Source organism: Chenopodium quinoa, unplaced genomic scaffold (genome assembly GCF_001683475.1).
Source record: "Chenopodium quinoa cultivar QQ74 unplaced genomic scaffold, ASM168347v1, whole genome shotgun sequence".
NCBI lineage: Eukaryota > Viridiplantae > Streptophyta > Magnoliopsida > Caryophyllales > Amaranthaceae > Chenopodium > Chenopodium quinoa.
In genome coordinates, this window is record NW_018745323.1 from 491898 (window position 1) to 636076 (window position 144179).

Genomic DNA, 144179 nt, shown 5'->3' on the forward strand with positions numbered 1-144179 from the left:
TTCTTCATATCGAGAGTTTCAGTATTTTCACCCATGATCTACCCTTTATTTACTCTGTATCACGTAAGAACTCACCATTCTTTTCCCCTCATCAGTGAGCTGGTAAGATTAGTGAACCGTGTTGATTGCTCAGTTTTTCATATTGTGAGTTTTAGTGTTTACACCCATGATCTACACTTGGTTTACTCTGCATCACATAAGAGGTCACCATTCTTTTCCCCTCGTCAGTGAGCTGGTAAGATTAGTGAATGTGTAATGGAGCTTTTCTGCTAAGACTTAAGGGAGTTGGAAGATGAGTGTAGAAAGCTTCATTAACTTTACCTAAGGATGCCTATAGTACCGAAACAGATTTAGCTGATACGAGTCTAGTATGAAAGAAAAAGGTTGTCTGACATGACATGTCAATATTACTGCTAAATTTGAATATATATGGAGGATGAAGTATATTTGTTCATGTTGAAGGAATACTAGGATGGTTGTACCGTAAGCCAGAAGGTTTTATGCATATATATTTGAAAATGCTTATTTCAGCAATGTTCAATAAAAAGCATGCATATACAAATTCATCTGATGATATTTTCAAATGGCTGATTATACTGATCTGGAAGCATGGACTTTGACAATACCCTGACCCCAGGCAGGAATTTAGTTAAGAGAAGTGCTATATAATTTGAATTGGTTTCTGGCTAGGTGGAGATATAGGCCACATAGGCCAATGGTTTCAACCGTTCACTTGTTTAGCATTTTAAGCTTTTCGGTCAAACCATACACATGTTATCACCATAACTTCAGGACCTACTTTTCTTTTTTCTTTTCTGTTTTTTTTCTTCTATAAGGACCAAGTTATATATGTAATGTCTTTGAGAAATTGAAAGTGATCATTTATGCTTATAAAATTATTTGTAAATGTTCATTAGGAACAAAATTTGTGTGTGGTGATGACAATGGACTAGAGGTTAGATAGGGAGTTATCTGTATTTGTTTTTTTCCCAAGCGGTGTTCAGAGAAAGTGTGGTGTCTGGTTAATGTTGGTTGTTTGTTTAGGATTTCTGTCAGGTTTTTTTCCCTTGGTGATACTTATGGTCTAATCAGTGTAAAAAAAAAAAAATTAAGAGGTGCATGTTGTGCATCCAAGGTGCACTTCTGTCAGCACCTCACTTCTTAAAGAGGCCTGCCTAGGTAGATTTCTATCGCTTTAGTGGGGCTATGAGCTATGAGCTTTTCAATATATTGAGTCTATAAGGTGGTTATGGAAGGCATCTCTAATTTTTTAGGAATGTATGTCATCAATTCTAGGTTGATGTTGATGTTAGGAAGTTTGAATTAGTTTCTCAACTTTTAAACTTAGAACTTTTAGTATGTGGGATATGAGTATATGACTTGGTAGTCGGTAGTGTTGCACTCAAGCAAGGTAATCTACCTTTTCCTTTTTAGGTTTGCAAATTTATTAAACATTGAAGTAATGAGTAGAGCTTGCTGACTGCAATGCCCTTGGGACTCAGAGGGCTAGAATATCAGTGTAGAATGCCCTAAATATTGTGTCAGCATACGACCCGTCTATTATTAGTTTCTAGAATACTTGGAAAATGGAACATGTAGGTTTTGATTGAGATTATAATGAGTTGTGTACTTGTGTTGAATGAAACAAAGATTATGCTTAGTGGAGCTCAGAAAGATTGGTCTCTAGGCTGTTCACCTTAGCTTAAAGCAGTCATGTAAATTATTTTCCCGTGCTGATGCATGCGGCAATGTAACAATGTTTAGAGCTGATTGGACGTTCATTGTATCATTGGATTCAAGTGATTGAACCAGCACAATAGCTGAATATTGAGTGTTGCTTGACGACTATTCTGAAATTAGATATACTTCACGTTAACTTAGGGCCTTTGGGGTGAGTTGATTAACAAACAAAGTACTCCGTGTAACCATATTAATCATACTAACCTCAAGGCATCTCCAACTCAAGCTAGTATATGTTGCATTCAAATGAAGAACATGACATGTAATATGATATTACATGTATACTCTTTTTAATGTAAGAAAACTATACTTCCGTATCTTTTTAGTTGTGACATGTTTCTTTAGTAACGTTTTTTAGGTGGCTAGACCTATCACTAGAAATATCCTTGGGTGCGTGGTGGGCCTAGTATTGTACATAAAAAATTTCATAAAATTCGCAATAAATTAATAAAGCTTAGAACTCTATTTTACATTTGAGTATATCTTATGATCTCGTTTAATAAGGACATCCCTATCAATGCTTTCGTCCACGGGAAACTATAATGTCAGAGGCTGCCTCTGATGCGGATGACATTCAGGCGGCTCTCGGAGATGGAGGTAGCACTCGATTTAAAAGACAAGTTAAAAATAATTTACCTAGATCCAAAGTAGTGCAAGGATTTTAATGGTTTAAGGTTGTTGAAATATTATAAAAAGGAAAATTTGTTGAAAACCATCTTTTATATATATATATATATATATATATATATATATATATATATATATATATATATATTTTTTTTTTTTTTATTTATTTTTTTTTCTGTTAAATCACACTTGTTGTAATCTTTATTTAATTTTTTTTTTTTTAAAAAAAATCTATTTTTTGTCATGGTACACCTGTTTTAAATTATTTTTTGTTAAGTCACACCATTTTCCCGAGTTCTGACTTATTACTTAAATTTCCGGCATTGACTAACATGTGCACCTCACGTGACGTGACCCACTTAACTCCACTTCCCCCCCCCCCCTCCCATTCATTCAATCATTCCCCTTCATCACTTACATTATGGAATTCAAGTTTTAAGATGTACTCGTAGCTAGGAAATAACATTAGCAGCTAAGAAGAAGTAATGAATGTAACTATCAGACAAAATATGTGGTGTGCTGGTAATCTCCTCTGGAATTTTCTTTCAAGTTAGTTCATGAAACCTACTGTAATAGGGCAAATATGAGCTTGTATGTAGCGTAAAAGGGCAGGTTGCCGTCAGATATTCAATACAATACAAAAAATTACGTACAATCAGCCTTGATTCTTGAATCTTAGACTAGCTAAAAAGTTCATAATTCAGGATGAAACATTAATCATAATTCATAAATAAATAAATAAATAAAGACAAAGTTGATTAAACAACTTGTTAAAAACAACGGCATTCAAATTACACTTGAAAATATAAAGGAAAAAGGAACCCAACATAGCTATAGCTAACAATGATGCTATTATACGTACTAGAAAAAAGTATAATATCTATGTCCTGTCAATTTAGTGATGATGGTTAAGGAAATAGTAGACAAAAACACGTAAAGAAAAAGACCGAATAATGTAACGCCCCAATCTGCTGCTTTATCAGGTCCGAATCCAGACCATGAAATCATACCGGTAATAAATTTGTCCATGGTAAGGAACATGCACAGCCAAAAAAAACTCTCCAGTTGATCGTTCATCAGAGCCATATATAGCAATTGGGTTATGATTTTACGAGGAACAGGGAAACTTGGGACTTGGGAGGAAGAGGAGGGTTGAGCTTCAGAAAAGGTTTATATTTATATTTATATTTATATTTATATAGTGTGTTTGTTCCGTATAATTTTAGGAGAAAGAGAAAATCCTACTCAATATAAAAAGAGGGTCAAAATATCTAGGATTTGTTTTTACAGTTTTTTTTTTTTTTAAAAAAGGTATTTTTTTTTAAAAAAAAAACTTTTTAGTTTAGGAATATGATAAGGGATGTACTTGACTACTTTCTTTCTGATTTTGGTAGGGAAATAGTTTTTTTTTTTTTTTTTTTTTAAGAATGGAAGTAATAAAGGGGATATTTGTTGTTAGTAACTCGGTTTTTACTGTATCTGGGCTCCAAAATCAACAAGCCCACATGTCATATCTAATATCAAAAATCAATAAAAGGTGGCTCAAGTGGTAAGCAGTTTGATGTCGTTTAAGGGAAGTCTTAAGTTCGAGCTCACTCATCATAAGTCAGGTGTGCAACCCAGGTCAAAACCAGATATATTTAGAGCTAAGCTCTTATGATCCAAACGGGAAAAAAAAAAAATGATATAAAAAATTAGGGTAATGCTATATGTAGCCCTAAAAGTTATATTGCCTATATATAAGCATTAAATACACTCTTAGCAATTGTATAAAAATTAGAAATTCATGACAAAAACACGCATAAATCAGTGTAATTGTGTTTATATTTTGATGATTTCTTAATTTTTTACAATTTTCAAATGTAAATTTAATGCTTATATGTAGCCCTATATGTAGTCCTAAGGGCTATGTATAGCATTTTCCAAAAAATTACAAAGTACTAATTAATGATTACATGAATTATTGTAATTTTAATTTAATTCTCACCAAAAAAAAAATAATAATAATAATTTAATTAAACTGTGATTTTTATTGTGTTTTTTTTTTGGATTTATGGTTTGTAAACTTAAACTTTGTGAATTTGTATTTTGCATATATACTCCAAGACGCCACAGACAGAAGGGTCGTGGCGGATATCGGAGTTGATCCTAGAGTTGGGAAACTAAAATTTGAAAAATGTTGTGTTTATTCCTGTCATTAGATATTATACACATCTTCTCAACGTACAGCATTAGCTAAAACTAAAAAGAACACAAATTTTCATATATACAGGCTGCTTTGGACTCATTATTTACAAGAAGGAAACAAAAAAGAGGGTTCTAAACATTTTCCCCCTTATTCAGTATCCTGAAAAGTCAAAATAATCCAAACAAAGTAAGATGTAATCATCATCATCATCTAGCTATGCTATCCAAATGCTCGTCTAGTTGCAGTTCTACTGATTTTCTTCTCCGTGTCCTACTGATTTTCTTGCTCCATGGCACGGATGATAGGATTATCTTCCAAGTATTCGTCGTCATCATCATCCAGCTCGTCCAACTCGTCTAATAGAGACTGGTTCATTTTCTTGCGAGATTGTCTCCTGTGCTTCTTTGGCTCCAACCTTGGCTCAGCTAGTGTGACACCCATATCTCCCACTTTGTTCCTGTTATACATGTGACCAAGATGAGTACGAAGCTAATCAAAATTTCAGATTCTCAAGCATAATAAATCTGATAAATATTTGCAGATCCTGTTTTCTACCTGACGTCTCCTTCCCTTTTTGTGCCCAGTGTCCTTAGTTGGAATTCCTCCCTTACTTTTATTTCATCCAGCAATTGAAAGTAGTACGGATATCTCTCCCAATCCCCAGTTACCACACATCCAGGTTCACCAACATGCAAACAATTGTTGAATGCACATCCATTAGGTTTGTTTTCTTCTAGCTTTTTCTGAATCTGAAGATACAGTTAAACTTTATAAGCCCTTTTATGTGGGAGAAAATAACAAAAAGAATTGATGGTAGCTATGCTAAATGAGCGGAAACAGAAGCTACCTCAGGAAAAGCCTGTGCAAGAGTGTGTTTTGTTACTTTCATTAGACTAGGCTGGCTGAACCCTGGGGTATCAGCAAGATATCCACCTCCCGCCAATGGTAGCAAAGACACATTCCGAGTTGTGTGCTTCCCTCTTCCACTCCTAGCAGATACTTCTCCAACTCGTTGCTCCTCAAACCATTTGCTGCCTGAATTCTGATAATTCACAAGAGAGAACAGCTAAGCTATTACAAGCTTCTCAGTTAACATTGTATAAATTACAAGATTTGAGATGATCCAAGAAACAAAAGGGGGATAAAACCCACAGGATCAAACAAGCTGCCCTCTTCCATGACGTTGGGAGATTGACCATTGCTTCGCAAGGCATTAATCAGACTAGACTTCCCAACACCACTTGGTCCCACAATAACTGTTGTCCTATCTCTCAAGTAGAATGCAAGGGAATCAAGTCCGCGTTTTGACTCAACACTGCAAAAAATGGGTGCATATCCCCAATGACGAAGCCTGGTTTTCCACTCAATCAGAACCTGCGCAGTGCAGATAAAGCATATGATTGAAGAGATAGTAAAACAACCATCACAAAAAGAACATATGCTATTTAATGGCAACACATGAAGTAAATGAAGCTAAGCCACTACATGCATATTGGAACAAGTAAATACACGAGCAAAATGAGTCATAAGCCAAACTAATATCTGTTATTACGAAAAAGCAGATATCAATATGAGCGTAAGCTCCAAGCACTAGAAGATTGCACTTCTTTTCAGCTATAATATAACCTCTGATTTCAACCTAGGATCACTATGCTGTATGAGTATGCCTACTCTGTAACTCTGTTAATGCTCTGACAAGTATTAACCTAGCTACTCACTCCAATACAAATCAAGTTATGAAAAACATACACATAGTTTCTAAGTATCACTAAACATAAAATTGATATGTCTAAAAAGTCGAATAAAAAATTCTGGCACTTTAACTATTTTGAATGCAGTAAAGGAGTAAACACACTATTTTTTTCAACATGAGGAAAAAGAAAGTGACTTTCAGTCAAAAATTTTAGGCCATTTTGTTTAAGAGAACCTGCATATGAAAGGGGGGTCTTAAAAAGAAAGGCCGTGAAAATTGCTGCTACTAAGAAAGGAATTGCAAGGATGATGAGGGAAGAATCATAAGCCCCTACTGGTTGCACAAACATAGCAAGACAGTTCCAAAGTCACACTAAATTGCTACTTAGTACTACACAACTACTAATACTCCTTCCAAAATATAAGACACATGTGCTTTTGAGATTAAATTTTGAACACTAAGTTTTCAAAACACAAACTTATTTTCTTAAAAGCAACCCAAGTAAACAAGATAGTTTGACCACTACATCTACAATGGTTAATAGCAAATTTTCATAATACCAATTAAAGCATAAGCTACTTGCACTAGAATATTGTACTCCCCATTGACTGTCACTTGTGACCATAGAATTGAGAATAACTTAGCACCAAAAACCTGCATTCTATTTAACTTACTCCCACATTACAATCTCACTTCAATACTCCATTCCTAGACGAGTTCACAAAAAGCTATGCACATTGTCTCCAAGCACCATAAGACCCAAAACAAAACAATAAGCAGCACCGGGAAATAGTCTCAATGCAGCAAGTTCATTCAAATTCTGCAAATAACATAACATACCCTCTTCAAAAAAATGGGAAAACACAAACATTCATATACTTCCTTGTGCATATATTTGAATTCAATATTGCTAAACTCTGAACCTGCTTTTCAGTAAACTTGCCCCAACTCTACAAATTACACACATATGTCACTGAGCATAATCGAACTCACTCGAAATACAAATTGCAACACTCGAACCATTTCGCAAATAACATAGCATACACTCTTCAAAGAATTGGAAATTGGGAAAACACAAACATCCATATACTTCCTCCTTGTGTCAGAATTTGAATTCGATATTGCTAAAAACCGAGCCTGCATTTCATTAAACTTGTCCCCAAGCCTACAAATTACACACATTGAGCATCATCAAACTCGAAACACAAATTGAATCACACAATATATCAATACACTATACCTCCGCAATCAATCAACACAATATCCACCCAACAAACTTTTGTTGTCCATAATTTTGATCACACAATTTATCAATAATAACAATGCAATATCAAGTCCTCCAAAACATGCTTAAACACACAAACATATACACATTTCAGCAGCAAATTCAACAACAAAACCAATCAAATCAATGCAAGAAAACCCGAACCTCGTCTCGAACAAGCTCACATTTGTTCAAAGCCAAAGTAAGAGGAAATCCAGTAGACTCAGCTTCAACCAAAAACCTAGTTAAAGAATACGGTTCAACCTTAGGTTGATCCAATGAAAACACCACCAGAAAATGATCAGCATTCGCAATTGGAGGGTCAGGAATCTCCGATTCACGCGGAAACACATTCTCAATCATACCTCGCCGATCCACCCAATCAATGGACCCCACTAAAACCCTATCCCCAACCAAAACCCTCCGTTTAATCTTCTTCAACACGGCTCTCACCACACACAACAGCTCAACTCCAGCACCTCTTCCAGAACCTTCTAGAATATTCGCACCCTCCTCCTCATCCTCCTTCTCGGAGGTTCTAGAAGGTTCTTCTGGAGGAGTCGATTGTACGATGACGCGCATGAAGTTGGCTTGAGCTGAAGCAACCATACCTATGGCTTGATTAGGAGAGAGAATATGGGAATTAGGGAGTGAGGAGAGAGAAGAGGACTGTGTATGCTTGTTGCGCGTAGTTTCACGCGCCGCCTTGAGCGCGTTTGATTGAGCTTGCTTGCTCTTGTCGTGGGTGTTTCTACAGACGATTGTGGTGGTGAGGAGAGAGAATCGGCGCCGGAGAAAGAGGACGGCGGTGGTGGAGGCAGTAAGATGCGGTGGCGCGTGGTGGCGGAGGAGAGAGAATGAAGTTGCCGCCATTTTTGTGCAGTGTTTTTTTCCGGTGATTGTTTATTTAGTAGGTGGTGGAAGTTTTCAGTCTAATCCATTTTTTTTGTTTTTGGTTCTGTTGTTTTTCCAGGGGTTACTGGAGAGTGGAATTTCTCAGAATATTCTAGATGTTTCTGGATTCTTGAAGGTTGGTTAAAACTTAAAAAGGATAATTGGATAAGGCTAATTTTGTGTAGGTTTGAAGTTTGGATTTTTGGTGGTTTGGGCATTTAGATCTTTGCTCTTGCTTGGGGTTTGGGGATGTCCAAGAATATAAAGCCCAAAGTTGTTTCTACTAGGACTGGGATAATTTTATCAACTCAAGGGTAGATGATCAAATTGGTCATATTGGAAGTTGTTAAATTAAAGGTGATTATTAAGCGAGTAACTAGATTGGGATGTCTGCACATATGCACGGTTTAAAATATGGGTTAAGTGGTTATTATAAGATGATTTAAGGGTTGGGTTGATTTACGTGAGGCAGTTCAATCTTGGTTGGTGACTTGGTGGAAAGTGAGTTTGATTCATGAATTTTAAGTGTACCGATCCAAAATAGTTTATGATTAGGTTGAAATCAAACAAACACTAAACCAACTTGATGTGCCTTATTGGTTCGAAGTTGACTCTATCATTCTTATCCAATGCTATGGCTACATGCCTACATCATCTAGATCTTATATCATGAAAAAGTACTTTTATTTTAGTGCAATAATTCAATACAAGTTTTGTTTTAAACAACTCAATAATGTTTTATGTTGAAATTATAGTTTGCACTACATAGTAAAGGAATTTTCAGGTAGCTATTATTGATTTAGTAATTAGTAATTAATCTAATTATTGTTGACCTTTAACTTTAAAACTAACTATGCATCGCCTTCTTGTTGAAAAGTGTGAAACTTTCTGTCTTTTGAAAAAGTAATTTCATATTAGTTTGTTTGTGAATTTTGTGATAAGTTCAAATTTTTATGGAGGAATCAAGAGGATAAAAAGTTTTTTTTTTTTTTTATTTGGCTTAACATATTAGGAACCTAAAATCAAAACCGGGCCTATTAGAATTATAGGTCTTGAAATAATTCTTGTTGTACAGGTTTCAGTTCAGGTTCAATATTTGAAATGAACCCAACATGCTCATTTCATTTTTCGAAATCCTATTCAACAAGTTTCAATTCTAATTCCATTTTAATAGGGTACTTTGCTATAGTGGTTTGCTCACCCTTATTAATTACTCAATGGTTTCCTTTTAATTTGTAACTTTAGAAACTAATTATTTTTCAATGAATAACATCTTACCTTCTATGAAGGTGTATGACATGAAAATTTAAACATGAAATAAACACATATCTACAAAACAAAAATTAAAAAAATTAATGCATCTGGCTAGGAAGTTCCCCACAAAGTGAATTGGACTCCTTTTTTCCTTCATTGCTTGTATAAACTCTTTTTCGATAATTTGAGGATTTTTAGGCACAACCAATACAAGTATGAAAATTCACAACAATTCATTTATTAAGTATGGTAAATTTGTTTATATTTGGTCAAATTTCATCTCATATCATGTTTAGAGACGGGTTTAAAATAAGTTACAAGTGATTAGGTTCAAATTACTATTAAATTTATTTCACATAAGGAATTTTATATAAGTTAATTGAAATTAAAAAAAAAAAGTTATGCAATAGATAAGAAGATGTTAAAAGCACCAAGAATCTTCAATGATTATCCTAATATGAACTCATCAAGGCATACACAGATACACTATAAAATCACAACTTGAAGTGAATTCTACTGAAACGACAAAAGCTAGTATAAAACTTCATATTATAAGCAGCACCCTTTCGCTTCTCTTTGATGGCTCAAGCACTTCGAATTTAAGAATGACAACATAATTACCATCTTTTTGCAAATTATGTCCGGAGTTAAAAGTTCTTTTAATTTGGTCTTAGGTCCAACTTTAATTGTTGATAGTATTCACGAGAGAAAGTATGTAAACAAATATTTTTTAAGAGTATAAATGTCTGTATACTATTCTTAAGAGCTAAAAAAAGTGTAGAGTAACATTATTGAGACAAATAAGTGAATAAACATTTTAGAGAATATAATTGTTCAAACACTATTTAAAAGAATTATTTTGATTTATTTATTTTTATATTTTTATTTTTTTAAGGTAGGTATATATTAGACATATGGTTTTATGCCAAGTATATATTCAAAGCATTGACATTATGATTAATAAATAGTTTTGACTTTTTATTTCATTATTTCCATACTATATTCAAATATTTTTGGGATAATGTTGCGTTTTTAAGCTAGGGTCTGTTCACTTCAGCTTAATTTCAGTTCAATTCAGTTTAGTTCAGTTCAGCTCTAATAAGTTCAATTTAGCTCCAATCAGTTCAGTTCAGTTTAGCTCCTAATTTCCTTTTCTCATAAAATATTCAGTTCAGCTCACTTCATTTCAGTTTAGCTCATATCAGTAAATATGAACAGGCGCTTAGTGAGTGGTATGAATTATATTTAAATAATAATAAAAAAAATTAAAAAAAAAAAAACCCTTTCATTACTAATTTGTTACACTGTACGGATTCAATAATATTATTCTCAAGATGTTGACATGCTGGATCAATAAGGTAACCAATTTTCCGAGTTAGTGAGAAATAGATTATTTTTTTTTTCTTGACATGATAAAATGATGACAATTCTAGCTAGAGAGGGATTACCTTATTGAAATGGCCAATAAGGGTTACCAAAAGCCAACATTTTATCTTCGGGTTACCAGCATAGACTTGAATCATCTTTTGCATGCAACAACTATTATTTTCACATATTTAAACACTGAATTAAAAATCGAATATCTATACTAATATAATGTTGAGTTTGTATTAACTATTGTAAACGTGCCAAGGTCAAGGTGATTGAAAGAAAATAAAAATCGAACAACTTATCTTGGTATCAATTAATAGAAACAATTATAAAGAGAGAAAATTCTCATTTGATCTCAATCAACTTTACAAAGTAAAAACTACCGGGTATATATAAACTTCGAATAGACTAGTACTGTCTATTAAATTACATCCACAATGGAACATATGTAGTAATAAGAGTTAAGAGCTTACTAGATTGAATTGAGTTCATACCTTACCAATTCAATTGAGGTTGTTTTAATTAGGTTCATGTGTTTTTTTCCTGTAAATAATTGAGGAACATAATATTCATATGCAAAAGCACACATAGTAAACTTCTGTTTGGACCCTATATGCTTATTTATTAAACTAATCCTTTTTTTTTTACTCCTTTTGTCTCTTTACAGAATACTTCGTATTATACTACTCGTACTCTTAATAGTTTTTGAGTGGTAATTGAAGCATTCAAAGGGGCAAATTAAACTTTTGAACAAGTGGTTATTTTAAGCGTTGAAAACGTGATTATTAAACCAAAATCTTGACTTTTGGTGTATAGATAATGACATTAGATATACTCCATTTATTTATATTTTACAAAAACATTGTACCATGAAACACAAAGCAATAAATGAGAAAATTACTTCATATTTGATGTATGTATTTGATGTATGAAGATCATCTAAATATCTTTAATATCAGTCAATATTAAAAAGATTTGCCGCCTTAATTTTTCTAGTATGTAGCTAGCTTTTATTTGGATTTGTAATAAATAGTGAATTTGATACATATGAAACTCTAAAACGTTAATCCGTATTATAATTGTATTAAAAAAAATTACTGACAAAGAATTGAACATTATCTAAAATCGCCGTCCATTTGCAAATTGCAACTAAAATGATCGACTTTGTATTTAAAGAAAATAAATAAGATATTGTAAAATAAAAAAGTTGTCTAAAGAGTAGTATTATTTGAAGTTGCATAAATGGACAAATGGCACAATTTCGCAAATTAATATGTTAATGGAATAGATAATTGTAGTACGAGTTGTGTTTAATACTCCGTATATTGCTTTCAATTACACAATATGTTGTATACTTGTATATTATATAGTATACCTAACAATTTGTAGTACGTGTTTATAGGTATATGCCTTGAATTGAATTTTTTGTCTTGACAAAAATAATAATGAAAACCAAGGTATAAGTAATTAAATAGAAATCTTATGGATAAGTAATGCAAATGGAGAATAAGTAGCCCCAAATTCAAGTAGATGCACAATAAATTTATAAGTACGTAGGTTGCCACATTGCTCCTGACGAGGATTATCGTTTGAAAACCTTCAAGTGTCAACCATCGTTGGATGACTTATTGGATCACACGCATATATGCTAAGGATTAAGCTCAAACTAGTTATTAGCCTGGCGATGCCACTTTTAAGTAGGTTGATCATATTCATTGTTTTTAAAAAAGGTACTCTATATGATCTAAGAAAGTGGAAAAAACGAATAAATTATTTTACATAAATTGTTAATTATTAGATGTGAAGTGTTATCCTTAATAAGAATGAGTTTTCTCTTCATAGAGTGATAGAGACATATATAGTCATAAGTTTTATCGATGAATCATCCAATCTACTATAAGAAATGAGTATCTTTTAATTACGACTTATGTTTCATATACAATTGTCCTCTGTAATATACTAATATATAGAAAATTATGATCGAGAGTGTTTAATTTTTTTTTATTTTTTTTTTGAAGCATTAAGAGTGTTTATTTATTTTCATTAATGATATCTATGGAATGATATCTATGGAATAACAATTATAATACGGTTGTACCTTGTACTCCATAAACCTTGATGACAATGCTATCACCATGCCATGGTAATCCCTTTGTTAATCTAATCTATACAATGTCTACTTCACAATAATATTAATTATAGTAAGTATATTTGTATCACTTTCAAAATATTGTAATACATAAATTGAAGCACTGGTGATTGAGTGATTCTTTTGAAGAACATCTTCGTCATCTAAATTGGATTTTTATAAGAGCTGCTTCTTATATTCTCCAATAAAATTCTCTAACAATCTAATATATATACATATAAAGGGGAGTTTTTTCCCGAGTTTTTAAAGAGCCACGTAAGATTTAATTTTCTTAGTGCGCCATGTAGGATTATAAATTTAAATTGTATCTAATTAAATAAGAGATTATTAATTTATTTTACAATTAAATAATTCAAATGTCACGTAAGCAAAATTGACGAATGAGATTTTAAAGTTTAAATCAATTAAATACAAAATATTATCTTTTGAGATTAGTAATTTTATCTAAATATATAAGAAATTTTAGCACATAAATATAAAAAAATTTGTTTTAAAAAATTCAAACAAACCGTGCATCGCACGGGTTTCATCTAGTCACTTCACTAAAATAAACCTCTCAATTCAACAACCGACCTCTTATCCCTTTTGCCTTAGATTGTTAATTAATGGATTTAAAAAACTACTGTACAATATTTTTCTAATAAGTATTAAAAAATTGTCATGTGATGTGATGACATTTGGTTGATTTGTTTTGATATGTATTTACACAAAAAAAAAAAAAAAAAAAAAAGTTTTCATAAACTAATTTTTTTACTATAAAATAATTAAATTAATTAATGGTAAAAAAAAATGTATTTATTGTCGATATCATTTCCTTATTAATTGATACAATGAAATAAAATAAACAGTCAAATAATTCTAATTAATTCTATATCTCACATGACTATATTTTATATATCACAACAATAAATCACAAAAACTACCTTATAAATATATAATTTGAAAATAATGTCAGAAGTTAGAACGTACCAACTAAAAAAAACTAAGTTTATTAACTTTATTTGTATATATACAAAAATTGTGTCATTATCAAATAAATGAACAAATGATGATAGGCCATTTCTTCCACTTTCGCACATCAACAATTAAGTGTATCATTTGAACCACCTTCCAAGTTCCACCTACCATACAAACATGAAAGTTGCTTTAAACGAAGTAGCTAATAAGATTTTTCCAAATGCGAATAATTTGTACTACGTATTGGCTAGAGCAACATCACCTAAAAATTCCATTAAAATTCGACAGGTATTTAATTATTTGTACAATTCCATTTAAATTCTACAAAAAATTTATTACTTTCATTATATTATTTGTGTTAGATGTGGATTTGTTGAACGAGAATGCTTGTCAGCAATTCGATTGATCAAGTGGCTAAAGTGGGTGGTTAATATTGAAATTGTCATTAAGAAAAGGAGAATGATTCTAATAGTGATGATCGATCAAGCCTATATATATACTATTTTAATTAATGTATGGAAAAGTCAATTACTTTATTTTGATGATAGTTACGTAGTACATGATAATTTTATATTTACATTTTTAATAATATCTCTATTTATTAGACTGAATAATAGATTGAGCTAAGTTATAATTTTCACTTATTTAAACGAACTTAATGTATTTATAAGAACGAACTTAGATATTTGTAAATTATAAACATTTTATTATTACTCATTTATATATCTAAACTTGTACTTAATCATCTAAACTTTTTTCTCCTTAAAATATTAACTAAGTAGAAATACAATGAGTAAAAATCAGTCTTTGTGTGAAAAATATTGAAGATGCGCCAAATGATAAAGGTTCATGTATTGGTGATAAGTGCATAAAACAAAAAAGAAAGCACAAGTTTGCATGGTTCATTAAAGAAGGTGAGAAAAAATAAAGTTTTTTTTTTAAATCGATCTTGAAGGACAAAAATATTGCTTACAAAATAGTGAAAATGTGAAATATTGGTAGATTAGAATAAATCCAAAGAATGTGTATATAGAAGTAAAATATGCCCCTAAAATATATATGTCTAAGCAAAATATTGTAGCCTAAGCTAGCACGACAAAATAATGTTAGTTTTGAACGCATTTGAAGTCTCAAATCAAGGTGTATCGTCGTCCCCTGAACCTTAACTTGCTAATATAACTAGCAGCAAGACTCCCATGTGTGTCATTTGTAAGGAACAATGCAAATTCAAGGCATATTCTAACAAAGTAACAAATGCCAGGCCATATCCATCTTAATCAACTAACCTTATCACTTTCTTCATTATGTAGTTTGTATCCTTGATCTTAATGCATTAAAAAGGGTAGATTGCATAGTCACTAAAATAGATTAGTAATTCATACTTGTTCTACGGAGTATATCCTTAACAAGTCATCATTATCCTATAATCTATACATTAATTAGTTACATTTTTTTTTAGAGATAGATCTTATCGTGTAAATCATCATAAATGCTCGTTTGATCATTTACTATACTACGGAGTATGTATTAATGGAAATTTGAGCTGTATTAAGATGAGAGGAGAAAATTTTCTTTGTGCATTTGTGTGGACTAAAGCATTTTACAAACTATATAGCTCCTCAAATAGACAAATATTACATCATTTTCCTATAATTAAGTCCAAAGGTGTTGGAATAATCTGAAAATGAACTCAACCAATGAATATCCCACGACAAGAAAATCAAACGACCCAGATTTTCGGACAATATGATTAATCATACACGTGGAATGACGTGAAGTAGTGGGCCCAATGTGATACTTCATCGTGTGGCCTTCGTTTCCTAGATTTTTCTTCATTAAAAATATAATTCTTAATTTTTTTATTAATTTTTTTTGACATTTTCTTGTAGTTAATTACTTATTATTATTCTCTTTAATTTGTTACATACACCACATGAGTTGTATGTGGTTGGGATTTTCATGGAGGTTTATAAAACTTTTGAAATTTGGTTGGTGTATTTGATCACTAGCTAGATAGCTAGATCAATAACGAAACATTCCACTCCTTACATCAATTGATGTGTGAAGTGTGATAGGTATATTTACAAGAATCTAATTCCGATCTAATTAACACTTTGAATTTTAGCTTGATGTTAGAATTGATCAAAGTCTGTTTCTTGATTATATATATTTTGTTTTTTTTTTATTTCTTTTTTTGTATCTCTTAGAACATTTTTCCAAAAAAAAATTATAGTAATACATGAGTGGTTTATAAATTAAACCATGAGTTGTTATCAATGAAATTAACTAAATGATTGTGATATTTTAAATTAGTTTATAACATCAAGTGACAAGTGATTTATATTTATACTACTTGATGTAATAAATAAATTTGACAGTTATGAGGTAGACCAATTTGAGTATTGTCATTACTAAAATTCTTCGTTTATGTTGTAGTTAGATAGATTGGAGGTTATTTAATTTTTTATTTTGCAATTTAAATGACAAAAATCTAGTACACAATTAGCTAGGAATAGTGTAGATATGAGTAACTATAGACCACTACCAGTATGGATAGTTGGAAGCCCATACTATAATAAAAAAATAATATTTATAAAAAAAGAAAAATTCACTTTCTCTCTCTTCCCCTCTTCTCTTCTGGGTTGCAGCTCCTCTTTCCCTCTCTTCCCCTATTCTCTTCTCTTCTATGTTGCTGAGTGCAGACTAGGGATGGCAATGGATCTGGACCCGACCCAAATCTGTGGATCCAAATACGTTTTTCACGGATCTGGGTCTTCAAATTTTGGACCCGACGGATCCGGGTCTTGTTGACAAAAACGGATTTGGATCTGGGTCTGGGCCCTAGACCCGGATCCAGATCCGTGGACCCTTTTTTTATTTTTCCTATTAAAAAAAACTAAAATTGTTTGTTTCTAAATTAAAAATGTTGATAATGTTAGTAATGATAAAGATTAACCCTTTTAAGAGATGAATTTTGGATGCTCATATTATATACATCTTCGTTGTTTTTTCACTAGCTCATATGTAACATCGTATTTTTTTTGTTGTTTATAATTTTAATTCAAAATATGAGTGTATAAGTTGGTTAATTTGGGGTTGAACTTAATAACCAACAACGTAAGTTTGAAATAAATTTTTTTGACCCGAACATTACATTTATTGCAAAAAATTAGGCAAAATATATTGCACCCGCTTTGGACACGGATCCATTGGACCCGACGGATCCGGATCCGGATCCGGGTCTTCATTTTCTAGACCTGACGGATCCGGGTCGGATCTGGATCCTATATACAAAACGGATATGGATTCGGGTCCATCCGGACCCGGTCCAGATCCGACCCGTTGCCATCCCTAGTGCAGACCCTCCTCTTTCTCTCTCTTCCCCTTTTGGCCTTTTCCTCAATTTCACTTTCAATTTTTCAAATTTGATTTTCAATTTTCCCCAATTTCCTTTTCAATTTTTCTATGGCTTTTACAACTTTCAATACTTCATCAACTTCTAGTGTTTCTAGCGACCGTGTTTCTGCTACTCGCTTCTTCGCCAAAGCAGCAATTGGCCGCATCACTTATAAAAGTTCAGAGTTCGGTCGAAGTTGTCGACGATAACTGGTTGTCGATGCTCAGCTATTATCAACCTGTATACCGTTATTATTGACTTGTATACTGTTATTATTGATTTGTGTACTATTATGGTTGATTTCTATACAGTTATTATGGAGTTGAATATTGTTATTAAGAGGATAGAGACTAGTTTTTTACAACATAGGAATTATTACGCAAAATTACATTTTTACCCCCGGTATGGACCCAACGAGCCCATACCTGGTAGTGGTCTATCACTACTCGTGTAGATATCTTTATCTCTATTCCTATCGTTTTGTAATGAAATTCATCTTTATGATAAGTCATACATATAGAAGCGTAGAGAAAACTCTAAAAGAGTAAAAGTCGATTATAGACTTTATGTCTAATTGGCAAGCTTTATTATTTATGAGCCCTTTCTCTAAATAATGTTGGGAAATTATCTAATTCTCAAATTACAGCTACTTTTTTTTTAAATTCCCATTATACCGTCCACGTTAGCTAAGGAAAACAAACCGTTTTTTTTTCTCGGTCCAGCAACAAACCGCTACTTCAAGTAGCGGTTTTAATTTTGTAAACCGCTACTTCAAGTAGCGGTTTTCCTCAAAAAACCAAGTAGCGGTTTATGAAATTAAAACCGCTACTTCAAGTAGCGGTTAATGGGCTTGTTTTGTAAGTTTTTCTTTAAAAACAAAATATCTGTAAATCAGCCAAAATTAAACCTTCAAGTACTTGAATAGTTGTATCCCCAAGTTCCATAAACCTTTGATAATCGGTGCAATTTGGCGTGCAATCGGTGTCGGCAATAACAAATCCTTTGATATATCCTCGTTTCTGGTTATATTCCCACAACAATCATTGTCGGCAAACAACCGTAGGAAGGTGTCGATGGTGGCGAAAACGGCTTCTAGAGCGAGGGATTGTTGCGTTGGAAGGCTACTTGAGGAGTGTCGTTCGAATTTTTATTTTTTTTTTTATTTTTGGATGATTCTGCTGAATTACTTTACAATGGAAGGGGAGAAAGTGATTTTATTAAAAAATTAATTAGTAAATACAAACCGCTACTTCAAGTAGCGGTTTCTAATATGTAAACCGCTACTTGAAGTAGCAGTTTTCTAATAAACCCGTTTTTTTTAAAAAAATTCCCAATGAACCGGTGACGTGGACGGTATGGGGGGAATTAAAAAAAAGAGTAGTTGTAATTTGGGAATTAGATAATTTCCCAACATTATTTAGGGAAAGGGCTCATTATTTTTTTTTTAATTTTTTTTTTTTGAATAGCAAAAATATTTCATTAATTAAAAGTCATATGACATCTACATTAGAGATTCGACGTTAACAAATACATCAGATATTGAATCAAATAGAATTTTCCTTCATAAAAACTACGATCGTCGAGTAGATCTTGCACTGCGGAGCATCTCCCGCTTATATCGCTGAAAATTACAGCCTTGTTGGAAAGACAATCTAACGATCCTTTGTAGCCGTAAGGATGTTTTCCTTCTGATTCATTTGTTCATATTCGAAAACTTGATAACTTTTTCACCAACAAAATAATTTCACGACAATCCATTAGATCTGCTACCATGGATTCAAAACTAAGAAATTTCTCCCTCGAAAAAAGGAAATAAACCTTGTCTTTCAAAGGAGGTCGAAAAACCCTTGTCTTTCGAAGGAAATCGAAAACCCTTTCTTTCGAGGGTGAAAAGTTCCTCCCAAAAGGAGGAAGCATTATTATAAACAATAAAAAAAACAAGGATTGGGGCTTTCGACCAATTAAAATCGATGGAAGCCCCTTCAAAATTCAACAATGGAGGCGAGGGTTTTAGAGAGAGAAAGGAGGAGAGCAGAGGCAAACTTTATTATTTTTACAATGTTATAAAATAAGGGGGAAAGATGAGAGATTGAGAGAGAATTAATCTGTTCATATTATTCCATATGATAGGGGTATATATATATACATAGAATATTATAAGTAGGGTTTGCTTAGATAAAATAAACCCTAGACCTAGAATATTCTGGAAGCATACAAAGAGGATAATGGATATCCACACAATATTTTCATAACACTCCCCCTTGGATGTCCATTATCGAATATTGTGCCTCGTTAAAACCTTATTAGGAAAAACCCTGTGGGATAAAAACCTAATGAAGGAAAAAGAGTACAACATTCTTCGTAATACGCTCGAGATGCTGCCTCATTAAAAACCTTACCAGAAAAAACCCAATTTGGGACAAAACCATGGTCAAGGGAAAAAGAGTGCAGCGCGTATTTTCTCCCCCTGATGAATACATAACTTGAGATCTTCTAGTGTCGCAACAATGAATCCAATATGTTGGATATCTTCTAATAAGTTGGTAAAATATCACTTGTTGATCTTCGACTCTCCTAAGCTGAAGTTGCATCTTCAATTCTTCAAGTCTTCACGTGAACATGTGAAGTGTCTTCATTTCACCATACATGTGTTTATCTCTAATATCATTATTTCAAATCTTTGTTTAATAGTTGATTTATAAATTAAACTTATGTGATTATGACTTCTTCTGAAAGTTGTTAATAATAGAAATTGATGATCATTATTTGATCAAACATTTATTAATAATCATTTGATCACAAAACTTGACATTATTAATGTCATTCTTCAATCTCATATGAATTATAACATATGTAAGTATATACATTGATCATGGTTCTTCTGGACCATAAGAAAACAGTCTCACGCATAAGTATCCCGTTTCTTTAGAAGTTTCGTAATTAACTACACGATAATTTTTCTGCGAATACAAATTGTAAATCTGATCACTAACTCTTATATTCTCAAACTTCAGGTTGAGATGTTACTGATGTATTTACATGTACTTTTCAAGAGTTTGATAGTAATTGCATTATTCTATAGACAAACTTTGTAGGGTTAGATATATAAATACGTCGTATATAAGTTCTTCAGGAACTCTTCTTACATGATTCATAACGTGCAATTAAATAGGTGTCATCAATAATTTCATTACAATTATAAGCCCATTGGAATATAAATATATTTTTCTAATTTATCATCAAAGTTGTAAATATGTCTTACTATATTTTGAATGAACATTCACATAGACCACAACCATTGTAAGAAATTAATCCATGCAATATGAGATATATAAAACATGATAACATATTAAATAAATTACACAATGAGTAATGCATCTAACTTCCTACATATGCAATAAACAATTAACCTATGACTCACATGCACATGAATATAAGACTCAAAATGATGCAAGACACTGTACAGTGTGGATTTAAAAATCCATATTTCATTGGACTTCGAGTCCATGATAAACTTATGATCATTATCATTATGTCGACATCAAAATGTACATATATTTCAGATCCCTTACTCATTAGTCCATTCCATTATGCATATGCATATTATTCATCGGTTCCATTATGTATCGGTATTGTAAAATTCCTTTAACTTACATTCCGCATGCTATTTTACTATGATATCTGAATACATTTCTCATTGGTACCATCATAACTTTTCTTACATCATAGGCCATCTATTATAATAATTCAGATATCTATACCACTTTTAGGGTATTTCATACACAATGGTATTTATATACTATTACACTATAAGTGTCAACTGCACTATCTTGCCAAATATCATATCTATTAAACAAATCTTTATCTTGGAACTGGTCATATACAACCTACACTTCAGGTGTAGTGATTCAAGTACAATTGGCAAGATTTTATCTCAATGTATAAACATAATTAATATGACCAAAATGTATTTTCAATGCTATGCAACATAAGTCATAACTGAATACAAATCAAATCATAAATGTAGAACATATCTTGATAATATATATACAAAAGTTGGCATATATATAACTTTTCAAATTACCATTATAGGGATCATAAATATTCTTTATTTATTTAATTTTTTTTTCGATTTTTCCAATTTTTGCTATTTCTTCTCCCCAAAGTTGGTAAAATATCTCTTTTATAAGGGCGTCTAATTCTATACCAACTTAGTATATAAATTTGCATTAAAATTCATTTCATTGGGAGGATCACAATCAAAATTCATCTCTTCCGGAGAACAATTTCGATGAAGAATCATTTATTCATTAACTTTATATTTCATGTGTATTTATTATTAAATTTTCAATAATATTTTCTCTTCTGGAGATCAATGTCAATGGGGAGACATATGTTGTGCAGTTGTACGTTTTTCTTTCTTCTCCAATTTAATATGTGCTGACATATAATAATCCCAATAAAAAAAATTGTTATACAAGCATAAATCACTTCCTCGTAATTCTAGTAGGTGATGATCTTCTGGATCGTTAAAGACTTAAATAATGTATTCGGTGAGCTTCTGATAACTTGATAGTTGACAATAATATATAAGTTATTTTGGTGAACTTCTGGTCAGCCATTACTCCTTTATCAGCCATTACTCCTTTATATAAAAAAAATCAAAACATATTAAATCTTGAAATTTTCATCAATGCAAATTATTATAACTCACAATCCAAATATAACTCAATCTCAATATTACGTCTTGTCATTCAATTCATTTTATATATTTAACATTGAGAAAGCGTCAGCACATTATCAAATGAAACTTCAGGTTTCCATTATGGGTAATTATTATTAAACCCGGATGGCCTAATTTAATTATCACATCCAATCACTTCTCTAAATTTGAACTCTGGTCAGTTTTCAACACTAGTGATCACTTTATTAAACTTACTATATGCATGGCCATGAATGTCATGTGATTTTAGAACACCAACATGTGTTTCTTTATACAATTGGCAAGACAATCAATTAATATTTTATCCAATAATTACTCATACTCTATTGGAGTTTAAACTATAAATTGATACATGTTAATCTTGTTGGATATTTCATACTCTTCTGGAGTCTTTTATATAATCATGAAACATATGAACTTTACTAAAAGTGATTTCTTCTAGAAATATAATGATATTTACCACTTCCTCAAATTTGTCATTGTCAATAGTGACTCCTTTCCTTTTCAAAAATACTTAATTATCTTTAGAACCAATTAATTTATCATGCTTTAAGCATGCTATAGGTTAATCAACAATTGATGTTGTACTCTTAGGACATTAGAGCATTTACAACTAGTATATGATAAATGTCATTTGTTTATATCCATCTTCAGGATGGTATCATTTCAAAATATTTAATGAACATGTGGTCACTTTTATTAAATAAATCGTTGATATTTAAGTTATTGTATGTATCAAACTGACCATCAATATATTTTATTATTTATATGCAAGAGTTACATACAATCTCCCCCTAATCCTTGCATATGGGGGTATGGAATGAATCAATCCAACAACCTTTAAAATCCTTGCAACTTTTAAGCCATAAATTCTTTTGGCAATGTCATGTATCAAGTAACATGTTCCTTTTAGCAAAAACATGCTTATATAAAATTATACTTATAGAACACTTATCATGTTCCTCATGCCCAATTACATTCATCTTAAAAAAACAAAACCTCTTATATTTATGGGCATAATAAAACGTTGATTATGTATAGTTTCTCACAATGTCATGTTTAATTACTTGAACAACACACTTTTTGCTATATATTTAATTAATTAAGGAACTTCAAGTCCATATGTACGAGAATATATACCAATCCATCTACATTTTTCAGAAAGAGAAGGTAAAAATAAGACATGACATAATCAGTTCGAGCTTTAATCAAAACATACCTTGTTCGATCCACTCAACTATACTAGCCAAATTAAAATTAATCTTTGGAAACATAAGTAAACATGACATTGTGTTTATAGAATCATGTTAGTATGTAGTGGAAATCTAAGCAATATGCTTTAGTTTTGTAGATCATGCACATTTCTTTGTATTATCCTTAAGGGTTTTGAGCCATTTATATGTTCAAGCTAGTGTGAATACTTTTATTAATATAAGGAACTTCAGGTCCGCACATCATATTCAATTTACATTCATTCCAATAATCAAACTTCAAGTAGGTACATTATACTATAATTGATTGAAAAGGTAAAAATATGAAAACCTACTACTTCACGCTTTAATAAAAACATACTTGAATCGATTGAATCAACTATACTGTCGGATCGATCAATTATATCAATATATTGCCTGATATAGCTTAATTAGAAAATAGAAACAAGCACATAAGCAACCAATATTAACACGTTCACGTTAGTGGAAAACCACATGGTTCATATCATACTTGAAATATAAAAACATAATTCAATACATAAATTATACATAGTTTCACATGTGCCTTAGGCTTACTTCGACAATCAAGGCATTAGACATGGGTAAATAATTGCTAAATCAAACCATTCATATTTGCTATCAAGCATAGAAAAATAACCAAACTCATTTACGGATAGAAAAAGTAATACCAAAATCTAGCAAATATATGTACTACAAGTTCATGAAAACCATAAGTTCATAAAATTAACCCCAATAATAATTTTAAATACCTTTTAGATTCAAACTAAACAAAACTCATAGTCAAAACAAAACTGCTAATTAGTTATTCTGCATCAAATCCAACTATTCCCAAATTGCTCATTGAACTCCAGGAATAACAAAAATACGAAAATTTGGGAAACAATATAAACATATAAAGGCTTAAAATTAACAATAACAGAAAGTTGAGAATGAACTTTCCTGATATCAAAATCTTTCCCATTATAAAAACCAGCCTTATCATCAAATTCATGTTGTCAACGTCATCTGCTAGCCTGTAACTCATGAAAACGTCAATGAAAAGAAAATAAAGTATAGCAATAATTCAAGATAAACAAACCAATGCAACCAAAAAATAATACGAGAGTTTTTTGTAATTAAATAAAGCGGCACTACCATTAACATTCTAAATTATTAATACCGTGAGACTACTTGTACTAGTCCCAAATTAATTAATTGGGAATGATATGACATTCTTGAAACATGTGATTTCATTATTAAAAGATCAAAACCCATGATCAAAATTAATCTCATACTAATTTCTTCCCAAGATGCGACATAACAAGATAATAATTAGAGTTTTGGTGCTGATAACATGTTATAAAATAAGGGAGAAAGATGAGAGATTGAGAGAGAATTAATCTGTTCATATTATTCCATATGATAGGGGTATATATATATACATAGAATATTATAAGTAGGGTTTGCTTAGATAAAATAAACCCTAGATCTAGAATATTCTGGAAGCATACAAAGAGGATAATGGATATCCACACAATATTTTCATAACATACAATTGTTTTTTTGACAAATTGTTACAAATGTTTGTATATAGTACTACATAGTAGGATTTATAAAGTTTAAAAATAACCTATGGATATTGTTACGTTGTTTGTATACATACGTAAATTAAAATTTCTAAAAAAATCTCATGAATTGCACACTATTTAAAACCTTTAAAGAATATATTTTTATGTAGATAATTACTCCGTTTAATTTTGCAAATCCTTTTTACTTTTTGTTTATTTTCATAAAACAGTACAACCATTAAGAATAATGGCTTAAATATCTCAATTTTTTTAACGTTTTACTTTTCATATTTACGTAAAAACAATACTCCGTATTACCTTTTACTATACATTTTTGCGTTAAAAAATATTATTAGAGACTTTAAAACTCATTTCTCTTAATTGTGCTAGATTCACGTTTCTACAAAACTGAAAATCTAATTTCATTTGGGCATTAATGAGATTGTGCAAAGGTTCAGTAAAGGCCAAAGTGCAAAATTCAATACACAAAAGAGGGGCTGTTGCCTGTTGTTGTCTTGTTATGCTTTGGTAACAAAGAAAAGATAATATGCTTTGGTAACATAGAGATGATAAGATGATGTTCTAGACTTCTAGTCACTCAATATTGGCACCTACCAATAATTTTATGTAAACTTAAACTGTTTCGTACTATGTTTTTACGTTGCTCCAATGCTCCTAGTCTCGATTAAGTACTATGCATGGGATGATTTTTTATTTGTATTTATTTTTTAACTCAATTTAGTTGAGTTAGAAATTTGGTTAGATTCAATATAATGTTACGGAGTATCATAGAATCTATCTTTGCATATAACTACAATAAAACTATTACGTGTAGAGACATATAAGTTCAAATTTATTACTCATTTTCTTTTATAACTAACAAGTTATAATTCGAGGGAGCCCCAGTTAATCTCCGAGATTAACATTCCAAATTAATCTCCTCTGACAACTTTATGCATATATTTTCGTACCACTTTATTATTTCACTTTTATTATTTAAAAAATGAAAGTAAAACAATATACTGTGAGAGGAGATTAACTTTTCATGTCAATCTCAGAGATTAACTTGAATTCTCCCGAGCCTCAGTTAATCTTACTTTTCTCATTCTTTGTCTCTAGTTTGCTACAGTATATAATTGATAACTAGTGTGTGTCCCGGGCGATGCCCCGGATTGCTAGTTTGTACTTCTTTAATTTGATAATTACGTTCAACTGTTGTATAGCTAGTGTGTGATTTGAGTGTCGTCTCGGGTGTTACAGTTTTTTTTTTACTTCATATATATTTATTTTCTAATCTTGTGAAAAATAAATAAATTAAAAAATAATGTTAAATATGTGAAATTTAAAACACTAATAAAAGTTGGTTGAGATGGTAAGTGTGTAGCAGTTATTTGTTTGTAATATATAGTATGCCTTTTAATATATAGTATAGATGTTATACAGAGTACTGTATATACCCGAGTGCAGTACGTACATTCAAGTTTTTTTTTTCCCAAGACGTTCATTAATAATACTCATATATCAGTATATGTAATGCTTCCTTTTTTTTTTTTTTTTTTTTTTTTTTTTTTAGAAATAATGCTTCCTTATCAAACAAAATAATGCAACCTTATAGGTTTCAAAAAAAAATAAATAAATAATGCAACCTTATAGTTATAGATCGAAAGATATGCCCAATCATCAATTCATCTCATCTAAAAAAAAAAAATCATAAACTCGTCATCTCTCCAACCCAAAACCATGTTTTATCCACTGTAACAGGACTCGAGAATCTTACTCTATAGTCCTTGTTAATCCTGACGTGTCGGTCGACCATGTCAAAATTTTATCCATGTCTACCCCACGCTCCTTTATCTAATTTTATTTAATTTTCCTACAAAAATTAAAATATTCTCCACTCCTATTTTTGAGGCTCTATAAATTCACACTCCAAATTTCTTCATTACATTCTCATTTCCTCCATATTTCCTATCCTCTACTCGAATACACCATTTACTCAAATTATTTAAAAATTTCTCTCTTATCATTGTTTCCAACTCCCTTTTTATCAGGTATATATTTATCTCTCTCTTTTAATTAATAATAATAATTTTTTTTTTCTAATTTTCCTGTATATATTTAGATGGGGTTTAAGGGTGCCTAAAATTTGATATTCTAATTATTGTGGGTGAATAACCAATGCCATTGATTTTCAAGAATGCTTCTTTTTAATTTCTGATCATATTCATGTTAATTTATCGAACTGTCTGTCCGATACAAGAATTTGAATTCCTACTTAATGTTATTGAGTTTATAATTTCTCCAATATGTTAATTGTTACTTATAAACCCATTATTAATACAATAATACACCATTTTCTGGCTGAGTTGGTTAAGTTGTTTAGTAATGTATTAAAATCCTTTAGCTTTTATGATTGGATAATGCCTCATTTGGGCAACTGTTTTGATCAATTTGAGGTCTTAATATGCATTTCAGATTTTTATTTATTTTATTTTTTTAAAGGGAAATTTAGATTGTTTAGATTTTTTAAATTATTAATTTTATATGTACAATTTCTTATTAGTTTATGATTATTCATATTAGCCGATCCAAATATTTTGGAGTTCAGGCTTTCTTGTTGTTGCTGTTTTCAACTTCTCATGGCAGGACATTATATATGTTAAACAAAGAAAATAAAAAAAACAAGAAAAAAGGAAAGGGGATCTCAATTTTGTTGAGTTTTATTTAGTACAAAAGGAGAAACTTTAATTGACTAGTTCTTACAATTTTGATCTTTATGGTTTTTCAATGTTTGTTAGTGGAGTAGGTGGTTACTAGGTAGGTAGCTTATATTAGAATTTCATTTGAGATCTATGCTTGTAATTTACTTTACTGCCCCATGTGCTAGTTTTTTACTTTCTTGCATCAAATCTACCTACCACAACACCCCTAACATTGCATCCATGTTCTTATAAGAGCATACACAATGGTTGCCCAACCCCATCTTGGTTATTGATTATTTTATTATTTTATCCATCTTCCACCTCACTTATAACCACTCTTATAACCATTTAATAACCAATGTATGCCAATAGTTAACCATAATATTTTGGTTATACATTTTCTCTCTCCTACTTTTACCCAACCCCACCACACAATTTATTACTTAAATTCTATTATTATTAAATAATGCATTTGGAGAATTTGAATAATTAGGATTTTGTGGTGGTTGAAAAGGAAACGGAGTGAAAGTACTTGGATTTGAGAAATTGAGATTTTGTGAACCGTAATTCGGAAAATTTTGAAAATTTGTATCTAAATCTGAGTTGAGATCAATTGGAAGATTAGAATAGTAAGGTTGAGGATTTGGATTATTTTGGGGCTGTGATGAGTTATGAGATTTTGTGGATTTTTTTTTTTCTGTTAGATTTTGGAATGTTCATCTTAACACAATTTGCCAATAAGAAGAGTAATTTTCACTTAAAAAAAAGTTGTTTCAAAATACTTCAATATTGGGCTCATTTTATAGAGAAAAATAAAATAGAGCCGTTGGTGTATTTTTTTTTTTTCAGAATTGTATTTTAAAAATTATGGCCGTTACAAAAATTACAACGGTTATAAATTCAGAGCAAATCTCAACCATTGATATTTGTATTACGTGTCAAAATCTTAGCCATCCATGTCAACCAAAAAGCAAAAAAAAAATTGCATGACCATATACATAACCGGTTATTTGAATAACCTGGTTATTCAATTGATACCCCAATAATTTCTCTCTCCTTAATATTTTATTAATATTTTCATTTTCTCTCTCTTAATAACCACCCAAATAGTTAATGGCTGTGGGTACTCTAATGCATATTGTATGGAGTAATGTGTATAAACGAGATTTCGTCTTTGAATACCACCCCTAAAACTTTACCAACTATGCTATTCGCACTCGTATATGTTCTGATTTGGATATTGAGACTTTTGATGTAACCGGTAACCCTATATAGTTTATTTGGACGAACCATGACTCATTGGCTCTCATAAAGAGGTTTTAGCTCGAACTATGTGGGCTACGTATAATACTCCCTCCGTTACATATTACTCGCAACAAAGGGATATTTTATGTCTCACAAATAATACCCCTTTGTTGCGAGTAATTCGTAACGGAGGAAGTATAAGTTTGGAATCACCTAACACGGAGTTAACGGTGGAAGGGGAGAAATGTAGTGCTCCTATGTGAGTCTAATTACAGCTTTCTCGTGAAGGGTTTTTAGGACATTTCAAACCTTGTTAGTTAAGACAAATAGGTTTTTTATCATGATTTGTCCATGTTTAACTCATTGCTGGTGAAATACTTAATTGGTTATCTTGTCAATTTTGACCTTGTATGGTTTTTTACAGTTGATCTTCCCTCATAATGGAAGTCGCTGCAGGATAATTCTGGCTACGTTTTATGGCATTGACTGGTATTATTTGCTCTGATTAATTGCTTATGACTCATTTTACCCCTGCCTTATGTCTTTCATGATTTTGGTTGGTTTCTAGACTATGTATGAAGAATTGAGAATACGGGAATTACTTTTTTGTCGAATATTAAAAATGATCACTTTTGTGTGTTAATAGTAATTTGAATGTAGTGTAGCATATGCTGTTATTTCATAACTGTTACTGAGTAGGTTGCAATTGTAACATATGATAGGTGATTGGGCAATGTGTGGAGGGAGAAACTACTCATTGACAATTGGCAGCACCTCTAATCTCTACGGAACAGCAACAAAAGATCTTAAGAGTGAAGGTTTTGGCATGGCCAATGGGCTTGATTGGACAAAGCATATACCGTCTTCTGTACAGAAACCCTTATTGATTTCTTCATCTCCTTCTTTCATTCATTGGTCGCGTAAAATTCCTATATGTGATGGGTATCATGAGTTTCTCTAGCTGTTGTTGATAATTTTAGTTTATAACTGGAACTTAGATTTTGAGTGATAACTGGTTACTTTGTAAAAATCAGATAATAAGGTTAAATAGCTGGAACATGCCTGGTTTTATTAGTGAAAAGAAAAGATTAACAGAGTCAAACATGTGCTTTGCAAATCACTCAAAAGACGCTCGTGGGACTAGGCCTCGAGTTGTGGATGATTGCTATGTCCCCATTTTGCCGGGACTTCCTGATGATGTGGCGAAGTTATGCCTTGCACTCGTCCCTCGAAATTCCTTTCCCTCAATGGGTGCTGTGTCTAACCAATGGAGGTCATATATTCGAAGTAAGGAGTTCATTACCATCCGAAAGCAAGTAGGACTGCTAGAGGAGTGGCTCTATTTGTTGACCATTGACGAAGAGGGAAAATAGAGCCAGTGGGAGGTATTGGATAGTGTCGGTAACAAACACCGAGTTCTTCCATCCATGCCTGGTGAATTTAAGATGGGATTTGGTGTCGTGGTTCATCATGGCAAGCTGCTAGTAATGGCTGGCTGTACAGTCTCTGAAGGGGTGGCATCTCCCACTGCTGAAGTTTACCAATATGATTCCAGTCTCAACAGGTACGTTTGTATCTTCTATGTTTGCCTGTGTGCTTATGCTCTCCTGCTGATTAACATTTGTTATTGAAATATTCGCCCTACTAATTCAGATAGATTAATTCCATCTTAAATTCCATCTTAGATTTAATATGCCTTAAAAACTAGTTACATATTTAAAGCATAGGTTCATCTTAGTGTTTACAGATTGTGTTAACAGATTTAATATGCCTTAAAAACTAGTTACATATTTAAAGCATAGGTTCATCTTAGTGTTTACAGATTGTGTTAACAGTCATGTGCAAATAAATAGTGAAGGGAAACTGGGAAAGAACTTTTAAGGTCGACTGGGGGAGGTAGCATATATAGAACTCATAATAAAAACAATAAAACATCTATAGATTTATGCAATCAACTTTAAAATATAAAATATCTCTTATGAATAAAACTTAATAGAACTACACATAGATGCAATTCGAAATATTGAATAATGTAACAAATTGAAATTTAATGGTGCATAGATATTTAAAAAATTATTTGAGTAATAAACCTGTTAGCTACAAATATAAAAAATAATCTAATTAGTGAAAATGATGGATGAGATCAACAGCCTTAGCAGCAAGCTAGCTGATCGAATGGTGTGTCGTGTCTTGATGATATGGATGTCATCAACCCTTTTGAGCATGACATCTCTAGCATGTGATCTTTACAAATAATTTGTGCAGTGATTGATAGCATTAAGCACTGTCCTTATATTGTTCTCCATGCTTAGCCTCTTCGACTCTTTTTCTTGCTTATTACCGCTACTTAAGTCATTGCTTGCTTCCAATGCTTGGTTCAATCCCAAGACAGAATCAGCGATCACGCTACTGCATTCATTAAGGAAATTGATTTCATGGTTTTGAGTTTAGGTTGTTTAGCCTAGTGGGCAAGTTTGCTAGACACGGTTTGAACCTCAGTTATGAATTCATTAAGAGGAGGACAAACCCTCACTATTTGAATAGAATTAGGATTCTAGGTTGGCTAGAAGATAGAATTGTATTGCAAGTGGTATGAATCTATATTTCTAAAAACTAAAATATACAAGTGCATAAATATATCTAAGAATATTACGTATGTAAACAATTAAATTTAAAAGTCGAATCACCTATCTAATACATAAAACATTATAACATAATATTATACAAAGTATAAACCCGAGGCATCACCCGGGCCAAGTATGAGTTAACTCTGTGAAATATTATGATCTTGATGCTGATTTTTGTAAAGAAGTTGTTGCTTATCTCAAACTATTATGTGTGTTGTCTGCAATATATCTCATCTTATGTACTTTGAGTCTATCTTTAGTTAAATTAGTTCTGTAATGTCTATGATTTCAGCTGGAGCAAACTGTCAAGTATGAACGTTGCACGTTATGATTTTGCATGTGCTGAAGTTGGTGGGATGATTTATGCTGTGGGAGGCTATGGCATGGATGGTGAGTCTCTGTGCAGTGCTGAGGTATACAATCCTGATACTGACGAGTGGACTCTGATAGAGTCCCTTCGCCGCCCAAGGTGGGGCTGTTTTGCCTGTGGGTTTGAGGGCAAGCTGTATGTTATGGGCGGGAGGTCAAGTTTCACTATTGGACACTCAAAGTTTGTTGATGTGTACGACCCAGATAACCACACTTGGTGTGAGATGAAGAATGGTTGTGTTATGGTTACTGCCCATGCCGTGCTAGGAGAAAAGCTGTTTTGCATGGAATGGAAGAACCAAAGGAAATTAACTATATTCAATCCTAGAGACAATTCATGGAAGATGGTACCCGTGCCAGTAACTGGAAGCTTGAGTATTGGGTTTCGGTTTGGTATACTTGATGGTAAGCTTTTGCTCTTCTCGCTTAAGGATGAGCCTGGGTATCGGACTCTGCTGTATGATCCCGAGGCAGCCCCAGGCTTGGAGTGGAAGACCACCGTTATCAAACCCTCAGGTGCATGCTTGTGTAGCGTGACTATGAGGGCATGAATATAGATGGCAGTTTGTCATTTGCTGCCTGACATGTATTTCCTTTTCATGTTGTATCTGTGTAACTTGTCTCATTGCACTTGTACAATTGTTCAAGTTGCTTTCGAGTTTGTATGTTCCTGATGTTTGACGTAGTCTACATGTATAACTTAACCCTTTCGATCTTTGCCGTGGAATTTAGATTTGGTGTGTTTTTGACTGTAAAATAGGCACTCACATGATTCAATAGCATATGTTGCAATTTCTTGTATTTCTTACTAAGATTGCGAGATATGGCAGTCATTTTTTTTTAGATATAACGATACCGTTCATATGTTGATGTGCAAATTCACAATATTGGTACTTAGCCTCGGAGTCATGGGGATGCATAGTCAGGAGTACATGATTTTGAGTTCAGTTTCACCCAAGGAATGAAGGTATGTGTGCATTATAGAAAAGGGAAAGAGGCTGGATTTGACTTTGAGCATTTGATCAGCCTTATGTTATGTGTGTGTTATGTGTCCATAAAAAATAATCAACCAAGCCCTCATTTAGCAGCAACTTGAAATTACAAGCCTGAGTCTTACTAATGATGCAATTATAACTCTACAAGTAAACTCCCCTAATATGTAAATGAACTAGTGAGTCGGTGACTATATTTGTAGAATACATTACTTGGTAAATTGGTAATAGCACGCTATAGACAATACATATTCAATTCGTATTAAGCTGCAACTAAAATGAAAATTCTCGCAACAAATATTGTTGCGTTTTAAGAAAACGGGTTTCGGACCACAATATTAAGATTCAACAATTTGTGTACAGTAATACGTCGTTTTAAGGCTCAAATTCAAAACTGATAATTAATACTCTGTACAAAACAATTGTTTTACTAATTAATTTAATCACTTGTTGTTGGTTAATGAAAAACCATTATACTCCGTATAAATATACTCTATACTTTATAAACAAGATATTAAAAACAAATACTACATATATTTTCATTTTCAATAAATTCATCCACTACTCACTAAAGACTGAGCTGTATATATTTTTATGGAGCTGAACTGAACTGCATATATTTTTATAATAGAAGGAAATTAAAAATTAAATTGAACTGAACTTATTAGAGTTGAACTAAACTGAATTAAATTAAATTGAATTGAACTGAATTGAATTGAATTTAACATACTATGACATTCACAAAGTTTATAATCAAAACTCAAAAAAACCCTCCAAAATCCAAAACCAAAGGAAACAAAAGAAAAACCCTTTTCCCTCAAAAACCTCAATCAATTTACATTTTTTACACTCTCTCTCTCTCTCTTTCTCTCTCCTCCGCAAAAATGTTCGGAGCAACTTCCTCCGCCTTCGGCACACCATCGTCAACTCCGGCATTCGGCACGCCGTCGTCAACACCGGCCTTCGGAACGCCGTCATCAACGCCGGCCTTCGGAACTCCATCATCGTCTCCAGCTTTCGGAACTCCGTCGACGCCAGCATTCGGTGCGACTCCTTCGACGCCGGGTTTCGGAACTCCGTCTTCGCCTTTTCTCGGATCTTCTCTCTTCAATACTCCCTCTCCTTTCGGTCAGAATACTCAACAGCAGCAACAAACGACGCCGTTTTCGCAGCAGAATACCGGATTCGGGTTCAGTTCGACGCCATTTCAGACTCCTCAACAACAACAACAACAACCGCAGCAAACGACGCCGTTTGCTCTTTCTGGTGCTCAGCAGCTCACCACTCAAATGGCTCCTGTTGCTCCTTTACCTTTCTCCCTCGCCGAGCGCGACATTCAGGTTCGAATTACTTTGTAGGAATTTGCCGCATTTTGTTTTGAAACCCTAATTTGTCGATTATCTTTAATTCGCTTACATTTTGATTTTGTGTTTGATTGACTATTTGTGTGTTTAATTCTCGATTGTTTTTGATGATTTAGACTATTGTCGATGCATACAAGGATGAGCCTGGAAATTCTAAATACGCGTTTAAGGTTTGTTTCCCGCCAAAAATCACTCTTAAAATTAGCGTTATGGAATTCTTCAATTTTGATTCATAGAATTGTCCTTCAAGTTTGTGATTCCTTTATTATAACCTAGAAACGAAATATTGTCATATTTTTAGGCATCAGACTGATGTTTTGTAAACTACCAGTGTGAGCTTAAGTTGTCTGAAAATTGAATTAGTCATATGTATATACATGTACAACTTATTGGTGTTTATGTTCCGACGAAGATCTTTTCGGTTGTATTGATGGATGTCCGGAATAGATGCGAGAAATCTGTGCGTGTGAAGGTGGAACTATGTATATATAAAAAAAATTATACAGTAACTCTGTTACTGATATACTTATAAATTAATCTATTGTTTAGTGTCCTGCTTAGTCTCCTTATAGAGAAAAAATGCATTTATTTTATAAATTAATCTATTGGTTTTGACGTAGCAATAAATGTTTTTGTTGATGTTTCAGCATTTGTTATTCAGTGTGACGGATCCACAATTCAGAGTTAAGCCATCTGGTGTATCAGATGTAAGTTTTTTTTAATATGCTATGTGGTATATTATGATGAGCTATATATTTTTTCTTTCGGTGTATGTTTTCTATTGAAGCACAAAATGTAGCTGCAAGTTTGTAAAATTGTATTGATTTGGTTGTGGCAGATAATGTGGGCTGAGGCTATGGGGAAACTTGAGGGCATGGATAGTACGAATCGGGAGCGCTTATGGCCTCAGCTTGTAAAAGGCTTCAAAGATCTATCAAATCGTTTGAAGGTAGTCATTCTATGTGTTTTTTATTTTTTATTTTATTTTTTTATACTTCAAGAAGATCAGTCTTGTCTTGTCGATTATAAATACATTCTTGCGTAAAATCCGTTGGTTAGATTGTTTGATAATGAATTTATGTGTAATTTATCAAGCAAAGTTCCATGGGTGATACAACTCCATCCTTAGTTTTCGAAGGCGTGAAATGCAAGGCCAAAGCATGCGCCTTTCACAGTGCACTTAAAGTGCCAAAAAACCTCCAAAATCAATTCTGGATATATATTGTATTCAAAACAACATAACTCTTATACTCCCTCTAGTTTGTAATATAATGTCGATTTCATTTTTCACCGTCTTCATCTTAACAATTTATATCTCTAATTATTTATTAGAAAAATAATAGAAACATTGTCATTTTTAAACTACATTATAAGACAAATCTAACAATATGCCATGGCTGTTTTTTTTGTAGAGAATTTTTGGTGAAATCTTAAAAATATCTAACAATGTCTCGTGAAGTGCAAGGCCAAGGCATTTGCATCTCCTATGAGCACCTTATTTAGTTATATATACGCTTTAATCGGAAAGAAATGGAAAAGTGAGTGTTAGGCATGTGGCCCTGACTAGGCTAATATTTGATCAGGTGGTGTTAGTAACTTCTACATGTGGTCATTTTGTTATGTTCAGTTGATTTTAAGAAACTGTTCTTAAATAGGCATCTGTTGTTTATCTGAACATTTCATTCCAAAATTCACAAATTATTGCTGAATGCCTTGGACTATGAGATCTTGAAAAACTGGAATTTTATCAAGGTATAAACTCCTTCCCCCCCCCCCCCCCCACCCCCCTCTCATGATTAGTTCATCTTGATTAGTTGATAACAATTTCATACTGTATCTTGGCTATGGCAGGTCCTTAGCTTTCTGTTTATTGAGTTGAATTTGCGTACCTTAAAATGTTATCTAGAGTTTTTTTTCTGCTGTGGACCTGCATTTGTACTCTTCTTATTTGACTCATAAAAATAATCCTCAGAAGTCTCTAATGGTGTGTTTGGATAGAAGGAAATGGAAGGAAAAGAAGGGGAGGTAAATGGAGAGATGTGATATTTTTGATTTGGATAACAAATGATGAAGTGAGGGAATTGGAGGGGACAGAAATGAAGAGATTAAATTATAGGAAAATGATCCCTCCAACAATGGAGAGATTTGGAAGGAAAACTCACCATTCTTCTCTCCCCTCCCTTTCCCTCCCCTCCTCTTCTCCTCCCTCCCCTTCTTTTCCTTCCTCTAATGTTATCCAAACACACTGTAAATATGTATGACTTTCTTGAAATGAAAAAGGGAGTGAAAAAGGACTTGCATTCGTTAGTCAACATAGATTGTCCAAATCTAGCTGTTCCTGATTGATTGTGCTCTTGCACTATTTTGATTTACTCATGAGTAGAATCCATTTTTACTCAACTAATTTGCATCCCACCACTTTGGCTGTAGCTATGTTTGCCTGTAAGATTTCTTAGAAAGGAGACTAAATACAGACATTTTGCTTAGGTGGTTTGGGAAGGGAAAAGAACATGTGAAGCATCTATTTACGTGTTGTGGAAGTTTGGACTTCCACTCATTTGAGGTTATAATGTAAATTGTGTTAAACGTTTACAAAAATCAGTGAAATTGGATGCATTTGCAGTGTTGCAAATATTTGTTGTTCTATGAGTGTTCTGCCTATCCTGCAATCTTGATGCCTTTTTGGCTAGAGCATGGTGATGGATGTGGGTTTGATGTTGGTATGTTATCATTAGCTGTCATTGGATATACAAGTATGACCTTTGTTTTTGCACGTCAAGGGGGATATCCATGCCTCCTATATGTTTCAAAGGAGGTTTAGGAACTATGATCCGCCCCATGCTGCAATCGGATATTTTATTAAGACATCTTCAATTGATTGTTCTGGTCCATATTGCTGCAGCTTCAAGATGAAGTTATTGTTGCAGATGCAGAGAGATTGCGGATGACTCAAGGCAATGTGAAGACGGTACTGTTTATCTGTTAGCTTGTGTTCATTTTTGTATGATCATTAGTTGTAAAATAGTTGACATTTTTTTTTTTGGTAATGTCATTCTACATTATGCAGCTTCAAAGGCATTTCCAAGCTGACACTCTACCACGTATTGAGAGATTGAAGCAGAAAGAGCAAGGTCTTCAAAGACGTTTATTAAGGGTGGGACTTATGATTTTTATTGGTTATTTTGGGAGATGGTGGGGAGAATGAGGCTTCTGCTGCCATGTATGCTTATAGCTCAGAAAAGTTTCTGATTAATTTGGTTTATTTTTATAGTCTATTCTTTTTGGCTAAATAAGATGTTATGTACAATTCAGTCAAAGAAACTTATGTCCAGGCTCCACTTATCTGCCACTTTTGTTTGCTCATATGCAATATTAACCAGCAACCATCTGTAAAATGCAATAATCCTAAATGCTGATACTGTTGTTTGCTCATATGCTTTATTAGGTAATGAGAATTGTGGAGGCTCTTGAGGGAAAAGGTTGTCGTATGCCCCTATTGAAAGGGGAAGTTGAATTGGCTGAGAAGTTGGCTGCTATAGTTAGACAGGTATGTGGGCTTACTCCCCTCTCATCCCCCACATCCCTGAAGATTATTAAAGTTTTGAGGTGGCTTTTTCCTGATAACTTTCAACTGCAGCTCAAAGGATCTGGGGCAGAACTTTCAAGGCGAGTACAAAACCTGCTTACAGTATCTCGTGTTCAGGTGAATTCCAATGGTGGTAGTATCTCTGTATACCTTCCAGGTTCAACTAAAATTCACGAGCAAAGTCTCACCGACATGCAGGAGGTTAGCATTAAAGGATCTCTTATTTTTCTGGAGTTTATGTTATGCATGAGTGGTTTGAATATTTGATCTATGGAACAATTGCTCCTTATAGGATGACCTATTTCTGAATACTATATCAAATATACACACAAGAGCAAAGTGACTGCTGTGTGATTTTGTTATGAACTGGCTTGACTTGACAGTTTTAGTTATGTTGATTTAATGTGAAATGATGGTGATTATGATTGATAAACTGGTAATGTCAACAAGTGACTGATACACACAAGCATTCGAGAGGCTTGCACTCTCCCAAAATACAAACGAAAATTCAAAGAGAACTCTCATCCACATTCATCTGAATGACCTATATCTAATTTTCTGCTGTAGCTAGTCGTAACAACTTATTATGCACTACCTATAATGCCCCCCTTAGGTCGGTTCATTACATTACTGGCTGCCCAAACTTCCACCTTGTCTTCAAGGTGGATGCTAATTAGATGCATTTGCTTGATGTTGGCACTGGAGATCACCAACTCACCACTCTAATCGGCCAAAATAAAAGCCACACTTCAGATTGTGTTGTAGCTCTTCTTTGTTGAGTGTTATAGGCTGTCCTGGGGAAGTAGAAGATTTTGGATGGTCTGGGAGAATAAATTGTGAGGTATTTTGGTCTTAAGTTTTATTTTCAGCTGGAGATCCTTAGAATGCTCTAAGGCTTTCGCGTTGTTGGTGATTGTTTTTTTTTCCTGATAAGTTTAGGGGTTATTGGCAAGCAATGACAAGATTATATGCCACAAAAGAGAGCTTTTGGTTGATCTAAGATCTTCAATCTGAAGGCTTACCCCTACTTAAGTGTTTGATTACAAGAATTTCTTGAATGTTCTATTATGGAATATATTTAATATGAGTTTGGTGGGTTTACATTTGAAATTCAAGGATACCAAATAGGTCTATTAAGGCAAGTTGAAGTTTGGAAATTTGGTTCTCAGGAACTTCATGCTTTTAGATATTTTTTAAGATGGTCAAGGGAATGTCAAAAGCAAATATCTCTATGGTGTAACTGGGTTTTAGATGGTGACATCTTGGATGAAAGAGGTGAAGTTTTTGGTTTTCGTTGATGATAATGGGATTAGAATTTTTATCTTCTAACCAAAGGCTACACCTCAAAGCAAATGCAGAGGGTTTAGATATCACAAACCAAAGGTTATGAAGGTGGTTTGGGAGAATGTTATATGGATAAAGATGCTTTGTGGGGGTTATATGGTTTGAGGTATCTCGCCTTAAAGGTGAAGGCTGGAAAGGTGCTTGTAGGCCATTATTGGTAAGAGGTGCTTGTTTGGTAAAGGTTGGTTGGTTGTCATATCCGAAAATACATTTTATGGTAATTACGAATGATTGGGAGGCTAGGTAAATAACTTCCCATGTTATGCGGGAATTCCACATTCCCAAGGAATTTGCAATTTCTCCATTTTGGAAATTTTATGTCAACCAAACTAGGTCTTTGGTGCTACTTTATAGATATTTTTTGCATGATTTCAATTGTTGTTGTTAAGTGTGTTAGCCACATTTTTTTGGCTATCAATTAATGTAGTGACTATTCTAATTTGCTTTTATTTTATTCCCTCAATAATTTTCGTATCAGTAAATGAAATAATCGTGACTGTTAGTACTAAATACCAAGAGATTAATCTTAAGAGGTGATCTAGGAGGATACAAAAATCTGATGATACAGATTTTCTGAAACCCGAAAGAGAGCTTTGGGGCCTTGGGAAAACTCTGGTGCTATTTTGAAGCATAAACTTTTGAGCCTTTAAAACCTCTGGTCCTTGACCTATAGCTACGGAAAGAGTTTATTAATCACCTCTCTGTATCTTCTTTTGTTTCTCTGTGGTACTTATTCTTAAGCTTTGTTGGAGATCTACTTCGTTAAACATTGTAAGGGAAAATATGTTCCTGTGGAAGGGAAATAAAGGGTGAATTTTTTATTGTTGTTGCATGGAGGATGAATTTATTACTTGGAAAGAAATTAGCTTGTGTTGCTTTAATGGTTGAAATTTGTTGAGTCTTAAGAATCCTGAGGGTTTTTTAAGAGAGCTTATTTGCTTCAAAGATTCAAATTTGATGTCTAACATAGGGTTTACTAGTGTTAAGAAAAGCATGCCTTTAGTGCTGTGGTATTGTATTTTGATTAATAAGAAAAGTACACCAAAAGTTAGAATAGTCTTCTAGAAAAATAGAAAAAGAAGTTAGAGTAGTCTTTTCTCAAGACTAGAACCTATCTTTTATGAAAAGAAAATACTACCTCCATTACATATTATGTGTAACTTTTGGGTATTATTTGTGATAAATAACAGCAACAAATAGAAAAAGAAGTTAAGAGTAGTCTTTTCTCAAGAGCAACAAATAACAGCAGCTTCATTAGGTTCTGTATGATATTATTACAAGACTCCACTTCCGCAAAGTGTGTGCAACTTCTGGTTATTGTCCATAAGTAACTCGATTTTCTGGGGGGCATTGTGCTTGGTGGTATTGTCTTGTGGCTCACTGCTTTTAAGTCTTAAGATCTGTCATAGGCTCACCGGATGCACTAATTTTCAGTTTTGTGAACTTAGTACGATTATATGTTTTTGGATAATTTAGAACTTAATTTTATGCGCTAGTAAATTAAGAGATTCTCCATATTAATTGCCTACTTTTTAATTTTAATTTTTTATATAAGTTATCACAAGTTTCATATCATTGTCGTCTCACGCAGTCTTCATTGCAGTTTAGCTTCTAAACCATATGCACCAGCTTCTTTCTTTTTTCTTCATTGGTACTATTGATTTGGCAGGTTTTACAGCAGCAAACTGATGCCATAGCAAGACTTGGTAATGTATTGAAGCGAGACATTCGGGATATGGAAATTATTATGTCTGAAGATACTGAAATGATTGAAGATGGTAGTTGATTAAGAGCCTTCTTGAGATGGACGGCTTTGCTTGCACCATTTTTTTTTACTGCAGATATTGTAACATGTACGGAGTAGTTTTTATTATTGTAACTTTATATCAATATTACAATGGGTTATAATCGTAGTAGTGAGTAAAATGTGATTATAGTACATACTAGAGAGCTATTTTCTCTATACATGTATGATCAATCCAGAAGAATCCAGCTTGCTTTGAATCTCGAAAGTGCAATAACATCACACTGATCAATCCTGAAGAATCCAGCTAAAGTAATAGTAAAACCAGAACCAGATTCTGTGCTTCATAAGTCTTACTATAGCAAATTGATATGCGCAATTGTCCAGTTAGCACAATGCCTGTTTCCAAATCTAAAAAGTTTACACTACAGTTTTGAATTTCACAATGACACAATAATACTAGCAGCGAAATATTATCAGTAAACATAAATGAAGCACGGTGTAAACTGCTGCAAAATTTTTGTAGTTGATTATATTTCCTCTTCAGAATCTCTGGCTGATCATGAGTTTGACATTCCCCAACTACTGCTGTAACTTTCTGACATTATTAGCACCACAAGTGATGACCAACCTGTAAATTGCCGGACACCTTTACCCTTTCCTGTCTTCTGATCATACTGCTCCCATATATAGCCAGTCTTGTAATAGTTTTGAATGATATTTCTGCCACGTTGAATACAAATTATTACGATTACATACTACTTCAGATGTAGCAAGTGAGCATATTGGCATTACATGGGTAAACATTACTAGTACCTTAGAAGATTGCTTCTTAAGTCAGAATAAATGGTTTTAGCTCTCAATTTATAGGGCCCATCAGCTGTGAATCGATACAGCCATAAAATACAATTGTCACACCCAAAAACTAAACTTCATGTAAGCATATAGATATTCAAAATTTAAATTTCTGTATCTTAATCAAGTACCTTCAGAGTAGTGGTGGAGAGAAGAGAGAATCATGTAATTCATGTTTATCCAAATTGTCCCTCTCCAGTACGGTGGGTCATGCTCTGTATTATATTTCATGTATATGGAGCTGGACCAAATCAAATAAGTTGCTTAGTCAGAATTTTTGTTGTTTCAAAAAAAAAAAAAATAATAAAAAAAAAAAAATCTAAAAGTATCAGAGTGAGAAGTGCATGAATTTGACAGCAAAAGATCAAGAAAACCGGTCAACATATGTGAAAGGATTACCACCTTGATTTGGAAAGGGAGCGAATCCCATAATTGGTCCATAATAAGCTTCTATTTGAAATAAGATCGAGCTGTTTCCCTAAAATCCACGACTCCTGTAACATAATTGTTACTCTTATCAGTAGGGGAAAAAACTACTTCAGAGAAATGCATTTATGAAGTAAATTATGAGAATAACTGTGAGCATCTTAAACCATCCAATTTGGAGGTAATTAAGTGAGGTAATCCTATCTAAAATCTTCTTCCTTGGAGTACATGTGTCAGGTACCTGATAGTTGACAACTTGACGGATGGGTAAGAAACTCTCATTCAACCAAAATTTTCATTTTAAACATGGTCAGATGTTAATACATGTAACATGTACACTTTTCTCATAACTGATAAACACCTCAAACCATCAAAATGATATATCAAGATAACCTGCAACTTACAGGAGGTATAAGTTTTCCCATTAGCGGAAAAAGGCTGACATAGCCAAGGTGAGGTACAAATTGAAGTTTTGGTTCCTCAAGGACTTCTCGGACCATCTCTTGTCTGGCATGATTTCCATTCATCTTCAATTGCGAACGTAATCGAACCTACAAAAGAAAATATACCACAGTTACAAGCTATCAACAAACAAGTAGCTGAAAAAACATTTAAAATAGAAGCATACCTTTTCAGTGTGGTTGCCAAAATCAAAATATGCTCCAAAAGCCTCATCAAGATGCATCTGTATAGAACATGTCTAGAAACTTCACAAAGTATATACAGAATAACAAAATTCTCCAAAAGCAAGCTGAAGCAAAAAAATGTAATGCTAAATACTCATGGCCCTTACACGAGAAATAAGAAAGGATGACAATCACGACATGCTACACTAAAATAGAGAATTTCAGAATGTATTAGAATTTACAGACCTTGTTGAGAATTTCAAAATTTGACAGCTGATTGACAGTGAAGCCATACTCCTGCAGTGATCCATTCATGAGGTTTTACTAATCTAACAGACAAATTCCAAAGCCTGAAAATATTTCACACCGTTGTACCTTCCCCGATTCATTTGACATTTCAGTAACTTTGACAATGGTCTGTAAGCAATCTGCTGCAAGAAGCATCCAGCATCTGAGATCCAAGTGGCGTTCATCTTCGTTGGGATGAGAAGCACGTGGATAATCATCCAACCCGGATGACAATGTCTGAAAATTCCACAAAGTAATAATATTACAACATGAAATATACAGCAAAAAAGCTTGGAAGCAGGTTTTTCATCCTAACCTGCATTTGTGTAAGAAGGTTTAAAAAATAAAAACAATATACAACAACAACAAAGCCTTAGTTCCAAACTGATTTGAGGTCAACTAACATAAAAAAAATAAATAATAAAAAAAAAACCATATGCATGAGCAAAAAAAAAAGCAGCATGTCCCTACAATCGAAAACATAATACAATCTTGGCTGACCGCAAAAAAATAAAAATAAAGGAAAATGCTATACAAAGCCCTTAGGGCTACATATAAGCATTAAATACACTCTAGAAAATTGTTTAAATTTAGAAAATCATGACAACACACTAATTACACTGATTTACGCGTGTTTTTGTCATGAATTCCTAATTTTATATAATTTTTAAGAGTATTTAATGCTTATATGCAGCCCTAAGAGCTATGTATAGCATTACCCAAAAATAAAAATAAAAACCTTTAAAAATTCAACCTATTTTCAATATTACTCATGCAAGTATAAGAGTTTTTCAAAGAGGAAGGTATTAGGTATACCATAAATTCATAGAAGTCACACGCACGCACCGCACACACACACATTGTCATGCCTAAGACAGGTTGAGGATAACCATGTGCATAGGAAAGCCATTAGAAACACTTGTTATGCTCCATGCAAACGACAAATAGGAAACAAAGGAAGAATTCACACGTAGAAATGGCAGTCACAAGTTAAGCTAAAATTAATAAAGTCCTATTAGAAACTCAGTAAAACAGGCCCGTCAGAAGGTCTGGTTAGCTAGGAACTACATATACTTGCGAAGCTCATGCAATAACAAGAATCTGATACTAATCCAAGATATCTTTAGGGAAAATCCAAACATCACTTTTTCTATTATTTTTCAATCGCAATGTTTTCACACTATTCAAAAACACTCCTTTGACCGTCTTATGTGATTTATACATAAGGAAAAATATAATAAAGTAGGATTTTATTAGATTTATCTAGATATATACTTCCTCCGGTTTTCAATACTTACTATACTTCCCTAAAATGGAAAGTGTCACAGCACTTGCAACATATTACAATTGGAAGGTTTTTTTGGGTGAGAGTTGTACTATTACTCTTAATTAAAGCTCATGGCCCACTTAATTATAATCCTTAACAATCTATCAGCCTCATTTTAAGTGTGGTAAATCATGTGGTGACCCACTTTTTCTCAAGTACTGTAAAAACCAAAAAATGTGTGTGTTGTGCAAGTAATAAAAAACTGAGTAAGTACATTTTAAAAGTATTTAACTTTTAAAACTTTCCCTACAATACAATTAAAGATACTAAAGGTATAAAATACACATTGGTTGATTGGCCCCAATGAGACTCCCAGCGTTGCAATTTAAAAAGAACGGAGGAAATATAACTTTGAATAAAAGAGAGGCGGATTTAGTAAAAGTGTAAACAGTGACTACATGTCATACTTTTGGATTCAATTCACGATCAGTAATATTGTCTCTACCATGCCAAAAGTAGCTATTTGGGTCTTTTCCTGCAAATGAAGACAGCAATAGTGAGCAAATATATTACAACATGCAGAACTGTAGAAATGCTTAAGTTAGATTGGATGAGAAATTGAGAATGTTTATAAAAGACATAATACGTACTACACAATAAACAAAGAGCATCCACAAGAAGGAAAAAAGAGAGAGAAAAAGAATATATTACCTCCGTTAACAGTTATTTGCAACAAAGGGGGGTAGCACGGACTCCTAGGCAAAACTTTTAATGGATGATAATTAAAAACTAAGGGCACTTGATTAACTATTAATCCTACCTACAAAAAAAATAAACAAAAACCCATAATAACCACATAAACCCAGAACCATCACCGACAACCACCAGATCACCACCGACAACCACCAGAACCGCTGACACTCAGAACCCAAACCGCCGAAACTCAACCACGAACCAGCCAGAAACACCAAAACCCAATCACGAACCCAACAAACCACCCACAAACCCAGCAAACCACCACGAACACATAAAAACCCAGAAAACCTCCACGAACACACCCATAACCACCACGACCCAAGAAACCACCACGAAATTCAATTAATTCGAAACCATCACGAATTGAATTTACTCCCAATTGAGCCACCAACATGAAACCAGATCTAAAACCACCCCCACGAAACTCACGCCACCCCTACAAACCAGATCTGAAACCCATCCCCACGAAACTCAAGCCACCCCCACGAATTAGAACTGAAACCCCTAAAAACCACCCCCACGAACTCAGACCCGCGAACTAGGCGAACGCAATTCCACGAATTTGAACCAACGACCACACGAACCCAAATTGCAAGAGAAGATGGGTGATTTTGATGAAGTTGAATGATGAGGGAGATGAATGATTCTGATGAAGATAAAGAAGGGTGAGGGAGATGAATGATTCTGATGAAATTGAAGAAGGGTGAGGGAGATGAATTTATTTTGATGGAGATGAATGGTGAGGCAGATGAATGATTTTGATGAAAATGATTTTTGGTGAAAATGATTACAATAATCAGATTCATTAGGTAAAGAGTTAAATCAAGTTAGTGATTTAATTAGACGTCTAAGTTGTTTAAGTAAGGGTAATATGGTCATTTAATTGGCAAAAAGTTACTAAAAGTGGAAAGAAAAAAAATGTTGCACATAATAGATAGCAACCGAAAATGGCAAATGTTGCAAATAACTGATTTTTTTATACTCCAAATAGTTTATGAGACTGAGCAATGCCCCAAATTATCTCAGTGATGCCATGATTCAAATCCTTATTTATATATAATTTTGAAAAGAAAACATGTAATACGGGAATAGCTTAGTGGTTAACATTTTAGTTTTTCACTTCAGGCAACTCTTGTACAATAGTACCACATGGCATGTAAGCTTGATTAGGAACACATTATTAAATAGTAAACTTTGGAAAATTCTTGAGTCATTTTCTATGGGGAGTCATTTTCAAATGTTCCTTCCTTACACTAGCTTTAATGATAAACATGTTCGGATGTTCCTAATTTCAACATATGATCAAGGCATATGTAAACACATTTTCCTCTATAATATCATTCTTCAGCCCCCAAGATCAACACTATTGAGACCCAATACTCACATAAAGGATGGAGTACATCCACACACACACACACACACACACTAAAAAAAAAAAAAAACAGAAAACATACAAGCATCAAGTAAACGAGTTGAAGAATATGACAGATAACATACAAGCATCAAATAAATTCAGTTGAATTTCTCCATGATACAAGAAGAAAAATATCTTCAATTGCTCCTAAACTCCTAAGACAGTGAAATGCAAACCAATCAATAACGTTTTGTTAATTGGAATGGCAACATTTAGCAAATTTCAGTAAAGATTACCGGCAAGAACAATTTGATCATTGACATTCCAATCCCTATTAACTTTGACTTTCAGTAAAAATCGGTAACTTCAAAGAAGGATTATTCCAGACAATCAGTAAAAATAATACAAGTTCAGCAAAAATAATTTAAGTTCTGCAAAATAAGGTAAAGTAAATAGGGCCTATATGTCAAACACAACATACATATGACACATATATGACCTATCTACACAAAGAAATGCAACAAATCACATAGTCACATGAATAAGCATAGACATCCAGTTTTCTTTTTAAATGCCAGCAAGTTCCCCTCCTTGGAGTTTTTTTTTTTTTTTTTGGGGGGGGGGGGTGGAGTAAGCGTACCTGATTGTGATGCATTGAACCACTTAAACCATGCATCAAGACGAATATATGCATGCTCTAAAAAGGAAGAGATCTCACTGCTTTCAGCTGCACTGAATTTACCCATCTTGATGCCAAAAACCAGATCTGATAGAAGCGTCATATAGATTCAGAAAGTGGGAGGCATGAATAGGAAACTTAAGTCAGATACTTTGATTAACTACCACAAGTGCAGCTTAACAGCATCCTTTATTGTTTCTTACAAAACCATGGCTGCAATCCATGACATATTTTTAAAGTTTTTTGAGCATTTGAATATTATATACTTCCTCTGTTCTTTTGTTCTTTTTTACTTGACCTGTTTCTTTTATCACGCTTGCCAATGTAAAATTTTAACGATCAATAACTTAAATTCTCCATAAGTAAAAATTATAAAAGTTATATATTATGATAGTACTTATTGCGACGAATCCAAAAAGATCATACATGAATATATTTTTCCTTACATATTATTCACAAAAGACGGTCAAAGGAGGGGTGGTGAATAGTGTAAAAGTCAAAGCGGGTCAAGTAATAAAAAACGGAGGAAAGTATAGTCTTTCATAGAATTTCAAAAATAATTGAAAGTTCAAAAACAATTATTCATCAGCAAATGATTACCACATGAAAAATCCCCAGTCAACTCTAGCAAAACACAGTTAGAGAACTCCAAAAACTTACTGTGTATGTCCTGATTCATCCTATTCATCTTAAACTTAGATGTCTACAGAATAAATATTGTGCATATGAAAAGAGCACACAAGCAAGAGGAAAACTTTGGCAGACTGTGATGGATCAGGCCACCCATTCCAAGCCTCATATTCAAATATCCAACAGAATAAGCCAGAAGAAAGGCAAGATGGAAAGTAAACTTCATTTTACTTGAGATTCTGTTATGCATTGCACTGGGCAACAAGAAGAGGGAGCCAAAGAATCTAGATTTTAGGAAGCTAGTTACATGCAAATAAAAAAAACCTCTTTGTTCTTTTATTCTATTACTCAAGCTGGAAGAAAGTTAGGTAATGGAGCGTTAGCCAACGAGATTTAAGGATCACATGAAATCCCAAGATCTACTAGATTTATTGATGTCAATGTTATAAGCCTCATAACAAACTCAAGCATTATGCTTGCCAAGATTCATCCATGATTACATTTGTACAAACTTATACCAAAGTTTTTTTAGTGATGTACTTGTGAATTGTGGAGTTAGACTATTATACTCTATAAAATCTGTAGCCTAAAATTTAGCTTTATTAATCTTATTGTCACAACAGCATAACATCTTCATAGCGCAAAACACCTTACAATATTCATAGGCACCATAATAGCAGTAACATCTAACAGCTTAGAAATCAACAAAAATGTCAAACCCTCAATATCAATAGGATAGGGTCAGCTACATGACCAATCATTTCAACTCAGCAAACAAAGTTGTGAAATTAACTGGCCACGACAAGCAAAAACCATTTAAGTAGTTAAAAATATAAGCTGATTCAACAGAGAAAAGTACCATGTAAAGCCAGAAATAATGTAGGGGGATTGCCATTTGTTGGGTGCTGGAGAACAAATTCTTCAGGTACTTTGCTGCAGAAAAAGGCCAAGTTGAATAACAAATTTCATGAAAGCGATAAAGACAGTAGCTAAACAAAATGTTTCAGTCACCTTAAAGCTTCAGCGCCCAAAATCATTTCACGAGGAATCCAACCATCAATATTCAATAGATCTAACCAGTGGCCAATGACATCCAAGCAAATGCGGACATCCCAACGCCTATTATAATACACAGATCAATCAACAAATACAGTAGCACTGTCACATAATTCACAGCGACAATCGGATAAAACTTTGAATTCGTAGAGACCCAAAAGGCAGAGCATGTATCTTACCAAATCAGTAACTGATGAAAACCTTCATCCCACAAGAATCCCCGTGGGAAGACACCACGACTAGGAACAGCTGTGTAGAGCTCTGCTGGCCAGTACAACAAATAACCATCACCCTTTATCTGCAAGAACAAAGATGGTATGCATGACTACATTGGAAAAAATTGGCATGACCCAAGAAAAGATGACTTACACTGATAGCATTTTTGCCTGTAAGCACTGTATGTAAGCATTCAGAAACCACATAATCGGGACAGAGGAGAATGGCTATAATGATAAGCACATTCAATGATAAACAATACACAAAGTTTTAAGGAACTAGCCAAGCCATATTGAGAACCAAGAAAAGTCATGTAATGAACTTTAATCAAATTACTCCCTTTGTCCCAAAATATCAATCAACTTTGCACACATGCCAATGCACTAATTTGACTTTGCTTTAAATAATTAAATATTAATGAAAACTATTTTTAAAATGGGTAATGCTATATGCAGCCCATAAGCATTTAATATACTTCTTTTTTTAGTATTAAGTTGGGAATTTATTGTCAATTCTTTCCAATTTTAGCTTCTTATATGCAGCCCTTAAGGCTGCATATATTTCTTTCCTTTAAAAATTATATTATGAAAATTTATATTAATACATATCTAACAACATATAAAACATGTTTTTATCATGTTAGTAAAAATTATAATCAAGCTAATACATGAATAACGAAACCGACTATAAGACATTAACAACCATTATTGACTACTAAAGGCGAAAGTGGTGAATCATTAACAAGCTTAAGATTCAAGCTTATTAAAAAATTTAGCAACTATAAGACAGTTAAATTTGTGGGTATGGAGTACGTTATTGAGGTGGAATCTTATATATATCCTTGTGAAATAGATATGTGATGTTTGTTTAAAGATGAAGGCCTTTAATTGGTTCTCTTTTGACTTATCTGGAGACTCATGGTTTCGACATAATCTTTAATGTTAGGGATAAATTGACGAGGAGATCCCCCCTCCACGTCTTTCGGAAACAATCTTTTCAATAGACTTTAACTGGTAAAGAAAAAGGTTATTTGCATTCAAATCTCCCCAACCTCACAAGGATTCATGTATAAATTCACAAAGAAATACATGAAAAATTGTTTGCTTGTTGCAACTAGTCTTTTAGTAAAGTAAATTTTGCCAACAACTACCCTTTAAATGACCACTTTTGAGAACAACTACCATTTAAATAATTTTTTTTTGAAAAAACTACTACAAAGTCACAAAAACTTTTAGTAGCACTATCTTTCGACAAAAATCTCCGGTTAAGGGAGCCTATTATATGAAATTTCATTCAACTGTGGTAGATTAAACAAGGGATTTCGATAAACGAACACAATTATAGGTAAACCGTCTTTAATTTCGTATTTTAGTTGATTTGATTTCTCAATTGAATCTTAAAATTAAGCCGTGTTCATGGTCAAAATATTGATTGTGGCGCAACAAAAGTGATATTACCTAACTTAGGGTTAATCTAAAGCAATGTTGTCATTTAATTTGGGTTTTTTGGAGGGGAACTTGATAAAATAGGCCCCCAAAACAGAGATTTTTACTTGAAAATCTAAATGTAATAGTGTTACTCAAATTTTTTGTGTTTTTGTAATAGTTTTTTCAAAAATAAAATTTAAATAGTAGTTGTTTTCAAAAGTGATCATTTAAATGACAGTTGTTGACAAAATTTCTTTTACTAAACCTGATCTCTATGATGGTAATATATGTCGTCTTTTTCACCTATCACCGACATCATGAGCTTGCTCATAGCCAATATACAGGTTCTGGTTATTTCACACACACAGAATCATACTCCCAATATCAAAGTGAATACTGCTCCGAGTTGTCAATTTGTGTAGTTAGTGGTCATTTAATAATTAATCTGATATACTGCATGCCTCAGTTTCACATTGTACGAGATCTACCTCTTTCATCTGTCAAGAGGAAATAGGATTTAGAGAGCTGACAATTTATGTATTGTGTCTTTATAGTGCATATAACCAAGAACTGAACACCCATTTATCTCATTAATATTGTCCACCTCATCTACTGTGACTCCCAAGTCCCAACACTGTTGAGTATGTAAATTTCAGTTAAACATTTCTGGCAGGAAAACGGAAACAGTTTACTTTAATCCTATTTTACTCAAATAAATGAAATGGTAAATATAAGCAATATGCACAGCAATACAAAATTAAACCACAAAAACACTTTCTCTACACACACGTGTTCTTTGTTCTCACTAAGAACATGGAATGAACATGGAAACTTCAAAATATCCAAAGCATAACAGCAATAGTAAAGTACATGATGACATGATCCAAGGTATTCCAACAAGCATTAAAGACTTAAAGCACATCCTTAGATGCATATATTCCTTATCTCTAACAAATTGAATATGAATGGAATTGTAACATGATCATTGTCCCCAGTAGTGACACATGTAGAATTCAACTGCCTCTTAATAGCATGATCTCTAAACCAAGACATTCAGAACTAGAATTTTTGCCTAATCCTTAACATTTAAAGAACAAACGTATCATAAGCAAAGGTACAGTGTTGACAGCTAACTTACATCAGTATTCTTAGGCACAGAAATTTTTGATTGCCCGTAAAAGTAACCAATCCCACCGATCAAATTTGCAATTGTGGCTTTACCAACAACAATAGCTTCTGAATCAACCTGGACAAACGGAAACAGACTTTAGAAATTTTTTATGTTATTAATTGAGAGCAAAACATGGATTCAACCTGCCATTGCATATCACCACTTTTGGAGTTCTTCCTAGTATATTTACATTACTTCAAAAATTAGCATTTGAAATCATAGAGATTTGGAGATGTAATCCCTGAGTTTATCGTTCACCTTTCACACTTCCGATTCAGATTTTTTGTTTTACTTGCATTTCAGATCAGACATTTGAAAAAGATATTAGCCTAAAAGTGGCTAGACTTCAAGTTTCAGTTTGTATAACATTAGATTTGAATTCAAGAATATCATAGTTTTAACCAATGTTCTTAATACATATTAAGGTATGAGAATCCTAAGTAGCTATCTTATAACATACATAAAATGTGTTTTCCAAATAGCCAACTCTATTTTAACCCTGATGACTGTGCTTGGTATTTCTATTAATCCCTTCATTTCTTTTCTTTTTTTTTTTTTTTTTTTTGTGACATACTACTTCACGCAGATTTTAAGAAGTATATTGGGGGGGGGGGGAGGCGCTAAAATATCATAGTAGTGAGGTTTGTGGGAAAATTTAACTAGTGAGGAATGTAAGATTGGAGATCACGAGGGAAGAGAAATAATTTAAATTGTTGTAGTATGGGACCAAAGGGGGAGAGAGATATATTTAAAATGTCAGAAAGTTTTCAAATTAGGGAAGTGCTTTCATTTATGCATCCCTAATTCTGTCATCACTTGAAAAACCAATATGTTATTTTTTTACCCCTAATTCTGTCATCTCTTGTAGAACCAATATGTTATTTTTTTACCCCTAATTCTGTCATCTCATGTAAAACCAATATGTTATTTTTTACTGATATTGTATCTAGAATTCTGTATCAGATCTGAACAAACTCTGAGTGATAATCCTCCTCAATTTCATGAACAAGGATCAACATTAGATTGATCATCATCTGTCCAAAAGTATACAAGGCTCAATCAAGATCAAAGCTCAGTATTCAGGTCTATATTTCTAGAGAGAAGTATGTATCTCTTATGAAACTACTCCCTCGTTGTTAAATACTTGCTCCACTTCCAATTTTCAGCCGTTTTTAAATACTTGTTCCATTTCCTTATTTGGAAAGCTTTTACAATACATAATTCATTTCTCTCAACAGTGGACCCAACATAAATCATATTTTATTAATTCCATGGAGAAATGGAGCAAATATTTAGAAACTGAGGGAGTATAAGCATAGCTGTATCAAGCTAGAGGAGATGTAATGCAAAGCTCAAGCAATATTGCAGACAAGTATAATAGGATACATTGAAAAAACTCAACTTCAAAATAGTGAATAAGAGGAGAAGAAATTACTGTGACGATACCTTCTCAGTCAAATCGAAGCATCTTTGAAATTTATCGTCATATTCATTCTTCTTTTTCACTAGTTGTTTGGTCAAGTTTTCTCCTGAAAATTCATATCTTTTATGCTCAGTACTTGCCCAGATTATATAAGCAACTTTGTAAGAATAATATCATAAGTAGAATACACATCTCTCATAGCAGTCAATCCAACACTCGTCCAATTTTTATAAACCTCAAACATTTAACCAACACATATTAATTGGAACTTTTGAAGTCATGAAAAAAAATGAAGTGATTTTTATTTATATTTGTTAATTTGACACCACATTCTGCAAAAAAAAAAAAAAAAAAAAAGAAAAGAAAAAAAAAAGAAAGAAAGAAAGAAAGAAAGGGGCCCTAGATACCATTTTAATTTCATTTCTTTTGCAAATCTTATGGAAAGTATTGTTTAAAGAAAAAATAAATCTCAACAAGATTCTTTAATTTCAAAAGTAGTGTTGAATAAGCCTTCAGTATCAAAAGTAGATATTGGTTAGAATTCTTAGGAATTATATTTCAACAACATTACTGTCATTCTACAATTTCAATAAAATGTCATTAAAAAAGACTGAATTCAAACCTTTAGCCACTTTTCTCTATAATCCTTGTCATCAATAAATGAATTAATTGTGTTCTTCGCACAACATTTTTCAAACACAGTGAAATTTATCTTTCCAATATTTATCATATAAGAATGGCTTTAGCCATTATACTGTTCCTCCTTAGCTCAAAACTCAAAAACAATACAACACTTATTTGAGGAAGGATTATAACAAATAAGTGGCAAAGTTAGACAAAAGTTATATATCAAACCTATAGGTAATATGGAGTGATCATGCTACCAGATAGAACCTTCCTTTTGATATAGTAAAATAAGAATCCAACATGCATAATTTCTTCTATGATACTAAATACAGATACCAAAACTCACAAATTCACATTTCACAATATACTTCGAAGGAAAATGGTGTGACCAGTAGGTGGTAGCATTCAATAGTTGGCATAAAATGGAAGCAATAAAAATATACTACCCCCGTTACATATTATTTGCAACGATTAGACATTTTTCCTCTCTACTTTATGTCAAATCGTTGCAAATAATAAGTAACGGAGGTAGTATATTATAAAGAAAATACCTGTAAGGCTACTAATGCGTTCATCTATCCGTGAATTTTTCATGTCAGTTCCTGACACAAAAGCAAAGTCTGCTTTGAAAGGAACCATTGCAGAAATCTGCAAAAATAAAATAAATTAAAGTAAATAAAAACCAGGCAATTTTTTCTGACAGAACAATCTATATCACAGCACAGTAAATAATCGACATATTCCTTCCCAGAAAATATTACATAAACACAATCCATAAAATCACCTGAAACACGAGAATATTAGGAGATTGACCGGGATTGTCGGGAAGCTGCATATAGCCAAAGCTTCTGATCTACAAGATAAAGGAAAAAGCAACAGTCATCTTTTCTTCGGATAAGAGCAAGTGAGAAACAATGTTAGATCTTTGACTCTTCATGAAATAATTGTTTCCTTGTCATCTGAGGGAAGAAATGAGGATGCTAAAGCAGTACCATCAAAGGCCCAAGCAAAGTGATATTCTCAGTGTTTCAGTGGGTGCTTAAGGTTCGCAATGTGCTAAAATAGAGTTCTTAGACCTACATGCTACAAATCTGAAGGATACCATCCCTTGACCACAGAAGCAGCAAACTAAGTTCTATACAAAGTAGCTTATAGCTAAAGGCAGCATCTAACTAAACACAAACCATGTACAGTACTTATTTCATACCTTAACATTCACTCTACCACTGTGATTAAGTAAATTTCACCACATTCATAATTTGGAGCAATGAAAAGCCTATTACATACCTGATGTGCCAGAGTTACTAGGACAAGATCAGACAGGTTGTGTATGTGTGGTGTCTTGAAACCAGAATAATGAATTTCCGGATTGTCCTGACATAAGGACAAAAGATGAGCACTACTTCAGAAACAAATTTTTGTAGAGAGAGAAAACATCATTTAGAAAGCAACACATGAAGGATGAAAATATTTAAATGGCTAAGTAACCAAATAGTTTTCAAAAGCATCAAACCAATGCATAAAGAAGATTGAAAAAGGTCCATATCCTGCTTTTCTTAGCAAAACAGTATCAGAAGACCAGTCATGTGAAGCACGGAATAGTTATAGCAATACAGAATTGAAACTATCATGCATGCATAAAATAAAGTCACAACAGGCTAAACCAAAAAGGAAATAAAAAAATTAGCATATCCAAACATAGTCTAAACCATATGATAACATACAGCTGATTCTAGATGCAACTGCCAGCCTCCAACATCACTTCGTGATCCTGATGCCAGTAATGAGCTTTCATGAACGTCCAAAACATCTCTACTCATGCTGATGGCATGTCCACCTTCATCAGCCATATAGAAGAAAAAATGACCAGTTCCCCAACTGTCCTCATCTGAGCCTGACCTGTGTCCCAAATATGAATGTGAATAATACAAGTCATGGATTAGATGCAAAGAAATTAAATTCTTTACAGTAGGCAACCCATGTTATAAAGTCATTTACAGAACATACTTACAAAAGGAACTGGCAAAGAATTAAATGATTCACAAACTACACTTGCAAATAAAGTAAATACTGAAACTGTAAAGACTAAAAAGACGTAAAAAGTATAAAAATAAGTTTGTCAAGTATCAAAGGATTCAATCAATAACTACAGGACAAGAACTCGGGAAGGCGTAGACAGGGGATTATTCCCTATCCGTGTTAGGATGAAAGAAATCAGTATCTTTCTGAATTTCCCAGACATTTCCTCAACTCAAATGAAACATTGTGCTATATCAATATTTTTTCTCACCTCTCAAACAATACATATGCTACCAAAAAACCATAAGATTAAGATCTGCAGAGAAACACATTTGCCGAATTTTCTAGTCTAGATTTTTTATTTTTTTTTTACATCAACTACACATTGGATCAGGTCTTTAAAGTTTAAACCTAAATAATTGGTTGCCAGCTTACCATCAATAGATTCATACAAATTGAGTAGATAAAAATTTATCTGGGTCAGATCATTTAGCTATTTCAACTCAATTTTGCAAACCAATCCAACATAATTTAATAGCAAAGCTAAATTAGCATACTTCTTAAGCAAGCAGCCATAACCAGATGAGAACATTTACTTCTTGCTCTGCAAATCAATTCGAACAGCCCAATCCCCTCCATAACCACTGCCTTTTTCTCTCAATTTTAAGAAACTGGTCTCCAAGGTCAGCCCCTGATCAACTATCAGCTGCCTTCCATAATCTCGCCCATTGTGATGAGTCCAACCATAAGTGTTAAGGTTATCGGAATCTTGGCAGACATGCCGCATGACATACTGTCCATCCTTGACACCAATCCACATTAATCCCGCAATCAGTGACTGCGGAGTCCTGCCATTTACAACCAGTTATTATCACTCACATTTTCACATGCAAAATCAAAACTTAACATTCAAGTAAAATTTCAATAATACGTCAAATGACCAATCCAACAGAAAGGAAAAGCAGTCCTAGCTGAAACACATACCAAAAAAAAAAAACAAAAATAAGCATAAAACAGGGAATGAGCCATTTGAACTAGTATCTAATAAACCAAAGTTTTTCCTAGCTAGTAACTACTAAGCCAAGAATCACGAGATTTCATTGATAAGTTGATGAAAACTTCTTCAACGTTCAACCTAACAATATAGTCCTTTGAAACCTAATCAATTTATCCATCTCAAGTATGACTATTGATAATCATATGAACAATAATCCATCATCTAAATAAATACTACTCGTATAGTTATAATTCGCAAGTATTCATTGCATTTCAAAATATAAGGCATATCTACAAATTCAAATGTTCGACAAAACTAAACTAAAATTGCGTTGAGAATGTAAATCCACATACTATTCCATTAACATGAAGTATACACTACTCCGTACAAGCTATTGAGTATTGACACACTTTTGTTCGTATAATATAATACATTGGTTCTGTTAGGCAATTAGCAGATAGTCGATAGTATTGGCGGATTACTAAACAAAGAGTACAAATCATACTAACTTACCTTGCTCGAATGCCAAGATAAACATGAGGCCGATAAGTTCCCCAATACAAACTTTCCTTGTGTTCGCCTTGAAACTACAATCAACAAAACAAATTCATATCCTCAAATTGCAATTGATAATAAACATAAACTTAGAAAAATTAAACGCATAATTGCATCCAAGCATACGATACATTACGCATTAATGTATGAATGCACGACAAAATCACAAGTCGAATGGAGTAATTAATGTATAATTTAACTAACATTTTCCATTGAATATCATCTTCCATTTGAATGAAACTAACCTGAGGAAGATCCATGAGTTTAGGAGCAGGAAATGGAGTGATAACCCTAGGTTTCCGACTTCCATAATCAGTAGAATTCACGACAAAAGAGTAAATAAAATACGTCGAAAATGCGAAGACGAAAACTGCGAAGAATCCGAGCAATAATTGGAATTTGGAAAAGCTGCGAGGCTTGATTTTCTCTCTCCTAAGCTTTGATTTCTTATCGGTGTTGATCGGATGATGATCTTCATCAACATTGATGGAAGATTTAGGTCGATTTCGAGCATTTTTTCTACTATTTCCTGTCATTTTACGCCCTAAAGATTTTTGGTGGATTAATCTGAAATTCTGAGAATTAGGAGATACGTTATCTGGAGATGATGGACTCCATTAATGGAGGATGAAGGTCGAAGGTGAGAGAGAATAGACTTGAAGTTTAGAGTTGAGAGTAATTTTGTCGATCATAAGAAATTAGGAATTGGAGAGGAGCAGAGGAGCACGAATGTTTTTTGGACACTCCATCACTGAACAATAAAGTCTTTTGACTTATTTTATTTCAGGAAATTGTATACGAGTAGTTACTACTCCGTAGTTAGCAAGGTTTTTTTTTTTTTTTTTGGTTTTTTGGTACGACAAGATGAGAATTAATTCTAAAAACGTCACTGAATAAAAGAGTGTTTTAACTTATTTTGTTTCAGGATATTGTAGAGTTAGCTAGTTTATGTTTTGAAATCAATTAATCCAGAAGATAATTTATGTTTGATTTTTAACTCACTTTAATAAGTCGGCCTTTTTTACAAGTTTAGCCCCTTCATTCATGACTTTAAAGTCGCAAAGTGAGTTTCCCATAGTGATTATTAATTTATTTTATTTTATTTTATTTTTACATAAATTATTAACTCATTGGTGATAATTGTTCTCCATGCCTCTATCTTATACGAGTAGATATCAAATCATATGATAAAACCCTAAAAAAATCTATTTCCAATAATAATAGAGAGTAAATTTATCTTTATTTTTCTTTTTTTCTTTTTTTTTTTATTGCAATGATTAGGATAAATTTATGTAAGAGTATTAAAAGTTTCCTAAAGTTTTACAGAAGTTTGAAGCCTTAAAAAATTACAAAACAAAATATAGAGTAAATGATTATACTTAGGGCATGTTCTCATACGTTGAAATTCAGTACAGTTCAGCTCAGTTTAGTTCAGTTCAGCTCAGTTTAGTTCAGTTCAGCTCAGCTCAGTTAGTTCAGTTCAGTTCAGCTCCTAATTTCCGTCTCTTATAAAATATTCAGCTCAGTTAAGTTCAGTTCAGCTGAGTTCAATCAATGAGAACAAGCCCTTATATTTAAAAAAATAAAATAAAATTATCTTATCAACGTAGAACAGTGTGATTAGGATACTAATTCCTAATAATCCTACGATGATTTGAACTACTATTCTAATATATATATTAACTCCTTCGTTACAAGATTAAATGTATTTCATATTGATCAAAGAACTTCAAAGCTTTCATTTACCTTTGGAGTGTTTGAGAAAATATGGCGCAAAAATATAACCTTATAACGTTTTTAATGGCTTGTCAGAAGAAATTAAGGCTTGGTGAGCATGAGGTTGGTACTCTATACTTAACATTACTCATCACAATCTTTTGTTTCTTCCTTTTATTTTTCTTAAATTCCAATGTTGGTGTTTTTTAGGTAAATAATTTCAATCTTGATTAGAAGCTTTGATTTTATCATGCGCGATTATTTTTATAATATTTATATGTAATACATCTCATATAACATGTTTTTGAACAAGAATTGTTCGTGTTTATTTAGACAAGGTAGAAGACTTGCATATTATATATAAGTTAAGATACATGTAATATGATGAGATATGTAATATAATGAGATATATAATGTGAGACGAGTAAAAACATATGTTAAGACTTAAGAGAGATAATTGCATATATCTTTAGTAGTTTAGGATAATGAATGGCAACTCCACAACCTGATGCTGCTGAGCTTCCTGGGCCTTATAATGGCTCCTCACTATCTGCGAACCTTGTTCTATTTTAATATTATTGTTCAGTTTCTTGGTTAAAAAAAGGAGTTTATGATAGTCTGTTATTCTAAGTAAAATTGGATAATCTAAAATCTGTTGTAAAAGTGTAGTCATATATTACCTATTTTCTCATTGAGGACTCGTTCAAACTTGTCAATTATTTTCTTGTATTCGCAATAATCTTTACAATGAAAACATGAGCAACAAACACTTAGGGTCTTTTTTCTTTAGCTTAATTTCAATTCAGTTCAGTTCATCTCCAATTAGTCCAATTTAGTAAATCAGATTAGACCCTTGTTTTTGTTTCTATTTTTACAGTTCGTTTTGTATAATTCATATTACAATCCATTGTCACGCACGTCTGATTCAAGTAGCCGTGATGCTGCACTACTGAACAAAATAATGGCAAATTCTTACCCAAATCATCAAGTTGAACTAAGCCCATGGGCGGATCTATTAAGGTGCACAGTGAATCACGTGACTCGCCAAAAAAAAAAAATCTAAGAGACTGCCTATTATAGATAGGAGGTCTCTTTGTTGCAAATTAGCCTCAGTTTTTTAAATATCAAAGAGACCTCCTATTAAAATATCAGATAGGTGGTCTCTTTGTTGCTACTAATGCCACCCCCAACAGGTCTGTTTTTGTCAGCCATTGAATTATTCATATTTCATTAAAGAGACCAGTTATATTAATAACTGGTCTCTTAAGTTATCTAACTTTTTTTTTTATAATTCTTGTTTTTAAGTAAAAAATCATAAAGTTAGTTTAATGTAATCGTTTTATAGTATGTATTTTTATATCCGATTTTTGGATTGAAATCATTTTGGTGAAATATAATTTTTTTATATAATTTTTGGATTGAAACAAGTGATCAATTATTGATGGTGACTCATAAGTTCGAAAATCTTGGATCCACCACTGACTAAGCCGCACAGATTGGTCTCCCTTGGATGATGGCATAGTCGGCATTACAATGCAATTACCCTCGTTGAGTAATGAGACTTCTTCAAGAAAAGCTATTGATGAGTATATATGTAATTTTCTTTATGGTCCCATGCAAAAGAAGAAGCTAAGACTCCCTATTTTTATTGAAATTTGCCCCCAACAAACAATAACTTTATGGAAATGTACAAGAATAGTACGAGTATGTATAAACTTTGTGTGACACTTGATAATTCAAACTTTGATATACATTTTCTTTAAACAAGATAATAAATTATCAGTGACCTGAATCAATTACTATTTGATTTTTTTTTTCTTTATACATTTTATACATGTTATTTTACACATCACTACAAATTTACAATGATCTCTCTGTTTTACACATTACTAGCTACTAGCAAAATTATTTGTCACCATAACCTTGAATTTAAATTAAAGCATGACTCTTGAACTTGCTAAGAGCATTATATTACTCACCAATTTCGCCTTACTCGCTTTATACTCACTACATGATCATGTATGGTAGATGGTGATCAATATTTTTCGGTTTTTCCTCATGACCATTTCTTCGCATTAGTAGTCGTATTAGGTAAAATTAGGGGTTGAACATGTTTTTTTTAATACTACTCAAAAGCTAGAGACAAGAGAAGATCAGAAATTCTTCAAATTTAGTTAGTAGTAAGTGTCACACATTTATACTTGTTATTTAAGTAGACCAACTTGATTTATACTTCCTCATAAATAAGTGACCAACTTTAGGATATTATACACTATTCAAAAATGGACCCATTGGTGTGATTATGGAAACTAGATCAAACAAATTAACTTCACTTTCAAGACTAATTTCTTCTTTATTTCTCCCCAAAAATTATGGTGTACTGTAGTAATGCTGTGTTCCTTACCTTTCAAGTGGAAGCCCACTATTCCCATCTTTAGCATAAAGCTACCCTTAATTATTTGTCCCCTTTCTTTTTCTTTCTCCTTGCTCTAAAGTTCAAACCAACCACCCACATACCCCCTAAACAAACAAATTTTCAGTTTTCAGATTTTTATTTTTATTAAAAAAAAAATAAAGTATTTTTTGTCTTGTTTTTAATTAAATTTCTAAACTTTACTCTTTTTTTTTTTCTTAATCTCTTATTTTGAAGAGAAATTATGAAAAATATGAAGAGGGTGTTCTTGTATTTGGGGATGAGTTCATGTGTTTCTACCAAAACTAATGACTCTCCTTCTAATTTTACCTTGGAAAAAGCTCTCAATTCTGTTCAATCCCCTGTTTGGGAACCTGCTGGTAATTTACTTCTCTTAATCTTCTTAATTACATAGTTTAATATTATCAATAACGATAAAATTTTAGTTCATGTAGCCGACCCATCATATGCTTCGAATCTTAAATATTGTTGTTGAATTTCGCATTCTCTAGTTTACAATATTTTTTTGTTATTATGATCTCAGTTAGCCTTAGAATAAAGAGATGATTATATTTGGACTTATAATATTTAAATTCTGAATATAGATAAAGTTATACGTAGTCTATAAGTTTAAATTTGTTGGATTTTAGGAAGTGTGGAAATTTATAGGATTTGACGTATTTTCGAAACTCGAGTCGTTTACTTACTACATAAGTTGGAATTAATTAGCTAGATTTAATAATTAATCATCATGATTAGTGAGGTTAATTATACTGCATAATTATTATAAATGTTGCAGGTAGTAAAGAGGAGACCTTTTATGATTCAAAGCCTTGGCTAGATTCAGATGATGAACAAGATTTCTTCAGTATCAATGGTGGTAAGTATTGCAAGATTGTACGGAGTATTTAACTTAGTTTAATACTACTAAAGTAATTCTTAATATGCATTATCAATTAATTATTAATTTAATATATGTGATATTTAAGGGGATAAAGGGAGGTTAATCTTATATTCTCATGATTTCATGAATCGTTACTGTATATCTTTGCATATATTCCTGAAGACAAAGGAATTTGAATATTACAATTAATTACTACCTTTGTTTTATACTTTGTACGGAGTATTAGTTACTTGTGAACTATTGAAATACAGAGTATTGATTTTGACCATGTATTTTACTAAATATACACGGAGTAAAAGTCAAAAGTTTTTTGGATTATAATTAAACTTTTAGGTAGATTTTTTCTAAAAAAAAAAAAAGGTAAAATTTCAAAATATAAACTATTATATAATCATTGCTATTAAATGATTAATGTTCAAAGTTATACATTGATAGTTACGATTACAAAAAGTTTTCATATTGCAATTAGTAAGGAGGAAGTATAAACAGTTTTGTAGTAGGTAAAATAATTAGGAATTAGTAGTTTTATACCAGTCTAAAATTGATAATTTGGAATCATGGATGATGTTTCATAAGCTCGAGTTGATACCGAATTACGCAATGATTGCTCCTGCGAAAAGGGAGTATGAATGAACAATTTGGGGGCAGCCCTTTCTTCATTTATTTTAGAGGCCCACCTTGCAACTACAAGTCAAACTACTATAAATTCAACACATTGATGAATAAGGTCGAGCCACAATAAGGTGGGCTCGCCGTGTGTTTCTATCCACCTTATCTTTACTTATTAAGAATTACTTTGTGTATGTGAAATATTAGGTAAATAGAATACAATCGGGTATTTAAAATAGCTATTTTTTTTACTCATACAAAACCTATGTGAGTATGTGACTCTATCATATACCTATCACTTATCGCCTTTATAGCTCTATTATATATTCGGGTGTATCATGCATCTACTTAGGTGTGTGTAATGTGTATGTTTCCGTCATTGTGGCATTGTGCATCTAACACCTTGTGATGTTCAGATACGCCTCCGTATAAGCTAACAAACAAGAATGAAGATCAACACCAAGGAAAGAGGCTGTCCGAGCTATTCAAGGACAGCAGCTTCAGCAGGGACAGCCTAACAAGTGCAAAGGCACAAGCAGCAAGTGAAGAAGGAAAAGAGACGCCAACAAGTTCAAGTAAAAGTACTCCTAATAATAAGATGGACAAAGCAGATAAAAAATCTGGGGGTAAATCTGTTAAGCATTGTTTACCAAGTTTAGTTAGAAGTTTAAGTTGTGGTGATCGCAAAAAGAGGCCAAATCCTGCTCATATTGCTGTTGCAGGTTGATGAACACAACACACAAACATAAACATAGTTTGTCTTGATAATTTATATATGTATGGATTTGTAAAGAGAGTGATAAATATTTATCAAAGTAATTAATAAGAGTGCTTTGCTTCTAATCTGTCTTAACATTTTTGTAAGTATCTGTCTTTATCCCCTGCCGTGTCCCGTGGGTACTGGGTACTCGTCTCTAACTCAAATAGTTCATCATCATGCTTTATTGGGCGTGTTTTGTGTTTTGTCGATGCACATCTATGACTATTCTATTGAAGCCTCTAATACACGCAAATCTCATTGAAACAAATTAAATAAAGAAAATTTTGACAATTATCACTTTCTGTTTAGTCCATTTTAATAATTACCACCTTGTATTTTTTTTTTTGAAAATTTCCACCTTCTATTTTCAAAAACATCAAAAGTTACCACCTTCTTGCCTCCCAACTACCACATGACGTCATTTTGGTTTCATTCTTTCCCTTTCCTCCTTATTTCCCTCACATTTCTCATTCTTAACTCGATTCTCATCCCCCTTTTCACTTTTTTTCCCCCAAACAATAAAAAACACTTCAATTCACTCCTCCTAATCAAAATTGACGAACAATTATTGGTGGTTTGGGGGGAAAACAAGTGAAAGGGGAGATGAGAATCCAAATAAGAATGAGAAATGTGAGGGAAATAGGGAGGGAAGGGAAAGAATGAGCCCAAAATGACGTCATGTGGTAATTGGGGGGGCAAGAAGGTGGTAACTTTTTATGTTTTTGAAAGTAGAAGGTGGTAATTTTCAAAAAAAAAAAAATACAAGGTGGTAATTGCTAAAATGGACATAACAGAAGGTGGTAATTGTCAAAATTTCCTTAAATAAAACTTCACTCAAATATATTACGTACTCCGTATAATTTTAAAAAAATTTCTCAAAACGTGAATAATTACAAGAATTAAAATAGGGAAAAACTTTTAAATTAAAGATTGAATATTTATATAGAATTTAAAGTTTATTTAAATAATTAATATCAGACAAATCTAACTTAGTTTTCATTTTCATTGTATTTAATGTACATTGCTGAGTATTATACTATTATATTAATTAAATTTTTGTTGATGAGACGTAAGAACGTAACATTTATAGCTAATAATCGTTTGGTCATGTTGAAGACACAAAATTTAAGTTATAAAATTGGAAAATTTTATTGAAGGAAGGAGTTCATACGTAGTATTTAATGTGTAACAAAACAATTAAGATCATACAAATCTAATTATTGTACTTTGTAGTTTTCATTATATTTAATGTTCATTAGTAATTATAAAATGTTTTGTTGATGGGACGTAACAACATAACGGTTGGAAATAAAGAAAGGAAATTCAAAGGGTTAGATATGGGCGTCTGATTAGGTGCCCGACCTGGCGAGACCCGCCCGACCGGGCGCGAGAAGACATCTGGAAAAAGGGAGTGTCTGCCCGATCGGGCGTGTGTTTGTCTGTTGGACTCCAACGGTTCCCTTGGATTCCTTTTCTTGTTTGATTTCTTGTAACCCCCCATTTAAGAGGTTGATTATGGTGTTTTTCATCACCATAATATTTCTGATTTCTCTTTTTGGTTCACAAAAGATTCCTCCATGATCTTTCATCTTCTTCTATCATTCATCTCTATAAATTGGAGGATGTTTTTCTGATTTTTAGATACACAAGAAATACATATCAAACACAAGCTTGCTTAAACACATACTATATATTGGGTATGAGTTACTTGGCTCCAACCTTCCACCCAAAAGTGTCTTTGTGTGGAAGTAGTGTGTTAACCTTAGGGAACGTGCCGTTGAATACAATAGTGCACTCTAGTTGCGCCGGAATTTCGTTTTCAAGTCAGTGATTTGCATCACGACACACCGTACTCTTCCATTGTCTCAAGATCATCTTTTCGATGTTCTTATTTTATAATATAACCTTGAAAATACCTCTTATATTACAACAATAACAAGTAAGACCAATTACTTTTTTTTTTTAGTGCAAAGTAAGACCAATTACTAATGAGAGTGAAGGATAACTCAAGTGGTTAGAGCTTCCCTCTCGATTTCAAGACATTTTGGGATCGATTCTCATTAACCGCCCTTGTGATACTCTAAGTATCAAAAAAAAAAAAACACCAATTACTAATAATCGTTTGTCATGTGGAAGACACACAATTTTAAATATCTCCCTCCTGCTTAATAAAAATTACATTACCCTTGCTAATTATTATCATTTTTGGATCGGTAACTTTTATTTTCGGAGTATCACAACGTTCATGCGACCCCATAAATTGTCGATATGTGAAATATTAAAGCATGCCAATAAATGATAATAATCAATTCAATCATTTTAGCCAAATCCAAGCATATAAAAATACTTTAAATCCAATTGATCTACACCTTGTTAGAACCAACAATAGTAACATTTTAATATTAGATCAGCTTACCATTTTCTTCTAAAAGGGAAGTGTTTAGCTTCTTCTAATTTAAATTCCCGGAAAAGTTTATGGAAAATTCAGATTCCTTTTAAATATAGAATGTTTTTGTGGAATTGTGCTCATTCGATTTTGCCAGTGGCTCACACTTTGGCGAGTTATATGCCTCTAATTTCTCCTTTATGTTCAAGATGCAATCTTTTCTCAGAATCTCACATGCATATCTTTAGGGATTGTTTTGCTTCTTCTATCTTATGGAATGATATCTTTGGAAAAGTTTATCTTCCAAAAAATTTTGATTTTAATATTTTTAAAAATTTGACTTGGAAGATTTGGATTAATTATAATCTAAGTTTGGATAGGAAATGGAAACTGATTTTTGGTACTGCTTTGTGGCACCTCTGGTTACATATAAACAATACCATTTTTTAGAATAAACAAATTGGTCCGATTTCTCTTTTTACTAAGTTCTATTTCGCTATAAGATTTCTAGCTCCTTGTTACAGGTGAATAGCAAAAGGAAAAACAATGAGTCAAGTTCCTCCGCCACAGTTTGGGAAGCGCCTAGGGATGGCTAATTTAAAATAAATACTGATGGTGCTTGGCTCAACTCAACTGTCTCTTCTGGAGGGGGTGTCATTAGAAGGTCTGATGGTTCTTGGTATGTGGGCTTTTCCTGCAAATACGATGCTATCTCTCCCCTTCTTACTGAGTTGTATGCCTTGAATGACGGTCTCTCGATTGCTGAAGTCTAAGGGTTAAGAAAGTGATCGTGGAAACTGACGCCAAGGTGCTTAGGGATATGCTCATGTCAGCAGGACCTAATCCTCATCACGAGTTAGCTGCAGCAATATGTGATGTTGCTACTGTTCTTTCCAAGTTTGAAGTGGTTGTGGTGACTTATATCCCAAGAGAGGCTAATGAATTAGCTCATCGCCTTGCTGTTTTTGGAAGAGAGATGGCGGTTGGATACAAAATTCACTACTTGGTTTCTGATTGCGTTTCTGAATTGTATGAAGTAGAAAAGGAGCGTGTTGCAGAGGCAACAGCTGATCACTAGTCATGTGGGTGTTCTTCTCTTAGTCTTGGATGTCTATAGCTTTTGGGTTGGAAGTATGGTTGAAAATAACTGTTAGTTTAATTTCTTGGTGGCGGGAAGTTTTTGGGTTCACTACTGTTGTACATATAGCTCCTTGTTTTAGCTTTAACTCGGATGTATTTATAGCCTGTTGCATAGGCGTTTTTTGCTGCAATATCGATTTTCATTGTACTTATTATGGGATGTTCATTGTAAATATTAAGGCTATAGCCTTTTAATCTATATATCTACTAGTTATGTTAAAAAAAAAACAATAGTAACATTTTAAAGATGATTTGTGTTGAAAGACACTCATATAAGTCTCATTAAAATACTAAAATAGATGATACACAAGTCGATTAGGTTAAAATCAGTAAAGAGCAAACAAAGAAAAACAATAAAACACGAATTATCAACTAAGCTAGCTTAATTGGTTAAAATTTTGAGGGATAGTATCATTATTACTCAAGACACGGGATCAAATTCCATCTTACAGTCGCATTTCATATTAGCACGTGGGAATCACGTGGCCAGTTCGAAAGAGAGAACACTAAAACGTACTGTAGAACCCTAAACCCCTGAACCTGGTACTTGGTAATGTAGGAAGTTGGGATTTTACAAACCCAAAACGCTCAAACTTTCACCATTTTGCAAAGGGCAAACCACAATAATAATCAAGAGATAGAAAGAAAATGGCAAAGGAATTCACAAAATCATCCAAAATCAGCCATAAATTCAAAAGCAGAAGCAGTAAAAATGGAGACAACAATGGTGAATTTGATAAACAAGAAAAGGGTAAAACAGGTTTCAGCAAGAAATTTACAAAAGAGAAGACTCAAATTCGATCAAACCCATTAAAGGTATCATCTTTGGAATCCAGCAAGAAGAAATTTGGGGAAAAAAGGAAGAAAGTTGAGGATTTTTCAGGAAAAAGCAGCAAAAATTTGGGGAATAATTTTGATAAGCAACTCAATAATGATGATAACAAGTATATCAGAAAAAACCCATTGAAGTTTTCTTCTTCAGAATCTGGTAAGAACAAATTTGGGGATAATAGGAATAAATTTGAAGAGAATTCGTCAAAAGTTTCAATTTTGAGAATTGAAAGGAAGAAATTTGGGAAGAAAAATTCTGAGGATGATTCAGTGGAAGCTAAACCAAAGAAGAAGAAGAGAGTGATCAAGATTGATCGTTACGACTTTTCGAATAAGCGGCTTGATGATGGAAATGTGCTTAATGGTAAGTGAAATTGCTGTTATTTATGGTCTAATTATGTTTGTATAAGTTCAATTTATATCCCTTATTTTAGCTGAATTAGATTATATGTGAATTTTAGAGATAACCAATCAACAGAAGAAGGAAGAGAAAAAAGAAGAGGTTGACAAAGTGGAATTGTCAATGAATGCACAGTTCAGGGCAATTAAACCAAGTCCTTCAATCCTTACATTTGTTGAGGACAATGTAACTTCCTTTGCTAATTTTGCTTAAATTGTTTGTGGTTTAGATTATTGATTGTTAGTTTTGTTACTTTGATTGATTTTCTTGTGATTATTGTTTGTAAATCTGTTTAGTTATTGGGTCGTAGACGCGATATTGAGCTAAGAAGGGCTGGCTATAACACTGAACTCCCGGCGCCATTGGATAACATACCCTTCTCCACAAGCACGGATAGGGAAAGAATTGAAGAAAGTGTATGTTCACTTACTGGGAGTTGCATTTTTGCCTTAATTTCCTTTTTCATTATTAAGTTCATTTGTTGCTGCTGTATATGTATGGATAACTTTGCTTGTTTCAATCATTTTATAGTAATGGTTGTAGATGTTACTCTAGCCTCTTAGCTATAGCATTGGAGCAAGTCTGGCAATATGATAAATTTTGTTTGCAATATATCTTACTGATGATATAGATGAACTTTCTAAGCCTTGCAAGCATTATATCAATTGAAAAACCCACAGTGGATCCTATTGGCCATCAGACTATCTTATGTTTTTCCTTCATATTTTCCGATGTTCTGACTTTTTTATTTCAGGTATTCAGGAATAAGATGGAGTTTTTCGCAGCTGCGAAAGTTTCTTCATCATTTCCCCCGCCTGATCTCCCTGAGATTGCGTTTGCTGGTAACTGATTTTCATCCTGTGTAAATTCTAGTTTCTTACTGTGTCTAGTATGGTTGGAAATCTTGGCATTGATGTTGACATGGACAATAAAAGCTTCTTGAGTTCTAAAGATGTTTCCCCATGCTACTGCCTTTTTTCACTAACCATTTTGTGCAATGTGCAATGAAGGATGATTTTGCTACCTAATTTTCTTATACTCAAATTTGTAAAGATGCTATTCATCTTGGTCACTTTTTTTTATGGCATAAACCTTCATTTTTGCTTGATGGTACTTGACTACTTCCTTTGGAAAAATAAAGAAGAATAAGGCACCAAAGATGATATTGTGTATTTTCTCCGTCCTCTTTAGGCAGGTCCAATGTTGGGAAATCGTCTCTACTTAATTCACTTACCAGACAATGGGGAGTTGTTCGGACTTCCGATAAACCTGGTCATACTCAGGTTTCATTTCATCAACTTAAGACATTTTGCTTCATGCTGTAATGTTTGTATATAGTCTACTAATAGTCAAGCTGGCTTTTGTTCTGCAGAGTATAAACTTTTTTAATCTTGGTACAAAGCTCAACTTAGTAGATTTACCTGGTTATGGTTTTGCTTATGCAAAGGAAGAAGTCAAGGAGGCTTGGGAGGATCTGGTAAATATGCTACTGTACTTCCAAACTTTTCTTTTGTCAAGTTCCAGAATCACATTACTTTTTTGTCAAGTTCCAGTATCACATTATAGAGCTTATATAATATGTGTTGTACTTGGATTACCAAGCTGCATCCTAGAGTGGGAGAGTAGGAGATGACAAATTTTTAGCAATTGTGAAGGTTTACAGTTTCTACTGTGACTGCGTTTTATTATTTTGTCAAGTTCTATCACTTGTCAATCAAGGATTTTAAAACTTCGTCCTGAAATATTGTTCAATTCATTATTATTGCGAAATACCTCCCTGGGATGCTCTACTTAGTGCTGTATGTGATCTTGGTAATATGCGCCTGGCTTATACCTGTTTTTCTTGCAAGAGCATGCTATATCAGCAAATGGCATACTTCCTCCATTCCAGTAAAACTTGTAATTTTTAGGCAAGAGGAGCGAGGAAGTGGTGACTATAAAAAGTAAGAAATACAAAAATATGCTTAAACAAAGTTAGAGGTGATCAATGCCAACTGGCCATGTATAATTAGAGTCTGGGTTAAAATAGAAAAAAGGGTAGTGTTGTAATTTTTCTTGAGACATCCAATAGTCGCAAGTAGTGTAGCGAAACCTTTTGTTATCTAATTTCCGTTAATTCTGGTAACAAAAGGTTTGATGTAGCTATATAGTTGTTTCTCATGTCAGGTAATAAGTGGTATGCTTTTATAATCTGCCATTACCATTGTTTTTCATTACATAATTTGGTTTGCTGACTTGAGGTAATTTGGATTTATATATTGTAGGTAAAAGAGTATGTTTCCACAAGAATTGGGCTAAAAAGAGTTTGCCTTCTCATTGACACCAAGTGGGGTATGAAACCAAGGGATCATGAACTTGTTCATTTGATGGAAAGGTATGTCTCTCTTTCTCTCTTGGTGCTTGGAAGGTAAAAGATCTCAGCTTAACCAGTTTCAGTCAAAACTTGCATGGCTCTTTAAGTTCAGCGATACTAGTATGTTATCGTTGCAAAGCTCTGCTAGCATTACTGCATTAATAAACCCTTTGCATAGAGTATGTTGACTAACACTGTTTTAAATTTCAAATTCATACTTTAAAACTTTGGATTTGCTATTGAAAGTGAAGACTTCTAGCATAATGACAAGTTAAAGGCCTTGAACTAACTTGTCAGACTAATAGTGGCCTTTGTTCTATAACATGATTTTCAACTTGTATCCTGATAATATTTTCAATTTTCAGGTATCAGACCAAGTATCAAATTGTCTTGACAAAAACAGACACGGTGTTCCCCCTTGATGTGGCTCGTCGTGCTATGCAGATTGAAGAGGTGAGCACTTTGAAGTATCAGCTTCCCATTTCCCCCTACGATAGTCTTTAATTAACATTGTATAAAAATCCGTTTCTTTGTGTTTTCAGACACTCAAAGAACATAGATCCATTGTCCAACCTGTGGTATGTCTTTCTTGTACCAAGTCCATATTTAGTCTGTGTTTGTGAATGTGACATAGAAAGGAATTGCATATTTTTGGTTCTCGTATTGATATTTGCCATTATTCATTGCCTGTGGCAGATGATGGTCAGTTCAAGATCTGGAGCTGGCATTAGATGTTTGAGAACAGCACTTTCGAAAATAGCGCGATTTGTTAAGCCTTGAACAATTTTGGATGGATGTTGGGACTTTTTTTTTGGGAGCAGATTTACATGTTTAGGTTACTTCAAGTAGGCTTGAAAGTGCAAGACTTGGATGACGCCTTTCAAATTGAGAACAATCAGTTAAATGTAATTTTTTCATTAATTCATAATGAAATTTGGCAACTGGAATTCAATCAAAGGTATATTAGAAAGCATTTAAATAGTACAATAATAAGTGGCTTGTTGATGCATATTAAAAAGCTCTATCTGTCGATGATCACCAACCAAAGTAGATTGTAGATATGCTACACTATCTCAATGCACCAAACGATTTTGGTTAAGGTGTTATTTAACATCATGCACAACTTCTAATGCAATATTGTAGTAACACTCTTTTGATGTACTAGAGAAATATACAGAAGTTAAACATTTGGGAAAAAAATATAAAACATTAAGGAAATAGGGGAAGCATGTTGCTTATTTTTATTATCAATATAAAATTTGAGAAATCTATTATCAAGATTGATCTTCCAAAGAACACAACTGCACAATTCATTCTTTAAGTAAGCACAGTTGGCTTGTATGAAACTCAATTATTTTGTTTTTGTTTTTTTTTTTTTGAACGGTGGCTTTGATGAAACTAAATTATTTGACATAGTTTAAGCTGATAATACTTTTTTTCACCTGTAAATGAATCTTTCAACTGGGACTGGAGTCGTAACTCGTAATCCAAAACTACTTGCAAGACAATCACTATGAGACAGAGCATAAAGGTAGTAGCTAATATAGATCCGTAAGAAGAGGATGGATGAACAACTTTAGGTACAAGTATTGCGTGGCAAAATATTACAAGTATTATAGCTATGCTGTCACAAACAATTACACTAAGGTTTTCCATGATGTAAAATTAATATCAATGTTCTAGATTACTCAGTAGACTTGATTAAAAAAAATGAACTCCTCGATCAGACACAAAAGGTGCAAAAAATCCTCTACATGTAAATACATTGGAGAGATTCAACTTCAAATTCCAGGAGCAGCTTGTCATGAGCAAAATTCGCAAACATAACATTGATTTTCTATTAGAAAAATATTATTGATACACCTATTGTAAAGCATCCTGCAGCCACCCAAGGACTCAGCCTTTCACCTGATGCACATAAACAAGGAACACATGTCAGGAGCTATATGGCATTTCCAGCAAAACTCGCCATAAGCACACATCAATGAAACCCATTGTATTACAATCAAGGAGAAATCAAGCACCATGCTTGGCAGCAAAATACGGTAAAAGAACACAGCTTTTCCTGAATATTGTAGGTTCACAAATTCATCACATATATAAGCATGAATGTGCTTAAAAAACCTTAAAACAAACAAAGCCAAAGCTCATATCATTCACTTAGTATTAATATCTTGCAAAAGGAGGGCATTATCATTATTCATTGCAGTATTTTTGGTAACTAAAGTACCTCGATAAACCTCTATTCTCCTACATTTAAAGATCAACCTTGAGAATTGAGATGTAAATGAGATAGTAGTAGGCATCTATTACATTTTACCACACAACGAGGAAGTTCAATCATGAACATGTTTGATATAAACCTTCAAGACCATATAAACCAATATGAAAATTTAGAATCATTTACAAGTCAGCATTCAGTCTGAAGAGGTAAACTGTGTAATGAAGGAGGTAGAGTGGTACAGCCATTGCGTTATGTATTTAATGAAATCACTGGTGGGACAGTCAGCAAACTTTAAACAGAGATGAGCGAAGGATTTAATATGCAAAGGATTCCGTCAAGCCACAACTACAATACTAAGAAATAAAAAGGATAAGTCATCACTAACAATTACAGCCACATTCAGCGATACAAAATAGAACTTTTAACAAGCTTACCAATCCTAGCAGCCTTCCAAAAGAACCCTCGAAATCTGTAAGACCAGAAAATATTAGATGAGACCAAATACAATGACACCTAAGAAAAGTGAAATTACGACTCCCTAAATAGTATCTTCAACTTGATAAGTTAAGGTGTTATACAGCTTTAACCCTGAAATGAAACAGCACAATTTGAACATAATACAAGGTTACAGTCATGATTCAGATTTTAACTAAAAATATCCTTATTGCCTTATATAGAATGATGGCATTATAAACCTTACTAATTTTCCAAAGAAATAGCAAGCACAAAATGCCTTGCACAAGTAATATCCCAGAGATTCATCTGGTTCTGCAGTAAAGGTTTACAAAATAGTTTCTAATATGAAGCTCTATCTATTAAACAGCATACACACTTCTAGTCTCACATCAACAAAAGAAGATCCTCCTTTCTTCTTCTTTTTTTTTCCCCCTTCCCCCCCCCCCCTTTATTTTGGAAGAAAATACATCTGTATCAGTTATTGCTAAGCCAATATATAAGACAAGGGCTTCACAAAAAAAGAAAAGAGGGGGGGGGGGGACAGAACAAATATTAGGCTGAAGAAGATAATGGCAGTAATGACTAAAGAGCACAAGATTCAGGTACTTGATACTGCATTGGGAAATCTGGAAACAATGACAGGTCACACAGATTTCAGTAGACACACTAGCTAGTAACTACAACAGCCAACTTACCTTTCATGTGTGAGATATAAGCTAATATGTATTATCTACTCAAAAAAGAACCACAATAATATGCTTCTGGGTCATTGACATGCTCCCACATATCATCCACTCCTTATTTAATGAGGATCAGGGAAAAAAGAGGCCATTTATCCACCAATCCACAGAGGCATTTGTCCATATTTCATAAGCACAAGTGATAACTCAAGAAGCTAGTAATGACCTTAATACAATAAAAGGTTTAAAAATCATGAAAGTGAGTTCCCAATGTTCCAGTATACTACCTCCGTTTCTTTTTAGTTGACACGTATTCCTTTTTAGGAAGTTTTTTTTAGTTGACACGTTTCCTTTTGGGGGTAACTTTTTTACCTTGCATTTACAAGCTACCCCACTTGCTTTTTCATTCTCTCTCACTCTCTCTCCTCTCCTTAATATATGTGCCTAAATCAAACGCGTCAACTAAATAAAAAGGAGAAAGTAGTTCACTGTCCAATCATGTGTGGAGTTTCAAGTATACAAGTACCCAGAGAAGCATATGCCTAATGGGATACATGACGTATGCAGCATGCCAAATTACAATAACAATTTTCCTAATCTTTCTTTGCTTAATCCAAGGGTAATTTGTATCCAGCATAAAGAAACATTTTGTTGACAGCATGGAGTACAAGCTTAGTTCCATTATTAGTTGGATGATCAGCACACAGTAAATAGAAGGTAGGACTATAAACGATCAACTATAGCTTCCTAGAAGCATGAGAATAAAAATGGTATCCCTCAATAAGTGGCAATTCCTAATCCCTTGGCTGCTAACCAAACAAAACAAAAGGCATTCTAACAATTTATACAGAAACCAATTCCTAAAGACTGCAGCTTAGCAAAGTAAAGGCCTAATTTAAAATAGAGATTACTACATCTACCCACTGGATAATCTACCCATATAAATGGACAATTAAAATCTATTTTATGTTACTTAGATTCCAGTAACTATTAATGTCTATTTTACGTGGGTAGATTACCCAATGGGTAGATGAAGAATGCTCCATTTAACACACACACACACACAAACTAACATTCTTAGCTAATTAAATCATATTAAAAATTAGTAGAGCAGTAGAGACAATAAAAAGTAGTCCTTCGAACTAAAAATAGTTGCCACACAATACTAAACCCTCAGTCCCCTAACAACTAATGATAAGCCATGGTTTCACTAAAAGACCCTTACTAAAAGTCATATCATTTTCATACTCTTCCCATCATTCCCCAAATCAGACAATCTATAAAAATTATGTCGACCATTTTCGACATCCTATAACGGCACACTAATACTATTTGGGAGTTGGGAAAGAACACAAAGTATTCTGTATCATATATTAGAATCAACTCAAATTGAAAGGACATTCCCCCAAAACCGAAGCATATTACAAGCAACTTATAATGATCAAAAGTCTCCAAGCTTCAGACATTCATAATTCAAACAATGCAGTCGCTCAACTAAACAATGAATATAAACATTCACTAGCATTAATTCCTCAGGTTTCAAAATTAACTAATCAAAGAACAAAAAATAAATTGAAAAAGAAATATGAAATCATACCCAGTTCTCTGTTCAAGAAGGGCAGGAAAATGCATCTTGATATAAGTGCATGTACAAATAACTAAAAGCACCACCGTCAAGAAAGAGTGAAAATTGAAAAAGCGCCGACTGAAAATTTCCCAAAAAAAAACAATTACAAATTCGCCAAAAAATGACCAAACAATCAAAATAATGCTATCAATTGAATAGATTAAAAAGCTAAAATTGAGTAATTTACCATGATTAATGCTTCCTATTTGTGCTCAGAAACTCGTTCAAAATCTTCCCAAAAAACCCTAACCAGAGAAAATCAATTGTTACGAATTAGAAGAGAATTGAATCGTGTATACACATCATAGCATCAATATCAAATTGAAAAAACACAGCGAAGAGAAAGAGAGAGATTACCAAAGATTAAATTGGAAAGATACGAGAAATTCCGAAGCGAATAACCCTAGATTGAGAGAGGGAGGATGAGATCTCCGGTGATCGGTGACGACGGAAAAATCAAACAAATCAAAAGAAATTGGTCGACTCCTTTTGTGGTAAATACGAAGTACAGAGTATTTTTTATTTTATTATTTTTTACGAGTAATAAAAGTTAAAAACCCACCCAAACACAATTATGATTAGAAAACTTTATTTATTCAAGCTTAACTAAGGACTAGTGTAGTTCCAAAAAAAAAAAAAAAAAAAAAAAAAAAAAAAAAGGACTAATGTAGTTATTTAGTTATAAAAAAATTGTTTTGAGCATAAATTTTTTTTTTTAACCAATTTAGATATCGATAATGCAACTTTGCTTTTAATAATGCAACTTGCTTTATATATCTATGTTCATTACATTTCACGATTTATGTTTTTTTAGTAAAATAAATTAGTTTTAAATAGTTCTAATAATAGTTGCGCAGTAAAAAAATTACCAAAGTTCAAGTTAGAATATCAAGTTTTTTTTTTTTTTTTTTTTTAAATTTTTTTGGCTTTGTTGCAAGATAGTCACCAAAAAAAACGTGGAATGTGTTTTTGGAATATTATAAACCCATTGTTGCATAAAAAAATTACCATTATGTTGTAACTCAAACTATGTTGAGTTTACTTTTTTCTTTTATTTGAGTAATTATGTTTAGTTTACATGATCTAATCTGATTTTCAGATTTGACCAAACTTTGATCTAATTTGTACACTAATTCATTACATAAAAAAAAATTATCAAATAAGATATCATAGACACGTATATTTTCATAAAATTTTAAATTACAAAAATAAAGATAATTAACGATAAATAAATGCAAATGAAAGATAAGATTGAATCTTAAATGATTATGTCTGAAATAAGTTGAACTGAATGTAGCTTCAACGTGGGAGAGATTATGATAAATTGCATCATTATAGACAATATAATGATTAAGGTATGATTAAGCGAAATATTTACTTATAGCTTACCAAATTGCAAATTATACTTACAACTCTTTCTAGTGGAACAATTGTCAATTGATACTCGAGTTACCAGTAATAGCCTGTATTTTAATGGAAACTTTGTCAACACAAACCTTTTAAAAAACTGGTTTTTGCAACAAACAACAGTTTGAATTTTTTCTAGAAAATTCAAATAAATGTTAAAGAATTTACCGATAGAAAAGTTTTGATTAATAAAAGGAGTAAAAGAGTGAAAGAAGATGGGTGAAATTGTTGTAGTGTTATCATTGTATTGTTACTTCTATGGCATTGTATTTATAGCCATGAGTTACACTAATAATACAATAATTACTCACATAGAGCCATATGAGTTCACAAGTGTTTGGACCTATATGAGCATTGTGTAATCAAATCAACAATTGGCATTCACTTATTAGACTTATCTTCTAACACTCCCCCTTGAATACCACTAAAAATCTTGTTAGGTAAAACTTTATGGGATAAGACCCATAGCCAAAAGAGTACACCAATATTATTGTATTATATGCTTTGGTATACTGCCTCGTTAAAAACCTTGTCAGGAAAAACCCGGTGGGATAAAAACCTGATCGAAGGGAAAAAGAGTGCAGTACATATAATACTCCCCCTGATCTCAGCATAGTTCACGAAGATGTCGCATTCCGATTTTGTGAACTAACTGTTCAAATTTCTTCGAAGGAAGTGATTTGGTGAAAAGGTCGGCAAGATTTTCACAAGACTGAATTTTCTGGATATTTATTTCCTCGTCCTTTTGCAGATCATGTGTGAAGAACAGTTTTGGGGCAATATGTTTCGTTTTATCTCCTTTAATATATCCTTCAGTTACTTGAGCGATACATGCTGTATTGTCTTCAAAGATGATGGTTGGGTCTTCTGTTATTGTGTTCATTCCACACTCCTTTTGGATATTACTGATCATCGACCTCAGCCACACACATTCCCGTCCTGCTTCATAGAGGGCTATCAACTCTGCATGATTTGATGATGTCGCGGTCAATGTCTGCTTTGTTGATTTCCATGATATTGCAGTGCTGCCATAAGTGAATACATATCCATTTTGTGACTTGGCATTTTGAGGATCTGATAAGTATCCAGCGTCTGCATACCCAATGAGAGCAGCATCTTGTTTTGGTTGGTAATATAAACCAAGGTCTTGTGTCCCTCGTAGGTACCGGAGTAAGTGTCGAACTCCCTTCCAGTGCCTATATGTTGGTGCATTGCTGTGCCTGGCTAACAAATTCACAGAGAAAGCTATGTCGGGTCTAGTATTGTTAGCTAAGTACATTAAGGCTCCAATTGCACTTAAATATGGTACTTCTGGACCCAGAATCTCTTCATTTTCTTCTCGGGGTCTGAATGGATCATTTTTCATATTCAAAGAACGAACAACCATTGGGAAGTTGGTTGGGGTTGCTTTGTCCATGAAGAAAAGTTTCAAAACTCTTTCGGTATAGTTTAATTGATGGACAAAAATGCCATGACTCAAGTGCTCAATTTGTAGTCCAAGGCAAAATTTAGTTTTCCCAAGGTCTTTCATCTCAAATTCTTTCATCAAGTATTTTGCAGTTTTCTCGAGTTCATTTGGGGTTCCGATGATATTTAAATCATCAACATAAACTGCAATGATAGCGAATCCTGATTGTGATCGCTTTATGAAAACACAGGGACTAACTTGGTTGTTTTTGAATCCTTCTCTCATAAGGTATTCACTCAGACGGTTGTACCACATCCTTCCAGATTGTTTCAATCCATAAAGTGACCTTTTTAGTTTTATGGAAAGCAGTTGTCTAGGCTTGTGGTTTTCTGGTAGTTTTAATCCTTTGGGGACTTTCATGTAAATGTCCGTATCGAGTGACCCATACAAATACGCAGTCACTACATCCATTAATCGCATTTGCAGTCCTTTTGTGACTGTCAAACTTACCAGAAATCTTAATGTAGTTGCATCAACCACTGGAGAATATGTTTCTTCATAATCAATCCCTGGAATTTGAGAAAATCCTTGGGCTACAAGTCTTACCTTGTATCTAACTATTTCATTTTTCTCATTACGTTTTCTTACAAATACCCATTTGTATCCAACGGGTTTTACACCTGCTGGTGTAAGGGTTATTTTCCCAAAAACTTCTCGTTTTTCAAGTGACTTTAACTCAGCCAGCATTGCCTCCTTCCACTTTGGCCAATCACTCCTACGTCGACATTCTTCTACAGTTCTTGGTTCAACATCATTTTCATCAGTCACGATGTCGATTGCGATGGAATTTGCAAATGTTTCATTAACGATAACATCTTTCCTATTCCACTGAGTCTTTGTAGAGACGTAATTCATTGAAATTTCATTGTTATCGATGTTTTGAACATCTTGTTCATTCCCCGTAGGGTTGTCTTCTTGTTCGTCCCCTTTTGGATTATCATCATTTTCTTTACTTTCATCCACATTTGGTCTTTCTTGACCTTCTGACGGGGGAACATTATTAGTCTCATTTTCTATTCCATCCAATCTTTTTAGTTTCCTTGGCTTAGAATCTTTTGAACCAAGTGGTCTTCCACGCTTTCTGCGTGCCTGAGATTCATTTTCTATGGCCTTATTACCAGTTGGGATTTCAATACGTGCAGGGGCATTTTCTGCTGGTATATGTGATTTTGTTACCTTCTTTGTGTCTACAAATGCATCGGGCAATTGATTTGCAACACTTTGTAAATGAACAATTTTCTTAACTTCTTGTTCACACATATTTGTTTGTGGGTCTAACATCAACAGTTGTGTTGCATTCCAAATGAGTTCAATTTCTTTCTTATGTGGGTCCACTTTCTCTCCCCCTAAGGCTGGGAATATTGTTTCATTAAAGTGACAGTCCGCAAATCTAGCCGTAAATAAGTCACCAGTCAATGGTTCAAGGTATTTAATTATAGAGGGGGATTCAAACCCGACATAAATTCCCAGTCTTCTTTGTGGACCCATTTTTGTTCGTTGGGGTGGAGCAATGGGAACATATACAGCACAACCAAAAATTTTTAGATGTGAGATACTTGGTTCTCGACCACAAACAAGTTGTAGCGGTGAGAATTTATGATAAGCTATAGGTCTCAATCTAATTAGCGTTGCTGCATGTATTATAGCATGTCCCCAAGAAGATGATGGCAATCTTGACCTCATTAATAATGGTCTTGCAATCAATTGTAATCTCTTAATTAGTGATTCAGCTAGACCATTTTGTGTATGAACATGAGCTACTGGGTGTTCAACATCAATTCCAATTGACATACAATAATCATTAAATGTTTGGGATGTAAATTCCCCAGCATTGTCAAGTCTTATTTTCTTTATTGTATGATCTGGGAATTGTGCTCTTAATTTGATGATTTGGGCAAGTAATTTTGCTAAGGCAACATTTCTACTTGAAAGTAGACTAACATGTGACCATCGTGTAGAGGCATCAATTAAAACCATGAAATATCGAAATGGTCCACATGCTGGATTAATTGGCCCACATATATCTCCCTGAATTCTTTCCAAGAATTTTAGAGATTCAGTAGCAATTTTGTTCATAGATGGCCTTATTATTAATTTGCCAAGTGAACATGCAGAGCATGTTAATTCATCTGATCGGGGAATTTTGACATTTCTTATTGAATGTCCAACTGAATGTGCTATTATTCTTTGCATCATCCCAGTTGCTGGATGTTCCAAACGATCATGCCATAAAATAATCAAATGTTTGTCATCTAACTTCTGGTTAGATATCATATTGATTTCCACGGGTCGTATGTTTATACGGTATAACCCCGAAGAGTATGCTGACAATTTCTCATATATATGTTTCTTGCCATGTTTTTCTGCCGTGAGGCATATATACTCTTTTTGATCTGTCGTCATTGTTTCTAGATGATAGCCATTTTGGCGTACATCTTTAAAGCTTATGAGATTTCTTCGAGATTTACTCGAATATAAAGCATTATTGATTATTAATTTTGTTCCATTTGGAAGCATTATACAAGCCTTTCCAGATCCTTCAATTAATTTAGCTGACCCGGAAATGGTGTTTACATTTGCTTGAAACAACTTTAGTTGTGAAAAATATTTTCTATCTTTTAAGATAGTATGTGTTGTTCCACTGTCCAAAAGGCATTGATATTCGGAACTAACTTCAGGTAGATCCATATCTTCATAAAATAAATTTAAGATTAGTTTAGAATAATATCATACAAACTTTTATTGATGATAAAGATTTAAAGTACATGACTAGAAATTTAAAATACAGGGAACTAAGAAAATACATTAAAACATAGCATATGTTACATTAGTAGATGTGGAACCTAAGCATTGTTGTTTTCTCCAAGAATGAAATCATTCCCAGTTTCAGCATTGTCCATGAAGAAATCGGACACATCAAGGGTAGGACATGGAGCATTTTCTTCATTAACATAATTTGCTTCTGCATTTTTCTCTTTGCCTTTTACAGAAGCCTGGTAAAGGTCTACCAAATGTTTGGTCGTACGACAAGTACGTCCCCAATGTCCTGTCATGCCACATCTGTAACATGTGTCTTTTCCTTTTGAAAGAGTTTGTTTGTGGCTTCTAGATGACTGTCCCTTCTGTTTTTCAAAATTTTTGAAATTACTGTTTCTTTGAAAATTGTTTCTACCACGTCCTCGGCCTCGTCCGCGATAATTTCCACGGCCTTTTCCACGGCCATTGTAATTTCCACGTCCACCTCTTCTTGTAGCATTTGACTCGGGTGGATAGGAATTTGTTGCATTTTCCTCATGATGAGTGGCCAAAGACCCAGCTGGTCTCAGGTTATGATTTTTCAACAAAAGTTCACTATTTTGTTCCGCAACAAGCAATACACTCATTAATTCATTGAACTTTTTAAAACCTCTTTCACGATACTGTTCTTGCAACAGTATGTTACTTGCATGAAAGGTAGTGAGTGTTTTTTCAATCATCTGTTCATCCGAAACTGGATGATCACAGTATCTCAATATAGACACTATCTCATGTATGGTTGAATTATAATCAATTACAGATTTGAAATCCTGGAACCGTAAATTTGTCCAGTCAAATAATGCCTTAGGAAGGAGCACCCTTTTGTGGTGTCCAAATCTTTCATTAAGGCAATCCCATAATTCTTTGGGATCTTCAACCATCATGTACTCAGTTTTAAGGCCTTCATGTAAATGATGCCTTAACAACACTAAGGCTTTTGCCTTATCTTGTTCAGTAACAGGTTTTGCAACAGTCATTGCAGAAGTGGTAGTATCAGTTGTTTGACCAGAGGGACTTTTATTTTCTTTAACAGTGTGCTCCAAGCCTTGAGCTTTCAAATTCATCATTGCGTCCACTTTCCATTCCAGAAATTTCTTTCCAGATAAATCTAAGATGCTGAACTGTCTTTTCATAAGGTCTCCCATTTTAGCTACAACAAATTTCGTGATAATTAGTTTATAATAACAAATTATATGTACAACTCACATGTTTAGTTCTTCCATATTTATAATTAAGTTAATAAGACACGTGATAATTAAATTTAATAATAATAAACCATAAATAATATAGTCTTTTCTCCCCCTTGGTTTATTATTGTGAGTAATTATATGATTAGACAAAAATTAATCATGTTAGTTGCAAAAAAAACAGCAAAACGACAACAATGACAGTAGTAACAATAATTATAATGATAACGGTAATATTATACAATGATGATTAATAACAACAAACATACATAATAAAACAAAAACAAGCTTTTAATATACTAAAACGACAAAATAAGTGAGTTTTACTTATATATAATGACAAAAATTAATATTGCTACTAATAAAATTACAAGCGCCGTAATTAGAAGGAAATATTGTTTTATCTTCATTAAATCTTCCTCAAAAGTGAAGTTGTGGGTGTTTTGGTTGCCGTCGTCGGGGAACATATCGGAGAAGAAAGGGGTGAAATTTTATTTTTTTTTAGGTGATTTTTGGATAAAAAGTGGGAAGGGATAAGGGATTTGTGGTGAAATTGGGGGGAAAATCCGTCTTTTATAGAGGTAGGTTTATCCGTTACTGTTCTGTACAACTGTAAAAATATCATATAATAGTCTAACGTACTGGCATAAAATTATGGTCCATATATATATATATTTATAATTGTAAAAGGTTATCACACTGGGAATGCAAGCCATAGTGGTCCAAGAGCCCTAATATCTATAAAAGATCATGGGTTCGAAAACGGAAAGAAACACAAAAAGTATGTAAAAGTAAGAAAAATAATAAGTATAAAAGGCTGCATCTTTTTGTTAATCTAGTTAATAATAATATGCATGCAAAGCTACTACTTAGCAATTATAATAACTAAGATAAAAATTTACGTAAAATGAGTATGTAATATCAACATGGATCAAATAAAGAAACATCAACATGAATAAACAAAAGATGATAGTAGTAAATTCACAAGTAAGAGAACTTTCACCGTTGTTTTTGAGGTATATATAGTAAATGTTTGAGTTTCTGTTATAGAGGATCCCAAATATGGGCAACTATAGAGCATACTCCTCGAAACATTTAGAAGTAGATAGTATTATTTGTTATAAATTTTTAGAAGTAGGTATAAATATACCTGACTGAAAACTGGTGCTGATAACGTGTTGAGAATTTACCGATAGAAAAGTTTTGATTAATAAAAGGAGTAAAAGAGTGAAAGAAGATGGGTGAAATTGTTGTAGTGTTATCATTGTATTCTTACTTCAATGGCATTGTATTTATAGCCATGAGTTACACTAATAATACAATAATTACTCACATAGAGCCATATGAGTTCACAAGTGTTTGGACCTATATGAGCATTGTGTAATCAAATCAATAATTGGCATTCACTTATTAGACTTATCTTCTAACAATAAACAATTTTTTTTTGTGAAATGAAGCCTAATATTCCGACTATTGAGTAACGTTTTCGACGTTGGCATGTTGGCTAGAGTGTGCAATTTGCATGCTTCTTTTTTTGTATTCACACACCTACTTTTCTATAGACCCTTCCCCAAAAATAAATAAATAAATAACTACGATAGAAAATTTTAAGTTCAATTGGGTACTATCTTTGATAGATTCATGTCGATGAAATTGAAATTTGGATTCAATGGGGATTGTTTATTTGATGGTGTGTTTGTTGGTAGAATTGAAATTAGGGTTTAGGCATTACCTTGTTTGATTATGATTGAAATGTAGTGGATGGGTAAGACATGATTTGCAAATTAATCAAATTGAAGAAGAAAGAGAGAAGCAAGAGAAGAAAAATGGAGGATATTGGAAGAAAAGGGGAGAGGGGTAGTTCACGTGACCTACACGTATCAGTCAATGTCGAAAAACATTGGTCAATTGTCGGAATATAGACTAAGGTTCAACTCACATACAAAAAAATGGTTTAAGTTATGAATTTGCCAGAAATTTTGAAAAAGGTTTTTTTTTTTTCCGCAAAACTAACCTTTAACATTTAAAATGTATGTTTTATTTTAATTATTCATGTATTATAATATTCTTAATACTTCGTACTTTTCCTGTTCTCCTAATACGAACTCAATGCAGATTATCACCCTTAAGCGTCTATGTGGTTGAGTGTTTGGTAGAAGGGTGTAAAAAGTGTCAAAAGTTCAATTGGTACAATATCACATAAAACGGAGATAATGTCTTATTAGCGATAGTATAATTCAGAAGTTATTTATAAACCATTTATTTTTTTATTTTTTTAACGAGATGAGAAATTGCTTTCTTTATTATCAATTATGCCATAACTGTTCGAGAGGATGAATATTCATGAGATCTTAATTCAAGTTTCTGAACCTACAAGAGGGGGAGTGATGAGAAATGCTACAGAAATTTGAAAATTGATACTCAAAATGCCATTCCTAATAAAACAGAATGACATTTGCCTTTAATTGACTAATCACTATATCTTTACATTGTATATGGCAACAAGTTAAACATTTTACAAACCCATCTTTTTGGGTCTTAGGTATGTGGTAGCTCGTCGTGAACCTGGCATAGCAATTTTTTGGTTTTCTTTATCACGTTTTTCCCTCTCTTTTTCCTTCCTTTTTTTCTCCGCATATTCTTGTTCTTTTCTCAAACTCTCCATTTCTTCCTCCATAGCTGTCTTCTCTTCCTTCTGTTTCTTCTTATGCTCCAACAATGATGTATCTGACTCTTTAACTGAGAAGAACATCGGCCCTAATTCTGCTAACCAATGCGGCTCCACAGCAGTGACACACTGCATGTACTCTTTTGAGGTCAAAAGCAGCTCATGATAAACAACATACTCTGGCGTGTACCCCAATCCATAAAGAGCACTGGTTGGATGTAGATGGCATGGTATGCCATTCCTTGTATTAACATACTCACCAATCCCCTTTTGCTTTGCAGAGTTCTGGAAATATGCAGAACAAATGGCTTGTCTAACCACATCCCAGTCAGGAGATGATGTAAGGGTTATCTTCAGTTGTTTCAGTATATCCATAAGTTGTGATCTAACCTCCCTAGCCTTGCGTAAAGCTTTAACCTGTAGAAAATGATCGTTGCACCAATCTCCTCGATAGTCGTTGCTTTTCCATTGCTGGTACACATTGAGAAGTGTCAAGTGGTCTGACTCAGGGACAAAGAACTTTTCCCTAGCCGCATCACTCTCCTCTTCCCTGTCTTTAGGACGGAAAAATACTTTAGGTACTGAAAGCATGGAAACAATAGTTAGCACCTCATCAAGGCAATCTAGCTTTTCACCCATCAGTAGCATCTTTGCCAGTGGCGGGTCTAATGGAAATTCCACCATTTTCCAACCAAGATCTGTCAAGCTCCCAACATTGTTAAGGGCACCCAGCACCCACAACTGGTACATGGAATTGAGGATGTTCTCTTGTGGAGGTGGGTCCATGAATTCGAAGTCTAGCAAGTTCTCAATTTTAAGAGATTTCAAAAGCAAAACTATATTTCCTAGATTTGTCCTCTGAATCTCAGGTACAGGACTATGAAGCATCTCATTCAGATATGCACTTTCTGTATAAAGTCGGTAGCAAGTGCCAGGACCAGTTCTACCAGCACGTCCAGCACGCTGGTCAGCCGCAGCACGACTCACTGGAAAAACTTGAAGAGCATCCATACCCATCTTTGGATTGTAGACCTTCATTTTACTGTATCCAGTGTCAATAACATAAAATATACCATCAACAGTTAGAGATGTCTCGGCAATGTTGGTTGCTACAATGCATTTTCGCGCTCCATCTTCAGCTCTTTGAAAAATTTTTGCTTGTAAATCAGCAGGGAGCTGTGAGTAAATGGGAAGAATTAGGAGCTTTGCAACTTCCTTCTGAGTTGAGGAGATTAGTTGCTCCATGCGCTCAGCAAGAGCATAGCACGCCGTCTCAATCTCATCCTGCCCAGTCATAAAAATAAGGATGTCTCCGGGAGGTGAGGTTATGTGTATAGTCATTGCTTGCTTCACAGCAGCTTCAACATAGTCTTCACAAGGTGTTTTACTGTATAAGGTATTGACAGGAAATGTTCTCCCAGGAATATGGAATATCGGGACACTGGAAAGGCAGAAACATCAAAAAATTAGTTCTAAAAAGTCAAACAAATTTTTGTATATATATATATAAACACAGAAAGCTTAGCATCTATTAGAAAGAGCAAAAATCCAGCCATTAGGTGTTAAGAGCCTTAGCCAATCAATGTTTATTATGGAGGTTTATAAGATTATGATTTGTAGTGGAAGTCTGCACATTTCTTCTGGCCTAAGTTGCATTTATTAAAATTAAAAATTACAACTGAGGACAGTAAATACTCGGAGGACCTGATTGATTGATTCTTCCTCTTCTTCTACTTAACAGTCTTTTCACATGCCATGATGCAGCTATTGCCTGACTTTTATATAAGCCTCTGATGTCTCTTAAATTTTTTTTATATGTGAGGCATGTTAATGAGAGGGAATTAAAAGAGTTGCTTTTGATCTGCTTCGCTTGATTAAATACTTACACCAATTTACTATCTGACAACTAGACAAGAGTTCATGTAATCAACAAGTCTGGGTTTGAACAAGTAAATCCTTCTACTACAATCTTTTGCAAGCACTCACTTTATACAATTTCAACTTCATTTGGAAGGTCACATACTCACATATCAAACACTCATCGAAACCGAAAGGGAATTTGATAGGATCTTAAAATGAGAAGGATGAGAAGGAACAAATATGTGCATATATTTTTTACTATATGTGCATTTTTTTTTTATATTGAATGTGCATAATTGTATTTCAAACTGCTAATTTTTTTACATTTTCTGGAAAAACGAAAATTATGCACATTTGTTAAAAAATTATGCACATCAAATTTGACTCACATTTTTTTTTTGCACATTTAGTCAAAAAAATATGCACATTCAATACACAAATTATGCACAAAAAATTTGATTTAAGGAAACAAACTCCTTACAAAAAAAAAAAGGAAGTGCATATTATTTAATTCATAAGAACAACAGAAAAACAAAGTACACAAAGAGGACAAGGTGTCCTCATTATAGTAACCAAAATTACCACAACTAAAGTAGCCTAAATTCTTTAAATTTTGTGTCCTACTTGAATCAGATATAAAGTTGCCCCTCTTGTTCGCTCTACTTTCCCAATCCTCTATCTTAATGCTCTCACTTGGACCAGCTACCCTTGCTGAATCAAAGGCCGTATTGTATTAATTTAGGGCTTCTTTCCTCTTCTATGTACTCTCACCTATTATTTGCTGCTAAGTGTCTAACTTTAAGGGGGAAAAAATGTATACATATATAGTGGCATGACCAACAGGAGTCATGTTGTCTTGGTTCAAAATCTGCTTAATATGGGCAACAAAAAGACTGTACGAGTACTGAAAGATTAAATAAAAATAATGCGAATTATAGATAAAGACACATTACCTTCCAAAGAAATTTGAAAATTTCTGCGCATTAAGAGTTGCTGAAGTCACAATCAGTTTAAAATCTCGACGTCGGGCAACCACCTTTTTTAATATGCCAAACAACACATCTGTGTTGAGTGATCTCTCATGCGCCTCATCCATCACAATGACACTGGGAAATAGTTACAGCCTTAATTTTAGATAAATGTACTCAATTGCAGTATACTAATAATTTCATAATCCCAGTTGCAGAGCCATTTAAAAAATATCAAGATTAGAATTTCACTAATATATTAAAAAGAGACTATAAAGGCAAGAAACACTAACAATCTTACCGATATCTTTCAAGTTCAGCATCTTTCAATGTTTCACGCAGAAGTACTCCATCTGTCATGTACTGCAAATTGAAGAGGGAAGTGTATAATGAAATGGCCAAAACTTGATTTCACAAAGAAGGTTTTTCTTTTTAATGCAACACATTCTGTATGATTCCAGAATGAAATACACATACGAAACACAAATGCATTAAACATGACAAGAAAATACGTCCCAAAAAGATATCAACATCTTTTTGGGACATAATTTCTTGATAATAAGTATGAAATTCAACATTAAATTGGGTGACAAACCTTAATTATGGTATTGGGTCCAGTAACATCCTCAAAGCGGATAGCATACCCAACTTTGTCTCCCAGCTCAGTTTCCATCTCTTCACTAACTCTTTTTGCAACACTCATTGCAGCAACACGCCTTGGTTGAGTGCATCCAACAATGCCATATGAAGTGTAACCATCTTCATGCAAATACTGTAAAACAAGTTCATATCAAGAATCAAATTGACAAGGTTACTTTGCCTCCTAAATACCCATCCACAGATCCAGTGTCCTAGAGAAAACCTCCATTTTCCTGAGTTCTATCAAATTTCTATTTATTCCCTCGATGCCAACCTTTATTTATAATTAAGCATCTCCTACCCTCACCATGTGTGACCCTATTATTTTCATGAATCTCTTAATGTAGATCTCTTTCTTCCTAAGAGTGAAAATATCTACATGAGCGATCACACTCTTGCATTCTCCTTGATTTCAGTAACCAATGGGGAATTCAGGAAAACAGAGACTACAACATGCATCTTTCTCAAAATAAGATGTTCAGTACAGCGTACTTCATTCTCAATAAAGATTAATGAGGAATAAATACCTGTGTTAGTTGAGTTGTCTTTCCTGAGCCTGTCTCTCCAACAACAACGACAATCTGATTCTCTCGAATAACCTGCGATCAATTCAAAGGATTGTATCCAAGTTCAATATGAGCAATAACAAACCAAAAAACAGATCAAAATCATCAAATCACCATAAAAGTACCACAAGATTCCATCATAGAGACAAAAATGGGTATACGAACAAAAATACGTGAGACAACAACCAAGCCCAGATAGAACATGAGATGGAAGACTAAAGACACAATATGTGATTTGCTATCATTCAACCAATACTGCTCTTTTTACATGTATATGTCATCCCAAACACAAATCCTCCGGTCACAGCCGAGCCTTGTTAAATTAAATTATGAGCATTGGAGGAGGATGGTTAAGGAATCATAATTCAGAAGTGAGCACCATGAAATAGTTCCATCAAAATGCATTTGCAAACATGAAAAATAACATGTTACCTGTAAAAGATCATCCCTAACAGAGTATATGGGAAGATATTGTCTCTGCTGTGCCAGAGTTTTCGTCATTGCAAATTCACTCACAGCTTCGTCTTTCTTTAAATGCTGAGCAAACTTTGCATCTTCTTTGAAATCAATTTCCCCATCTTCACCAACCTTAGCATCATCAGCATCAACCTGAAATTGAACGCATAATGAAATAATGTACCTTGACAAAACTGGATGCAAAATGAAAAAATGTACTTCGACGAAACGACATGTATAAGAGATCCACATTGCTAAGTATTACAAGACACATACCTGTTCAGCTGTTTTCTCAACGCCAAGGATATCCCCAAGTTTAGAACCAGCAAGTTCCCAAAACCGTTGGCGTGACTTATTCATGCTTTGTTTTTCACGAATTTCCCGCACTAAAGCAGATCCTTTACGAGATATAATAGCCATATCTGAAGTTGGATCTTTCAAAGGCATAACAGGTTCTGCCTGCTTAGTAAAAACCACTCTACCATCCAAAAATGGAGGTTTTGTATCTGTGTCAAGCATAGGGAAAGAAGCGCTTAGGTAAATAATTTCAACCATTCCACGGGGGGGGGGGGGGGGGGGATAGATATCATTTCTAATTTTGACTTACCATGAACTAAAAGAATAACCTTGTTCTCTTCTTCATTGTCAAATTCAGTTTGAACCTCAGTACCTCGAACAGCGCCTGATCTCATCAATTGTCGATCTTCCCATTGTTGCTTGTCTGCACTAAGCTGTGAATGCCTCTTGCTTTGAGCACGTGACATCATAGTTCCATCACTTCTCATCTATAGAGAGACTATGATTAGAGAGAGAGAGATAATGGAATACAATTTGAACTAAAAATCACTAAAGAATCCTCAAAACATGACCAGGATCATCAGGTAAATAACCATTTAAGAATCAGCAACAAATCTTAAATGAAAATTTTACGACCTACAACTCCAGACACTTAACATCGTAAGCACCATAACAACAACCACCAAATAAAATAAAATACTCCAGATATAATGAAAAGAAAAACCTAAATCATGCCATGTCAATATCATATCACAAAGGGCTAAGATAATTATGCAAATCTCAAATATCACAACAGAAAAGTTTTGTTTAGATTGAGTTATTTAGGCAATTGCATGTATAGATCCCAGAGACATAACATACACCAGTCACCCTGAGCAAAAGCTAGAAATTATGTGGTTTGCTATTTTAGAGTTCTCAATCATGTATAATATAAGAGTAACAGAATGGCAGAAGAAAAAGGCAATAAACAAATTAAATATCACTTGAACATACCAGCCTTTTTGCCAATTGTACTTCTTTCTTTTGGTTTGTAGCATCATCACCAAGATAGAAAGATGAATTGTCAATGTCATAAATATTGCTGCCTTCTTCTCTATCATACCTGTATTCAATCAGAACTAAATGTTAAAACAGTATCACCCACCACATATAAAGCCGTTCAAAAAGTGAACTGCAAGCAAAGGATGAAGATACAATCAAATAAAAGAAAATGGACTAAATCACACCTAATGAGATAATACGAAATACTTTGTATATACACATAGCAGCTGCATACAAATGTATAACATATATAAGCCTCACTCACCAGGCAAGATCTGAATTGTATTCCATTTGCAATCGCATATCTTCTGTGATTTCAGGATTTTGGTCTATAGCTGTGGCACTTCCATCAGCATCCATATCCTATATTAAGAATAGAAAAACAAAGAGAATAATTACCTCCAAACCTCAAAAACAGAGAAAGGGAATAGAAAGATACTGAACAAATCTACAGGCTACATCACTCACAAAAGGTACAACATATGAACACTGGTTTCAAAATATTATACCTCAAGATTTTGTAAATTGACAGTAGAGCGCCTTTGCTTATTTGATCTCCCTTCATACCGAGAACTAGAAGATCGCACAGAGGAGCCAGAAGCTCGAATAGGGACAGGTGACGGGGAAACATGATCCCAAGGGGAAGCATAAGCTCCTTCACCAATTTTAAAATCAGTGTCAATTGAAGTAATATGTAAATGAAAACAACAATCTATAAGCAATACACAATGAGGTGAGAACATACCAGAACGCGGTGTTTGCCAAGGAGAAACCAATCTCGCATCAGGGGATGCTCCAATGAACATAGGGGATGGTGAAGGCTGATACCGGTTGCTAGAATTATGTTGACTATCATGACGAGGAGACTCATCCCACTCCCATCTCCCATCATCCCAATCTGACCTACCTGCCAATTTGCATGTGAAAAGACTGAGAACACTATTTTCAGAAATATTGGTTTGTGTAACAGACCCCATTTTTGAAATTAAAACTTAGATTGTTGTTGTTTATTAGATCCAAAAAATATTGAAAAATCTATGAAAATATGAACACTATCATCTATAAAAGGTGTTCCACTATACTTTTAAAATACAAATAAAAAAAACAAATAATCACAATAGAGGTGTTAATTATGTGTTATCAGAATGCTACATCTACATTCTTCAATACGTGAGAAATGTATGAATATGAACTCACTGCAAATCATTTTCTCCCCTTGATAAGCATTTTTAAAAATTAATGAATTACTATAATTTTGATACTTGAAAGTTGGAAGTACACACAATGGAAATGAAGAGAACAAAAACCTCAACATTATAACTAATTCTACTTTTTTAATTTCTTTAGCATTTTTCTTACTCATCGAAGACCAAAATCAGGTAATCAAGAGTCCATGACATGCCTTCCATAAATTGTTAGGCTTTTAAAAGCACTTCCTCCCCATATATATATGAGGTAGTTTTATGAGTGCTTTGACTGGGTGACAACAGGTGAGATTCAATAATAAAAGGCTATACATACCAGGCGTTCTCCTAGATCCTTCATATCTGCCTCTTTTCCTGTCATATTCACCATCATAGCCTCTATCATTCCACCTACTACTAGAGCCTCTGTCATACCGTTCATGTTCTGCACCACGACTCCGGTCTTTGCCATGTCTATGTGTACCTTTAGTCCTTTCACTTCTAGAGTTATCTTGAGAGCTATCCCTGTCATTTCTTGAATAGACTTCAGAACGGATGCTTCTTTTAGAGTGATGCATGTCATCGTGGTCTTCACTTACACTACTTTCTGCAAAATAGATATCAAGAAGAATGTTAACAGAAAATCAAGCCACATGAGGACAACATGATAAATTTCCTTGCCAGCTTTTTCTCATTAAAACTAATAATCGTAAGTCCAGATATTGTGGAGGAAAAATTGTTGAAATCAAAATAGTAAAACATATCTTTTAAAATATTTGTCTTTCGTATTCGTAGTAAAGGCATCGGACGTAGTTCATGTGTAATGGACTGAATTTTCTGGCTAAATATTTCTGATTTAATAATGCAATACTAAAGATGAAAGCTTTAAGATTGATTGATAATGGTGCAAGGGTTACAAAAGATAGGTTAATAGCTTAAGGCTATTACTCTCAAATAGTGAGTTTAGCTCACAACTCTCCAAAATGACTTTAGGCCATGACTCTCTCTAGGTTTCCCTAATAAATTTCTGCCTACCTTCTTCTTTCTACCCTCTCTCTATTTATACTAAAGCTAAGGGCTATAACCTAATTATCAGACTTCCCAAATTACCCCTCCTAAAGCCAGTCTATTAATCACGCTTTCCCAAAAAATGCCAAGGTTTTCACATTGAGGCTCCTCTCTGGAAGTAATAAAGGATTTATTCGGGACACATGAGAGAGTAGTTTATACAATTGCACTCCCAAACTCATGGTCAGAGAGTACCTATACCATTAAGTTTCTACATGCTTCTCCTTTAATGAGGGCATATTTTTATAAACAAAAGTAAGAAAAGAGACCATACAGTACCTGACTGAAAAGTACCACTCAAAACAGCATCACGGTATTTCCTGTTGGGCCGCCGTTTGTTGCCTCCATGTTCCACAGTCTCATCTCCATCAACATCTGTCACAGTTGACTTCTCCTCTTCATCAAGAGATGAAGCAACAGAAGTGATTCTTTTTTTGGGAACCTTAAAACCGCTATCTTGTTTTGATTCACTTCGTTTTGCAAGTGCAAGGACATCTAACCCTGATAAAAGAAATTACAGAAACATACTATTGCTCAGATATAAGATATATTTCTTGCACAAAAAAGAAAAAAAAAAAAGAAAGAAAGAAACAGAGAGAGAGTAAACTGAGACAATTTGATATGAATCATGAAAACAACTTGGGGCCAAATGAAACCACATGCAAGGGTATAGTGATTTCATTAAGGCTTTGTTTGGTATAACTTATTCAGTCTAAAATAAAGTGGCACTGTCTGAACTTATTTGAGTACATCTGAGCTTATTTTGTATGATATAAAACAAAATAAGATGAAATAAGCTGAAATCAAACAGATCCTAAAGCAATAAACTGTGTTTTTAAGGCCAAGGTAAAAGGTTGGATAATGGGCAAGGTAACAGGCCCTAAGCATTTCCTTCTCTCTCTTTTTTTTTTTTTTTGGCAAATCAAGCATAACAAGATTAAAATCCATTGCCCACAAACCAAAAAAAAAAAAAAAACAACCCCCTTTCTTATTTTCTCTACCTCCTAGCTCTTTGCTCCCTTTTCCATTGTGTAAAGCTCAATTCCTCAAATGAACTCGGAAAAATCTTCAGAGGGTGCTAATAAGTAATAACCATTCCTACATAAGATAACTCTATATGACTGCAGGCAATAAATGCATCAGCTTATTAACAATCCATCCATCAAATCTTAATCCCATAAGTAGAGTCGGTATCGGCTTATTAACAGAATAACACAAATTTAAGGCCAATAAATGAACATCTTTGTTAGCTAAACGAGTATATGTAGGGAAGTACTTAGATCACGGAGTCCTGAATTCCTTAAAAGCAAGATTTTTTATACTACCTCTGAAAGTTCGACTCACTTACTATTCATTTGGACAAAATTAAATAACTTTGATCACATATTATAATTTATACCATAGAAATAATTTAGTAAGAGAGATCTCATTGTTCCCTTTATTATAAAATTTTCAAATATCAACTTTTTATAATTTTCACTTATACATAGCTGAAATATTCATGGTCAAGTATGTTCATTAGAGACTGCATAAATGCAAAGTGAATCGAACTTTCAAGAACGGAGGGAGTATATAAAAATCCATCAGCTAGCTCTGATAATAAATTACTCAAATTAAAAAAAGGTTTTGTTGTGATAATGAGAATTAATGAATTCTGATGCCTACATATACTAACAATGATGTTTTAGCTTTTTCTCATGAGTCATGACTCTGCAACACTCTACTGAAATCAAATTTGAATTTCGCAAGTGACAAAGTGATAAAGAAGTCTATGCATCATACGATCACATCAATAAACTTGGAGATCCTTCATAATAGTTGGCCAATTGACCAGATTGGTAAATAAAAAAGACCTCTAGTGATAATTTGGTAAAAAAACTTACTCCGGCAACAGTTTGGTAAAAAAAGCTAACAATATGTGACAATTTGGTAAAAATAATAAACTCCGGCGACATTTAGACCAAAAAATCTATTTTTTCCCGACAAACTCTTTAAAAATCCTATTTTAATTTGTTTTGTGTTCTTAAATTTATTTTTTCCATTTAAAATTTTGAATTTACATGTCATCCCTTTTTATTTCCAATCCCTTTTTAAAAAAATTTCGTTAATAAGGGGTATGAAACTTAAGTGAAAATTGATACTTAACGTTTTTTTTCTTCAAATTGTTATTTCCGTAAAAAAAGGGCCGGTAAAATAACAAGAAAAACGAACTATATTAAGCATTCGCGAGTCATTTATCGAAATTTTTTGTATTTTTTGGGTTAATTGTCGCCTGAGATTATTTTATTTACCAAATTGTCGCTTAAGGTTAGTTTTTTTACCAATTTGTCGCCGGAGTAAGTTTTTTTACCAAATTGTTGCTAAGGGTCTTTTTTATTTACCAATCTGGTCAATTGGCCCATAATAGTTTGACATTGACACACCATCCACAACACCCAATCAAAGTATAATGTATGCATAACTGCAGGAAAAAATATATATTATTTAAAAATATCACACGATATTATATGAAAGAATAAGACTATTTTATCTAGATAAATGAAATATAATTCAAACAATCAAATGATGGCAAGAATTTGGAAGTAATGAAAAGATTTCCAAGAAAACTTAGTGCAGTAAAAAACAAGGACAAATAGTATGATGGAAAATTTCGGAAGTAAAGATTTAGAATTCAAGCAAGAAAAAGACATATAGTACCTAAGAGAGATTTCTCGGGACGTTTAAAGACAAAACGCTCTTGCCCTCGCTTTTGAAGTCCTCCAGCAACACTTGGTTGCTCCCCTTCCATAGTAACGATTGTACTATCAATGTCAGGTTTCTACATAACATTCAAACATTTAATAAGCCCAAATTCACTAAGTTGAAAGCAAGGAGAAAGTATATACTAATTATGAAAATAGTTAGAGAAAAAATCAAGAATAAGTTTACTCTTGATCTATGATGACCGAAGAAAGTGAGTTTAAAAGAAGTAACAATGGATAGAAGTGAATGGAGGAAGAAGGTATATGTGAATGACCATTGGAAACTCTTGGTTCATGAACCCGACCCCATCCATTGTGAATAAGGCTTTGGTTTAGAAGTTGTTAAACATTCTATAATGTAAAATGCCATAGAATCCAATAGGCCAATCCAATTCTTACAACATTTTCATTATTGTGCATCCACAAGTTTCCTTATCTTTCACCTCGACTTCTTGATCGAATTCAAGTAATACAAATATACAAGCCCATTTCTACACTAACCCCTTTAAAAAGGCGGTAGTTACATGCAAATGAAGAGTGTAGAATGTAAAATAAACAGAACACTCGTAACAAATAGCAATGACAGCATATACTAACCTCCATTATTGCAGAACCTTGTTATGGAGAGCTGGAAATATCCAAAAAAAAAAAAAAAAAAACAACATAAAAGGGAAAAAGAATCATCAGTAATCTATCTTTAGCGTAATTGGAAACAGTTAAGGAAACACAAGTAGTTCAAAACATATAACACAATCAAGCCCGTCCCAAGCCAGGGCAGGAGGAAGAAGAGGTATAATCTCATAGTTGAATCCTAACATTAAAGGGTTCTGCAATACATTAACAACCAAATTTGATTCAATTATCAAATAAAACTCATACCTTTAGCGATAATTGATTCAATCATCAATTAGGATCATAATTTTTTTTCTAACAATATAATCGCTGGTTATGATCTTTCACAATCTTAGTAATTAAAACCAATAGTTAAGATTATCGAACCCTAAAGTTACTACACTGACTAGTCCAATCCTAACATTAAAGGGTTCGGCAATACATCAGCAACCAAATTTGATTCAATTATCAAATAATTAGGGATAATGGATTCAATCACACAATTTTATTTTGTAACAACATAATCGGTGATTATGATCTTTGCTAATCTTAGAAATTAAAACCAATAGTTGAGATTTTGGAACCCTAAAATTACTGCACAGACAATTAATTAAATAAAATAAAACCCTAGACTGTGAAATTGATTAGAAAAAGAAACAACAAATTTACCTGAGAAGGTGCTTGAATGGGGGATAAAGGTATTAGAAGTGCGCTTCAATGGAGAACTCGGGGAGAGGATGAGGAGGTGATAAGGTTACGTTGATCGAATTCCAACTTTCCAAGACAAATTCGATTGAAAAGAAAACCTAATACTACGTATTTGAATCTCTACTAATTTCTCCTGCATATCTTCATACTTCAATTTCGAGGGTTTTTGGGTAGATTTTTTAGTTTCTTTTCCTACCCTTTTTAAGATATTATTTTGAGATCATTCTCAGCAGTGAGAAAAAAAAAACCTCTCAATCTCTCTTTACCCACTTTCTCACTCTTCCCATACAATTTCTCTCATCAAATGTTTTTTTCACCATAGCAATGAGGAGAAAAAAAAACCTCTCATCACTTTCTCCTCCACTATTTTTTAATTTATTTTTTAATTACGTTTAAAAATAATTTAATAAAAATTTATAATTACGTTTAAAAATATTAATAATACTAACTGGAAATTTTTTTTATAAGAAATAATTATAATAATAATAATAACAAGAAGAAATTGGGAAAATATGTTAATTTCTCTAATTTATGGGTTTTTTTTAAAGTATATCAAAATGCATGTTCTATTTATAGAGAAAAAAAAATTTATGGTCGTTGGTGAATTTTTTTTTTTTTTTAAAAATAATTACAACGGTTATATTTCAAATACAAAATATAACCGTTGTAAAAAAACAACAAAAGCAGTGGGAGCCACATGTTACTGTTCATCACCAAAAGCCCTCAACTCTTGAGGGTTTTTATTTTCACTCATCGGTGAGTGTTTTTTCACTCACTGATGTAGTGTTCGGATTTTTTTTTTACTCCCTTATTTTTACTCGTGAGGGCTTTTCTCCTCACTGCTGGGAGTGCTCTGAGAATATATCTTTAGGGTTTATGGAAATCTTAAGGAATATTGTTTCCTATCTTATAAACGTTTTGTATAAATAATCAAGCAGGATAAAACCCATTCTATTCTCTATTTCCTATAATTTGTCATGGTATCAAGAGCAGGTTAAATCTTGGGACCCACCGGCGGGATTCAAAATTTTGCTTCCACTATGCAATATTAATACTCTTTAAATTTTTATTTTTTTTGGGTTGGTACACATTAATCATATGTGTATGTTTTTTTTTGGGAGAATTATTTTTTTTTGTGGGAGTATGTGAGAAGACTTCCTCCACTATAACACATCTTTGGAGATGAAGACATTAAATAGCGTTATGCTTGACGCAATTTTTTTTTTTACAAAAAAACGGCTCTCCTGTGTCGTGAGACAAGATATATTTGGTTCTCCTTGTGCCATGAGACAAGGTTTGTGAGTTGATTCGAGCATGATTTTGCTCATTTGGATATGAGAGTGTGGTTTACTCTGAAAGACCAATACAACATTTGAGTGTGATTTACTCTAGAAAAACCAATATTTGATTGGAGCTCGGTTTTGCTCCGGAAAAACCAAAAATTGTTATTTGCAGGTTCGAAAAAAATGACGTTCCTGTTTGATTGATGATTGATGAGTTCGAAAAGATGAACGTTCTCATCCTTGAAAAAGAAGAAACAAAAATTGAAGGAGGCATCACAAGAGTGTGCATCTCGACTTCAACAAAGTGAAAAATTTCCAATCGCAACGTTCGTGTTACTGCCGTTACGATTACGGGAGGGTGTTAGTGATATCGGAAAATATACGTGTGATATATTTTCCCTAGATATCATTTAGAGAATAATATATTCAGGATATTTATGTTAAGACATTATTTTTGAGAATATATTTTTAGGGTTTATGGTTATGTTAGTATATCTTTAGGAATATTGTTTCCTATCTTATGAGCGTAGGTTTTGTATAAATACTCTACCTATCGATCAATAATAATCAAGCTATTCATTCTCTCTTCACCCATAATTTGTCAAAGAGTGAGGGTAGAACTATAAAAGAAGATGAAGGAATTTAGTTAGATAAATAGAACTTTATTTTATTATGGTGGAAATGAAACACTTCACTTTTTGAGTTACCTATTTAACATTGTTTTAAAAATTAAAGTCAAAATAAATTTTTAAATTTTTTACGCATGTTACGCTATTTTATTAATTACAAGTAGTTGTTAAAAATAGTTAATAATATAGTTCAATCGATTCTAAAAAATAATATGAAAAAAATGATTTTTTTAGAAATTGTATTTTTCATATTTAATTAGAAAGTATTACTCCGTAAAGAGAACGTAGTTGTTTTATCTTAACATGTGCTAAAGAGTCTATAATTTATTTCTTATTTTAAAATCGTGCATCGCACCGGGCTAATTTAGTTTATTAATAAGAAAAAAAGGTAATGACCCAGGCCCAAATACTAGTGTATGAATTGAATTCTGGGTTGTTTGTAAGATTTTGATTATTTTGGTTTTTGGGTGTTGTTCTTTGATTTTGGTTTTTTTTTATTTTTTTATTATTGAGTTTTTAATGACATGCCCTTTGTTAAACATCAGTTAGCATATTTGCCTTGGAGTCCGTTCCTATCTCCAAACTTGCAAATAATAGAAAATGGAGGTAATATTTATAATCTCTCGCTTAAAACAACTGCACCCGTTTTTAACTTGATGCAACCTGAATTTGGGAATTTTGGGTTTTGTTTTTATTTATTAACTGTTTTTTTTTTTTTTGAAATAATATTTATCTACTATATTTAAGCTTGTGTGATACACAATTTCAAACGTAAGCACACATAAACATATTAAACATAAATGGAGCAAAGCAATACATAGTTGATGCAACAATAACGAACAAGTTCATGTTGTTATGTTTTAACAACTTTTTTTTTTGACGAATATGTTTAAACAACTTAACGTTCAATGTAATACAAGTTGATTTATTTGTCATGTGGGCGAAGACGAATCCGGAGTCCTTCAACTGAGACAGGATCTGGTGTATAAATAATCTTTTCATTGCAATTAGCTTTTGATAGTCTAAATCGAGTCACCACATTGTGCAGATAAACCAGGATCTCAGTTCGAGCAAACTCCTTCTCACAACACATGTGTGATCCTCCTCCAAATGGTACGAATACACGAGGCGGTAATTTCTCTTCAAATCTTGAAGGGTCGAATTTATCAGGATTTGGAAAGTATGTTGGATCCATATGTGTTGAGTAAACATTCCAATGTACCTTATTCATCAAAAATAAATATTTTAACTGTCATCAATCATCAACTTCATAGTATTTGGGGATGCCCTGATTTCTCATAGTGAGAGGCATTTTTGTAAATAAACCAACAACTTTATTCAATTGTGGAGCCACAATAATGAAAAAGTTATTGATTTATTCACGGAAATGCCCTATGAGAAACAAATTTCATTTCTCAATAGAGAATTTCCCATAGTATTTAGAGGAAAAATATTTTACCTAGTAGATATTTTAAAGGCCTTTTTCAAATTTATGTATAGTACCTTCCATCCCTTCGGAACTGTGAAGCCGGCGTAAGAGATGTTAGTGGTGGCTTCACGAAAACCTCCAATCACAGGTGGTTTTAGTCTCATAGATTCACATACAACATTCCACGTATATTTCATTTTTAGAGTATCCTCAATGGTCAAAAGCTCTCCTTTTTCTTTTGATTGTGCAATGTCTAATTGCTCTGTGAAAATTAATCATAACACAATGCATGAAATACTACCAGCCAAGAAGTGTAAGATAGGAAACCAAAGAAATATTATAGGCATTCTCAAATACGGTATAATTATCATCAATTTCTACGCAACAATAAATGACAGATAATCTATTTGAAACGAACTTTACCTTTGTTTTCATTTTAATATTTAACTAGTGTGTGGTCCGGGCGATGCCTGACTTGCTAGTTTGTAATTATATATTTCATTATTTGCATTTTTTTTTTGTAATAATTTGATTGATAGTATGGATAAACTTGTCATTCGTACACAAATTTAACCATAATACAGTGTATATAAAATTAAGTACTTACTCCATCCCAAAGTAATTGACTAATGTCACAATCAAACTTGAACATATAGCAATGCATTAATTTGAGTCAAGTGCATATATATGTACAGAATGTAAATGTGGAAATTAAAAAAATTGACTCAAAATCAATTTGCATAGGGAGTATAAATTTTGAAAATGATGTGCATAATATGATAAATTTTGAACATAACTTTAAATATATTGTTGATATCATATACTATATTATTACCTATTTAACAACATGTTTCATGATAATTGTAATATAAAGGTCGAAATAATCCAACAACATATTAGATATACTTCCTCCGTTTTTTTTTATTATTGCACCATAAGGGTTTGGTACAAATATTTTGGTAGTGGAAAAAAGTGAGAGAGAGAGAAAGGTAAAAATACAAAATTTTCCATGTGACATATTGATAAACTAAAAAGTAAGTGTGAAAAAGTAAGGGTATGTTGAGTATTTGTAGTGTGAACACAAATAATTTTTTTCCTAAAGAGGAAATAGTGCAATATTTGTGAAACTTCTTAAAATGGCAAGTGGTGCAATAATAAAAGAACGAAAGAAGTACATAATTTTAATGCATTGCGCTATCTTTATAATATTACATATTACGTGGTAATAATTACCTTTGCATGAAGCTAGCTAGCAAATTAATTACAATATTTAAAATGGGAAAAGCAAAATCGATAAGAGCATTGCCACTTATGGGCATTATTTTGGTTGCCCAATCTCTCTCTAACCACTTTCTCACTCCTCCTCCCCATGGGCATTTTCTTGGTCATTTTTTTTCTACACCAATGGTCAAAAATTATAATCCCCACCATTCTCTCTCCTATTTTTAACCCTATACCCCACCAATATTTATCTCTCCTACACATCATTAAATTTGTAATTTAGTATTTCTTAATTTTATTGTTAACAAAATTTTATATTGATTAAATTATTTATGAGTACAATATTATTTATTTTTATTATTAATTTAAGCGAAATGTATTTTTTAATAAAATAATAATATTTATTCTTAACTAAATTTTTTTTATTGATTAAATTATTTATGAGTACAATATTAATTATTTTTATAATTATTTTATGCGAAATTTCATTTTTCATTAGTACAACATTAACGATTACAACATTGGAACATAATGATCGTACACCTATCATACAAACCAAATAAATTAACGATTACAAAACTATTTATTCATTTGTACGACCGTATTTTTTCCAAATATGCTCAACTAAATCATCTTTCAAAGAAAAATGGGTTTGGCTATCACGCAGGGTAATTCTTCTTTGAATATACGTGTCAAAATCAACGTTTAGTGGTCGGCCAACATCAAATTCGAAAGGCTCGTTGTTATTCACTGTGGCACTTGTACTCGGATCGGACCTTGCTCTATGAAGCTGAGGGCGATCTTCTTCATAATACCTTCTCAAAACTTCGGCACGAGTGTAATTGTGTCGTTCATCCTCGACAATCATGTTGTGCATAATGATACAAACTTTCATTATGTCGCTCAAAATGTCTTCGTCGAAAGCAAGTGAGGGTTGTCGTAATATGGCAAACCTAGCCTGTAGAACTCCAAACGCACGTTCAACGTATTTTCGAGCTGCAGCTTGTTTATCTGCAAATAACTTGTCCTTCTGGAGTTGAGGATATGTGATACCTTGTATAAATGTTGCCCAGTTCGGATATATACCATCTGTTAAGTAGTATCCCATGTTGTACTCATGGTCGTTTACCATAAAACTAATTGGTGGTGCCCGACCTTTCAAAACATCGTCAAACACCGGAGAGCGGTATAGGACGTTAAGATCATTACAAGAGCCGGGTATTCCAAAAAATGCATGCCAAATCCATAAATCTTGATCCGCAACAGCTTCCAGGATAAGGGTTGCGTTCTTGCTACGACCTGCGTATTGTGCTTTCCAAGCCATAGAATAGTTCTTCCACTCCCAGTGCATGCAGTCGATGCTACCGATCATGCCCGGGAATCCACGCATTTCATTTTGGTGAAGGATTCTCCTTAAATCTTCATCTGTTGGACTTCTTAAGTACTCGACCTCAAAATGCTTGATCACCCCTTGAGTAAAATGTTGCATTGATTTTCTAGATGTTGTTTGACCCATGCGTATGTATTCATCTACGGCATCCGGAGCAACACCGTACGCTAACATTCTTATTGCAGTTGTGCATTTCTGCAGAGGTGATTAGCAAAGCCTACCAGCTGCATTCCTACGCTGCTGGAAGAATGGATTGCCCTCAACCACTTTATTCATAATCCGACATAATAAAGGTTTGTGCATTCGAAATCGACGACGGAACTAATTTTCAGAATACACAGAATTTATTGCGAAGTAATCATTGTACAATTGCAAATGCCCTTTCTCCCTTTCTCTATCTCCCCTACGCTGCGGGACAGTTTCATCTTCATTTGCAATTTCGATCTCGGATGGAGGTGGTTGAGTAAGCATTATGTTAGGTAAGTAATTTGTGACAAATTCGTCAACTAGATTATCAAATTCCGCATATTGATCTGAATCAGAAGAATTTGAGCTTGAGGTTGAGCTTATGGAAAATATTTTCTGTGTTTGGTTTTTGAATGTTTTGGTGTTGTGGATCAATTTATGGATTTCACACCTTTAAATAGGAAAACTTTTCAGTGCATGTCCTTCAGCTGAGTGTGAAAAGACTACTCAATGTATAGTAAAAACAAAATACATGACTACTCAATTCTTAATAATCAATACCAATGCTTGTCATACGGTTCAAGTTATGTATGAAATGACTACTCAATGCTTATATAAAACAAAAACTACAATTGGACTTGACTACTTTTTGGGATTTGACAGTTCAATGGTTGATTAAACCAACCACTTGACTCATAATTGTATAAGACAAAATCTACACACACTAGCTAGTACTTGACTCATAATTGAACAAAATATATGAAAATGTAATATAAATTGATTAATTTTTGGATAAAATTAATAATAAAAATTAATTCATTGCAACATAATAAAAAAATACCTTTTATTTCATTGCAACATAACTTGAAATCATAATGCATAATAAACTACTCTACTTTCCACCATACACTTTTTGAATTAGTTCCTCCTTCCACGCTTCTTCAGCTGGTGTAAGTGGCGTCGTTTTTGACATAATGGCTTGCAACATATCAAATTTCATCTTCTTCTCTTGTAATTCGACCTGTTTGTTTTTCCTCTTTTCCTTTTCCCTTTCAAGGTCCAACCTTTGTTGCCGTAAATTTGCCTCAAAGCTTTTAACTTCAGTACAAGCCTGTATCTGTTCACTAATACTTAAAATTGCACTATCATGAGCAATAGATTTTCCCTTACGCTTAGCCTTTGCTTTTTTTACCCCGTCGGGTCTAGGTATACCTCCTGATGAAAACCCACCAACGGGAACATCTCCTTCAGCTTCACTGTCAGTTCTCGATCTCTTTCCACTTCCACTGCTATCCTCGGTGTCCCCTTCCGAACGCAGTTGACAATCCTGTCGTTCCTTTAGTGACAATGCCCATCTGAGTTTCGGCCTCCACTTTGGGTCATTCTTTATCATTTCCCAAGCGTGGGGAAAAACAAAATTGTGTGGTGGTTTGGATGATATATGGAACAACTTCGAGGCCTTTTGAATTCGATCAACTTCGTTGAATCCACTCCCAGTTAACGGACCCGCTTTATCATAACAACTTGTCCATAACAGTACATCTGCCGCCATCCTTCTCCAACGGTTCTCCAAACTCTTCGCATTTCTGGGTGGTAGTATTTCTGGCTGCCTAGCTTGAACCATGTCGTACGCCACAGATATTTGTCGCCAAATTTCAGCTGCTTTCATGCCCGTACCCACTATCGCATTTCCACTGTATTTTAAATATAGCCCAATAAGAGCTTCATCTTCTGCGACTGACCAAATACGACTAGCTTTAGCGAGTCGTTGGTTAGAACCCACCGACATTCTTTGAGTTGACGGAGGGTATTGAGGTGTCTCAGGCACATTTTCTTCTTGGCTATCATCGTACTGAGAGTTACTTCCTTGGTAGGCAGGAGGTGATTGCTCGTAATCAGTGTTTTCAGTTGGAATTTATGGAGGTATTTGTTGTTGTGGAGGATTTTGCAGAGAGGTTGTTGCTCATTCTTTGTAGGAAAAGTTGAAATTGAGGTTGATTCATGAAATTCTCATCTAAATCATTACAATTTTGAGAAAGTAGTGAGTAAAAGGGGTTATTGGGATCCATATCTATTTTTTTTTTATTAATTTCAAAAACTAACACAATAATAACAATAATAATAATAATAACACAAATAATAATAATAATATTAATAACAAAAATAATAATAACAACAATAATAATATTAATAACAATACTACTAAAATAATAACAATAATAATTATACTTCCAATAATAATAATAATAATAATAATAATAACAATAACAATAATAATAATAATAATTATTATTATTATTATTTTAATAATAATAATTATAAATAATAATAATATTAATAATAATAATAATATTAATACTAATATCAAAAGGATGACTAATTATGAGGGAGAAATTGAGAGAAAATGTAAATACAACAAATTTATGTGAATTTTGGAAATATGAAAATATAGGCAAAATGGGTCTCTATTTGTAGGGAATTTTTTTTCTAGCCGTTGGTAATTTTTTTTTATTTTAAAAGCACAAAATAACGGTTACAAAAATATAACCGTTGCAATAATCAAGAATTTCCTGATTGGTCCAAGCTCCCTGACAGGACACGTGTCAGCGCTTGATTAGGCGTGCTGACGCGCCTGTCAGGGATGCATATAGTATTTTTTTTTGCTTTTCCTTTCCTCAAAACGCTGCGTTTTGAGGCGTGGTGAGCAAAAAAAATGTTATTGTCAGATATGCATGTGGGGCCCACTCATTCTTGGTCTGATTTTAATTTTGCCCAAACTTTGATCATAAAATGTTTTGCCCATGGGCATTTTTTATTTAGCCCATTGATGGGGAATTTTATTTTTGGATTAAAACCCAAAAACTCCCCATGGGCATTTTTCTCCCCATTGGTGAGAGTGCTCTAAGAGAGCAAAGTAATAAACATACCGTGTAATACTTTTGCATAAACATCGGGATGGTCAAATCTAAAAGCTTGGATTGAACAACCTTTGACGCTTTCAAGGCCTTATTGTAGGATGTACCAGGCAAGTTCACTGGCACGGAAAGAAGTCGGTCGGCTAAGGTGTAGTAGGGCTCGGCTAGTTCCCTAATTGCATCTGAATTAATGCCGATAAATATGTGACAAGCAAGCGAAAAAACAAAGTCTTTGGATATCAATTGGACCTTCACTTCGTTATAAGGCAACCAATGCGCCTCCAAATGTTGTTGTGCCTTTATATCCATTATGCGTACATAATGTTGCATTGATTCTAGCCTAAGGAAGTTGTGTATTTGCTTGTGGAACAATTCCCATGCTGGAGATCTACTATCAGTATCTATAAGCGAAAAGTCTTTCGCCCATGCTGGAGATCTACTATCAGTATCTATAAGCGAAAAGCCTTTCGCAACGCAACTTGGTAGCCAAGTTTTAAATTTGGCTTCATTTGAATATATGAACTTGTTACCAGGAGCACCACAAAAAACAACTATTTTCTCCCTCGCTATTGAGGTCTGGAAAATATCAGCAGAATGTTTCATCATCCGATCAAGTATAAATTTAGCCGAACATGAAACAAAGCTCAAGGTTTCTCCTAGTATTGGCCATCCATTTTCGCCTCGAGGAAGATTAAGATTTGAATTAAACCAATTTTTTTTTGTTTTACTAACAAGGAAAAATGAGGATAATAAGAATAGCAATGCCTTGCATCAAAATCAAAGCCATAAATGAATATTGATTAATGAACGCTCTATGATATGAATTGATTTTAATTAATGAATTAGGATATATATATATATATATATATATATATATATATATATGAGTATATAATACGTACGAAGTATCATAAGTAGAGGGCCCCCAATTTCAAAAGGGCTTCAATTCAAGATAATACTTACCTCCGTATTTTATTAGTTGACACATATTTTTTTTAGGAAGTTTTTTTAAGTTGACAAGTTTTCTTTTTGAGTAAGTTTTATACCTTGTTTTTTAAGTGTACCCCACTTGCTTTATCATTCCCTCTCACAGTCTCACTCCATCTCATCTCCTTATATGTGTGCCTAAATTGAACGTGTCAGCGAAGTACCCATAAATCTATATCTATACTATCTATTAAAAAGTATTCCTTTTAAAGGAAAAGTGTCACCTGATACTCTTCAACATATATGTCTATATGGCACCAAGTCACAATGCCACGTCACTATTTAAAGTACGACAACAATTTTATTATATTCTTTACCTTCCATTTCTCAGTGTATCTCTCTTCACTCGCCTTCTTCCCAACTTCAATCCAAACTGACTACCATGAATTTTATTTCTCTCTCCTCACCCATCTTCATCCTAACTTCACTCCAAACTGACTAAGGGCCTGTTCTCTTACGTTGAAATTCAGTTCAGTTCAGTTCAGTTCAGCTCAGCTCCTAATTTCCTTCTCTTATAAAATATTCATTTCAGTTCAGTTCAGCTCAGTTCAGTTCAGTTCAGTTCAGTTCAGCTCAATTCATTTCAGTTCAGTTCAGCTCAATTCAGTTCAGTTCAGTTCAGCTAAGTTCAATCAATGAGAACAGGCCCTAAGATGATTTTTTTCTCTCCACGACGGCAACATCTGTGCTAGATGGAGGTCGGTTCTCGAAGCTTGTTTCTTCACCAATTTCTCTGAAAATACATCACCATTAAAATGAAATTGACATAAAAAAGATAAATTTGTGAAATTAAGGATGAAAATTATTAGATGAACAAGAAGCACTAAGCTTCAACAGTTAATCCTTGATCAAGAAGCACTGCACGCCATCAAAGAATCAATAATGCTTCGGTTGTTGCACAACGACCAATACATTTAGCAACTAATAATAATAGCTAATCAAATAGATCAAGGCTAGGTCCGTGGTCCGCCCGCATTTTTTTTGGTGTTCTACCCGATTCACCCTTTGAGCTAATCCGGATTCGGGGATCAGTTTTGGGTGGTCCGCCCGCATTAACAACAAGATCCCTGGCCTATTAAGTTTGTGGTCATCAATAGAACACCACATATAAGATACGTTACAAGACTTTACAACTACTTAATCATATTTATCAATCGGTCATTGTGTTACTGTGTAGTATGCGCGGCACAACCGCACAACGACCACACTACTGACTACACTATAACTAAATGATAAATCGGTTCAGGGGTCATCGTAATTATCTTTCAAAAAAAAAGGGGGTCATCGTAATTAAGCCTGGTCTGATTTTGGACAAATTGATGTGACAAATGATCGGTGTTTTTAGACATGCTAGTACTTTGATTATTACGAGTACTTGCTATTCTATTTTTAGCAAGCAAGTTTTTTTCAGTTTATTAGTTATTATAAAACCTCCCAACTAAAATATTTGATGCTTGAAAAAAAAAATTGAATGCAACTATTGGATTAAAGAGAGAAAAACCACGCTTTTTGATTGTTGATCAGTTCACTCCACAAGGAGGTTGTGGCTTACAACGTTTGCCCACAAGTGAGTTGTGGAGTAGGCTTTTTATGTCTTCTTTATAAGAATATCATCCTACTCCACAAGCATGTTGTGGCCAACAACGATTGACCACAAGTGGGTTGTGGAGTGGACTTTTTGATGTCTATATTCATTCATCTTTTGGCATTCTCCTCATCTCTTGGATAATCTTGTAACCTCCCATTAAAGTGGTTGTTTATGGTGATTTAATCAAATTCTATATGATTCAATCACCTCTTTGATGTCTAGATTCATCCTGTTGAAACTTCATCCTTGGCTATAAAATTAGCTTGGTTATTCTTCATTGTTGATACACATTATACACAAAAAACTAGCTAAACACATTTGTTCTTTGGGCATAAGTTTATATGACTCCACCTCTCATCCAAAAGTGCCTTTGAGTGAGAGTAGTGTGTAACCTTAGGGAACTTACCGGCGATACAATGTGCACCCCGGTTGCGCCGGAATTCGTTTTCAAAGGTAGTGACGAAGTCACGCCACACCATCTTCCTTTTGATCAAACTATTGCATTATTCATTCTATTATTTGTAGCCTTTGAAACACATATTTTACAACAATTTTGAAAACGAATTATATATCTTCATTGGCTACTCAATGGGTGTTGATTGAAAGATTGTACGGTGTGAAGAAAATAATTTTTGGGGAAAAGTTGGTGTTCACGTTTTTCTGGGAGCAGTCTCGCAGATGACCCCCGATCAAAGGTCATTCGTTGTCGGTTTTGGCTGAAATTTTGGGAGATTTTTCACGACATATGCGGATTTATTTTCAATGGTTGGATCAGTTGATATCATATTGAGTTTGGGAGTTATGGCTTCAAAGTTGAGCTGCACTTTTTGGAGAGGATATTTGGGCGTACTACGGAGAATGCTCATTTCAAGACTTGAATTAATTCAAGGGAGGTCCTTTCTAAACTAATTTTGATTATGCTTAGCATGTGATTTTAATTCTAATAATCTTCTTGACAAATATATATGAGTTGTGATTTTGGCATTATAATATTAGATGATTATTTTGTCCATAATGTAGGATTTGTTACATGATTATTAGTTTATAGACTAAAATATAATCCATGTTATATATGTGTATGATTATTTCTATGTCTTCTATGCTTGTGGTTTGAACTTAGCACTTAGAAATATGTTAATTGGTTTTATTTACCAATTTGTTGATTTTTGAACATATATGTGTTGTTTTGTTCATTGAGAAAGTAAATTTTGGTTTATTGCTTTAGATTAATTTCTATTAGAAATGTGTTGTTGAGTTCCTAATATTTACATGCCTATGTTGATAGATTATTCATGGTTATTTAAGACTTGTTAAATTGTAGGTTTTATAAGTTTTACCATGTTTTTAATTACAATGAGTATGATGTGGAGTATGATGCAATGTCAAAGTTTATTACTTTTGGTACATATGTATTGATATACATATAAATATTTGTCTTGCATGTGAAGACTTTGCTCATGCTCATAATAATGCTCTATTTGCATAATTCTTCTCAATAACTTGTGTTGATTCATTCTATCATTTTTTAAATATGAGAAGTTTTTGAATGAGAATTATGTAATTATCTTGTGAAGAGTCATGTGTGTATTTTTCTTCATGGAGAATGTTCTTAATGGTTGTTGTTTTTGTGACTCTTAGTTGTGCCATAGTTTTTGCTGGGAATGCATGACTACTTTTATTAATTTTTAATACTCTTGAAAGTCTTTTAGTGACTATTTTTTGATATTGTAGTGTGTTAACCTTGTGATGAATTTTCGGAAGTATGATAATGTGAATTATTATTTAATTCAATGGTTAGGTTATTTTAATTCTTTGTTTATCCACCTTAAGAGAGAGTTTTCAAGAGTTATTAATTCTTATTGCATGTTTTCTTCATTCTTGTTTTTACTTGGTTCGACTTGGTTTATTATTGACATTTGATTAAAGTATCATTATCGATCTCTTTATCTGTGGAATGTGATTCTTAAGAATTTTATTTATTTTGATGCTATGCCTAGTAAATCTCCACATAATGTCAATATGTTTCAAGTAAAGAACATGAATTCAAATGTGCTTCAAGAAGCTCAAAATACTTAGTGGATTCCCAATCACTACAAGCGGTGGCCATTATTGGATTGTTCGTCATTGATTGCTAAGGAAAATTATTAGAAGCACTATGGAGGTAGGTTCACATATTCTTTTTCTCCATTATCAACTATGTTTTGATTTTAGACTTAACTTTGACATGTGGGGATGATTCTATGAGTTTATAGAAATTTCTTGTAGGAATTTAGTTCTTATGAGCCCCATATGAAATGTGTAGAGGTTTTCATGTCTAATTTCAATACTTAGTGAAAGATCTTTGTCGTCCAATGTGGGGGAAAGAGTAATATGATGAATTATTGTTGGACTCAAAGTATTGGTTTGTGGAATATCTTAACTTGTTTCTGATGCTCCATGACTTTGTATGTGAATGTTGGTTTATCTCCATACACTGCACCACAATATTTGACAATCTTCATGCATCACAATTGAATTATATCCTTTACTTTAATAATTTGTTTTTTAGCAATTTTATACATTATGTCATGTTTGAGTGATTGACTATGCATATGAAATTCTCATGTCTCTTGATTGCTATATTCTCATATATGTATTTATTTTGTTTATTGAGTAAACAAGTTGACCATAAGAGGAATAAGAGGCATCATTTTTAGTTTCTCTTCTATTTGATGCAAAGCATGAAAGTGACTAATTATGCTAAAGACTATTATTTATTTGTCTTGATTTGGTTTCTCTATGCAATGTGTGAAGAGTGTTTCTTTAATTTAATGAATTGATAACATGAGTGATTGTTTACCTTGGAAGAAACTATTGAGGATAAGTTAGATAATTTCCAACTTGCCTAGAGTTCTCCTATCTTTTTATGGAGTGTATTTCCTAATATTTCTTCTAAAGTTTTTTCAATATCAATTCATTAAGTGTTATTGGGAATGATCAAGGCCAAATTTGTGAGTAAAGGTGACATTGTCTTTCTTGTCTTAATGGAACGATGTAGGTCTTACTTAGATGATAACTTAATTATTTCGGATCTTTAGTCTTTGATGATAAGTTCCCCTGTATTGGTTGAAGTTTGTTAAGCCTTCTAAGTAATGATTTAAGTGGGTTGGTTGGTGAGTTCCATGTTGAAGATAAGAAATGTGAATTGGAAGTTCAAGTGTGAGTTACAAGTTCAAGTATGAGTTGACTTGAGATTATTACCTAGGGAGTGGTACAAGAATGTGGTTAGTACCTTGTGAGAATCTAATACTTGTGATTAAGTTTGTTTCTCACTACTTGCTTCAAGGTAATATATATTTTTGTGCTATTTCTACAATGTGAGTAATGTGATGATGTTGAGAATCACATGTGTAGTTGTAGTAAATAACTTTCTTGAACTTCTTCTCTTTCCAATTTGTTGAGCAATTTTTCACGAATTTGAATATGACATGTGCTTTATTATATCGAGAATAATAATAATGGTTATTATGATTTTGGTTCTTTCAAAGTGTCATACATGTTTCGTGATTGGAAAGTTTTTACGATGATATGTTATTTATTGTTCATGTCATCATTTGAGTAGAATATGTTTTGTATTAGCATGAATTATTATGTGTAATTTAAAGAGGTTTTAAAGTATGTTTTGAGTGGAGTATTCTAATACATACATTTAGCAATGTGATAGTGATATGCATTGCATTTATTTTAACATAGCATATATTTGTGAAATAGTTAAAGGGCAATATTTTACAAATTTAATAGTAAATGACCAACGTTGTTGTTTAAACTTGCTTCATCTTTTACTAAGTATCTTTTTAGGTACGAAGGCTGTGAAATACACTAGCCTTTGGGAAAAGTTGTTCAAAAACTTTTTGGAAGGTAAGTGTTGGTGATTGATGGTTGATGAAGAAAGTTCACTAATGCGGCTATGTTATTTTTAAGCATTGGACTTGATTAAAGTTTTGAAATTTCAAGTCTTGGGTTCGTTGTCTTATTACTTATTCATATAATGGTGAAAATTAAGTGATATATTTTTCTAACCATCTGTGCAAATTAAGTTGATGTTGAAAAAATGCTAGTTTTCCTAATTGGAAAAAATATTCTAGCAAAATAATTTTGCACTATGGTAAGGAAATTTGGGATATGTAACACAATCCTTGATAATTTGTGGAAATGTCTAGGGGGATAGGCCTTAAGCCCATGTGGAAAAGCATTACTTTCCTATCCCTATGGCATGTGTTGTAATGCTTGTTTGAGGCTGGACTCTTTTGAGTTCTTAAAAGATCAATAAACTATTTTTGGTTGGTGCTATTTGAGATGCACTTGATTGATCCACCGTTTGAGGTTGAGTCCTTTGACTCTTAATGAATCCAATTATTTGAGTGGATGCACTAAAACTTTGGATCACCATTGTTTATGATTATTGTGAAGTTGAGCGTTAAGCTCTTAATGAATCCACGGTCTTGTGGGGGTTAATAGCTACAATGTAGCATTTGTTTATTTCTTATGAACATATCTTAACCCCATTGACTAAGTATTATCGAGCAGTGCTTGTGATTCACCTATGTGGTTGTGAAGACTAGCCATCTTCTATGGAAAACTTGGGCAGATTTAATTTCCTAAAGCCTCCACTAGACCTAAGGTGAATATGCTTGGTTATAAAAGAGCATATCTCTTCGCGGAGTTCATATAAATTTTGGAGTGATGTATGTGTTGTGGGGGTCATGCTCTAAATCTTGGAGTTTCAAGGTTCGTCCACTCCATGATCAAGAGCCTTAAGGGTTTCAAGGTTTTTCCACCCTTAGACTTGTAGGTCATTGCTTCATACCACTAAGCACTAGATTTCAAATTACTTTTGTAATATCTAGTGTTATGTACTACATCTCCTCTTATGCCCATATGTTGCTTCTTATTCTTTTGGCTTTGTTTTCCTCCCTTTAGTGGGGGATTGTTGGATTAAAGAGAGAAAAACCACGCTTTTTGATTGTTGATCAGTTCACTCCACAAGGAGGTTGTGGCTTACAACGTTAGCCCACAAGTGAGTTGTGGAGTAGGCTTTTTATGTCTTCTTTATAAGAATATCAGCCTACTCCACAAGCATGTTGTGGCCAACAACGATTGACCACAAGTGGGTTGTGGAGTGGACTTTTTGATGTCTACATTCATTCATCTTTTGGCATTCTCCTTCATCTCTTGGATAATCTTGTAACCTCCCATTAAAGTGGTTGTTTATGGTGATTTAATCAAATTCTATATGATTCAATCACCTCTTTGATGTCTAGATTCATCCTCTTGAAACTTCATCCTTGGCTATAAAATTAGCTTGGTTATTCTTCATTATTGATACACATCATACACAAAAAACTAGCTAAACACATTTGTTCTCTGGGCATAAGTTTATATGACTCCACCTCTCATCCTAAAGTGCCTTTGAGTAAGAGTAGTGTGTAACCTTAGGGAACGTACCGGCGATACAATGTGCACCCCGGTTGCGCCGGAATTCGTTTTCAAAGGCAGTGACGAAGTCACGCCACACCATCTTCCTTTTGATCAAACTATTGCATTATTCATTCTATTATTTGTAGCCTTTGAAACACATATTTTACAACCGCAACAACCAGTAAAGATATCATAATTTCATGATTGTAGCATTTATTTGTAGGCAATAGACCTGTTCAATGGGTTAGGAGCCCATTGAAAGCCCTGGTCCAGCCCTTTTATAAAAGGGTTTTACCCATCCAACATTTAAATGGAGTGGGATTTTAAAGGGCTATTAAATAATGGGTTTTTAAAGGGTTGGGTCTAAGTTAAAAAGGGCTGAAATTGGGTAACACTTAAAAGGCTTTTTTATCCTAATTTTTCTGTTTGTTTCTAAAACTTTCTAACGACAATTTTAAAAATTCCCAATTTCCCCAAATTATGAACCCTAAAAAAATCCCCAAATTCTAAATCTTCAATTTATCACCTTTTTGCTTGCCGCTCTCAATCGATTACCAAGGTATGTTGTTCGATTTCGCTCAATTATGCTTGATCAGTTTGCTTGTTTAGTTTGTTTGTTCGATTTCACTCAATTCTGCTATTTTTTTATCACCTTCTTTTTTGTATGATTTTGTGAGAACATGCAAACATGCTAACGTTTTGAGATAGTGACCACCTCTATGTACACTAATGCCACTAAATCTACAATCAATAGATTGAAAACTCCGTACTTAAACATTGACTTTTTCTATGTGATCCAACCAATTGAACCAATGTACCAAATTGATATAGTATTCCGTACTTAGCTCAAAAATAGAATACAAATATGGAGGTTTTGGTAGGTTGAATATTAGCATATATGGCTACTGCTGTACTTTGTTTATACATTTTTAAATGGGCTGGGCCGGGCTTAATGGCCCATGGACAAGTTTAGCCCATTTTAGATTAGGCTTGGCCCGGCCCGTCCTGGCCCATCTCATATAAAGCCCTGTCCGGCCCGGCCCGTTGAACAGGTCTAGTAGGCAATTATCAAATTATAAAATATGTATCTCCAATGTAAATAAAAGCCAACGTGGGTTTTTAACCTACCAATATCTCCACTACTCCTATAGATTAGACTAATCAAATAAAGCAATGTAGCCCTCATCTTTTTTTGTTTTGTTAAATAGCCCCCATCGTTTTCTTTTATTGTTGTTGTATTTTTGGTTGGAAATTTTAGTTCTATCTATTTCCTCAATTAAATAAAAGTTGCACATAATATAGATATAGGGTTGAAATTCAATGAGAAATTTATTAAAATGAAAAGAATGAAAACTGAAAAGGGTTAAATGTGCATATATTTTTAACTAAGAGCCTGTTCACATTTACTTAATTTAAGTTCAGTTCAGCTCCAATCAATTTAGTTCATTTCAGCTCCTAATTTCCCTCTCATAAAATATTCATTTTAGCTCGGTTCAGTTCAGCTCAAATCAGTTTAGTTCAGTAAAAACCCTAAATGTGTACATGTTTTCTACTAAACGTACAAATTTGAGTTTTAACTTATTACTTTTGGGAAAACGTAAAGTTATTCACATTATGCACAAAAAATATGCATGTTAAGTTTTGGTCTTTTTTTTTTTTTTTTTTGGCACCTTTCACTCAAAAAATATTATACACATCAAATCCTTCTTATTTAATAGGAACTTATCGTTTGACCCCAAATCAAATAATGAAGTATGAAGGTATTAAAAATCTTTCTACTCTATAGCATTTTTATTAACATAAATAATATGTAGTATTATTTTATTTAGAAATTTTAATATTTATGTGTCAAATGCACAATTATTTATGTTTTCCCATTAGCCCAAGTGAACTAAATGTACAATCACTTATGTTTTCCATCATCTAAAAATCAAGTTATACATAAAAATAAGGACTTATTCTCTTCAACTTATTTCAGATACTTATTACTTATTCTTTAATAAATTCAGATTAGATCAGACCAGATCAGAAAGATTCAGATCAGACCAGATCAAAACTTTTGATTTTCATTTACTTATCGCTAAATATCGCTAATTGTGTATTAAAAAAATTACATACTTAAAAAGTTAATGATGAGACGAATCTAACAAGATCCATTTTTATAATGTTTTTATTTATAGATTAGTAATAAAATGCGGTCAAATTTTAGTCAAATTATTAAATCAGATCAAACCAGACTATATCAGAAAAATTCAAATCAGACCAAATCAGACCTTAAAAAATTCAGACAAGATATACTTGTTTCAGGTGACGAGAACAAGTCCTAACACTAGGTGAAAAAAGGGCTTTGGCAGCGGTTCAAACCCGGCTTAAGGCACCGGTTTGAACCGGTGCCAATGTGGGGGGTGCCAATTACCCCCTTTTTGGCACTGGTTCAAAACCGGTGCCATAAACTGGTTTTGCATTAGCACCGGTTAACCGGTGCCAAAAATACTCAAAAAAATATTATCCCTCCTTTTGGCACCGGTTAACCGGTGCCAAAAATGTCCAATCAATTTTTTTTTTTGGTTTTTTTTTTTTCACTTAACAATTAAATCATCTAAAAAAATAACATCACAATATAAATTGAATTGATTTCAATATAATCCAAAATTACAATATATAATCAAATCCAAAATTACAAAATAAATCAATTACAACTAACATATAAATAAATAAATAAATAATTACATTATAAATCATAAAAAAATTACAATATACTCGTAAATCTAAAAGAAAATTACAATATAAACATATCAATATTCTGAATAATTTGTACCTGCATCAATTAAAACAAAAAAAAAATCAATTAGTAAAAATAAGCTTAGGAAAAAAAACCCAGAAATTCAATCCAAACAATTCAAACCCAGAAAAAAAAGCATTAATTCAAACCAAGGAAAAAAAAAACAGAAATTGATATCGAAATTAAAAAAAATATCAAAATCGAAAAATAAACCAAAATTGAAATCGAAAAAAAAAAGAACCAAAAAATCGAAAAAAACAAAACCAAAATCGAAAAAAACAATTAAGATTGAAACCCAAAAATTAAAATCAAAATTGAAACCCAAAAAACCAAAATCAAAAACAAAATCCCAGAAATCGAAAACAAAAACCAAAATCAAAATTTAAATTGAAACCCAAAAAACCAAAATAAAAAACAAAATCCCAGAAATCGAAAAAAAAAAAAACCAAAATCAAAATTGAAACCCAGAAAACCAAAATAAAAAAAAAATCCCAGAAATCGAAAAAAAAACCAAAATCGAAAATAAAAACCAAAATCGAAAAAAAAACAAATCCGAAAAAAACAAGAAAACCAAAATCGAAAAAGTTGAATCGAAAAAAAAAACAATTAAAATCGAAAAAAATATCAGAACTCGAATAAAAAAACCCAGAAATGGAATAAAAATCAATAAAAACTCATAGAATTGTGTTGCATGTCTTCGATTAAAATACAAAAAAAAGGAATAAAAATCAATTAAAACTCATAGAATTGTGTTGCATGTCTTCGTCTTCGTAGTGGTCTTTGTGGTGGAACTCGATTTCGGATGCTCGTGGTAGAAGGAGATGAGAAAGTGAAGGAGAAGATGAGAAAGTAAAGGAGGAGATGAGGAACCCGTGGAAAAGGATGAGAAAAAACCCGTGTGTAAGGAGGAGAGGAGAGGAGAGAGAGAAGGTAAGAGGAGGAGAGAAGAGAGTGAGGGTAAGAGAGGCGCATGAGGAGAGAGTGTAGGGTTTGGGGGGGTTTTTATGGGGTGGGTTTTTTTTTTAATATTAAATGGCACTGGTTCACTTGAACCGGTGGCCTTTATGTTTTTTCCACCGGTTTGAAGTGAACCGGTGCCTTAAATACTGGTATATAGGCCGTCTATTTTTTAGCCCATTTTTGGCACGGGTTTGGATTGAACCGGTGCCAATAAGGGGGTGCCTTTTTGATATTTTCTACTAGTGTAAGTCCCAATTTATCACATTATTCATCGTTTGGGTGATAGTTATTTTTAGGAAAATTTGACAAGATAATCCCAACTTTCTCTCTTTGGCCCAAAATAATCCCAACTTTTGATTATTTTTTTTAATAATCCCAACTTTAATGTGAATTTGCTCTTAAAGATCTCAAGTGACCTGTAACCGGTTGAATGGGTAAGCTTTTTTGTTTTAAAATTCAATTTACACGTGTCACCACGTGATTTGTAAAAAAAATATATATTAATTTACATATAAGAAAACAGTTAGTTTTAAAAAGTTCTTTGAAATAAATATATTATTATTATTTAAGAAAACAGTTAGTTATTAATTATAATTATTAATAATTAATAATAATAATTTTAATAATTAATAATAATAATTTTAATAATAATATTAATAATAATAATGATGATAATAATAATAATAATAATAATAATAATAATAATAACAACAACAACAACATTGATAATAATAACATTAATAATAGTATTAATAATAATCCTGACATCTGTTGTGCTGAAATTTAATCTACTCTGTTCTGCTGACCCTGCTCTAAAGAATAGGGCCTAGAGAGATTTATTAGTTAGGTAATTAAGAGCTTAATTAGTGAATAGGACAGGTCCACGATTTTGCAAGTTCCGCTGATCAGAAGAGAAACACGTAGTACAAAAGTCCAAGTCTAAACGAAGCAAGGAGTTCCAAGAAAGCTGCCATTTAGGCCAAGTACTCAATCGGTTTGGCAGCCGTTGTTTTTGGTCGGTTATATGTTAATTGGGCTTGGTTATATAAGACCAATAGAGGCTCTTAAATAGGCGGTGATTTTAGATTGTTGAGTTGTACTCCGTAGTTAGTTTAAAACTAGATGAAGCCCGTGCGATGCACGGGTCGATCTATTTTTTTTTTTTAAAATATTTTCATATTTATGTGATTACATTTGTTATTTTATTAGTTGTACACTTGTACGTAATATATCATTTTCTCCGTATTTGTTTTAAAATATTAGATAAACTTCATAATCTCAAAAGATAATATTTCGTATTTAATTTATGTAACCATTAAAATCTCATTGGTCAATTATGCTTATGTGACACTTGAATTATTTATTGGATATAACTATAATTTATAATCTTACGTGACACGTTAACTAATCTTAGGTGGCATAATCCTATTGTAGCGTTTTAAAAATATTAATCCTATGTGGCGCTTAATAATTTTTTAAAAATAAAAATCCTATGTGGCGCTCTAAAATCTCGGGAAAAAACTCCCCAATCTCAAAAGATAATATTTCGTATTTAATTAATGTAACCATTAGAATCTCATTGGTCAATTATGCTTATGTGACACTTGAATTATTTATTGGATATAACTATAACTTATAATCTTACGTGGCACGTTAACTAATCTTAGGTGGCATAATCCTATTGTAGCGTTTTAAAAATATTAATCCTATGTGGCGCTCTAATAATTTTTAAAAATAAAAATCCTATGTGGCGCTCTAAAATCTCGGGAAAAAACTCCCCTTTATATATATATATATATTAGATTAAAAGGTTATAAGAGATTAAGAGCTTTTAGGGGTGGATTTTGTTTGGATGTTTTTAGGTTGTAGCTTTTATGGAGGTTTCTAGTTTAAGTTTTCTTAGATTAGTTTTTTCAGAGATTGAGGGATAGCTTAAGTGGTTAGAGCTCTCCTCTTGATTTCAAGAGATTTTATGATTAATTTTCATCACCCTACTTCCCTATTTATTTGAGCTTGTTTGACATTGTTTTTTGTTTTTATTTTTATGTTTTTTAAAAATAAAAGACCAAAAACAAGAAACAAGAAAAATGTGTTTTCACTTTTAATTTCTATTGTCAGTTTTCTAAATTATCACGATTTTAATAAGTTTGACTTTTTTTTCATATGACATATATTATACTCCCTCCCTTTTTAAATATTTGCTTCATTTCTCCATACGCGGAGTTTTAGGAGAAATTGGAGAAAATAATAAAATATGGAGGTAGTGGGATAGGGAGAAGAATAAAAAATTGTAAAAACAAAAGTAGTTAAGAGAATTGGAGAAGAGAGAATATGAAATTAATAAAATATGATTTATGTTGGGTTCACTAGGTGAGAGAAATAAATTAAATATTGTAAAAGATTTCAAAGAACTTTTTAATAACTAACTGTTTTTAATAATAATAATATATTTAATTCAAAGAACTTTTTAATGTCATAATAATAATAAATGATGTCTTTGAATAAAACAAAGATAGATTAATGATTAATGATGCCATGGAGCCTCCATTGTTGAATTTTAAAGGGGCTTCCATCGATTTTAATCGGTGGAAAGCCCCAATTCTTGTTTCCTCATTGTTTTTTTTTTTAGGTTTATAATAATGTTTCCTCCTTTAGGGAGGAACTTTTCTCCCTCGAAAGAAAGGGTTTTCGATCTCCTTCGAAAGATAAGAGTTTTTCGACCTCCTTTGAAAGACAAGGTTTATCTCCTCTTTTTGAGGGAGAAATTTCTTAGTTTTGAATCCATGGTAGCAGATCTAATGGATTGTCGTGAAATTATTTCGTTGGTGAAAAATTTATCAAGTTTTCGAATACGAACAGATAGATGAATCAGAAGGAAAACATCCTCACGGCTACAAAGGATCGTTAGATTGTCTCTCCAACAAGGCTGTAGTTTTCAGCGATATAAGCGGGAGATGTTCCGCAGTGCAAGATCTACTCGACGATCGTAGTTTTTATGAAGGAAAATTTTATTTGATTCAATATCTTATGTATTTTTTAACATCGAATATCTATTGTAGATGTCGTATGACTTTTAATTAATGAAATATTTTTGCTATTTAATTGAAAATGCAAAAAAAAGGACTAATAACATGCTTTTAATTGAAAATTAAGAACCAATCATATTCATTAGGTTAGTTATGGGAAGTAAAAACTTAGAAAAAAAGATGGAGAGAGAAAATAAGAATGAGATTAGGATAGTAAGAATGAGAAAGCATTAAATATACAACAGAAAAAGAGAGTTGATATGGGATATTTGAAAAAAAAAACTTACTATAAATGGAAAGGAGGAATGTAATTTTGGAATATCCCAAATAGAAACCAGGAATGTAATTTAGGGACGGAGGGAGTACTGTAAGAAAATTACAAACAATAACTAACTTAACAAAAATATCTATAGCTAATTTCCTGATTTTCAGGAAATTCTGTTATAACAGAATCTATGCAATAGCTGAGCTGGCTTCTGCTAATTGTACAACCTTGTGTTGAAGTAGCAGTATGACCTCGAGTAGCTTCAATGGTAGTAGTATATTTTCGAAAAGGTTCCAAGCCATATATATCCAAAGCAAGGAAGATTATAGGATATTTATAACCCTCAAAAAGTGATTAAATCAGAATGAAGAGGGAGACTTAATCAGCATTAACAACCACATAATTGAATACAGTTACAAATAGATTACAAAGGAAGAGGATGAAAAGAAAGCCAATATACTTGTTGTTGAATGAATCTAGACATGGAAAAAGGCTACTCCATAACCCTGAAGGAGTTATGTCTTCGTCGTGTGCAATTACTAGATGTATAATTGGATAAAATTATGGAGATAATTAAGTTCGTACATTTGGGTCGTCGTTTTGCCATAGCTAGAGGTACTAACGATCTTTGGACTAGTAAAATAGCCCAAAGCCCAATTGGACGGATCCTATAAGGTCACACAAAGGGGCTAGACCGAGCATTAGAGGACGAGGCCCGTCATGGGCCTCATCACTCTAGGTGGCCGGCCATATGGGGATTAAGAAGTGGTTTTGGGCTTTGTGCTCTAGTCTAATTATAATGAGATTATAAATAGACTAGGTGCCTAGGTTTGCAGTAAGTAAGGAATTAACTGATCAGTATGATCAAACCCGAATTAGCAAACACGAAACCCAACCCTCTCAAAGTCCTCTCTCTCACGGCTCTCTCCTCCTCCTAGGCGCCGGTGGTGTGTCGCGGTGGTGGTGGTTCGTGCGGTGGTCGGTTGTCCGTAAAGGTGGTGATCGCGGTTTTCCTCAATCAATCGACCAATCTAGTATTGGTGGACGGCTCGTTCGAATCTCGTAGACTAAGTAGAGGAGCAACGCTTGGGGCTCTATTCTCTCCCTGATTTGCCTGTCGAATAGCTTCGTGGAATTCACGTGTCAAAGGTATGATTATGTGTCTTGTGTGTTATGCATGTGATTCTTGGGATTGGTACTTGATTGAATATGATTCATGTTTTCCGCTGCGTAGTACCTATAAACTCCTACAAACTCACCCTTTGGCAAATATGATAGGCCACAAGCTATTTGTGGATTAAATTGATCAAGTATAAAAATAATAATCTGACCAAACAACATGTCGTTTACTCTCTCTATTCCAACAATCCCCGGCTAAAGGGAGGAAAAGCAAAACATATATATATATATATATATATATATATATATATATATATATATATATATATATATATATATACTAGTTTAAGTCTCGTGCAATGCACGATTATTATTAAATTTTATAAAGAGTTATTGTATTGAATTTTGTAAAAAAAAATTAAACTCATAATACTAATTCAAAAATAAATATAACTTTAATTTTATATGTAAATCTATCAATGTCAATATTAATGACACTTAAACTTGATTTAAAAAAAAAAAAAAAAAAAAAAAAAGAGGAATTTGAAGTTTTTATTATTTGTAAAAAAATTCTAAGGATAGTACCCGCACATGCTGGGTTAGTATTGATATGACTTTTAATAGTAGAAAATAAAGTGTGTGTGTGTGTGTATATATATATATATTAACAAAATGATTTTATTTTTAATTGAATTAAACATTATTGCAAAAGTAACAAAATTGGAAGAAAAAAAAGTTAATAGTATTATCTATTGTTTAGTAATAATTACCTCATTTTTTTCTACAAAAATAATAGCAAATAAAAGACTGCTAATATGTAAAATATATTAGTTCGTTGGGTTTATATGGAGAATTATTATTGTTAAGATCTTTAATTGGAAGAAATATATTTTAAATTATTATAAAATGATTTCCTTAAAGAATCTACATAAAAAGGAAAGTAAAATGGGCGGGAAATTTGTTAATGAGATTGTGACAAGTGTCATTTTAGGTTCGCTTTTAGTATTGGTTAATTGATATATATATATATATATATATATATATATGTATGTACAACACTTAGATTTACACAAGTAATTTGAAATCTATACTCAGTAGTACGAGGCAATGAACTACAAGTCTGAGGGTGGACAAACCTTAACCCTTATATTAAACTTTTGATCATGGAGGGGACGGACCTTGAAACTCTAAGATTTAATTAAGACCCCCTCACAACACATACATCACTCCAAAATTTATATGAAATCCACAAAGGTTCAGAGAATTTGCCCACGTTTTGGGTTACTTGAGAGTGATTATTGGAGATATCCTCTTTAAATTCTTTCTTTGTTATTGATTCGTTTACCTTGGTTCAACTTTTTCTTAATTGTTGCCTTTCTTGGTACTAATTGGTTTGATTGGTTATGTAGGGAATAAATTCAAGCGTTAACCCCTAGCTTGAACCCCACTGTGATCATACACTAAAGTACGGTGGCGTCCAAAAGGGAAGAAGATAGAGCAAAAGAGTCGCCAACAAGTTTTAGAAACTTGTAAACCGTTCACGAGGTGAAGGTTACACCCCTTAACGATCCAAGAGATCGTCAACTCCATAAGGTCTAGAACCAAATAAGGGTTCGGGGATGAAGGTACAAATCCAACCTAAAAGAGATTGAACCTGCCCTAATAATAGGCCTCTACTTTATTCTGATCGTATTCATGTGCGCTTTTTAAATTAACATGCAATCAATAGGATTAACCCTAAACCTGTTTATCTATGTTAGTTGAATATAATGCACAAACAAAACTATTATTGGCGATCACTTCAATTATAATAAAAATTAACCCTAACAAGATTATTAATTATCTTATTAAGCGTAATTACAAGTACAAATTCCCTTTAAACATGCATAAAAGGAGTGATCAAGCAATAACAATAAATAAGCATCAAGCAACATAATAATAATCAATAATAATTATAAGGAAAATTTGTAAATTACCACCCAAAAAGGGGTCCTAATTTGAAATTACCACCCAATAAAAATTTTATTTTAGATTACCACCCATTAAAAATAAAATTCTTTCAGATTACCACCTTTTTATGTTTTCCGGTTGAAAATCCGACTGTGGGTCCCACCTTTTTAACTTCCCTCCTTTTTTTTTCTTTTCTTCGACCTAATGTTCTAACTGTTGCATTAAACTCCATACTCTTCATCTCTCCTCAATTCCTTCTGTTAATCTAACCAAAAATCATCAATTTTAATTTTTCCCTCTTTCTTCCTTTAATTCTCTGTCAAGTTCTCAACTACCCATATAGGATTTAATCAAAACCCTAAGTCTACTTTTTTTTTTTTCTGGAAATTGAATTCTTGGTTGTACTTGCATGTAGTGTTGATTGCGCCATCTCGAAGTGTTCTGTGGGGACCTGAAGCATGTAGTTGAAGCTCCTGTCACTTTGCTGATTGCAGAATTCTAACTAAATCGCACAATTAATTGCAAACAAATACCCTAATTGCAAAAATCCCTAAATTTTATTGCCTTAGGAACCCTAATTACTAAATTAGGGAAAAAAAACCCTAATTTACGAAGTACTGGAATCATACCTTAGCTGCAAAATCAGAGTATGAAATTCAGTTTATATCTTCTTCTAACAGTACAAGTTGAAATTTGAGGGATTTAGAATGAAATTTGGGGCAAAATTTTTAAAATTGAAGTTTGACAATTTATAAACAACAGAAATCGGGGAGAGAGAGTCAAAGTAGCCGTTTATAGCCGTTATGTGGGGCCCACAAACAGATTTTCCACCGGAAAACAAAAAAAAGGTGATAATCTGAAAGAATTTTGTTTTTAATGGGTGGTTATTTAAAATAAAATTTTTATTGGGTGGTAATTTCAAAACAGCACCCCTTTTTGGGTGGTAATTTACAAATTTTCCTAATTATAATAATCATGATAATAAAATTATAACAATGAAACAATCATCATAATAACAATCATATTAACCATAATAATAATCATCATTATAAAATTATAATCATAATCAAAACAATTATAAAAATAATCATAAATCATGTTAAAGCATAAAATAGCAAGATCCTAGGCATGATACTAACAAGATTAATAACAAACCCTAGCATGTCACTAAGCAATAAAAATCAAATCTTTAACCCTAACATGATACTAACAATCATAAATATTAGGAAGAGAATATAAGACATCACAGGAATCATAATAAGCATATTTGATATTATAACTCTTTCCCTAAACATGATACTAGAAATATCATAATAACAATTTAAACATGATTTCTACATCATAATATTAATTAATCAATTAAAGCACTTACTTTGATGCCTCGTACCTCTTTCTAATAACAAAATACACACGTTAGTAACTTCAAGGAAAATAATAATCAAAATAATTAAATTAAATAATTGAAAGAGAGATTTGGGACCAAACCCTCAGAAATTAAACCTTTCACGTGTAGGGCGAAGACAACTTCGAATATGGCTTCTAGATCTTGCGAATATGGAATTTTGTATGTGAAAACAAAGTTTGAGAAAGAAAGAAAGAATTGATGATTATAGAAGAGAATTAGAGAGAATTGATGATGAATGAAAACTGATTGTAGGTGAATATTCGTGAGAATTGGTGAATGAAAATGGAGTTTTTAATACGTTATTTATAGAGAAATCAGCCAAAAAGATAAAATAAACAAAACAGAGTCTGACACACAAAAAACAGGGCTAGCGCAAACCCTGGCTAACTGGCGCCAGACACCAACACTAGCGCCAAGCGCCAATGGCTAGCGCCAATGCCTGGAGTCAGGCGCCAAGCCTGGTTTTAACGCTTTTTCGAAAATCAGATAAGTTTGTCGTACTGGAGGATAAAATCATATAATTTCCTCGAAAATGCTATTTGATTTCAATTAAAACTCTGAAAAGTCAACAAAAGTCAATTTATCAATGCTAATTGAATTAGGAATGAAAAGAACCTTCTAGAAGAACCTAGAAGACTAAAACCATTCCTAATTGCATTAGGAATGATAAATCATATTAGGCCCTCCTCTAGATCATTGGGCCGTATATAAAGCTCAAACCGGACCCAATTTAGTAAATTGGCCATAACTTCTTCAATATTCATCGGAACTGGGCTTATAATATATCGTTGGAAAGATCTTTGCAAGCCCCATCCAACTACACTACTATTGGACCCATATCATGGACCAACCAAACCGGATTGGTTGTTTTCTTAAAATAAGTTTTCAAAAACAGAGAGAAGAAAAGAAATTAAAACTTATCCGCAACACTAAAATTTTCACACTTTCGCTTCATTCGATTATGATTCGACGCGAAAGGTACTCATCACTGGGTTTGGTTTTGGGGAGACACATTTGGGTGTCTACAGGTTACTGTTTCGATACAGATTTTCAGTTTATTATGAAAGATGGAAGGGTAAAAAACAAAAACAAAACATAAACTGAAGATGGATGCCAAAATAACTAGTAATTATTTCATTTCATTCTATATGTTCTATGACAAGTCTGAGGTCTCCTTTAGTAGAGGTGTTGATGCGAATCGGCAAGAAGAGCTGTTGAGGCTATTGAATATGAAACGGGTGGATGTTCATGAGAAGTATTTGGGGATTCCTATGGTGGTGGGGAGATAAAAAAAAGCCATTTTCAGAGCTACACTACAAGAAAAATATCTTTTCGTAGCGATTATGTCGTAGCGATTGTACATTCGCTACAATATGCAAGTATGTTTGTGAAATAATTAAGGAAGTCGTATCATTTTACAATCGCCATGGTTTTCCCATATAAAATCGATACGGAAAACATTATAATACATATCCACACTATTTTTACAAATTTATAAACTTTTGAGAAATCGTATCATTTACAATCGCCACTAAATCCTAAAAATCGATACGAAAAGCCTTTTCAACACTAGATATATAAATATTATTTGACAAAGAATACATAAAATATGTCATAGCTTATTGGTGAAACATTTAATATAAGAGTTTGAGGTTGCATGTTCGAATCTTGTAAAGATCATACGCATGACCACTACTAAAGGCTAAGGCAGCGGGGGATATTGTATCGAATGACCATTCGTTGGGAAAGCTTTTTGTTGCAATTACAATCGATACTATAGGTTAAAATAATCGCTACGAAAAGGTTATTTTCTTGTAGTGCTATTCTTGATAGAGTATGGAAAAAGTTGCAGGGGTGGAAAGAAAAACTCTTGTCTCGGGCCGGAAAGGAAGTACTCCTAAAGTCCGTTATACAAGCTATTCCCACATATTTAATGGGAATATATAAATTCTCGGTACATGTGATTCAGAATCTCGAATCTGCCATGAGCCGCTTCTTTTGGAGGAATAGTGATGACCGTAGGCGTGTCCATTGGAGGAGTTGGAAGGATATGTGCAATCCGAAGTGTTTTGGAGGAATAGGTTTTAGGGACTTAATTGTTTTTAATGATGCCCTACTAGGACGAAAAGCTTGGAGATTGATGAAAGGGGAAAATACGCTGCTTGGTAAAGTCATGAAGGCATGGTACTACCCTAGGAGCCCTTTTTTAGAGTCGTCTCTGGGGTATGGAGGGAGCTACTCTTGGTGAAGTGTATGGAGCTCAAAGGCACTCTTCAAGGAAGGAATTCTCTGGCGAATTGGGACAGGAGAACAGGTAAATATTTTGGAAGATCCTTGGATTGTTGGTGATGCTGGTCGGTTTATTTCTAGCCCTGTGTGTCATGGTTTAGTTCAGGTGAGTGATTTAATTGATGAGCAGCTGTAATCCCCCGTATTTTTAAATATATTATAAATGAAATTATATTTTATTTATAATATTTATTTGTATTTTTCCGGAATTTAATTTCAAAAGTTGCAATTTTTAATTTGGGTCGAAAATTATTTTGGTACAAATTTTTATACATACCTTCATTCTATAATTCATGTCCAAATAAACAAAGCCAAACTCATCTTACTTACTTAATTGGCCCATTAATTTTATGAGGCCCAATCTTACTATTTACCCTACACCACTCTCTCTCCTATAAATACCCCATACATCCCCAAATTTTTCCCACACTAAAGGTTAGTCTTATTTTCTCTCCTCTTTATTTTATTTTCTTATTTTCCTTTTATTTTTATTTTTCTTTTTCCTTTTATTTTCTTTTCTTTTCCCTATTTCTTTTCTTTTTCTTTCTTTTTTTTCCTCCTCTTTACGTGAGTTTTGACTCACCACCAACTGCCGCCTGCTGCCCGCCACCACCGCCAGTCGCCGGACACCGCCCACCACCGTCGGCGACCACCAGCGGCCCAGCCGTGGCCCACCATGGCTGCCCCTCTCTCTCTCCTTTGTTTTATTTCATTTATGCTTAATGTTTGATTAATTAGTTTTGGGTTTTGATTTTATAGTATAAAGTTTATATTTTTAGTATCAAAATCATGTTTTTGATGTTTTAAACTAATAATTTCAGATTATAATTGTTGTTATAATTTTCAGATTTTATAATTTTAAAACCTAGGGTTTCAATTTATTTAAATTGGGATTTTAGGGTTCTTATGACTAATTAATTTGGGGCTTTTGTTCCTATTGAATTTCTATTGATTAATTAAGCATAAAAACATGTTTTTAATGAAGTTTAAGAACTTTTAATCAAATTTATATTGCTGGAAATTTGTTTAAGTGTTAATTTGTGATTATTGGTTGTATTCTAGGAGGTGATTATTCTCTAGGAGACTTTTAAGTGATTAAAAGTGGCACAAAGGATTGTTTATACGAGGTACGTACATGTCTACTTCGTTGTAAGTAGTATCATGTCTAGGTACCAAAGAAAAGAACTTAGTTTCATGATTAGAGAACACTTGGATGGAAATTGTTTGGTTATACATTTGATTTATGCATGTGCTTATATTTATGAGACATGTTTTGGTGAATTGATTATGTTTGTATGGAATTATGATGCAAACATGTTGAATTATATTGGATTAATTATTTGTATGGAATGTTGATACAAGCACATTTTTTTTATTGGATTGGTTTGTTAACCACATTTGGATTATTAAAGGATTGGAATTGAATGGTTTAATTGGAATGAATTTATTAATTATTCCACAAGGTTGTTATTTATTTTATTTATTAATCAAGCATGACTTGTTAGTATGTTGAGTAAAAGTGGATTAAGCCGAAATGGCTAGGTGGGTTGACTATGTTCAACAATTTGGATAATTTGGAAGTTTAATGAAATTAAAGGTCAAATTGTGATGTGATCACCATTGTCCTAAATAAGATTAAAAGTAAATTGATGTATGATTTTTATGTATGGTCTATCTGATTGAGTCGGCTATTAATTAAAATTGTAATCACGTAAAGTGAAACATGGATGAGTAATAAAACTCTAGAAAGCGTGCACTTCTAGAGTATTGACAATTATGGGTTGGGGTACACGGTGGTAGCCCGTGGCTTTCCGAGGCTTGTTTGATCAACATGTCCTCTTCTCTTTTGGTATTTACATTTTTATTTTATAATGAAAGTTAGATGGGATCCTAGACTAACTTTGTGAGAATGGAGTCGCGTCCATTCTTGCATCGCGCTAAACTTTTATTTTAAATGGTCATTTGGGACCAAAATGATTTGGTGGATTGGACAACCTCGTCTATTGCTTACTCCAAATTAAATTAATTAAATTAAATATAAAGTGTCAAGTGTTTGGAATTGATTAGCAAAGTATGTTGAGTCGATTGGATTGTTTAAGTGTGGAGTCTTGATTAATGAATTCAAGTTGTATGTTTATTTACTTTAATTAGTTGAGCATGCTAGGTTTGGTACGTTGTAGCTTGTATGTACTCAGCTTTGCTGATTGCGTGCTTTTCTGTGTTTTCTTTTGGTCATGGCCTTCGCCTTTCAATGACCCTGTGATGATCCAATTATTACACTTGTATTATTGGGGAGCAGTATTGCACAAGTTAGCTTGATGATGTGAAGTTCGGGGATTTGACATACGCATTGTCAAGGGATTGGTGTGATTGAGAGTATTCGTTCTTTGTGTTGAACTTATTTACGTTTTACTATTTTAATTATGTTTTAGGATTTTGAATATTGGTTTGGTTTTAATAAGGGCCTTTATGGTTCCAATTTGTAAGCTTTGACTTATTGATTTTCTAAATTATATTATTTTAAGATGTAAGTTGGATTTCCGCTGCAATACTTTGATAAAGGCTTAACGTTTTAACACGTGGCGGTAACATGCCAATGATTCTCCTCTATTTTTATTTAAAGTAAGTGGTTCAACTTTTTCTTAATTGTCGCCTTTCTTGGTACTAATTGGTTTGATTGGTTACTGTTTTGATACAGATTTTCAGTTTGTCATGAAAGATGGAAGGTTAAAAAACATAAACTGAAGGTGGATGCCAAAATAACTAGTAATTATTTCATTTCATTCTATGTGTTCTATGTCAAGTTACCTTAAACACATATTGAACTAACATTGTTTTAAGGGTTTTTCTATATAGTAACCCTATTTTTTTTTTTCACTTTTCTATGTTGCGCCCCAACATATATCACTTTCTACACTGTAACCCCAATATATTTTTTGTTTCCATACGGTAACCTTGCTGTTATCCTGCCGTTAAAAAATTCTGTTAGCGGGGCCCACTCTCCATTATTAGTATTTTTTTATTGATTTGCGCGTTGAAAAATATTCCGTCAAAGGTTTCGGGGCTATTTTGGTTCTTAGGGGTCCAAATTGAGCTCAGATTTGGCAAAAAAATAACGTAAATGCCTTGTTTTGCTTATTAAGAAATGTCTTGATTTACGTGTTCACATTTTAACACACAAAACGAGGCATTTACGTTATTTCTTTGCCAAATCTGAGCTCAATTTGGACTCCTAAGTGCCAAAATAGCTCTCGAACCCTTTGACGGAATATTTTTCAGCGCGCAAATCGATAAAAAATATTAATAATGGATAGTGGGCCCCACTAATGGAATTTTTTAACGGCAAGATAACGACAAGGTTACCGTATGGAAACAAAAAATATATTGGGGTTACAGTGTAGAAAGTGATATATGTTGAGACACAACGTAGAAAAGTGAAAAAAAAAACAGGATTACTATATAGAAAAACCCTTGTTTTAATAATATTTCATAATTGTCTATTTGTGTTCTGTCTCATGAATATCAACATGAAAAAGTAATTAATTTGCATAATTAAGCAAGAAAATGGAACAACCTACTTTTAGATACTAATTGTCTTTTGAATAGATCAATTGTATGCAAGGGAAAATATAATCTACTCACAAACTAATTAAGGAATAAGGAACGATTCTCAATCATTTGTTCGTTTAGGAATATAGATTACACTTAATGTTACAAAAATCATAACTAAAGTAAATAAAACCTTATATCGTACAGGCCAAAAAGCTAGTTTACTTTAAATTACAAATGAGAATCATAGAATGTGTATCCACCCCTCCACCTCAACCCAACCTACATAATTTTTTTTGTAAATGTATAAATGAAGCCAAAATGATAGTTTTATTTGTGTCAAAACCTACCAATTTGTGGAGCACAAATTGTTAACTTCTTGAATCTGCAAAAATGCTGGAGGATGCTCATATTCAATTTTTACAAAAAATCACCACAAATAATAATAATAATAACAATAATCATAACCAAAATTATCACTATATTTTTCAACTCCCAATTTTGTCAAGATTTTCAGACACATTTTTCATCCTAGGTCGAACCTCAGGATCACTTTCAGTGCAAGAAAGAGCCACATGAAAGGCAGCCAACACCTCTTTCTTAGCATGTACCTCTTGTAACAACATAGGATCTACCATTTCCGAAAGCGGGTTTTCCTCTTCAAAACCCATCCTAACCCATTTCACCAAATCATGTACTTCAGTTGAAGTCGATGTTGTTGGGGAAGAGTGTTCAGGGGATTTCCCTGTTAGTAACTCGAGCACGACTACTCCAAATGAGTAGACGTCCCATTTTTGAGTTGGTCGACTACCAGGGATTTTTGCCTCGGGTGCACGATAGTTGTTTATTTTCTCTTGACTAGTGGACTTAACATACGGGAGTGCACCTCCCATGAACCCACCGGAGGAGGAAGGATTGTTCCCCGCGATGCTAATCAAACGATTTAGGCCAAAATCGGAGATATGTGGTCGAAACTCGTTGTCGAGGAGGATGTTTGATGGCTTAATATCTCCATGAACAAATTTCCTAGGGCTACATTCATGAAGATAGGCCAAACCTCTAGCCGTTCCTTTGGCTATTTTCAACCTTGTTTTCCATGTTAGGCTTGTTGATGGTTGCCCTGTTCTCCCTGTTTCATCAATAATGAAATTTGTCACATTACTCACGTGTAATAGTAAATGCAATTTATGTACGAGCATCAATTCTCGTTTAATCACCCATGTTATTTTACATTAACGACATGTGCACTAAGACTTTAATTCTTTGTTGGTTCGAAAAAAAAAACTAAAAGATTAGATAAGAATCGAACCTAATACCTCTTACAACCTAAACCCCTATTGGCATAACACTAAACTATTTGAATGTTAATCTAAAACTAATTGAAGCAAATTCAATTAAGAGAAAATCAAATATATTCTATAGTTTTTGGCAGCACCAATTAGCCAGTGAGAGAATCTTGGCAACCAAAGCCTACAAAGACAAAGACAAAAGAGTTTTGAATATCCATCTGAAAGTACTGAGAGTGCTACATAATTATTTAACTTATAATTAAATAATATAATGATGGATCTAAATCTGAAAGTCCTGAGAGTGCTACATAATTATTGCTTATTTTGGGGGGTTTAATTTGACTAATTATCCATTATTTGTAGAAATTTCCAAGAAAAATAATGCAGTTAAAAGCATCCAATGTTTGAATATAGTGTGACTGTTAGTTAAATGTGCAACCAAGTAAACATTCTTAGGTAAGTTTTGATTGACAGAAAACCATTTTAGGTCAACTACCAAAGTTAGTGGTATGAACTACATGGCCAAAATTTATTAGTCAAGGTCTCTTTAGATATAGTTTGACATTTTGACATTGTGTTTCAAAACTATATTTAAAATAAGTAGGGAAACAAAAAATATTACAATAAAAGTTAATTGCTTTTAATCTATCAAAAATTGCAGTTTTTCTAGTTAGGTCGTCATAAATATATATATTTCTAACTATTTCTATAAAGTAAAATGCATCACATTTATTTTTATTTTAATGTTATATATACTTCGTATTTTTTTTTATATGCACAATCTATCATTAAATATTATTCATATAAGTATATAATCTAATTAATGTTTCTAATTTATATGATTACCCAAAATAATCCTTAGCTACCCAAGATACATAAAAAGGGAGGTGAGTTTTTTTTTTGGGTTTAATTAATAATAGGTGATATATATTTCAATAAATGCACCATGTAACGCAAAAAGCTAGGTAGTACTTCTAATAAAACAAACAATGTTATTTCATGGTAATGGGGAACAACCTTAACTCTCAAACTTCCACAAGTAACAATGGTGTACGACTTTTAAGTATCATTTCACCAAAGTGCCTTCAAAGCTACTACTCCACATTTTCATCATTGGATGCTCACTACATAGTCCTAAACAGAGCTACCCACCAAGAAAACTACTCATTACATCCTAACATATTTATCATTTTATGTACCATCAATGTCATTTTTTGTAGCATTGGATTAGTTGGCCATAAATATTGGTTACCCCCACCAAATTAAACTCTATAATTCAAGGACAAGTAAGAAAGAAAAGGATTGAAGGATGACCAACATTAACTATATGTAACATCTCATATTATAATGTTATGGGCCATAGCTAGGTGTTATGTTTATATATTCATAATTTCATGTTGTATTAAATTTTTTGCATATAGAGGTATGGTACTTGGTAAGTGGTAACTAGTATTAATAGTGGGGATTCATCAAGGTTGCATAATCCAAGTCGTAAGGCTCCAAAAAAAGAAGTCATAAGGCTCACACATATTGTACCCGGCCGATCACCCTTATCTCAACCATGTGCGTATTACATAATAGTGTTATGATATGATTCAATAATCTCTTAATTATAGCGTCATACTCCCTACCATCACTCCAAAATTTTTGCAACATATACCATTTTTGTACATGAGAAGCCTGTGATTGTGGCTAACTATTCAACACGTTGAAAAGTCGTCGTAAATACATGCACTTTCTTTTTCTCTTAAGGAGTTGTGACTTGTGAGTAACAACACTTGTTTTTTGCAGGTCAGACACATAAAAAAAAAAAAAAAAAAAATCCAACTCCTATAAACAGTTGTGTTTTTTCAAGATGATTATCAAATAACGATCTGTCATATATCATTGTATCATAATGCTAAGTTTTGAATCCAACAAATAAAATTCATTTTTTTGTCAAATAACTTTTGCCCACTCATTCTCAACATGAACATAGACCATCAGCTACTAACTAACAGCAAAGATTTCCCAAAAGATCGATGTGAGGACCATTTTTAAATGAAGTATAAAATTAGACAATAATATAGTACCACTTATATATATATTTTTTGAGACATAAAATAAGCTTGATTTTGGCATGACTTGAAGTAGCAAATCTATAGCGTAGTGGATCACTAAATGACAAACATAAGGCTAATTATATTAGACATAAGACTGATTAATTATTTATTCTAAGTACTGTATAAAAAAACCATAAATTACTCAACTTTCATGCAAACTATGCTACTGCTAGTAATCTAAAAGGATGCTGCACTCAAACTTTACCAATATATTCCCATATATGACAAAGGCAAGTCATTTAGCAGCTAGCTTAGCCTACATGATATGGTTTTTGTCCTTTGAGCATATACTTCTTATAAGCTATGCTGGATCCCATTTATATCTCTGTTTGAAATTAGTTATCACGTTATTAGCTTGTGTTTTCGTAACGGTGCTATTTGGAGAGGCCTAGTAGACTAGTAGTATAAATACTCCGTAGTATTAAACCACTAAAATATCATAATTCAAACAAAAAAGGCTATTAAATAGGATTTTAAATTTTAAAAGTTGTTCGTACTTAAGTCTCAAAATTAATAATTGTCCTTTATGCACCATAAACAACATTCCTTCAATTAGATTTTGTACTTAAACCAGTGTAATAAACCAAATTCAAAACATTGTACTGTATGTATTTAAGTCAAAGGAAACATAAATTAAACTCACCTCCTTATCCACCTAATTAATTATACCATAATTTTATTCATGCACAATAATAATATTATATAAGAGTATTTTCTAAGTAAAAAAAAAGACAAAATTATAAAAGAATTAACCAAAAAGAGAGATTTGGACTGACCTCGAAGAGCATTACCAAGATTGCCATTAGAAATAAAATCAGAAATGAGCAATTTTTCATCAGGAGCCCAATAATAAGCTCTCAATTTAACCACATTTGGATGCTTAATTTTCCCAATTGCTTGAATTTCAGCAACAAATTCTTTATACCTTTGTTGATCACCACCTTCTCCTAATCTTCTAACAGCAACTGGCACACCATTTCCAAGCACTACTTTATAAACTATTCCTAACCCACTTTTTCCTAAAACATAAGCTGATGCTCTTAACAATTCATCCAACTCAAATGTAAAACCCTTGTCAATTGCTACTAGCTCTCCTTCCCCTTCTCCACCACCCTCGCCGCCTTCGGAACTCCCCTTATCCGACTCGCTTTCTATGTCGTTGCTTGTTGATCCGCCTCTGAAGCACCCAAAGCAGAGCCCTGTTTTTTTATCTTTGTTCATGTGCCGTCCTAACTTGATGGTGCCAGTGCAGCTGCATCCAGAGGAGTGATCCTTTTTCTTCCAGTAATAGTATACGAGGACGAGTCCCACAAAGGCGACTACTACAGCATCTGCTGCGGAGATGAGGAGGATCAGCCCCGGGCTTAGCCCCTTTCGCTTGGGGCTGATCCCCCTACTGTCCTCGGGTGGGGGAGAGTTCGGGTTTGTTGTTGTTTTAGTACAGTCCTTTTGTAATGGGAACCCGCATAAGAGCGGGTTCCCTAAAAAGGCGGTGGGCCCCTGATTGGCGAATGAGCCTGTTTGGGGGATTTCCCCAGACAAGTTATTCGCCCTCAGGTCAAAGCTCACCGTCATGGGAAGATCCCCGAGTGACTTGGGGATCTTCCCGGATAGATGGTTAAACGAAAGGTTTAATGTCCCGGAGAGCGACTTTAGCTCTCCGAGCTGCTCAGGGATTTTCCCCTGTATCTGGTTAGATGATAAATCAAGTTGAACTAGATTCACTAGTTCATGCCAAATTCCTCCAGGAAGTTCACCGGAGAAGTTATTTCTCGCCAGAATCAGTCTTTGGAGCTGCTTACACTCCTTCAAACCATTCGGAATCTCGCCGGAGAGAGAATTTCCAGAAACATCTACATTCTGAATTTTTGGAAGTGAGCACATGGAGGTTGGGAGAGGACCAGAGAGATTGTTCCCATACAAGAAAATGCTATGGAGCGAAGTCGCATTGAAGATTTGATCAGGAATCGAGCCGTAGAAACTGTTCCCGTGGAGGTTTAATCTCCGAAGGAAAGTAAGGGAGCCGAGCTCCGAGGGGATGTACCCTCGGAGATTTTTTCCTGCGACGGATATTCCAACAACCCGAGGGTTGGGACTAGTAGTGGAATTTCCGTCGCAGGAGACCCCGGTCCATCCACAGGGATCGGGGTCATTCTCGTCCCAGTCCGCAAATACTGCGGACGAGGATGAGTGGTCAACGGCCGACTTGAGGGAAAGGAGAGCGAGGCCGTCGGGGGATAAAGAATAAACTCTAGATGTGATCGTGAAGAGGAGGAGGAATGAACAAAGAAAAAATTGGAGGTTCATTTTTTTTTACAAATTAGTGAAATATTTGGGGTGTTAGTGTTACATCAACAAAGGATGACTTGTGTATACTTCGTAAGTGTTAGTTAAATTTTTTTGCTGTTTAAGAAATCTTAGAATTATTTTTGGAGGAGAGAGAATACGGTTGAGAAGAGGTGGGTAGGGGTATTAATGTGAGGATTTGATAGAAGAAAGTGGGCCCATAGCCCGCCAAGAAATAAATAGAAGGGAAATAATTTATTTATTTTTTAATTTATTTTTTTAGAAAGGTGGTCAAATAATGGGGAAGGAAGAAGAGAGTAGAAGGAAAGCAAAGGGTTAAATCATCAAATGCATAACGACTTGTGTAAAAGCTAGCTAGGTAGGTTTTGTTCCATTTATAAATGGAGGATGGTAGAATGATTTGAGTACATTTAATGACTTGGATCAACTTAAAGTTTGCTGCATTTTTGTTGATCATTCGAGTCAGATTTTATAATTAGTGAATTTGCTATGTAAAGATGTCATTAGGTCGGCTTAGCGTGCAATTAAGAGACACCGTATAATTTAGAATGGAAAAACACAATATGGGCATGCAATATTCGTCTTGCTTGCTTTTAGGAGTCGTTTGTCTAAGCTAATGTTGTTAGTTTCCCTATATTAATTAACCATCATAAGTCATTCTTGCATTTGCTTGATGAGCTCCAATAAGAACAAGTTCATCTAGTAATAAGGTTATCAGAGATGATTATATACGCTGTACTCTTGTATTTGCTTGATGAGCTCCAATGTCATTTGCGTAAGTATCTTATATAAATTGAAAAGAGTTAATTATCGAGTAAGTGTTTACTACTAGTTTAGACTTGTTGAAAGGACTTTTAGGTCATGTTTTGTTCATCTTAGGACTTGTTTTGTTCAGCTTAATTTTAGTTCAGTTCATTTAAGCTCCAATCTATTCAATTCAGTCTAGTTCCTAATTTCCTTCTCTCAAAATTAAAACAGTATATTTTAACTGTATTCAGTTCAATTCAGTTCATCTCAGCTCTAAAATGTTCAATTTAGTTTCAATCAGTTCAGTTCAGTTTAGCTTTTAATTTCCTTCTCTCATAAACAATTCATTTCAACTCTATTCAGTTTACTTCAGTTTAACTCCAATCAGTTCAGTTCAGCCCCAATCAGTTCAGTTTAGTTTAGTTGTTTTCAGTAAATCGGAACATGCCCTTACTTACAGTTTTCAAGATTAATAAGTATAAATAACGGCTAATAACTTTAGAAAAGATAAACTAGTTCATTTAAAGTGAAGATAATTTTTAAAAATGGTAAAAAAAAAATAATAATAAAATAATAAGAGCTGCTCCTACCAAAGTTCAATTTACAATTACAATAATTTTTATTTTTTTTTAATAAGGTTTAAGTAAGTTTATTTAAGTAAAATTTGATGAATAGAATGCACCATAATGTACTTAACAATGAACGTTGATTTTATGAAAAAGGTTCAATATGTCGAGAGAAGGACGTAATATACAAAGATCTTTGTTTCAAAAAAAAAAAAAATACAAAGATCTTGATTTTCATTTGTTTTAATTTTTCGTAGGCAGATACTACTATATTAGCCATTAAAATTTAAAGGACTGCAATAATCGTTGGCAATCTTAGCTTTCTCCCCAAAAAAAAAAAAAAAAAAAAAAGGGTTGCGATGTTGAAATGAGAATGTATAGTATTTATTTGATGTGGTTCCGATGAATTGTAGGACCACAAATTGATGGACAATCTTTATTTCTCAAATTTAGACATACATACAGTTCAAATATTAATGGAAGTAGAAAATCAACATGTAAAATATCCTCCAAACTTTTCTGCATGAATTGGATTCCATTTCGTAGAATGAATAATGCAGCAAATTGACTTGTGTTTAAAGTATTCCGATTTAATAAAACAATTCATCTTACCTACCTAAAAAAATACTATCAATCAATTAAATTGAATGTATATCGATTTTAACTACTAAAATTAACATCAAATGTTATTTGAATTAAGTCGATACAATTAATTAATTTGTACCGTCACATACATAATATTAAATTAGAAATTAAACCTATATTTCATATTTTTAAAGATCAGAAATGAGCGTGTGCGTACAATTATATATATTGGAAAAACCTCATGCTTTATATGTACGAAAGGAAATAGAGGAAATTTTGATTATTATTTGGAATAGAGAGTAATTAGGCCTATCACTTTCGCGTAGCTAACAATCTACACTTTTAAATTTGTAAACATAAAAGTGTATATGATTTCAATTAGCCGTATCATTAAGCCTAGTATCTTTTTATGTGAATCTTTATGTCATATATATAAGAGAAAAGCTATTTCTACGTCAAATGGTGATTATATTTATATTGATTTTAAGCTAAATAATTATTCATTAATTTTTCAAAGAGGAGTAGTCACTAAGTAGCTAGAAGTGTGATTATATCTTGTTCTCAATCATGAAATTATGCTTAGAAGCTAACGAAACTTGAAAAAGAAGATGCGAGAGGGGGCATGTTTCCAGGTTGTGGAGAGGATGTATATTGTATATATGTATTTTTTCGTCATCTGCTTGTTCTATCTAATTGAATTCCTCCATTTTTACGATAACAATCTTCGACTATTTGGCATTATTATAATATTCGTGAACTTTTCTTTGACCGTCTTTTTGTCTTATGTGTAAGAAAACAAATATGCGGATTACTTAACTTAGTAATTATGTGAGATACAAGTAGATGTTATTAGATTTAATTTGTTTTCTATTCAAAAAAAAAAAGATTTAATTTGTTTAATGAATATTTATAATAATATAAATTTCTTGACTAGAACTTTAACTTGCCGATCACAATTTAATGGTTGAAGACATGTATTAACGAATGTTAACAAAAAATAATGAAGTACAAAATCAGGCATTATACGAATTAAAATATTAAGAATCTATACTTAGTATTTAAAAACTCAAACTAAAAAGGACATATGTTATCATTATATTACACTTCTCCATCTTCTTTTTCAACCCAATGTGCCACATGCCATCTTACATTTTTAATTCCACTATTTTTCTGAACTCTTTCATTAAACCTTCATGTTCATTATTCTCCCCTAGCCTCTTCAACTCAACCATTTTATTTTCTCTCTTGAATTTTAATCCCTCCACCTTCTTTCTATCAAGCCTAATTTTGAATTAAAGTTCGATTTTTTTTATTTCTTTAATTATGTTTTCAGTTACACATCACACCAATAATTATTTATTGGTAATCATCTCTCAATACAATTTTCTATGAACAACTCGTGCATTACACGGAGCAGAAGGCTAGTTAAACTTAGGGTCTGTTCTCTTACGTTGAAATTCAGTTCAGTTCAGCTCAGCTCAGCTCAGTTCAGTTCAGTTCAGTTCAGTTCAGTTCAGCTCAGTTCAGTTCAGCTCAGTTCAGTTCAGCTCCTAATTTCCTTCTCTTATAAAATATTCATTTCAGTTCAGTTTAGTTCAGTTCAGCTCCGTTCACTTCAGTTCATTTCAGATGAGTTCAGTCAATGAAAACAGGCCCTTAATATGGAGTACAATATAGCATTATTAGCATAGCTTCGTCATCATTTACATAGACATTATTTCCACCTAACTAGCTAATATTTGTAAAACAAACGTAATTAGGAGGTAAAAGAGGTGTACACGTTTTAAAAGGCACGCATGCTAATATCCAATGCAATCGTTGAGTACATTTACTATGGCTCCAGGGCAAAACACTTACTCCATACAAAGCTAGTTACACGTATGTATGTAGAGTAGTGTTACAATCGCATGTAGTACTTTGTATATATTTATGTATGAGCTAAACTTGTGCAATCCCTAATCATTACCAAAAGATTAAAGAGGAAGTTTAATGAGGAGCATAATGTGTATGATGATAGAGACAATGTAATTTAGACATGCAATTATTATCATATCATCTAGCAATTGAATATAACCATTAAAATCATGCCTCCATTGAACAAGAAACATGTAGCATTACTAAAGTCACTTTTACAATTTCCACTTCTTTACTTCCTACTCAAGGAATATCATCCAATTGTAAATGGCAATAAAACAATCCAATTCAATGATTTTATGGCATCAAGTATTACATATAAGGGTAGCAATTGAAGGTACGGTTTAATCAATGATCTTAAGGCATGTGATATTCGTTCTTGCTTGCTTTCGGAAGTTGTTTGTCTAAAACTATTGGTTTATATAATCTGTTAGTAAGTTTATTTAAGTAAAATTAGGTGAATAAAACACACCATAATATACCTAATATAATTAATATTCAAAATGGATTTTATTTAAGTAAAATTAGGTGAATAAAACACACCATAAAAAAGTGTAGATGATTTCAATTAGCCGTATTATTAAGCCTAGTATCTTTTTATGTGAATCATTTTGTCATAGAGGCTATTATTTCTACGGCAAATGGTGATTATTTTTATATTGATTTCAAGCTAACTAATTATTCATTAGTTTTTCAAAGAGGAGTAGTCACTAAGTAGCTAGATGTGTGATTATTATATATCTTATTCTCAATCATGAAATTATGCTTAGAAGCTAACGGAACTTGAAAAAGAAATGGGAGGGGGGGGGGGCATGTTTCCAGGTTGTAGGTGATGTATGTATGACATATGTATGTTTTCGTCATCTGCTTGTTCTATCTAATTGAATTCCTCCATACTTTTAGAGTTTTAGATAACAATCTTTGGTTATTTGGCATTACTATATAATTGCGCATTGTTCTTTGATCGTCCTAGGGCCTGTTCTCTTCAGCTTATTTTCAATTCAGTTCAGTTCAATTCAGTTCAATTCTTATCTTAATATACTTCTCTTATAAAATATTCAGTTTAGTTCAGTTCAGCTCTAATAAATTCAGTTCAGTTCAGCTCAGCTCAGTCAATCAGAACACGCCCTTAGTATTTTATATTCTTGTGCGTAAGAAAAAAACACACACACACATAGAGAGAGGCTCTCGTGAGAATTTTTCTTATGTGAGAAAACTTTTTATGTTTTAAATTTTTACTCGTATGTTTTAAATTTAAAATTTGATGTTCTAAACTTTTCCCCAGGTGTTCTAAATTGAATCAGGTGTTCTAAATTAATACTCACATGTTCTAAACCATAAATTAGTTACGTTAGATGTTATAAATTTCGAATGACTTATTTCAAAAAAATTTCAGTTATATGTTCTAAATTTTAAAACGTACATGTGTTCTAAGATTTTTAGTTATATGTTCTAAATTCGAAAGCATATGTTCCAATTTTTACTCACATGTTCTATATTTTATTTACTTATATGTTTAATATTTTTACTCCCATCTTCTATATTTTATACCAAGTGTTCTAAATTTTTTATTCACACGTTCCAAATTTTAAATCAGATGTTCTAAATTTTAATCATATGTTCTAAATTTCATAAAGCAATTTTTTTTTTTTAATTTTTACTCACATGTTCTAATTCTTGAATCAGATGTTCTAAAGTATTGCTCACACACTTGCTCAAAATTATTAGTCATATGTTCTAAATTTAAATTTGAGTCGCATGTTCTAAATTTTTACTCATGTGTTCTAAATGATAGATCAGTTCTCATATAAGTATGGATTCTCACATCTAAACCTATTCACACTGGATCCCTCCCATATATATATATATATATATATATATATAATTATATATATATATATATATAATTATATATATATATATATATATATATATATATAATTATGTGAGATTGTTATTTATTAGATTTCATGGTCAAATTGCAACCTTTCTACGTCATTAAAACGGTTGTAATATATGAAATTTACGACTGTTTTTGGACTATTATTAAATGGTCACAAAGGTATTTAAACATTTTTAAATGATAAATTGAAGGAATTGTGTCTTCGATAAGTGCAATTACTAGATATATCAAGGATCACTATTATGGAGATAATAAGTTCATTCTATTGGGGCGTCATCCTCTGTTGCTAGACTATGAGAGATGATATTTGGGCTAGTTAAATAGTCCAAAGCCCTTTAGAATGGATCCTATAAGGTCACACACAAGGGTAATGGGTTAAGCAAGTTAGAGGCCCATTAGTGGGCCTCATGAACATTTAACTAGTCATAAGTATGATTGGGCTAAGTGTAGTTTGAGTGGGATTAGGAATTGGGCTTTGACTTGGACTATTATTTAGAGATATGATCTATAAATAATAGTCATGCCTAGGGTTGATTAATCAAGTCACAATTAACATACAGTGAATTGTGAATCTAAGCAACCATCATCAAAAGTCATCTCTCCTCTCAAACACACGGCCCTCTCTCTCCCCTCTCACCCACGGCCGGCCACACTAGTGGTCCTCGTGGTGTTGCGCGGTGGTCCTTGGTTAGTTCGTTGTTCGTTCATCTCCGTAGAAGGTCAATTGAAGAGTTCTCTCGCGACTAACTAGCATTAGTGGAGGTCTTAATCCGCGCCCGTGGACCAAGTA

General features: G+C 33.1%; 9 protein-coding genes and 1 pseudogene across 10 annotated transcripts; 4 read left to right on the plus strand and 6 right to left on the minus strand.

Annotated features, from left to right (window-relative positions):
• Positions 1 to 4521: 4521 nt before the first annotated feature.
• On the minus strand, positions 4522 to 8860 carry LOC110712404 (small ribosomal subunit biogenesis GTPase RsgA 1, mitochondrial-like). Its single transcript, XM_021890864.1, has 5 exons — positions 7678 to 8860; positions 5708 to 5929; positions 5403 to 5597; positions 5111 to 5304; positions 4522 to 5012 (listed from the first exon to the last, which is right to left on the minus strand). Exons 1-5 carry the CDS (start codon positions 8383 to 8385, stop codon positions 4826 to 4828), a joined length of 1506 nt encoding a protein of 501 aa, XP_021746556.1. The 5' UTR covers positions 8386 to 8860; the 3' UTR covers positions 4522 to 4825.
• An 18256-nt stretch (positions 8861 to 27116) lies between these two features.
• LOC110712358 lies at positions 27117 to 32822 on the plus strand (annotated as a pseudogene).
• An 866-nt stretch (positions 32823 to 33688) lies between these two features.
• On the plus strand, positions 33689 to 41268 carry LOC110712429 (nuclear pore complex protein NUP54-like). Its single transcript, XM_021890892.1, has 9 exons — positions 33689 to 34311; positions 34452 to 34505; positions 34983 to 35042; positions 35174 to 35284; positions 37238 to 37303; positions 37403 to 37489; positions 37781 to 37882; positions 37973 to 38122; positions 40935 to 41268. The coding sequence occupies exons 1-9, from the start codon at positions 33703 to 33705 to the stop codon at positions 41049 to 41051; spliced, it is 1356 nt and encodes a 451-aa protein (XP_021746584.1). The 5' UTR covers positions 33689 to 33702; the 3' UTR covers positions 41052 to 41268.
• Positions 41237 to 57917, minus strand: LOC110712428 (mannosyl-oligosaccharide glucosidase GCS1-like). Its single transcript, XM_021890891.1, has 22 exons — positions 57627 to 57917; positions 57340 to 57413; positions 56426 to 56677; positions 55535 to 55709; positions 55098 to 55184; positions 54595 to 54663; positions 54362 to 54458; positions 53207 to 53289; positions 51728 to 51835; positions 49126 to 49244; positions 48902 to 49009; positions 48750 to 48823; positions 47222 to 47347; positions 44939 to 45006; positions 43292 to 43441; positions 43163 to 43213; positions 42919 to 42975; positions 42695 to 42841; positions 42267 to 42358; positions 41996 to 42105; positions 41826 to 41889; positions 41237 to 41732 (listed from the first exon to the last, which is right to left on the minus strand). Exons 1-22 carry the CDS (start codon positions 57915 to 57917, stop codon positions 41570 to 41572), a joined length of 2565 nt encoding a protein of 854 aa, XP_021746583.1. The 3' UTR covers positions 41237 to 41569.
• A 3547-nt stretch (positions 57918 to 61464) lies between these two features.
• LOC110712447 (uncharacterized protein At3g27210-like) lies at positions 61465 to 63876 on the plus strand. The gene is made up of 3 exons (XM_021890914.1): positions 61465 to 61890; positions 62310 to 62390; positions 63440 to 63876. The coding sequence occupies exons 1-3, from the start codon at positions 61755 to 61757 to the stop codon at positions 63748 to 63750; spliced, it is 528 nt and encodes a 175-aa protein (XP_021746606.1). The 5' UTR covers positions 61465 to 61754; the 3' UTR covers positions 63751 to 63876.
• A 3958-nt stretch (positions 63877 to 67834) lies between these two features.
• LOC110712446 lies at positions 67835 to 71907 on the plus strand. Its single transcript, XM_021890913.1, has 10 exons — positions 67835 to 68504; positions 68602 to 68726; positions 68837 to 68956; positions 69295 to 69382; positions 69732 to 69823; positions 69913 to 70017; positions 70805 to 70914; positions 71259 to 71346; positions 71436 to 71471; positions 71590 to 71907. The coding sequence occupies exons 1-10, from the start codon at positions 67958 to 67960 to the stop codon at positions 71671 to 71673; spliced, it is 1395 nt and encodes a 464-aa protein (XP_021746605.1). The 5' UTR covers positions 67835 to 67957; the 3' UTR covers positions 71674 to 71907.
• Positions 71908 to 81598: 9691 nt separating this feature from the next.
• On the minus strand, positions 81599 to 82696 carry LOC110712469. Its single transcript, XM_021890934.1, has one exon. The coding sequence runs from the start codon at positions 82694 to 82696 to the stop codon at positions 81599 to 81601; it is 1098 nt and encodes a 365-aa protein (XP_021746626.1).
• Positions 82697 to 85128: 2432 nt separating this feature from the next.
• On the minus strand, positions 85129 to 97733 carry LOC110712583 (pre-mRNA-splicing factor ATP-dependent RNA helicase DEAH7-like). Of its 2 annotated transcripts, none has more exons than XM_021891051.1 (17): positions 97508 to 97733; positions 96824 to 96854; positions 96183 to 96303; positions 93765 to 93986; positions 92755 to 93024; positions 91979 to 92140; positions 91743 to 91888; positions 91499 to 91596; positions 91186 to 91294; positions 90503 to 90680; positions 90172 to 90401; positions 89872 to 90048; positions 89401 to 89472; positions 88830 to 89006; positions 88536 to 88597; positions 88220 to 88372; positions 85129 to 86847 (listed from the first exon to the last, which is right to left on the minus strand). In XM_021891051.1, exons 2-17 carry the CDS (start codon positions 96827 to 96829, stop codon positions 85254 to 85256), a joined length of 3777 nt encoding a protein of 1258 aa, XP_021746743.1. In that variant the 5' UTR covers positions 96830 to 96854; positions 97508 to 97733; the 3' UTR covers positions 85129 to 85253. The 2 variants fall into 2 exon arrangements, with proteins under 2 accessions (XP_021746743.1, XP_021746744.1); XM_021891052.1 differs by having other exon boundaries at positions 89872 to 90037; positions 90170 to 90401.
• Positions 97734 to 102691: 4958 nt separating this feature from the next.
• On the minus strand, positions 102692 to 103672 carry LOC110712470 (protein ALP1-like). The gene has a single exon (XM_021890935.1). It carries the CDS (start codon positions 103670 to 103672, stop codon positions 102692 to 102694), a length of 981 nt encoding a protein of 326 aa, XP_021746627.1.
• Positions 103673 to 132091: 28419 nt separating this feature from the next.
• On the minus strand, positions 132092 to 138237 carry LOC110712361 (receptor protein kinase-like protein ZAR1). Its single transcript, XM_021890812.1, has 2 exons — positions 136144 to 138237; positions 132092 to 133105 (listed from the first exon to the last, which is right to left on the minus strand). Exons 1-2 carry the CDS (start codon positions 137672 to 137674, stop codon positions 132465 to 132467), a joined length of 2172 nt encoding a protein of 723 aa, XP_021746504.1. The 5' UTR covers positions 137675 to 138237; the 3' UTR covers positions 132092 to 132464.
• Between the last annotated feature and the right edge of the window lie 5942 nt (positions 138238 to 144179).

Bases quoted from the DNA above. Each gene is read 5' to 3' on its own strand.
- LOC110712404 (XM_021890864.1), bottom strand. From the start codon at position 8,385: ATGGCGGCAACTTCATTCTCTCTCCTCCGCCACCACGCGCCACCGCAT. The intron at 5,598-5,707 runs GTGGGTTTTATC...GTGAATTATCAG, and splicing joins AGGGCAGCTTGTTTGATCCT to AATTCAGGCAGCAAATGGTT. The intron at 5,305-5,402 runs GTAGCTTCTGTT...CTGTATCTTCAG, and splicing joins TTGCACAGGCTTTTCCTGAG to ATTCAGAAAAAGCTAGAAGA.
- LOC110712429 (XM_021890892.1), top strand. From the start codon at position 33,703: ATGACATTCACAAAGTTTATAATCAAAACTCAAAAAAACCCTCCAAAA. The intron at 35,043-35,173 runs GTAAGTTTTTTT...TGGTTGTGGCAG, and splicing joins AGCCATCTGGTGTATCAGAT to ATAATGTGGGCTGAGGCTAT. The intron at 38,123-40,934 runs GTTAGCATTAAA...TTGATTTGGCAG, and splicing joins GTCTCACCGACATGCAGGAG to GTTTTACAGCAGCAAACTGA.
- LOC110712428 (XM_021890891.1), bottom strand. From the start codon at position 57,917: ATGACAGGAAATAGTAGAAAAAATGCTCGAAATCGACCTAAATCTTCC. The intron at 54,664-55,097 runs GTATGTAATAGG...TTTATCTTGTAG, and splicing joins TAGTAACTCTGGCACATCAG to ATCAGAAGCTTTGGCTATAT. The intron at 41,733-41,825 runs GTACTAGTAATG...TCAACGTGGCAG, and splicing joins TTAAGAAGCAATCTTCTAAG to AAATATCATTCAAAACTATT.
- LOC110712447 (XM_021890914.1), top strand. From the start codon at position 61,755: ATGAAAAATATGAAGAGGGTGTTCTTGTATTTGGGGATGAGTTCATGT. The intron at 61,891-62,309 runs GTAATTTACTTC...TAAATGTTGCAG, and splicing joins CCCTGTTTGGGAACCTGCTG to GTAGTAAAGAGGAGACCTTT. The intron at 62,391-63,439 runs GTAAGTATTGCA...TGTGATGTTCAG, and splicing joins TTTCTTCAGTATCAATGGTG to ATACGCCTCCGTATAAGCTA.
- LOC110712446 (XM_021890913.1), top strand. From the start codon at position 67,958: ATGGCAAAGGAATTCACAAAATCATCCAAAATCAGCCATAAATTCAAA. The intron at 69,383-69,731 runs GTAACTGATTTT...CGTCCTCTTTAG, and splicing joins CCCTGAGATTGCGTTTGCTG to GCAGGTCCAATGTTGGGAAA. The intron at 70,915-71,258 runs GTATGTCTCTCT...TTCAATTTTCAG, and splicing joins CTTGTTCATTTGATGGAAAG to GTATCAGACCAAGTATCAAA.
- LOC110712469 (XM_021890934.1), bottom strand. From the start codon at position 82,696: ATGGGAGACCTTATGAAAAGACAGTTCAGCATCTTAGATTTATCTGGA.
- LOC110712583 (XM_021891051.1), bottom strand. The intron at 92,141-92,754 runs GTATGTATAGCC...GCAAATTGGCAG, and splicing joins AGGATCTAGGAGAACGCCTG to GTAGGTCAGATTGGGATGAT. The intron at 91,889-91,978 runs GTATGTTCTCAC...AAATTGGTGAAG, and splicing joins TTGGCAAACACCGCGTTCTG to GAGCTTATGCTTCCCCTTGG.
- LOC110712470 (XM_021890935.1), bottom strand. From the start codon at position 103,672: ATGTTAGCGTACGGTGTTGCTCCGGATGCCGTAGATGAATACATACGC.
- LOC110712361 (XM_021890812.1), bottom strand. From the start codon at position 137,674: ATGAACCTCCAATTTTTTCTTTGTTCATTCCTCCTCCTCTTCACGATC. The intron at 133,106-136,143 runs GTCAGTCCAAAT...TTGATGAAACAG, and splicing joins TCTTGGTAATGCTCTTCGAG to GGAGAACAGGGCAACCATCA.